The 144,179-nt window shown below is 46.1% G+C and overlaps 1 protein-coding gene across 1 annotated transcript; it reads right to left on the reverse strand.

Annotated features, from left to right (window-relative positions):
* Positions 1–5,415: 5,415 nt before the first annotated feature.
* On the reverse strand, positions 5,416–115,785 carry LOC119462321 (multidrug resistance-associated protein 1-like). Its single transcript, XM_049672930.1, has 27 exons — positions 115,627–115,785; positions 96,624–96,769; positions 95,560–95,694; positions 89,435–89,575; positions 78,768–78,899; positions 75,199–75,266; positions 74,108–74,227; positions 73,035–73,163; positions 71,830–71,992; positions 70,251–70,508; positions 65,575–65,778; positions 55,896–56,042; positions 52,550–52,643; positions 49,341–49,546; positions 46,254–46,430; positions 44,915–45,082; positions 41,499–41,683; positions 32,235–32,310; positions 31,436–31,643; positions 27,780–28,090; positions 25,082–25,414; positions 21,521–21,625; positions 16,570–16,764; positions 14,176–14,334; positions 11,561–11,727; positions 8,088–8,282; positions 5,416–5,628 (listed from the first exon to the last, which is right to left on the reverse strand). The coding sequence occupies exons 2-27, from the start codon at positions 96,762–96,764 to the stop codon at positions 5,511–5,513; spliced, it is 4,335 nt and encodes a 1,444-aa protein (XP_049528887.1). The 5' UTR covers positions 96,765–96,769; positions 115,627–115,785; the 3' UTR covers positions 5,416–5,510.
* Positions 115,786–144,179: the final 28,394 nt, after the last annotated feature.

Raw genomic sequence — 144,179 nt, forward strand, 5'->3', positions numbered from 1 at the left:
ATCACATCATACCGCGATCGTAGGAACACTATGTTGTTCAAAACTTTGATGTTTAGTGGCGATTTTGTAAACAATTTCAATGAACGTGCTGCCGCAAGAATTTTTTTCGAAGGAGTGTTATAGCCGAAGTGCTGTCACAGCCACATGTACGCGGTTCCGCACTCGTTCTCACGGCTATCTTCTTAAGACATTACTGCTTCCGTGTGTAAACTCCCGCTGCGCAGATGTGAGCCCAACGTATCTATCTTGCTAAACATGTTGTTTCTGGCACATAGTACGGAACATGAAAACTTACCTCTAGCCCTTTTTTTCATGTTCTGTACGTTACTCCAGAAACATGCTTGGAAGCATAGACACTCACTAGCCGAAGAACAAGTTCTTCTGGTGTAGCAATCTTCTTCCAGTTACATTGGCTCCACACTGTTCGTCTGTACAGTGTTGGATCTGTGTCCCATGCTCATGCAGAGTTCGCCTATTGCATTGAAGGAACATGGGACATGGACCCTCCAGAATAAATGTGCGGTCAAACTAAGGCGAATGTCCGCCGATTGTGGTGCAGGAGACAGTGGTTGTTACATTGCGTCCACTTGAAGTATGAAAAAATGGTCTTTCCAGAAGCCGCGCCTGCGGTGCGTAGTCGAAGCAAAGTCCTAAAGAAAAAGTACATTTCATTGTCTCACTACAACGCCACCTCTTTGTTATACTCACAGTAATCTTAGCCAAACGCCAACTTTCACTTCACTTTTGGCTGTGCTTACGCGGCTACACTTATAATTCTGCTGCAGATATTGAAGCCTGCGTCTGGGCTATTCATCGTTTTTACAACTTGTCGGAAGAAGGTACCGCACTGTCGCTATAAGTACTGTTACAGCACGGTGTTAGATACGGACCATTAAACAGCATCGGCCAAGTTCTTCGACCGCAACCACTCGCCGCCTAATTCCGATCTTGATGCGCGTGTACCGTACCCGTCAAAAGGATTGGCAACCCTACCCTCGCGTGAGTGCATGAAGCTTTGGCTCCCCCTGCGTGACGCTTCCCGAAATACCTCTGAAAGTTGGCACGGTTCGAAAACGTTGACCCCGTCCCCACCCGTCCCCTCCAGCTGAGCGCCTACCAAGCGACATTAGAGCCATCGGAGCGTCCCCATTGGCCGGAAATAACGCAACTTGCACAGGCCTATACGATTGGCTGAAAATGACGTGACCCTGATGGACTGAAGCGGTTATAAGCCAGAGAAAGATCGAGAAGAGAGAGACGTTCTTCTTGCCTCGTGCCGCAGCGTCAGATTTGCTGCCTGCCGTAACGATGACTCTTTTGCTGTTATTAAAGACTATAGTCTGTAAAACTATGTCGGTCTAGCTGTATGTCTATCACTCGATTCAACCGCCCAGCCAAAACCGATTCAACCGTCCGGCTAAAACCAATCAAGCTACTAGCACTGGTGGCACGGGGTCATACACGTCAACATTATACTGCGCAAAGGAAACCTCAGGGCTATTTGAGGCAAAATATATGTACATAAACGTGATCCGCAGCGTGAATTTAATTAGGAACACACATGGAACTGGTTTTTACGTTAGTAAATGAAAAATCAACGCGTTAGAAATGGTGTCGAGGAGACGCTAGGCGTTAAAAACAAGCCGTCTGAAGCCGTGGCTCTGTAGCCGGCTTTAAGCAAACGGTCCCAACAGATTGCGCGAGAGCAGGGCGAACGCGGGCAATTTGAATTGAATTCAGCAAAGTCTGCATTGCATCCATCATGGGAGGAGTGAGACGGGAGGCAAAAGCGTAAGGGGGGGGGGAAGGGGTGAGAAGAGAGGGTGTTACGTACCAGGGGCAGCAGAAGACTTTCGTCTTTCAACGTCGTCTCACGTATGCAATTTGTGTATTAGATGGAGTAGTCTTAGATTAAATTCTGCGTGCCTGATTGCTTGTTTAGAGAGCTTGTAATCGCGAGACACTGGCACCGCTGATATTTAAGTAAAGCAAGTGTTACGAAGCTCTACCAAAGAGGGCCCGCTTTGCTTGGGCCCGCTTGGCAATCAAGGCACAGAACAGTGTGCCTTGAATTTTGTATCATGTTTTTTAAATATAATGCGTACAAATGAACCTATGTATAATTAATTACTGTTTACCGAGAGAAGTAGCGCCGAGTGTGGTTGGCAGTGTTCGGTAACGGCTACATACCGATGTTGAGAATCCTCTTTCTTCCTACACACCACATTCAATGAAAAAACCACTTGATGTTAAATTATCATGATATAACTTTAACGCCAAGGCCCGAGTATATTCTCGTTTTATTCATCCTTTGCCCTTGTCTTACTTTTGTTCATGTTGAACTGCGGGTTTAACCACAATTCGTTATCCTTTTATAAGTAGTTGATGAAATTTATATTTCACGCAGCTTTTCTACTAGCGTAAGTATGCTACCTACTCCATGTTATTAGTATAAGTAGACGTGTCTGTTACGATCTTAAGTATACTGTCCAAGAAAACGAAACTATTACAGTATGCAAATTCATAGCGAGCAGACGGCGCAAGAACGCTTACAGTAATGTAATTTGTGAGGTAGATTGGTATCGTCGCGAAAAACGCACCGCACATCTTCGAAGCCTTTAGAGATGACTGCTACGCATCACTGTAGTACTTTCTGCCACGTTTCTACGTGTTCAATGTACCTTTGTTCACTTCTGTATATTAATGTTGTGGCACTTCTTTAAGGACAGGCAGTGTAAAGCGCAGAAATATTTTTAATGGAACGGTGAATTGCTACAGCTGGTGGATGTTCATTGTTATTACTAGAGAATACACTAAAAGAAGGAAGAGAACACCATGAAAGAAAGCTAACCCCCATTCTGCTTATTATTACATAACATAGCGTATTTGACTGGGAAGAAAGCGATACATGCATTGCGGTAGTGTGGACGTATGGTTGGAAAAACAATTAGCAAAGTCTCTAAAATGAAAGGTTGCTGTTAAATTTTCCTCAAAGTTTTAAGCGTTTTCTCGCTTCTCATGCGAATCAAATTTTGGCTTCAGTGAGCAATAGGGAGGCCGAGCTGACGTACTTGTATTTTTCTTCCTCTATATTTAATGCCTCAAGGACTTACCGTGCCAATTTCACGCTTGGTCTAGGGGAAAACACTGTTTTATAAAAAAAGTGGTGTATCTATTTCCACGATATGCAATGAACGGCCAGATTGCTGGACACTTAGATCTGCTGGGACTTGTGTCTGTGTTCCCTAAACCATTTATTAGCGTCTCTTCTGGACTACTTATGGGTTGCTTCGAAAGTTTTATTGCATTAGCAGTGCTAAGATTCTTAACGCACTTTTCGGGAGCTATGTTTGTCTGTATCTATGTGTGTGTGTAACCGTTATCCAGCATACCTGGGTCCGTGGTCAATTGAATAGTGCATCGAGAGGCTAAACTGACGTAATCGGGTTCGAAATCTACCATAGAACTAACTTGGGTCACTGACCATGTGGAAATGTGTACATACGTGCTGCTTACTCAATGAATCTCTTTCTCGCTGACACGGGTCACTGTAGATGAGGGACTGAGTAGGTACTGCTGTTCGAAGGAGCTCTCTGACGCCGACTTAGAGCACTGAGTAGGGGTCACTCAATCTGCGCTGATCTTCAATGAACATCTTTGATGCCAACTTGGGTCACTTGGCATGCGCTTATGGGTGCGTGCCGCTCTTCACTGAAGGCCTTTCACGCTAACTTCGGTAACTAGGTATACGTCGCGGGGAATGCGATGCTTTACAATGACGAAATGGATCCCTTAAACTCATCGTATGTCGAGCGGAATAGAGCCCACGTCACAAGGGTTCCTCATGGACAACAACCCGACGCATCAGCAGGCTGCGCCATGAATGCAGTGGGTATGTGCCGCTTTTAAATGAACCCCTTGCCATCTTGAGTCACTCAGTATGTGCCACTAAGTGTGCGGCAAGCGAACGAAACAATACCCAGCGTTCGCGGGCACCAGCGCGCCACGCCTCTCGCCTTGGAGGCCACGCATGGGCTTCTCGGCAGTGCTAGTAGATTGTGCGGCGTGTTCCGAAAAAAGCGCCAGGGAGGAGGCCTGTTGCCACATGACGCGCTTCCCAGCGTTCGCATGCATCTGCGCGACGTGCATTTCGGAGGCTACGCGCAAGCTTCGCTGCGGCGGCGCTAGATGACGCCGAGTGTTGTTAGGGAATAGGGAGCCTACATGCAAGTCCGGTTTTGCAGGCTCCCTATTAGGGAAACGAGAAAGCAGAATCCCGCTGCAGTACACGCCTCATACATAACTAATTTCGATGGTGCAATACGTTATATTGATTCAATGCTAAATTCTTTACCGTGGACTGTCATCGGGAGATGGGTTCTGCCGCAATATATTCGTGTCCCGGTTTCGTAAACCAAGATTACAGCGTAAGTTAGTAAATCCCATATGCATTTTCTATATTTGATCAAATTTTAAGTGGACACCGATAGACTTGCAAGCAAAAGGACTCCAAGTTAGGCGGTTATTATTGCAATAACTATTCTGTGTCATAAAAGGAGCGTAGGAGGGAACGTCCGAAATAACAATGTTTATGCTGGTCTTAACGAGAATCAGTACGCATTGTTGAGATTACGGCAGGAGACGGGGCATTCTCAGGTGCAAGAACAAATCAAGCACTATGATGCAAAAGTTGAACAGTGTTAAATTTAAGCATTGCGCTGCTGGTGCTATCACTAAGATTGTTTCTAGGTTCATTACATTGTGCCGTTCTGCGCCCAGTGCTCTACGTGTGACCATTTCTGACAACTGAGAACTATTTGTTAGGAATAGTGCCCGCGATAGGATCTCGGGAGTGATTGCTATTTTAGTCATAATGTTCCGGTGCTTGCAAAAATCCACTTCTAATTGTGATTGATACTGACAAGTAGCTAATTAAACCATTTTCGTGTCTGTTTTACAACAATAATTCGAATGTGGTTGATGCATTTCTAAACAGTAACTAGATATATTGAACAGAGGTGATCACGCTGAAATTCTTTTGAATAGGATTACAATTTATTAATAATACGGGTACATTTTCCTGTTTTATTACATTTTGCTGGTTTGTTGTTTGTTTTGTTTGTGCTGTTGATACAGCCTATTTCCTTTTGCTTCAGTGTACATGCGTGTAAATAACTGCTCGAGACATTCTTTTTGCGGGTAGTACTAGCCCTTACGTAGACCTTTTGTTGAAAAAACAGACTTCTTATTAGACACATCACGGCGGAGCACTACAATGAAAAAAGAAGCCGCATAAAATGCCAATGTTACAAGCTTTAGGCCAATTTTGACGACGCATGCCCTTCTTAACAATTAAAGTTGTGTGTGGAAGGGAGGCTTGTAAAGCGAATGGAAATAAAAAAAATTACCACTATGTTGAAGGGTAGATGATGTGATTTTATTATAGTGCTATCATACAATGGTCAGTTACCAGTTGGCAGTGTTTGCTTCCTCAAGCAAAATGCTGATCATTACTCCAGCGGTATTCCAGCACCAACGGCCATGCTGTGAAAGGTGGAGCCTCGGTCAGCCAGGAGATCATGTATCCGTCCACATTCTATCACTCTGCCATCTCCCATGACGACGACTCTGAAAAATAATGGCGGCATCCTGAATTTTCTTGCGTCAACTCGCTAAGCTTGGCCACACCAACATCTCTGTTTTTTTTTTCTACAGCGTTAGCGTGAGACACGATGTTGCTCATTCCAGTGACCACAGTTTATGGTCATGAGTGCATTGAAAGCAGTACGTATTTGAAGGTAGAAACGGTGTAAATGTGTTCTGTTAGGGTATAAATGGTTCTGTTAGAGTTCTGTTAGGGTATACCGAGTAAAGGGTTCGTCGACTGTCGTCTTGTGCATTTGAGGCGATGTTCGAAGTCAGATATAATGAAAGAGTTTCTTTTAGATGTGTTTCGAGAAATTAGCTATACTCTTTTTCATGCACAGCAGGCAACGCTACAAGAGATAGAACGACTTCTCACACTGTTAGCATCCGCGAATAAAAGGTAGTGCGTCACTTTTATGTGCAGTGTAATTCGATGTAAAATTAAGTGTCGTAATTTTACGTCGAGAATTATGACGTATTTGTTAAATAAAAGGCGTCGGAAGTCTGAACGTATTTACCCCGAAACGAGCGGAGTAACACGCTCCTGCGACGGGAGGCAGCAGCACATAACTTTCACTCACGACAGAAAATTCGTACGTCGTCTGTTAGAGGCACAAATGCAGAAGTATTGCATGATTTTACGTAAACTTTGTTTCACCCACTGCGGTTGTAGTATATTAAGTATTTATTTTGTAGGAAACATTCGAGATCAAGAAAAACTGCACTTTCTTGCAGCTACAGTAAAGACGCGCGGAGTGAGACGTCTATGGCCGCACTACTTGCGTAGATTTCGCAGCGTTGACTGATATGTACGAAACAAAGTATAGCATGCCCGCACAGAAAATCTGCGGCGTTGTGTGCCAGGCAGAATACATACGGCGATTTGTTAACAGCATCAGTAGTTACGAGTACCTAATGAGTGCTTCAGGCCGTTTATAGTTGTCTTCTTTCTTTTGTTAATGTCAATCTGTACGCTAGAAAGTACCGCGCAGCACCGCCAGACTGCTAATGGAAGCCTTATAATGTACCATGCATGCAGTGGCATAAAGAAAGCATTTCCGTGCCTCCTCGAACAATTTACCATTAAATAAAATCGCAGCAAATTGTTGACCTTTATTTCTGGCCTTAGAGCGCAGACTTGCACAAAAAATAATGTAATGATATTTGAGGTAGACCTTGTTAGTATAACACATGAATTTTGCTTAATTGCTTTGTTCTACCATGCGCAGCTGAAACTTCACTCCAGCATATCCTAAGAATGCAATTCTTGGTTTATGGCTAGGTTCCCGCCCCTACATTAAAATTCTGTGACATGCAAACCGGCGGCGCATGTTGAGTAAGTGTGACACTACAGAATTCAAATCATATGCATAATATAATAGCCAAATCTATTTCTTCTGTACACTTTTACAGTTTATTTCAAGTATGACCTGTATTGAATAATGTAAATAGGCCAAATAATGCTTAACATTATAATGACCAGACCCAAAGTCTAATCTTCCCTATTGGTTAATTTTATGGTATTTTTTGTGACTGATCGACGTTCGCATAAACAACTCGTGGGTTTAGATGATGACGGCAACAGCTCTGTTCAAATTGCGTTTGTCACTGCTTGAAGTGGCCACGACAGACATTCAAAGCACAAAAACTGATTTCACCGGGGAATGCGTTTACAAAATTCACTCGCCAAATGAAGGATTGTATAGGATGACATACGTGTGTATGACGGCCTCCTTGAAGCGTTATCGTTGTTTTCACTTTGAAAAATGGTTACTTTTATATTGTTTCTCCCTGAGTAATTTGTCTGGACAAGAGCCTCATCAAGATTATAATTTAGTGATGGGCTGAGCAAAATTTGCATCTTTGTGTTGCTGTTTTCTCTTTGTAGAAGTGATTTCAAACACGTGCTCAGCTGTGAACAGTTGGCATCACCCCGCTGAAGCTCATGTCCGTACACGACAGCATGTAACGATGCACTCGCCGTGACGTTCTCCCACTAACAGCAACAACCCTATCGCACTTATTCTTTTGTTTGCTCTAAGGCACTAATGTGCATATCTTCAGGAATCATGATTATCTGCAGCAGTCATTGCCTGGAGCCACGTTTAAACCTCACCTGTGCCTACGTTTAACGTTTATGGGAATCACTGAGGAAGTGTTCCGACAGCTGAACAAGCCGATAGAAGTACAACCTGCATATACCGACTAACAAAATTTCTCTAGGGCGAAAGATGCGTACAATGAGGCTTGTTTTCATTCCGGTTTCCCACTGCGATAACTTAACTTCTTGATCAAAGGCCCTTATGCCGTCGAAGTTTAATGATGCTTCGCAAAAAAAAGTGCATGGGTTTAGTGAATCCATGCGGCTTCGACAAGACTCGCACAGAAAGCCGGGTTGAAGGTTTGGTGGTGTTTCAAAAGAAAGCGGTGCTCTTACTCACCTGTCATAATCGAGGATGGTGTCGATGCGGTGTGCTATGGTGATTAGTGTACAATGCGAGAAGCTTTCCCGAAGAGTCGTCTGCACTCGGCGATCTGTTTCCTGGTCCATCTGTGAAGTGGCTTCATCGAGCACAAGAATCTTCGTGCCTCGAAGCAACGCCCGAGCAAATGACACCAGCTGTCTCTGGCCGGCACTGACATCGATAAAGTTTAAAGAAAAATATAAACGAAAGTTTGAGAAGGTGATACATGAGTCATAAGAAAGGCCCGCAAACTGTCTTTGAACATGTTTTTAGTAAAAGACAGTCACAATGCCCCCATTTAAGACAACGATCCACAGGGAGCTTATGGTGGCTATAGACACATAAAACAAGGAATGTGGGAGAAGCATGGTCCCCTTTATGCGATAGTAGCCTGTTTTCTGTGACACGTTGTAGAAATATTTTTTTATTGCGACAGTAATTAGGAAATTTTAAATAAACGCACTTTAAAAATACGTAAGCAGCGTTTGTAGGTAATGGATACAAACGAGCTTTGCAGACTGACAATTATGCTTGTGACAAGTGCTAAGTTCAAGTGTCTACTTCCCGCCAGGTGTACAGACGCTCTAAAGAACCTCACGAGGAGGACACAAAAAATGACTGAAGTCTTGTGCGTTGAGTGGCTTTACTTCTCTGACTAATAAGAAGCATGAATGCAGGCTCAGGTGAAAAGAATTTTTGCGTTGCAAAAAACCCACCGAGACATCAAAAGCGCCAATCGTATACCCGGTATTACTTGCTGCACGTAATAGCAATACATCGTGCTCGGTCCAGAGTATGAAATGAAAAAAAAAAGAGCACGTTAAATAATCATTTCGCATTGGCACATTCTAAGTCCTATTTTAGAAAGGCGTAAACAGGGGTGGATCCCTGAGTGTGTGTGGGGGTGAAGGGAGGGGAGGGAAGTTAGTGGACAAACGAATCCTGTGTGAGCTTTGCGGAGTGAATGGGAGCAGATTACCTTAAAAACAGTTTTCCTTCAACACCATTACTGTGAAAAAGACCCCGCAAGTATGAAACATATCGTAGTCGCTGGTGGCAAAACCTTAACGGTGGGAGTCACTTTCACTTTGAGTAAAGCAGAGGACATGGGAGTACGTGAAATAGGCTTTTAAAATAATTTCATGTTTACGATGTTCATTTTTTACAGCGAAGCTGTTAAGGGCTAGGTTCCAGGAGATCGCGTCCGTAGACCGACCGGCGTGTACAACAATTTCGGTTCCATATGTGTGGTGGTTGGCTCCACGTGCGTGGTGGTTTCCCGCCAGTTGTGCCTTAGCACATTTGTCAAAACGGATGACTAACATGACTGATTGGTCATGACATCAATAACATTGCATGCTCGTCAGCTACGTCACGTCTAACAATAATAAAATCCCGTGTGCCGCATACCTGCATTGGATATGTGGGTATGAGCCAGGGATAATCGGTTATGAGCCAGGCACAAGAAAGAAAGAAGGAAGGAAGGAAGGAAGGAAGGAAGGAAGGAAGGAAGGAAGGAAGGAAGGAAGAACAGAAATAAAGCAAAAGAGAAAGCAAGAGAGAAGGAAGGTAAGAAAGAAATCACGTGTGGCTCATACCTGCGTTGGATATGTGGGTATGAGCCGCCAAGAGCAGGAGCGGGAGAGAACTCACAGGATCCCGACGCTGCCGCGCAGTGTGCCGCGGCTATGAACACTGTGGCTCATACGCTAGTCTGTGATGATGGGGTGGACATGGCGCTACAAACGCACTGCTTGGCCGTCGCGCCGGGCGAAAACAAGACGCCGGTGTTCTTGCTCTTTAACGAAGATGCCTAAGACGCTCAGTATAATCAATAATGATAATATATAAGTTCACTCTAGCAATATTCACTACCGCAGACGCACCATAGTCACAGCTTCGCTGGCTTCCACCTTCACAGTAGTGGAAGGGCTGTGAATAATTTAAAAGCGGAGCTGTTTAATCTTGGCAAAATTCCAGTGTACAGCGCTAAAACTGGTTGAGTGAGGAGGAGCGCGCGGCTCTCTCGCGAGCATAGTGTGCGGCGCCTGGACATTGACGTCATAGCTGCGCCGAGCACGTGTTCAGCAGAGTCATGCGACCGTGCTAATGAAAACGTGTGCGTGCCGGCGCCCGGGCCTTTCTCCGCTTTGCCGAGATATGGCTCGACCTAAGCGCACCTTGACGCCGGAAGAAGAGGCTGCCCGACGAGAGAAGCGCCTTCAAGCCACGCGGGAAAGGAATCGCAGTCTTCGTGCCGATCCAGCCTACCTCGCCAACAAAGCCGCCGATATGAGACGTCGCCGAGCCGATCCGGAATACGGAGAACGCGAGAATCAAGCCAAGCGTCAACGCCCAGCCTTGCCATGATAGTCTAGCCTTGACCTGATAGCCCAATCTTGCCTAGAAAATGCCAAGTTAACCCACGTTATGCCTACATCAACTAGTTGCTAAGGAATGTCGTCCTGCTCCGCTGTTTCTCAAACTTGGCACAGCTAGTGTCAAGCTAGCCGCATTTTTTTACATGGTATTTATATTTCAACTGTTATCTGTAACTCAATGCACCGCACTCTATCACACTTTGTTGTAAATGTAATTCAAGCAACGCGCATAGCACTGCATAATTTCGGAAGAGTTTGTTCTTAAGTATGCAGTGCTACGGAAATCAAAGTAGTTTTATTTCAAAACTTACATTCTGACTTGCAGCTTGCCTGCAAAAATCGAGACTATCAAATCATTCGACCCCTTTGTACCAAATATAGTCGGCTGTTTTCAAGAGAGCTAAGTTCAGCGGAAAGTATAGTAGAGTGGTATGGATAGAAATAGGCAAACTGTGTTTTAATTAAACAATTGCTTTGTTATGCCTCTTTTGCAACCATAACAGCTGTTATGTACTGGGTTCGCATGCGTTTAACTACATCATGTTTAGTAGCACGATGCACTTGCCCACCAAGACCACCAGCTGTGCTGCCCAAACTTGCAGTTCGAGCGACTGCAGGTGACTGAAGCACTGACAGATACCCCAGGTGCTGTAGACGCAGCTCTTTCAACGCGAACAATAAAAATTTGAAAGACGTACACGTCACTCGCACAAGTAGACGGCTAGATACCCTGTGAGAAAGTGTCGGGGACTCTTGCCCCCCCAAAAAAACAACATGTTTGTGTGTACAGGCTTTTCACAATTAACTAAGCACATAAGCTAACACTTGGATGTGCTCCCATAATTATCCGTATAGTTCGAACACGATCTTCTATTTTAGCCCTGATGTCAGTTGTAGATATCTAAAGAGTTAACATTCTCGCGAACACTCGTCCGAATTGTGATTTTCAGTATATTGGGGTCATTTATGTAATAACGATTATTACTTCCGGGAGTGAGAACCTTATAACCTTCTACACATGCGACTTATTAGGACAATAGATCAGTAGTCGTAATCTTTCACACGCACCTTAGGTTTTCTGCCTTTTCAGCTATTAAAAAGGAGAGGCCGCCCGAGCTGCTTCTCGTGAATTCCTCAAGCCCCACTTTCTGCAAGGCATCCCAAAGCTCTGAATCAGGCTTGCCACCTTGAGGGTCCAAATTCTCGCGCAGAGTACCGCAGAACAGGGATGGATCCTGTGAAAAAGTGAGATATGTAGTTTCAACTATAAGTACTCATTTTTGATTCACCACCGCTATCCTCATCAGTCTATGTAAATCCTCTGCCGGCAATCTCTAAATACCCGTGTTCTGAAAGCGGTTGCGCATACGCTGGTTGGTTCTTGATAATGGATGCGAGGTGGCACTGCATAGATTTAACAACACAGAAACGAAGGAACATAATTAGACACATGATGATGCGCGGACTAACAAATGTTTTGTTTGCAGTTTAGTTCTTGTGAACAAATATGTACTGCTTCTGCTGGGTCTACTGGTTATGCGGCAGCATTGATGCTTTCAGGTAGCATGTGTGGGCTTATTAACCAGTCGCCTTCACCCAAGAAGATCGCGTATACGTGATGCCTGCGGCAGAAAGGATGTTCCACATCCGACGTCAAGACCATAAGTGGCGGCGCCGGCTAACAATCCCAGGTTTAGCTCCCTATCAGATAAACATAAATACTTCAGAAAGTGGATGGGAAACGGCGCCGCGGTAGCTCAATTGATAAGAGCATCGCAGACGTAATGCGAAGATGTGGCTTCGTGCCCCGTGCACCTGCGGCCAGTTGTTTTAGATGCGAAGCATCTTATGCTCGGTGTTATGTCACTCCCTCCCTCCCTACCTCCCTCCATCCAACCGCCGTGCGTCCACACCCCTACTGCGCATGCGCATCCTCCTCCCCCTCCTCTCCTTGACTCATCTCCTCTCCTCTCGGCATCCATGCGCATCCTCCTCCCTCTCCTCTCCTTGTCTCATCTCCTCTCCTCTCGGCATTCCTCCTCTCCTCTCCGACGCTCCTTTCCTCTGCGGATTGCGCAACGAATGGCAACACCTGCGGTTCCGCGCGCAATAATGCGAAGCAGCTTAGGTTAGAGACGCGACGGTAGGCGCCCCAGAGGCACCGGCAACAGTCACCAACGCCGCGCGCGTTCGGTGCGAACGCGGGCAAAACGCCGACGGCATCGACAACAGTTCAGCGCGTTGCTGGTGCTGCTGCATGTCCAAGTTTATACAGCTGATAAAACTACCTTGAGTCGACCCCATGGCTGCTTCGCATACTACTCAGGTTTCCCCTACGGGAAGATGGCGTAATTTTTTTTCATCCACTTTCATTCCCATTAATTTATAATTTCTTCAATTCAGTCAATAAGTGATCCTGTGAAAAAGTGTTTAAATTTCCCCCATGCTTTCCTTGGTGTCCTTGTTTGTTAGGTCCTTATGATATGACTAATAAAAATCGGGGCCTGGGTATCCGTTCTTCTAGTTTATATATATATATATATCGTGAACCTGACAGTGCTGTGCTCCGGACCACCATCAGTTGCACTTTGTTCTTCGAAAATGCACAACGTGTGTCGAGTGAGCTCCTGACGAACAATTCGCAATGTCGCCATCGCAGTATAAATCATGGTTCCGGGACCCCAAATACGTGCGACATAATGCTGACGCATTTATCTCGCATTTAGTGCTAAATCTCCATTCAACTTTTTTATTGCACATTTTGATGACAACGTTCTTGAAGATTCCAAATATATAAGACACGGTGGTAGTAAATTCACAACTTGTGCCTCAATATACACAAACGTAGGCGCGGGCGGAAGGTCCCGTTCATCTAACGTTGCCGCACCTCATGAGAACTGTTGTCTTAGTCGAAGACATGAGAACCACTGGACGTGTCTATAACGTTAGACAACACTGCCATCGCGGCCAATGTTTTCATGCTGAATCAGCAAATGATCTTCGGAGCTTGATGACTTAATCAGAAAAGTTCAGCAGCATGTTACGCTCCTCTTTTGCTGTGGTGAAGGCGAAAGCCTGGTGCACACTTGGTAATGTGCCGTCTCGCATCTTCGCGTGCTGCTTTCGCAGTTCGGCTTCTTCGGCTGGTTTTCGACCCTTAACTGCAGCTTCGCGCGCTCGTATAGCGGGGTCAGACTCCCGCCAACGACGTTTCTCTTCGACTTTAAGTTGCATTCTCTCAGCAGAGGAAGGCACAACGTGTGTCGAGTGAGCTCCTGAAGAACAATTCGCACTGTCGTCATCGCAGTATAAATCATGGTTCCGGGCTGTTTTGTATGTTGTATGGGTGATTTAAATGAAAGTATGCACTGTTCGCTTCACTTGGCTGAGCGCTTGTAGCCTCAGCCTTGCGGGGTATGAGCCATTGCATTTTTTGCTTGCTTTCGGGACTATGCACCAATGTGAAGGTCACGTGGTTTTTTTTTTGTACCACTCGACTCTACGCTGTATGCATTAGAGGCACAAGCTAACTAAATAATGTTTTTCTTTGTAACTAGCTGTTAAGTTTAGCCACGAATAATATTTTAATCGCGTTAATTGAAGCCCATACGGTCCGCGCCACTATTGCGTTACACAAAGACATGAGCTATTAAATAAATTATATGTGACTTCTTCTGGCTCACCTGTGGTATGATTGCTATAGCCGAGCGCAACCTCTTAAGTGACACATCGCAGATATCTGTGCCGTCAATGGTGATGGCACCGGATGTCCGTTGAATCATCCGCAAAAGCGCTAGCACAAGTGAAGACTTTCCAGCGCCTGTCCTTCCCACGACAGCTACCTGGGATGTATGGACATTGGTATATGCTATAAGAATTTTCCCCGAAAAAAACAACAACAAAATAACAAATTTTACCCTGATTACAGGCTTATTTGCCAAATATGAAGATTAGTTGTTGTATATTTTGTAAATTATTGTGAATTGTACGCCAAGTGTCTAGGTTTCATTTATCAGCGTCGATAAATAGATGATCATCATGAGATGAACTCCAAATCAGTCTCTATTTGTGTTTTTTTACAGTATTTTAGCGATAGCCAACTTTTCTTTTTTGATGAAGTCAGCTGAAGTAGTTTAATTCGAAAAGTGGCTGCAGTAGTATTATTCTAGTGATATTCTGTTGCACGAGACTGAAGGCAGGTACCGTCTATACCAGCATGACCTAGTGAATATGGCATCCTGCTTCTAAGTTATATTTTCGGACATTGATTATACAAGTGTCAGTTGGATATTTTGGCTGCCTGTGAAGTCGATTACTCACACGTACCAGTGCAATAAAGTAATCAACATGTAGCGTTATGTTCGTACACTGAATTTCAACGTTCAAGTCAGCTTATTGCACACCATACAAAGCATCTTACAGCAGCAACTTGTGAGCCTTTCACGCTATTTTGAAATATAAATTTTAAAGCTATGGCCTTTTTATGACATATATATTTTAGGGTCAGACATGACAACGGCTAAAACAATTTGTGGGCAGCACCACCGCAAAAAAATTCCCAAGAGGGGCCATTGACTGATCATGAATGATTCACAGCTTACATCACCGTTAGTACAAGAAATCTGAAAAACTCCGAAAGGCTTTATTTTTGGTAGATTTCAGTTACACTTCAGTGACTTCAGTGACTCCTCTCACTTCAGTGACTCAGTGACTTCAGTGACTCCTGAGCAGCAGTCACCCTCAACTAAACATCGAGATGTGTGGCCAAACATTGCTACCGATGGACAGCCGGTGCAGAGTCATAGGGAAGAATGGTGCAGACACATCTTATAGTAAGTGCCAGTTGGGTCATCAGTGCTGATGCGGATAGTCAACTGCAGCACAGCTGTAGGACTTATACTGATTCCTAATAAGAAATTTCAAAACGTAATCTACATCGACAGTTTGATCGTAACGCTCCCAATGAGTATGGGCTCAGCCCTACTTATTCAGTTATCTTGGCAATTTTAACACGATATCCTTGAGGGCCCCGTGTAGCAGATATTCCGGTGTCGGTGTCGGCGGAGCTGTCCGTGAGCGAACATTTTCGTATAGATTTAGGTATATGTATATGCCACGGCTTGCTATTTGACATGCAGCATATACGGGTTATATACTGTCACACCATTCTATGACTAAAGTTGCTCATACGTTGTCTTACATCCTTTACAAAGTTATTCCTCGGAATTTTGAGAATGACCGCCCACAAACATGAAACAAAACACCGACAGCGCATGCCTTTTATGTTAAATCTTCTCAAACTGAAATATTAAGATTGCGAAACAATAACAGAAACCGGAAAATGATGTAACTTTTCGGCGCGACTGTGCACAACCTCTGGGATTGGCCCACGCAAGAGGCCGCGTTTCTACCAGAAAGCTCTCACTCGTGCATAGCGTTCTCCGCCAGCGTTTCCCGGTAAACATTACGGTTACATAAGCTGCTCTTCCCTGGAAGGGTGAGAAGTAGCCAGTGATCTTTGAATGCTATCATGTTCTACTATTAAAGGCGAACCTCAAGCATTCTGCAAGCTTTTATGTAAGTCTACACCAGAAACTGTAACGCTCAGTCACTCCTATCGGACGCTGCAGCTCTGACCAGTAGTGCAGAGGAAAGCCTTGCAGTCTTTCCAATTTTATGATATGGTACAAGGAATTGTGCATGCGAAATTGTGTTCTTAAGAGGGTCAAGTCAGAAATGATAATGTAAAACTCCATCAATTAAACTGTTTATCTTGGCAAACATACTGATTGACTCGGTCAGAACAATACAATATTGCTTCCTTCCTACATGCCACCACTTTGTAACGTTGGTTTGCAGAATTTTGGACCCGCCGGTACCACGGCGTTACATTTAATTAGGAACATACGAAATCGCCCTTCTAGGCCTTTCAATGTGCAGGTTACGGAGAGTAGCTTCTGTATAATGACCGCACTTAAGGATTCGTGTGACGTTGCATTGGATGACACTTTGAAACACGCGTGCATGTAGCTTTGTTGTAACATTATTTTGCACACAGTAGAACCAAAAACCTGCACCTTCTCTCCGGCGTTTGCCACGAAGCAGATGTCCTTTAGAGTATCTTCTACAACGCCAGGCCGGTAGGATGCACTGAAGTGTTCAAATTTCACGACACCCTGACTGGGCCACAAACCGTCGTAGGGCTCCAGGAAAATACGTGGGTTCATCATGTTTACTTGATCAGAAGGGGACTCTATTCCACGTAAAGTATCCTGTGTAAAAAAAATCATATTTAAAGATGTGATAAAGCATGATACCACGTACGCTAAATAATATTATAGTAAAGAATTGTACGTTCACTGCTTATTCTAAATAGGATGCACATATTTAGGCATTGAAAGAAATAAAACTTTTTCAGAGATAGATTCGCCTTTTTATTATCAAGAAGGAATTTAAGAGCTGCAGTTTGGAAGTAGGAACAAATGTAATTCATTCGTGATGTGGCTCTTATGAGGCTGTCAACAAGCCCATGTATTAAAACTTTATTTTACTGGCTAAATTTATTTTTCATACTATTCTCTCCCAGCGTCCGCTGCTAACCCTTTCAACTCGCATCTTCTAACATGAGAAACTACACAAAAATTTCCACATTACTTTTTATTCAGTTAAAACATCGAGTAGGGAAACGAGTTTGAGAAACAGCTTTCGTCGCATTATGTAAACTTCTTGGGCAATATGTCCATGTATGACAGGAAGATAATTGACGACGACAAAATAGACAATTATCCACAATCAATGTAGGTGTTGGAATCTTTGCGAAGCGAAGCTTTCGTGAAGCTAGTAATTAAATGCGGTGAGATGGTTCACCTTCTGCACCGCGTTTCGCGGCACAGCGATTAAGTGTTTGCTCAGTAGGACTTACAGGGCCCCAGCAGGCGACCCACGTGACAAACCGCGGATTTCACTGACTCTGGGACCAGCCCAGCTTTCATCACGCCATCTCCAGGATCGGCACCGTTAACTATTGCTCTCTCCCCAACATTGGCATATTTTACTCGGCGAGAAACGGACCAAGCAAATGCGCAAAATTCTCGGGAACGAAAGCAGAGAAAGATTTCCCTTAAAACAAGAAATGTGCATTTGAAGTCGTATATTTGTTTCACTGAGAAGATTTGAGTACCGTTAGTTGTTCGCTACGTAATTTTTTAGAAATCCGATCCACGCACACGTACTTATGTAGGGGCCGTACCTATGGCTATCTATAAGCCGAATCATTATATCAGTGCTCTCGTGCGTGTGAGCTACTCAGCTTGAACAGTAACAGCCAGCAGCACTCTGTGCTCATGTTCATCAAAGTCCGGGAGAGCTTGCAAAGAAACCTTCGTTTTAATGGGCCAAATAGTGAGATCAAGAACTCAGCAATGAATGGTAGGTTGAGCATGCGGGCTGAACTCCCTCACGGTGAGCAAAGCAAACGGTGGCATGTACGAGTAGGATTCACCGGTTTGTCATTGGCAATATTGGCACGTTAGAAGGCACCTTCCACCAAAGCATGGACGAAGGCTCGCCGTAAATTTTCGAAGATCGCTGTTGACGAGCAAAAGCCGGGGGTGGGAGGCGCGGTGAGAAGGATAGGCCATCAATAATTTTCTCAGTGGCGACACGAGCCCCGGAATGCTAATTTGTGGGGGCAAGAATGCCTGATAATAAATACCGGAATTTTACGTGCCGAAAACAAGATGTGATTGATTTTGCCAAAACAAATGCGCATTATATGGTACGACGTACTGGGGGACTCCGGATTAATTTTGACCACCGGGAGTTCTTCAACGTGCACCGAATGCAAGGTAAAGGGGCGCTATTGGCATTTCGCCCCTCATCGAAAGGTGGACGCCGGGGCCAGGATTTGATGCTGTGCCCTCGGTCTTAACAGCGGAACGCCTTAGCCCATACACCCCCACGACGGGTGCGGTAACGATGCCTGTGCTGGCTGACCAGGGCATGGATAGCAAATGTAAACAAGCTTCAATAGAGGCAACCGGTGGCGTCAAGTAGCGCCTGTGAGAACACGCCAAGCCGCGCATTCCAAGACTCGCGAATTGTGGTCTTCCTAATTAAGCCTCGATGAGGACGCGTTACGGTAACACACCGCCCTCTACCTAGCTTCCGAGACCTACAAGCTGGTGGTAATGATGATGATCTATTGGCATCCCCTTTGAAACGGGCGGTGAGAAATAGTCACCTAGCGTGCTTGATTCAATCAGGTATGCTATAGATGTTCCTTATCTAGCATTTTTGCATACATCTTCCTGATCTTTTTCCTCCCCCTTCAAAATCGACCTTGTACCGCTACCTATGACTATAAGAGATCCGGTAGTATCAAAATCTTCCCAGCTTTTTTTCCACCAATACTCTAAATGTCTCCTTGATATCTTGACCGCTGACTGGTTGATGCTTCTGTCCACTTTGAACCCAAGCGATTCTGGAAGGTGTACGTTACCTATGGGCCTCACCGGGTGAATTCCTTCGCATTCCATTAGGATGTGCTGCGTGGTCTCCGGATTATTGCTGCCGCATAAAAAGACCTCATCTAGTTCCAAATATTTGCTCCTGTATGTTTTGACCATTAGGTAACCAGCTGAAACCTCAAATAGCAAGGCACTGCCCTTTGTATTATCGTACAGATTTTCCCTTCTAATTTCTTTATTATCATTCTTGTAAACCTTCATGACACTTTTGGTTTCCATTCTTTGCATATAACTCACCGTCTCTCTTTCTCTCACTTTCTTTCTGATGCTTTCTGGTTGTCTATTTACAGTTTCGATTACCCTGTACTTCGCTGCCAACTATCTTGACCTCTTCCTCCATTCTGTGTCCATGCTTCTCAGATAAAGATACTTGTGCACTTTAGCCGCCCATTTATTTCATTCATGTTCATGAGTCTTTCTTCAAAACTAACATTGCTCGGTGCGTCTCTGACTTCAAAAGAGTCTCAACCCATGTCACCCTGCACTGCCTCAGTTTGTGGTATTACCGTGGGCTCCCAAAGCCAACCGGTCTAATGATCTTTGGTTAACTTCCAAACCCGACAAGATATCCGATTTTAAGCATAGAATGGCATTTGCGAATGTTAGCGCTGGCACCATTACTCCTTTCCAGATTCCACGCACCACCTCATACTTATTGTGGCCCCACAGTGCTCTGTATTTCATTATTGCTGCATTCCGCTTCCCCTTTATTTTCAGATTATCTTGGTGGTTGCTTGAGTAATTCTTTCCTTCGTTTATGTGTACGCCGAGGTACTTATATTGCTTCACTATGGGTATTACTTGCTGTTGAATTGACACCATGAAGTTACTCGTCTCTTCATTAAAGATCATAATTCCCTATTTCCCCTTGGTAAACTTAAGGCCTAGATTTGTCGCTGATGTTGCCACATATATTCACAATTGTCTGTAAATCTCTTGTATCTCTGGTATTTTTTTAATAAGGCGCCGAGTGGCCGTTCGGTAACGTACCTAGTCTTCAATGTTGCTAGTACCGGTTTCATCCTTCAGGGACCAGTACTTGTGAATTTTTCATCAAGGCGGTAGCATGCGTGGTCGTCATCCTAATTGCAAGAATTTTGCTTGCTTTCGGTTTTATGCCTGTCCTAGCTTCCTGAACACAAAACATGTAGGAACCAAAAAAAACGGACTCCTGATTCTCTTTTCCAAATCTAGAGATTTCTTATGCGCAAAGAGACACTCAATTTCGCTTTCGTGACCGTATGGTGACCTGGCCCAACAGCGCATAGCATTCGGCCTTTTTTTTGTAAGAAGTCGTAAGTATCGTACGTTTTCTGATTGTAGTTGTGTGCAGGCATTCTGTATTGTGATATGCGATGGCTGCAATCAAAGAGACAGGCACTAAATTCATTACTTCAAAAGCGCAGCTTCTCAGAAAAAAAAAACGAAAAAGAAAGAAAACGAGGCACTGAAATTTGTGTTTATACTTGATTGGTAACATGGCTTGCTAGTGTTTGTAGTATTCAGATGTTTTGCTCAATTGTTCCAGTTTGGCTCACTGTTCTCTGGATCAATAGAGTTCATTTTCATATAGAGAGTTGGCGGATTTTTTAAACTTACAGCCATCGATACGCGTTTGGTGCAGACCTAGCAAAAATGGCGAGCATAAATCTGTACATCATCGCGGCTTGTTATTAAATGGTAACATACCAATTTCTTGTTTAATTCTAAAATGTAGGAATTCGTTGTTCCACATTTGTTTACGAAATGTTTAGTAGGCGCAATAAGGCAGCAACAATTTCTTTACAGGTAATTTGTTATTGTATGGCTGCAGAGAGGGATAAAAGCAGCACAGCATGCAAGTATGGATTGGAGGTGTGTGTGTGTGTGTGTGCAATTTACGCGAGAATTGCGATTAAGTGCAGGCACGATTTTCAAGGGAGGGCGAAGCAAGGAGCCTTTAAAAGGCGCGAGCAGGGACACTCACACAGCACTACAGTTTCGATCATGTAAATACTGCAAATAAATGTTCGAATTTTCGACTGCTAACCTCCTTTGTTGGAGGCCGTAGCAGATGTTGCCTTGCCGGACAAGACGTGCGGCTTGCAAAATGTGACCAGGAATTTCCTGAATGAATTCAGTAAATTCATTTCAAGTGGATACGCCTGACATACTCACCGGCTACAATTCGTAAATTGCAATATGTGTCGCATAGTAATTAACTAAGAAGTTAGTTCGTGAATTTTTGTTAATTAGTTGAATATGTCTTGCGATTTCTCGTGCTACTAATGTCGGCCTCGTCGAATAGCCCACCTCAACGATAAGCATTATGCTACCTGCCACAGGCGATTTCTAAAAATTCCGTAAAACTTAAAAATGAACACGTGGTATACTGATAACTAATCCACGGAAGTAACTCCTTTAGGAATTGCAAAATTCACGAATTTATATAGCGGGATTTCTTAGGAGCCTTGAACACAGATTCGGAACATCCCAGACAATTCATGCAGGGTTGTCTTACCTCTTCAATAGGCAAATCCGTGTATTCCAGTGCACGTTCCAGCGCCACAAACCCCAGAACACCCCAAAACAAGACCATGAAAACACCCGCCATGGCAAATGGTACCTTTATGCAAATAGAAGATTTAAAACATCACAAACATGTACAAACTGCAGTTAATTCATTCGTGAAGCATCTTACGAAAATATCTGCACTGCTGAAATAATTCTTGTTTACCTTCGAAAATGTCTCGCAATACAGCAAAAAGGAAAAACCTATCGAAAATCAATTTCGCATTTTTAGGACCTATTATAGCTTCTGCAACTAAAAAAAATTCCAAACTAATGGGAGCATTGAAATAAATACAGCAAAACATGCCCGCGTTACGGTAAGTTAGCAAAACCTCTGGGGTTTTACGCGCTGAAACCATGATTTCATTATAAGGCACGCCGTAGTAGGGAGCTCCGGATTAATGTAGACCACCTGGTTTACTTTAGCGCGCACCCTTGGTTGATCCCCGGAAATCTGTATGTGCCAAAGACTTTAAGGATATCACCATCATCAAAGCCAGGGGCACGGTGTTTCTGCATTTCGCCCCTATCGAAATGGGGCGGCCTGGCCTGGATTTCATCTCATGACATCGTGCTCAGAAGCACAACGCCGTAGCCACTAAGCAACGATGGCGCCTAAGAAAATGCAGAATAAATTTTGTACTAGTAAAAATATTTACAAAGTGGTCGCTTTTATATTTACCATTGTTTTAATTCCTTATGAATTTCCGTTTTAACAGATTGGTATAAATTTGCTGGCTTAGATTAGGCTGCTAACGATGCACTGCTCGCGTTCACTTGTCAATAACTCACGCGTAGTGTAGTCTAACAGCAGCACTGAAATAAATCATCTAGGTAAAAAAAATGCGATGATTGTGAATTCCTAAGCTTTTGGGCATTCTAGAAATGCCATTTGCCGAGAGATTATGAAAAATTTCTGTTATAGGGGCTGCAAGACAAATAGGGACAAATTGCAAGATACAGAACATGTGGTATGGTTCAAAGGAGTACGAATCTTACATCATTGGCACACCTTCATGCCGGAAGATTGCCGAGGGAATTAGCGCAACGCAGAGAGGACCGGACAAAGCACAGCTCTACTCCGAATTGCCGTATGTTTTTTTAGAGCAGCTGTGTCCACGAGATTCCTAATGCCCTTCACGATAACGTTCGGCGCGTATCAGCGTCACCAAACTTTTGATACATTATTTGATACATTATTACAATGTATACAATGTATAAAACATTACAATGTTTGATACATTATTCAAGCAAGGTGAATACGTTGCATTTATGAACGCGATCATGAAGAAAGTACATCTGTGAACCGTCCTTGCTTTCTGATGTCGCATGCAACAGTTTAGCCACCACGTAGCCAGAACAACAAAACCAATTCCGTAATGTCCAAAGTAACCACATCTGTCATAGCATCCATGGAAATGCAAAATGAAAGAATTGGAATAAACGCTTGAAATTCAATTTTAGCAGACAAGGTTTGACCAGTTTTAGTACACGGTAACAAAGAAAGATGCGTGATTAATTGGATGCGTCGACTGTTATTTTGCACTGGCACTCTAGCCTGTGGCACCTTTGAATTATATCAGAAGGGTATCACATCGGAAGCCTTGCTCACTGGGGTGAGCGCCACCACAGGTAAGACCGACGCTGCCATTAACGTGACGGGGCATTAGGGATCACGTGGACACAGCTGCTCTGAAAAAAAGGGGAATTGCGAGCAGTGCTGTGCTTTGTCCGATCCGCCCGGCGTTGCCCGAATTCCCTCGGTAATCTTCCGGCTGTGCTGAATCTGGCAAATACTGGAAAAAGAATGTGCTGAATCTAGCAAATACACTTCGTGTATTTTGCTAGATTCAGCACATTCTTTTAAAGATATCGGAAGTCGTGAAAATGAGCAGCATTGAGGTCACATGTGCTTACCAGAAATCGTGAGACTAGTGCCACTTGTGCCATATTGATCTTTAAAATGTGGCATAAGACGTATTGGCGTTCCTGTTAACCATCTTTTAAAAACATCCGTCTAACGGTGTGGAACATTACGGTAAAGCCAGTAGATATTTTAGCACTATTGTGGGTACGAACATCTCGAAAATGATAGCAAGCAGACGTGACTTCAACAGTTCTCGGTTTTCACTTTGCAGTTTCAACAAATTAATAACGAAAAAAAAGGTTATTAGTGAATGTTTTTTTAGCTAGCCAGAAATACCGATTCATCGTGAAAATGTTGTCTACGTCTTCGTGTAATCCACCGGTATAGGCCTAGCTGCGTTATATTCCACCGGCTATCTTTCAAAAAATGCTAAAGAAAAGCCAGTCGCTAATATACCGTATCTGCACGCCTTGTTTCCCCGCACGAAGGAGATGGGAAACTCGTTTGTTGTGAACGTCATTATTTCGTGAAGAAATAGGTTGGGTAGTGCCATGCGCAGTACTAGACAGAAAGCTTGAAGGCGATAGTAAAAATGGAGTGCTTGTGGGGTTAAGCACCGTCATAGGTTGGTTGTGTGTGTGTATAGGGTGCAGTGCATCACATTCCGCTGTTCTCCGGGAAGTGGCACATGGGCCAAACCGGACGGTGTTTTAATAAACGATTAATAGATCACAGAGCTTCTTTGAAAGGGCAGCCCTAATCTAATTTGTGCCTGCATTGCAAAGAATGCAAGTGTAAATCGTTGTTGAATTAAACTGCGGCATTGTCGAGGCACAAAGATAGAACTGCGCGGGTGATTCCTGAAGCATTCTTCGCTCACAAGTCCGGTTACATAGCCGCTGTGAGGGCGTCTGTGATGCTGCATAAGCTATAAATCGATATTTAGCCGCTAATCTTTAAGCGTTTACACGTGTTTGTGCCAAGGTATGTATTTGTGTTTCTGACAATAATGTAGACTCGCTAGCTGCGCTCGTATCGTGCTTCTTTCTGGTCCCTTGTTCCTTTGCGCTATTTTTCGTCAGGTGGAAAACTTAAAATACAGGTGGAAAACTTAAAAATGGTGAAACGGCAAAAAAATGCCACTTCGTGCTTGCAATGAAATTAGGAAGCCACTCAGGCTGTTAATATAGGCGCTTGCGCCATCGAATTACCCATTAAATCTTGATTATACTCCAGCCATGCAACGTCATTTGTGTAGCCTAATTTCGCCTCATATTTCGAAAATGGAGAACATTGTGCTTTTGTTTGTACCCAGAAACAGATCAGCGGCTACCCAGTGCTCATTACTATTTCGCTGCAATCAGGATGTTGAGACCTGAAGACGAATGACTGAGTGATCTTTCATGAAATATACCCATGTTCACAATAGCCTGGGAGGCTGGACTACCTGTAAGATTTAACGGCAATATTAGGCCTAAAATAAATATTGTTAAAAAGAAATTGGCTATCTTGAGTTACTGTAATCTCCGAACTCTTAAAGCAATAAACAGATCCACAAAGATTGGGGAAGAAAGTTATTAGTGAAATGACAGTTAATGCTAGCAGCCTTCCTTTTTTTGACGAATCGTACTTTGCAGAACATACCGTCAAAGCCGATAGAAGCGATAGACCAACTGTGGCTGCAGATTCTTGGTCCCCTTGATTGGGCACCACAACGAGGACCACAGCGAGGAAAATAACAAGCACGCCGAAACATGTGAAGATGAGGCGGGTGAAGGAGTACGAAAGAACGAATGCGTTGAAGGCTTCTATGTAGTCGTTCATGAGTCGCCTGAATCGGGCACGAAATTTGTCCATGACCCGGTAGCAGCGAATCATCCCCACAGAGTCCAGAGTCTCCGCGAGGTGCTGCAGGAGCCTGGAGAGTCTTGTACTCTCGTATTGCCTGCCGAGAGTAATCGCAGCGACGACGTGGCGCTGGAAATGTGAAAATTCAGTGTTTTATTTTGCGTAACACCTGATAAAAGAGACTGAGAGCTCTATGGCTGACTCAAGTTTTCCTTTTTTTATAAATATTGTGTTTTATTTATCTCAATGTAACATTTACTGTTATTGTACATCACTGAGGATTTCTTTATTGTTTTTGAGAAGTTCGGTTCTGTTTTTTCATTATTTACAACGTATGCCTACATTCACTGTTAGTCTGTGTTTGTAGACTCTCTGTACCCAATTACTGTTTATCTTCTTTGCTTCTTTGTATACTTTGTATTAACAAACAATATATTTACAATTACAGGGTGCGAAATTGCATTGGGCGAGTGCACTTTGTGCATTAGAAAGGTTTAGCGGAGTAAGAACCCTCGTCTGGCTTCGTGCCTCTAGCTCTCGCTCCATTTTCTTTGTGTTGAAAAGAAAGAATAAACTTCTGGAAACAATTTAAAGTTTCTAATAAGTTTAACACAACACTCAGTATTCAATATCCATTGAGTGCACTTGCGAAGTTCGAATTTATTTCATTTAATTATCTGCTAAACGACCCACTATCAAAATTTCTAGCATTAATTGAAAAAGTATGTATTTTGTAAGATTACCTTTCATTGTTCAATTTTTTAGCAATTTCAAAATATTTTATCAATTTTGGCGTCAATTTATATAGCTCACTCCCTTATAGGTGTAACTTTTAGTTCTTTGATGTATGCAGTTTTCGGTGTCATAGAGTCAAATGCTGCGAGTCAAATGCTGGGAATTACGCTCCGTCCGTCCGTCCGTCCATCCGGCTTTTTTTGCATTATTTCCGAGAGCCGTACCAGTGCAGCGCAAGCAGGAAGCCGCGTCCCTTTTTTTATACTAGCATCCACCCACCCCTATCCACCCATCCACCACACCCACCCATCCATCCATCCATCCATCCATCATCCATCCATCCATACCATCCATCCGTCCATCCCATCCATCCGTCCATCCATCCATCCGTCCGTCCATCCATCCGTCCGTCCGTCCGTCCGTCCGTCCATCCGTCCATCCATCCGTCCGTCCGTCCGTCCGTCCGTCCGTCCGTCCGTCCGTCCATCCATCCATCCATCCATCCATCCATCCATCCATCCATCCATCCATCCATCCATCCATCCATCCATCATCCATCCATCCATCCATCCACCCACCGATCCATCCACCACCGATCCATCCACCCACCTATCCGTCGTCCGTCCGTCCGTCGTCCGTCCGTCCGTCCGTCCGTCCGTCCGTCCGTCCGTCCGTCCGTCCCGTCCATCCATCCATCCATCACATCATCCATCCATCCATCCATCCATCCATCCATCCATCCATCCATCCATCCATCCATCCATCCATCCATCCATCCAGCGCAAGCGGGAAGCCGCGTCGCTTTTTTTATACTAGCGGCCTTTCTTTTAAACACGGTAAAATAAAAACGATGCCTTCAAGATATAGCGCACTGCAAATGATTTAGTTTTAATTTGATGTGTTCCAAGACCTATAGCGTTGACATATCTGCCGTAAGTATAGATAAAAAGGTAAAGTTTCATTACAAAGTATTAATTTGCGCGAATAGAAAAAGTGGCTGCTACTTCACACTGCCGTTAACAACATAAAGTTGGTTTCATTCGGGCAGACAGCTTGGCTTTCTTTAAAAACTTGATGCATGATGGCTACGACACCCGATAAGCACAAGATGTACTCCTAGTCATGATTTGGCAAGCTAGTAGTCTTTAAAAAATCGTTTGAGGCTTCTTCAGAAAGATAAAGCACCAATTTTTAAAATTTTTTGATAGCATCATGAGAAGCTTCATTCTTTGAAAGCAGTATAATAAAAACTAACAAAACATGAATAAGCAAGGAATTCTGCAAGTGAGACATCAAGCTGCTATGAAAGAAAGAGGTGGTGGGCACGGCTCCACGTGTCAGATGCCTGGCAACTTCACAAAAAGTACCGCGGGGAGCAGTAACCCTAGCTTGCACTAGTGCTTGAATCAGTTCCACACTCACTTTTGTATTCCAGCCAAAATTAGTGGTACGAAGATTTGCATACTTCAATCTGTGTAAGTCGACTGGCCATTGACCACCAAAGAGGAGTTGAAATTGCGCACAAAATCCTTTCGGGAGGTTCAACTTTGTTCATTTTATTTGATTAATGGCTGATGCTCCTGATGAGTTAAGCTTCAGCCTCCCTTGGTCCACTGGTGACTGGCAATCGGAAGTGAAGCCAATTAATGTTGCATAAAAATATGAGATTATTACTTCTTTTCTTTGTTCTGAAAAAGCAGCCCCCAGCTGATAGTGAATAAAGCGTGGTAAGAGGTGAACGATAACAAATCGAACTCACTAATATGAAGACGAGTACAATCTCTGCACCGCAGGCCAGGGCAAAAACGATAAGCGCCTGCGTTCCCATGACGGCGAGCCGTGCAACAACGCCCAGCATAGTCTGGTACAGCTGCTTCAGCGCGACGAACGCACGGCTGTCGTTCATTTCCAAATCTACGGAAAAGCGGTTCAGTAGTCTTCCGCGTGGCGTGGCGTCGAAAAACGACAGCGGACTGTTGGCTACGTGACCAAGCATGTTGTCATGGAGGCTCAGAGAGCAGTGCCGAGTTCCTCGAGCGAGCAGAATTCCGCCGAACAGTCGGGAGAGTACTGCGTGGCACGGAGAGAGAGAGAGAGAGAGAGAGAGAGAGAGAGATGTCAGATGTTATCGCAGATTCGCAAATGAAATTCAGGGAAAGCTCGATAAAGCTTGAACAACTCCTAATTACGCTATATTTCATTTCACAAATGGTCTTGTATTCTTTTGGTTGGTAACAAGTATGCATATAGTAAAGTAATGTGCTTTCAAATATATAGAACAGAAACTTTCAGCAGTTTGGTATTTGCGAAGTGCTCCCTTTATAATCGAGGAGTGTTATAACAAAAGAGAATATTTGCTGCGAAGCTGTTAACTCTTAATGTGACTATACACGCACTAGAATACGTTAAATGACAGTTGTCATGGTTCTCTGAAAAACTCGGTAACTCACGAACTTTATATGTAGAGAAAGTCTGACGAATGTGATGAGAAACGTGCAGGGAAACTTTAGAGCATGTGTGTTATTTAGGCGTTAAATAAACCCTAGTTTTCGGTACATATACCGGCGTTATAAGGTACACTTACAAAGTTTCCTCACTTCTATAAAAGCACTCAAATTGACAGAGATGTCCTATTTAAAAGAACTGGGGACCATTTTATGAGGGACGTGCATTGAATGCTTCCAATGTGCAGGTTATTTAGGCTGATTTTGTTTACCGCATTGGCACACGCCTATATGGACTTAACTGGTAAAAGATAGTAGGATAAAAGCTGCATTTCAGAAACTTAACTACACCCACTACCCCAGAATACAAAAGAGATCAAAACAAAAACAGCAGAAAGCAGCGATACAGCAACGTTCACATAGCATCAAGCAATTTTGACATAGCGTACTTCACATAACACATACACAATACGCACAAGCAAATAATTCAAAATGCTTAGCAGGAAAACGAGTTCCCCATAGAGGAAAAAAATCGACATTCAATATTCAACACAGCATTTGCAATGCTCTCTTTTGTTACAGTTGACGTTTATTTTCATCTGTTAAAAAGACTGCTTGCAAGAGAAAGCTCGACAGTATAAAACAGTAATTTGGATGACGGTTAAGCTTCGCCTTTAAGAGTAGAACGCGATAGCATTCAAAGATCCCAGACTGATTCTCGCGCTTCCCAGCAACTGCAGCTTATGTAACCGTAATGTTTACCAGGAAACGATAGCGTTGAACGCTATGCACGAAGGCGAGCTTTCCGGTAGATAGGCGACTTCTTGCGTGGGCCGATCCCGGAGATAGTTAACAGCCGCACCAAGAAATTACATAATTTTCAGGTGTCTGTTATTGTATCGCACTTTTAATATTTTAGTCTGAGCAGATTTAACACAGAAGGCATGCGCCTCCGGTGTTTTGTTTCATGACATTTGGTTGTGGGCTGACATTATCAAAATTCCGAGGAATAACTATGTGAAGAATGAAGGACAATGTATGAGCAACTTTAGTGATAGAATGGTATGGCAATATAACCCGCATATAACGCATGTCTTATAGCAAGGCATGCCATACACAGGTACCTAAATATATATATACGGATATTTTCGGTCGCGGACACCTCCATCGGCGCCGACGCCGACACCGGATTTTCTGCGACACGGGGCCCTTGATGCTATAACGTTAATAATTTTTATGCTGGCGTGGAATACGCCTGCTGTTATTGGTGTTTGCTGTTAGACGATAGGCGGCAGCGTGCTGCGAATTGGTTAAACTGCGTAACTTTATGAATTATTTCAAATTTAGGGAATTATTTCAGATTTAAAGGAGGTTAGCAGCTTGTACTGATAAAAATGGGCTATATTTAAAGCTTTAAACCTCGGAAACAATTTAGATGTGTGTGCGTGGACGGCAAGCGTACGAAAATCCTTTTAACACGAAAGTGTTTTATGCCGGGGTCCTCAATCAACTTTCTGTAACGGATGTGACGTCAGCGCGAACGTACAAAATGTGCTCTCTTCGCAGGGATGGCGACGCCATCTAAGTGCGGTGAAGCGAAATACTGCACCAGGACACTAACAAGCACCGACAGTGAAAGCTTGGTTAGTCTCAGCGCAGAGGGGGCTCCAACGCGGTACAGCCTGGTGTAGGCGGTGTATGCTTTCTGCTGAGGTGACGATGCAGTTTGCGCACATGGTTTGTTTTCCACGTCCGATTAGCCTGTGATGCCTCGTAGCCTACATAGTGGAACTTGAACACGTATCAGCAGTGCGTACACGCCGCCTACTGCTTCGCTCGCGATTACGCCAAGAAAACTGCTGCGCTAAGCAGTGCAGAAAGCCAGCAACATGGAAGGGCGAGTCTCGCTTTGGTCCGGCGAGAGACATGCCATCATGAAGCAGAACGCCTTCGCGCATTCACGGCGCGCGTTGTGAACTCTGCCACTCGCGTTCCTGAAGCTGAGCGCGTCGCAACTCAACTGGCTGCCCAAGACACTACGGAGCTGGACCAAAATGCTCTTACCTTAGCCGAAGCGACTCGGCAGCAGGACGCTGCTCGCCAACCAAACCAGCAACACGCTCGCCGAACCGCAAATCGAACGCCCTTCGCTGCAGATGGCCGTTAGTTCACGAAGCGATTTAATAACAACCTGTTCGGCATCGCTTGTGCGGTTTGTGATCGCCTGTGCTTTATGGCGAATTTGCGCAGTTCTGTTGCGCATGCTCCGGGGGATGTTTCCCGGTCACGAGTCATTCGACAACTTTCGCTTGTGTGGCAATTGTCGAGGATCTCTGTGCAGTGATAGGGTGCCGCTGATGGCTACTTGCAGCATAATTCTTCACGTACAATAAACATGCAACATCGGATAGTAGAGCAGATACGTTGGTAGAATTCGCTTCAAGGAATCGATTGCAAGTAGTTAATATCATCTTCCTGAAGTGCAATAACAGGAAGTGGACCTGGGAAAGCCATAACAGTGAAACAAGCAATGACGCAGATTTTACGATGTGTGCCGACGCAAGCATTGTGCAGGATGTCGAAGTGTTAGCATGGGTGACTGGCAGTGAGCCCAGATTAGAGAGGCCAAGGATTGCTCTCAATATGAAGAGAGAGAAAGCAAGTTCAGCAAAGGGGGAACGAGTCAACATTGAAGCAGTCAGGGGAACTGAAGATGAGTTCAGGCCAGTGCTGAGGAAAATACGCGGATCATAATGTACTGCATAAAAAATCGGAAACTCACAACTAGAAGTTAGCTGAAAGTGATATAGGTGGTTGTGCGTAAACATTTCAAAGCATGTACGAGAGAAGACGTCAGCAGAAAGACTTTTGCGTAGATTCGAGACGTAACGCGTCTCATCAGCGTGCTCAATATGTGGCGCTATACGTGACCGCTAGTGAAGCATGAGATATGAATGTTGCACCCGCTTACCATCTCCTATGCAGGTCAATGCAAGCCAGGCAATTATGTCTCGGCTGGAGTGGCTCATATTATTTTCATGGGTCTTGAGTGCCGCCCATGCTCTGATGCAGACAAGCTGCCCGGCCGTAAACGCCGCGCTGGACACAAAACACAGCAATGCCAGCACTGTGCAAGGGCCTGAGTATTTGATGTACGCTATGCAAATTTCCAGTACACCCTATATACGAGAAAAAAAAAAAACGAAAACGCCAACATGTGGTGAAATGCACGAATTCCTGCGTCAAGAACGCTATATGTTTGTGATGGGAAATATTTGAGAGAAACAACGGCTGTCGTCCATCAAATAAACGAAAGAAAAACGAACACCGTATAAATAATAACAGCACGCATTTGCACGCATCAGTAGTAATATAGGATTAGTAATATAGGAAGGCTTGTCAGTACATAAGGCGCTCATATGAATACGGCCGGAGCAAATGCTGCAAAAGAAACCTTGCGATTGTTTTTCACATAATATAGCTAAAGTAACGCGCGAGATGACTATACGGATGTGCCTGTTTTAGACTTGTGGATATTTTATTGCACTACCCCAAATAATTTATAAGTTATGCCATCTGTAGAATAAGCAATCATTGCCCATTAATTTTCTGCACATCTCTTCATGTTGTGAAATACATCCATCGTACTTGCGAACTGCAGTGATATTTGGAAGCATTGTAATGCACTACGAAACAAAACTTCGTAAACAACATTATTTCGCGTTTGATGGAAAATTATTTGTCGATTTTTAAACAAACGAAGACGTTACCTTATTTGAAGACAATCCCTCTTCTTTAACAACCCTTACTGCTTCCTTGTCTGTCACCGTTTGTGCGTCGTCCTTCCTGGGAAAAAATGGTCTTATCAGCACTCAATATATTTCATGGCACAAACTGGACTATCGTTTATTAATCAATGACTACTGGTAAGCGCAGTTTCAAGACGGGACAAGAGAACACACCGACACATAGGACAAGCGCTTCTCCTTGTGTCGCTATCTTCTCCTTGTCCCGTATTGAAACTGCGCTTACCAGTATCCTTTTATTAGTATGAACTGACTAGCCGAAAAACAAATTTTGTTAATCGTTTGTCACGGGAGAAAATATTTTATTTTGATGACAGCCAGTTTGCGGATAGCAGATGGCAGACCTTTTTTGCCACATAAATCCCAGTTTATTGATCTATAAGATAATCGAGTTCTGGACAACGCATTGACCAACGGTAATGTACGTGGCTTGTTAATATTAGTGCTATTGTTATTTTCATTTTGTGCATAAACAACCACTTTTTCGCAAATTAGCAGTGGAAAATACTGTAGCGGCGCAGCCAAGAGTGGCTCCAATCAGAAGACGATTTGACGTGTAGAGGTGGAATCGGTCGCGACAGGCCAAATTGTATTAAGATTAAATACACCCGTATTATTATCATTTGGGGCCTCCACCCTCGGCTATTGTCGCAGAGACGTTTGGTGCGCAGTGTTTGAATTTTTAACTGAAACAAGATGATTACCCTCCTAATTATGGTAACTTTATTCTACCTATCAGATCGGTATTCATTTCACTGAAATTTGTTTCTCCAAATTCGTTAGTAACATTGTATTTATTCTGACCTTTATTGTAAACTCATTTAAAATTCACCCTTCAGTTAGTCTGACAGCTCGTTGGCACACTAGTTATAACAAATCGTCTGTGTTATTGTTTTTGCTTTCTTTTACTTTGGGTTTGTCATTTTCAAAAAAGATTTTTTTAGCTACCTACTGCCGCCCGATTCTTGGCCTATTCCCCTCAGTGGGTGCGAGTCACAATAAAGTATCATCATCATCATCATCGACATGCCATCTTGTTTATGTATCGTTGTCTCTCTTGTAAATATTGTAAATACATCTCAATATGGGACTACCGCATCGTAACCAATTGATGAGAGGTGCTGGGCACAGAAAGGAGACAACAACGGAGCTCCGCAGTGGTCGTCACCTCGGACTGGGGAATATGACGGACGAAACAGCACCCGAAATAGCGCGGCCCACATCAGCGCCTACAACCCCAACGGTTGTCCTGGCTCGATCTAGGAACTTTCTGCGGCAGCGACCACCTCGACGTGGAAGACTGGTTCGCCACGTATGAGCATGTAAGTGCCCACAACAAATGAGATCCGACGATTATGTTAGCTAACTTGGTCTTCGATCTACAAGGGATGGCGAAGCTCTGGCGTGATAACCACGAGTAAAAGCTTAACGACTCGGACACGTGAAAGCAGAAGCTGAGTGACTTCTTCGGCCGTCCCGCAGGGTGGAAGAGCGACGCTAAGAAAGAACTAGCGACCCGCACCTAGACGTCCACAGAATCATACGTATCTTAGATCCAGGGCGTGCAGGCGCTGTGCCGTAAGGCCGACGTGATATGACTGAGTCAGTCAAGGTTGGGCATGTACTGAAAGGGATCGCTGACGATTTTTTCAACCTGCCCGTGCGCAAAATTTGCGAAACAGCACAGGACATCATAAAAGAGTGTCAACGCTTTGAGCAGGCGAAGAGCTGTCACACTGCAACGCCGTTCGCACGTCTGCCGAACACAGCTGCGACATCCTCCTGTGACGACGGGATAGGAATGCAGCGACCATCATTGTCAAACAGCCCGACGCGAATAGTACGGCGAGAGCCCTTTTCCCCCGCCCCAGTGAGCCGAACAACTTGCCCTACAGTGCCATTTGTGCAGGCAATAATCCGCGAAGAATTCGCTAACCTTGGAGTTCATTCTTTATGTGCCGTTGCCGCTCCACAGCTGTCCAATGATCCTTGTCCATCCACTGATCAGCTGTCTCCTGTCCGCTACCGAAATACAGCCGAGTGGGGAACCGTGGATGATCGGCCAATATGTTTTGCGTGCCAGCAATCGGTCACATTTCTCGCCATTGTAATAACCACACTGCCTCCTCCCCTCGACGACCGCCATTCGCCAGTTATTATCGCCCCGAACAGAGACAGCATCGTTACCAGCCACCGTTTCCCCCGTCGTCATTCCGACGTCACCAGTCGCGTTCGCCACCAGCTTGTCATCCACCGTCCCCGATGTATGCAGCCCCGACGCCCGTCTCTGGAAAACTAAGCGATACAGCTACCTGAGGTGACGCTGCATTGAGGACTCGACCGTAAAACTCTCTGACCACTTTGCCGACCAAACCGAACTTGATGGACATTGTAGTCGATGGCGTCAGTATCTCAAGACTCATTGACACTGACGAGCACATATCCTTGATAAGTGCCCAATTGCGCCGGCTCGTTAACAAAGTTCTCACACCCGCTGCATCACGCACCCTCCACGTCACCAACGGAGGAACACCTACCGTTCTTGGTATGTGCACTGCTCGCATTGGCATCGCGGGGCGCCTATAAGCACTGTATTGTTTGCCGTTTTCGAACAATGCCTCTTCGACGTTATACTCGGCTTAGACTTTCTATCGTCCCACTCAGCCCTCTTCGAGCGTATTGTGTCATTCAGCTTGACCTGCCCCACGGCTCTTATAGACGGTTTTATCCAGAGCCACCGCGCTCTGGCAACGCTGTGCGCCGGCATCCGGCTCCCCTAGGAAACTTCCTGTAGCCGTTCCTTTTGCTCTTTTTTGCTGGTATTTGTTTGCTCGCGCGCTCGTCCTGCGCATATTCTGTGTTATTTTTCGGGTATATCGATATAAGTGCGACTTGTGGCATTCAGTGTGGGGCGTGACCGCGAGTAGCTCTTGGAGCATCGACTGTTTTCATGATGTTTACTCCTCAACGGTGTTTTTAAAATCTGGGAGCCTACCAAGAGCTCCCAGATTTGCTCTGCTCACTTCATCCAAGGTACGTTACTACGTGGAGTAGCCGAACTGCTATAACGCTGAATAATAAAAGTGCTACTGCGCGATTGTTCTAGCCGTATGTCGTGTAACTGACGTGAGAGCAGCTCGACTCTCGCCCTGAGTTTGCCCGCTCGTCCAGTTTCTTGCCTCGGAGTGGATCACCATGCTACGAACATGAGTTAAGATTATCGTTTAGTGGGTGCCATGCTGCCACCGTTTTATTTTATTGTTTTTCGCATCTGGGGCACAAGTGCACTTCTGCAGCTTTACTACCTATAGGTACATGTGCGCATTGGTTTATCATGTTTAACGTCCCAAAGCGACTCAGGCTATGACGGACGCCGCAGTGGAGCGCTCCGGATAATTTCGACCACCTGTGGTTCTTTAGCGTGCACTGACATCGCACAGTACGCGGACCTCTAGCATTTCGCCTCGATCGAAATGCGACAGCCGGGGCCCAAACGGCGTCTTTCCGGTCAGCAACCGGGCACCGTAACCGCTGAGTCCCCGCAGCGGCATGTGAGCATTCGTATCGGTATCGCAGAGCACAATAGCAGAAAAGTTAGCGATTTCCGTGCATGCATGTAGGAAGTTTCGGCCACATTCTAAAAGCATTTACGAATTAACGGAGGCCAATTATGGATTGCAATCTCGTGCCCAACACTACAGGTTTCATTTTGTTATAAGTGTGATAAATTAAACTCGTGGAGCCTTTAAGTTAGTCCCATTTCAGAAGACCTAGGCTTCTTGCACTAAACGACGTTTGAGAATGTACAGTTATTTGTAAATGCATATTGAATAGCAGAAACAAGGCATATGATGCAGAAAACATGTGCACGTACGCATGCACAGCTTACCACTTCATCCTCCATCTTGCAGCAATAAAAGTGCCATTGCGAAATGCAAAAACGCCCGTGTGCTTGTGTTGTAGGGCACGTTAAAGAACCGGAGGTGGTCAAAATTAATCCGGAACCCTATACTACGGCGAGCCTCATAATCAGAACTGGTTTTGGCACGTCAAAACCCCAGGAAGAAGAAAAAAGTGCCATTAAAGTTTTTCTAGTTTTCGGCAGTCCCATTACCTGCCTTGAAGACAACAGTCTGCGTTCATTGCATGTCCTCACTAAGATGCTCCGCTTGTTGCTCCGTGGTTGTAACTGAGGGAAGGTGTTTGGGGTCCGGCGAAAACGAAAATCGCACGACATCGTCAGCGGATCGGGCAGCTCTCTGCCACTAAACATCAGCTTTTGGCAATGCCGATCTTTTGCTTCGGTGCTAAGCGCCTTAAAGTAGTCGCTCGTCATCTCGACAATATTCACGATGTAGAATCAGCTCATCACAGATTCCACCAAGCAGTGCAAACATCGACACGCCGGCCTCACGTCGCGCATGCCTTAAAACAACATAGCTGGAAGTGCTTCTAGCTCTCCTGCAGGAAGTTCCGATGGGGCAACTAATCAACGGCAAGCGAGGTTTGTTTGTAAACACTGAAACCGTCTATAGTCCACCAGTAACACTGCCACGGTTATGCTCTCCTGAGGACATCCGCCTTTCGCGTCAAGCCACTACGTACGTCACTGTTATGTCGTTTTCATCTGTTCTTGACGGGGTCTATGTGCTATGTCTGACCGCTGACATACTGCATGAAAAGAATTTGGCCGTTCCCCATACTGTGCTCACTATCACAGGTAATCGGAATTCACTCCCTCGCCTTAATCTGAACTTCTCGCATCAAATTGTACCCAGAGGCATGTCATTGGGCGACATCTTGCCTATCATTGGTAGCGGTTTATTGTCTTTTTCCGCCGAAATTCCGTCACCTTCTTCAGGAATCCCCGATTCACCTGCTCTTGTTAGAGACGATCTTAGTAAGATGATTGCAGCTGACCTTCTTTCATCACAAGCTTCTGACCTCCGCCGTCTCTTGGAAACTAACAGCGACATTTTTTACCTTGACGGCCGCCCTTTAGCCCAGACATTGGTGGTCACCCATCGTATTTACACTGGAGACATCAATCCGATACGCCGGCGGCCGTATTGTGTTTCACATGATGAACGACAAGTGATACAACGAGAAGTCGATAAGATGTTGACTAAAGGCGTTGTCGAGCCATCTTGCAGTCCGTGGGCGTTCCCTGTTGTGCTTTTCAAAAAGAAGTACGGCAGTTGGCGCTTTTCTGTCGATTACAGACAACTCAACAAAACCATGCGCAAGTATGTCTACCCCTTGCCGCGTATTGACGACGCTTTGGACTGCTTACACGGAGTCAAGTATTTTCCTCCATAGACCTTCGATTAGGCTATTGGCAAATCTTGGTAGATGATATGAACCGCGAGAGAACTGCCTTCGTAACACCTGACGGACTCTACCAATTCAAGGTTATGCCATTCTGTCTTTGTATAATGCCCCGGCAGCTTTCTAAAGAATGATGGACTGCTTTCTTCGTGGCTATAAATGGTCTACATGTGCGTGTTACCTAGACGATTTGATAGTCTTTTCACCAACTTTCGCGAGTCATCTAGCACGTCAGTCGGCCATTCTTGGTGTTTTTCGACGCGCCGGCCTGCAATTGAACTAATCCAAGTGCCATTTTGGCCGTTGTGAAATTACTGTTCTTGGCTATCTCGTCAGTGCTGCTGGCGTTGAACCGACCCTTCGTGCTGTCCACAACATTCCTGTTCCATCTTCGTGCTCAGACGTAAGAAGCTTTGTCAGACTCTGCTAGTACTTCCCTAGCTTCATCAAGAATTTCGCCGACACTGCTCGCCCACTCACCTAATTACTTAAGAAGGGCGTTGCTTTCACATGGGGCCTTGCTCAGACCAAAGCCTTCTCCGCCCTCGTACGCTTGCTGAACGGTTCCCCAATTACTGTCTCATTATGATCCATCCGCTCCCACTGAACTTCACACAGATGCCAGTGGCCATTAAATTGGGGCTGTACTTGTTCAATGGCAGCATAACGCAGAGCACGTGATTGCATACGCCGGCCATCTCCTGTCACCCACCGAGAGGAATTTTTCAATTACTGAACGGAAGTGCCTGGCGTTAGTTTGGGCAGTAGTCAAATTCCGCCCCTACTTATACGGCCGCACATTTTCCTTGGTTACCAATCACCATGTCTTTTGCTGGCTCTCGTCACTTAAAGGCCCCTCTGGACGGTTGGGTAAATGGGCGCTGCGGCTCTAAGAATGTTCATTTGCTGTTTAATACAAGTCAGGCCGCTTGCACAAGGATGCCGACTGCCTCTCCCGTCATCCTGTCGACCACCCTGAATATCATGCGCATGACAGCGACGCTTGCCGCCTAGCCATCTCCGATAAGCGTGACATTCGCACTGAACATCGGCATGACGATTGCTTACGTGTTCTCGTCGATCTACATTCTGGACATTCGGAGCTCACGCTGCACATGTTCGTACTCCGCGACAACGTTCTCTACCATCGCAGCTTAAACCTTAAAGGACCAGGGGCCATATTTACAAAGCCTGTCTTTCGCAGGTTTGCTTTGCGATTGCCTGGCCGCCTTAGCTAATAATATGTCGGGCATCCGGACTGGCTAAGATTCTATCTTACGATAAATTCTAGCGTAAGAAAGTTTTGTGAATTCGGGCAAAGAATTTTACTCGTTGTGCCACGCCACCTCCGTACATCAATTCTTGAGCAGTTGCATGACGCACCTACTGCAGGCCAGCTCGGAGTTTCACGCAGTTACGACTTCGTACGGTGCGGCTTCTACTGCCAGCCTGTACCGCTCCGTGCGCCGTTACGTTGCAGCCAGTGCGCTCTGTCAGCGGCGCAAAAAACCTGCTGTGCTGCCGGCTGGACGCCTTCACCCCATCGATTTTCCCTCATAACGTTTCTTTTGCGTCGGTTTCGATCTTCTGGAGCCTTTTATGACGTCAAAATCCGGCAATAAGTGGGTTGTTGTCGCGACTGACTACGCGACCAGGTATGCGATCGCGTGAGCTTTGCCCACACGCTGCGGATATGAGGTGGCGGATTTCCTTTTACATGACGTCATCCTCCATCACCGCGCACCCCGGCAGTTCCTCACTGATCGCTGCCACACCTTGTCCCGAATTGTTGAAGACTTGTTTCATTCCTGTTCTGAAGCTTTCCATCGCCTACCACCCGCAGACAATCGGACTCATGGAGTGACTCAATCGCACATTGACAGAAATGCCATGTGCGTTTCTGACAACCACAGGGATCGGGACAGCACGTTACCCTTCGTGATCTCCGCCTATATTTCGTCCCGTCACGAGACCGCTGGCTTTTTACCCTTTTACCTTCTGTTGGGCCACCACCCTACTTTGCCTTTTGACGCACTGCTTCCTTTCTCTACGAACGCTCTCACTGCATATCCTCCAGACCTCGTCGCCCGGCCTCACATGGCGCCCTACATTGCCAGCTCCCGGCTCACTGAGTCTCAAGCCGCGCAGAAAATTCGGTACGACAGCCGAAATCGGGCCGTTCGATTTCCTCATGGTTCCGTTTTCCTCCTATCGACATCATGTCGCCGCATTGGCTTCTCTGAAAAGGTGATGCCGCGCTACTCAGGGCCTCACACGATATTGCGTCAGCTTGGTGATGTTGACTACGAGATCGCTTCGCTAGACTCGCCTGTCCCCACCGACGTTGTGCATGTGTCCTGGCTGAAGCCTTCCTTTGCCGCGAGTTCAGCTCCTATAGTTTACACCGAAATGGCGTCTTTACAGGCGGGGGTTATGTTACGGCGCAGCCAAGAGTGACTCCATTCACAAGAAGACGATTTTGACATGTAGAGGTGGAATCGGTCTCGACAGTTATCTTGTTTATGTATCGTTGTGTCGCTTGTAAATGTTGTAAATACATCTTCCTATGTGACTTCCGCATTGTAACACTTTCAAAACATATGACGTGCTCTTGAATATGAGAGCAAACCATCGGGCAACACTGGCATAAACTTTTGTGTATATTTTCAGAAAGTTGCATGGACACATTGAACGTCTCATGAGAGGCAAATTCTGCTGGTAGAAATTCACATAATTTAGCAATTTCGTCAAACTGATCATAAAATTGCGCTGCCGCAAATAGCTAGGCCAGTTGAACTGCAAGAAAACAGCGCGTTAGTTTATTCTAGATTTGAAAGATTCTTAATAGTGATGGCTGGTAATCTTAAAAAATATTTTATCGTAGATATGAGTCTCCCGAGAATGAATATTTAGAATAAGGAAACATTTTACAGCTATCAAAATGAAAAATTCACGTAGTATAAGAAACCTGCGAACCGATTGCACCAGGCCCTCTGCTCATATACACAGACTCCACGGAGGCTGTTCGAGAGCTGCGATAAGTGACCGGTTCCCTATATATAGCCTCAAACGTGCACAACCTTATCGATTCGTGCACACATCCTGTCCCGGTAATGTGGACCCGTCGGTCTGCACCTGCCCAACTGGACGCGGATGCCGCCTGTCATCCAACGGAAGTCCCAAACCCGCTGCCGCAACTTCGTCTGCCCCGAAAGGACCGCTTGCTCCCGCACAAGGATCACTCCGGCGTTAAACGTGTGCTCTTGTTCCTCCGCGTGGATCGGACCGTCCCGGCAGCTTTACTCGCTTAGAGGAGGCTGCGCTAAGGAGGATCCGCGTAGGCGCTGCCTTGACTGGACCACTTGCACGTCCGTTGTACAACCTCCCCCACTGGTTTGCCCCTTCTGCACTGCCCCAGCCACAGAGGCAACTCTGGATCACCTCCTAGGGACCTTGTCCGGGCCTTCACGAGACCCACCACCGGCGTGGTCTTGGCTATCGCCCAGGTCGACCACCGGACCTAACGTGTTGGACGCATGGTCCTTGCACCGGCCGCTCCGGGACTTCTTCCAGGAAACAGACCTACATACTTTTATCTAGTTTATGCCGTAGGGCATATTGGTACCAATAAAAAATAAAATGTACCAGTACCCTTAAGAAGAATTATAGCACTAATGCATATTCAGCAACGCAACAGGTATCACAGCATAAGTGAAGAACAGCAACCTCAACTGACGAAATATCAAGTATTCAAAAGCATAAATGGTATCCTTGTAGCTAAACATTCACAGTCTTCTGAAAAAAGATGCAGAAAACGTGCAATACAATCTTGCATGCGACAACTGCATGTGAAATAGAGTATTTTTATTTAGTACCGAGAAGTTTTACGCTTTTCCTCACCTTTCTTTCGGTTCGATTTGGCCGACTCGTTTACCGTTCGGTTCTTTGAACAATTCCGTTGGCGCCCCCGAGTGCTGCTTCAGCTGGTTCAGATCTTCAAACAGCACTGCGGTCCTGTCGTGCATCAGCACCCACTGATCGGGACTGAACGGTAGCCACGTGTTGTTGGTTACAAAGAGGCGTGTCTGGAGCGTGACAATCAAGGCAACAAAGTGAAGAACTACAATGAAGCACTACAGCTCTACAAGCACTGCACGAAGAACAGGCGGTGTGCGAATTGTGGTTACAGTTCCAAGGCATACTACCCACGGCCACATTACTGCCAACAGCGTGGCAACGCTCATAAACCGCAACGGAAGGACGCTACAAGGCATAAAATAGAAAACTAGGTGAGTTGGTGAACATTCATTGCATGGTGGCAGCGCTATAGTGAGACGAAGGTAGAAGGGAGCTGTAAAAGCACATGCGCTATCAACTAATATTTTGTTGGAAAGAAAAGTTTAGTATGTGTACAAAAAAAAAGAGACGCGTGTGTGCGAAATATGAAGGCATCACGATCGCGATTGCGCCAGAAAAAACGCTTAAACTGATGGTATCCTAGATGTGCTGGGTAGATATTCAAATTCTTTGTCGCTGATATTAATGAACATTTGACTAATTAAATTGTTCACTGTCCTTCTAATATCAAAATATTCAATGACTTCGCGGGCTAACTGTCAGTTATGTCTTGTGCTAAAATATTTTTGACCAGTCATAGACCGGCAGCTGCTCCGAGGGAATAGTGCGCAAACTTGCACGTGGCACCCGCACCAGACGTTTCAAAGAGCGACTGTGGCTCGACAGAAGCGTGCATGTGATCGTTGTGACCAAAGTTCAATCTCACCATTCGTCACGAATTGTTGTGCCAATATAATAAGATTTCGCCCACTATAGAAGTATCTGGCAGAAAACTATCCTACAGACGCTATCGCGTGTTGAGCGTACGCGATAGCGTCACGGTGTGGACGAAATCGCACAGGAGTTTCGAGGTGTAGAATCGTAACTTTCATAAATTAGAGTGTGCAAGGACGCTCATGACAAACACGGGCGAAGCTGTAGCGACGTCAAAATAATAACAATCTAAGTATGTTCTCGCCTGCTTAGAGATGTTATGGTACTAAGTTCCGGACTATTTTTTCCATCGTTCTATATCTTGATGCATAACGCAGTTTGACGGAAACGATAATTATAGGTGCGTCACGGGAGTCTGCGCTGCCGCTGGATGTCGTGGGCCACAGGCGGGATTCGTGACGTGAATACGACGGCTATCACGTCTTCTCTGCTAGAGGTAAGTCTGGCCGGTTTCACAAGGGAGGCATGCTGACTTTAAAAATTTTTCTGTATCGTGGCATACATTGACCTAAGACTTTGGAAACACGCTTACTACCGCGTAATCCTTGCGCCGAGGCTGCTTGCTTGCAATGACCAATGCTAGTGCAGATCACGGTTATAGCACAGACGCCTGCTATATTTTTATGGTGCAAGCAGATGCTTTATTTTTAATATTTTGCACCTCACAATAACGCATGTAATAGCACAGAGCGGTACATCAGGGTGCAGACTGAAATTTGTGCATCCATCAAGTTGCAGCATACGGCTTTATCATGCTCGTTGTAAAGGTAAGTGCGCAAATAAAATATTTCCGCAATGCTGGCGCTTTATTTAGAGGTGTTATTCGTCCACAATATTGCGTGGTATAATATCTTAGAAGGGATGGACAAGAAAATTACAATTCGGATGACTCGACTAAGGTATACTCTGGGTTTCACTTGTAATGTAATGTGGATATGCAATACGGTGGTTTTACAGCCTCCCACGGTACCTTTGAAACAACACGTCGAGTTTGAATACCACAAGCACGGAAATTATATGAAGACGCGTGTTCTTTTTTCCAACGGCGGCTATAGTTGAAGTTTAAATGTCTTAAATTTCCTGGCGCGTTATGTTTAACGTGGTATGCATCCACACCAAATAGCTGCACGACAAACTACGATGGAACAACTGCTGTTTACCGGACAACATTGTTACTCGTCTTCATGTCGTTCTTCACAAGATCACCTGAGCTCTAAATGTAATAAGTACTTGTTCATCTTGCGGGGACAGTGCTGCTATATTAGGCTATGCTTAGGAATGGCAACGCATAAATATAAAAAAAAGATACTAGAAAATGACAATGAAGACGCGCAGCCTAAAAAACTGGAAAACGGGTGGACTTCCAGAAAATCTTTATAAAAATATATAACGAAGAAGCTGCAGGAGCAACTTATATAGCTTTATTTCTTCTCTGGACGGGTTTGTTTCAAGAGAAGTTCGCTGTGTGGGACAAGTTTCACCATTGTGTCTTGTGGGAAACCCGATGAGTCGTTCGCCAAATGTACTTATTTATGCGAGAACGCAAAGCTTGTTACAGCACATTATAAAAAAATACAATTCACCAACGGTGGACGGCGTTAGAAGTTCGGATATAGGTGGGGGATGGAGGAAGGGTGAGTAGCTTTTGCGACTGTTTACGCCCATCTGCACAATCAGCCACGCTTCTCACTTTAGTCTGAATTCGCATCTTTGCTCTAGATGAAGCGGAAGTTAGCGCTGCCGCTGACTGCCGTGAAAGATATTATCCTATCTAAGCTTGGTGAGGTAATATTGTCGCCTAGAACGGTAGAGGCTCAAGAAAATGGTGGCCCGGGAAGACAGGCACCGGAAACGCAGAAACGTGCGTGATAAAGTGCGCGTCTGGTTGGTTTCCGCTGGGCGAGTTAAATGTACCGAGCGGGACATGTTCACTCTGACAAATGTTCTCTGAATGAGGTACTGCTGCGTTAGAATCCTTGCCGCTGACCTTTCTTCCGCTCTTGCACAATGTAGAACATGAGGCTTTTTCGAAGTATTAGGAACGCCTGCTTAAAAGGACACTTATCTAACAACATAACAGCGACATATTCTGGTGTATATTTATGTAGCAGACGCTAAGCCCCAAACCTTTTCGTATTTCAGTTTAAGCTATTTTAATTGCAGTGATTTATCGCTTGCTTACCCGACTGAGCATAAGGTGTGACACTAAGGGGCGCGATGCAAAAAAAAAAAAAAAAGGTTCTGGTACCATACTCTGGTGCACGTTGAAAATCTGAGGTGATCAAAATTGACCCGAAGCTCTCCAAGCGGCATAACTCATAAACTACTGTACTTTACAGTTTCAAAACCTCGGAACACCACTAGTGAATTTTTAAATTCAATTCCCTACCCATGCTAGTACTGTACACTTCCCTAATTCATTTTATATATTCGAGACCGTTTAATCCGGAGTAATGAGATATATGCAAATAGTTCATAGTCGCAAATATTCTTATATGATGTGCAGTACCCAAAGATTCTGTCACCTTTGTTCCGAGTAGACCATGTGGCCCAATGACTCGCTCAAGGATACTGCGAGCTACCCGGGCATCTTGAGAGCTGGTAGGATCATCCAGGAGGTAAATGTCGCTCCTTGAGTAGACTGCCCGGGCTAAAGCTACTCGTTGTTTCTGACCTCCACTGAGCATTTCACCCTGCACAGTATGAAAAAAAAACACAATGATTTTCGCGTTATACTGGCGTCCAAAGAAATGAAACATTAATGAGTAAATATTCCCGACATATTCTAGAAAACATAGTTACCAATCGCCGAAAATTTTCTTGATGGCGAAAGCAACAGATGACAATAAGCAGCTGGACTGGAAACAAGTTGTAAGACCACACGTAAACTAGGAGTCAAAAAAGAGTTGGAAGCCGCCTCGAAACATCTGTATGGCAGAGCCGGCCAGTGCTTTTAAATAAGGGGGAATAAAGTGCTTGTTCTATCTTATGAGATAGAGCGCTCATTTAGATTCTTATAACTCAGCCTAGCCGGTGCCAAGCTGAATAATGTAAACCACTCATCGTCTCCAGCGAATATGAGTTACCAGTGTGGTCCAACCTGCGACAACAATATAACAAAGACATCAAAAACCAATGTTTACTAGTCATTGCGAAGTGCCTTATTCGAAATTATATTGCATCTTTGAACAATGGATTAATCTTAACATCTTCAAAAAATAAATTGACGTTGTCCAAGTGAGCGCCGCTCTTATCACGGCCCTTAAAGAAAACGAGTACATCAAGTGAATACTTCTTTTTGTTATACTTCGATGAAAAGAAGCCATTTCTTTCTGTAGTTATTTGCGGAGAAGTGAGAGGCATAATGGGCTTCTATACAGTGCAGGCGACCCAGGAACTTCACAGCTGGACACAGTCACTTCAAAGTAAGAAATAACAAATTGGTCATTGCTTACGCTTTATCCAGAACCACTTATTGAGAGAATTTCCCAATAGCGATGTCTATTGAACGTACGATTCGCGCTCAATAAATTCCAAACCACAGCTTTGAAACGAATCAACGTATATCAAAAGAACTTGCAAATGTATGCGTGTTCTTGCATGCCATGCTGTATATGTTTCTAGCTAGTGCACTATCAGCTTTATATAAGAAAAAGCACGTGGAATCACAACGAGCATGTTCAAGATGCTACAGGTATCTAAAAATAAGTTCCAAAAGATTACGTATTATTCTGCAGTGCTTACACGCTGCTTTAGCTTAAATCTGCCCTAAACATGGTAACACTCCTGACAGCTCTGCACCTGCAACGCGTGATTCACTACCTCCCCCCCCCCCCCGCCCCCTCCAGTATATTGTGATCGTACCTTCTCTCCTGCTTCAGCCAAGTCACCAGCCGGAAGTCTCTCGATGTCAGGAATCATTTGACAGGCTTCCAGCACTTTCCAGTAGTACGACTCATCGACCTTGCTGCCGAAGGTTATGTTGTCCCTAATGGTCATGTTGAACACATGAGGTCTCTGACACACAACACCGAGTGTACCCTGCATACACGTATAGTAATAAATAATAATGGCGCTCATCGGACTCTGAAGTTACATTATTTTTTCTTCTTCCTGGTGATAAAAGCTATCAGAACCGGTTTCTTTGCAATTTAATCGATAGTTTCGGGGCAACCGATTCACTTAATAAAACAAGATAGCTGCGATCTAGGCGCTATGTGTACAGAACACTTTTGCCAATTGACAAACTACACACTGCTTTGCTGTAGTGACGGAGAAGAAGCAAACACCGTCGAAAATGTGAGTTACGAATTTTTATTGGGTAGCTTGTGCCCAGAAAAACAAGAAACAACCAAACCACAACAATCGCTGCAAGCCCAATAATTGGTCGTTGAATCTGAGCTAACAGATCAAGTCCGCCTGATATTTGCACTTGTACGACTTGCTGTTCAACCCGGATTCATCAATTGTGCTCCCGAAATTTCAAAAGGGACAACACTATTCGCTTCGCATGCGTATTTCTCAATAGACGAGGTTCTTTTGCTATAAAATCAGTGACAACATTCAAAAACTGCCGGATAAACGTGGGCGCGTCTAACACAATGCGATAACTGTGTAATAGTTGAAACCCGCAGTTGAAACATAGTCAGTGGCCAAGAGTGACACACAATTCCACAAGTGACAAAGCAATTGTCAGGAGAAAACTCAAATTCTGGGTTTTAACGTCCTGAAAGTCCAGAGTTGAGTTATGAAGGACCGCGTAGTGGGAGACTACGGATTAATTTTGAGTACTTGGTGGTCTGTAACGTGCACCCAAAGAAGGGTATACACAAGGGTTCTTTCATGCTTTCTGAATCTGAATATGGCTGCGGCGGCTGAGATTGATTTCATGGCCTTGTGCTGAGGAGCGCAACGCCACATAAACTGATCCACCAGAGTGGGTGACAATATTATTAGCAGATTACGTGCATGATGTTTGAAAAGAGCACACCGAATTTAACTTCATGGTGTCTTTCATCAACTGCTCTGTTGGTCAACATCTACTGTACAACGACAACGCGCATTAGCAAATAACCCTCTCTCGTGCCGTTGTGTAAAACCTGGGGTCTATTAATTGCCTGATATCCGTTTAGTACGAATTTTCTCGCATGACAGTGCAAGTTTGAATGCACTACATTATCGGAGTCGAAGCTGCTGGAAAGATGGCTGCTCTTTCGTTGTTTACAGAAAAGATAGGCGGGAAACAATTTGTTTGGACAATAGAGTTGGTGTTTGTTGAAGAGTTTGTGCATAGTGTAAAGGAAGCGCTAAATTGGGAACAAGTTAAGCTATACACATTTAAACTGATTAACCAAACAACTCCAGCGATGGAGTGATACAAACGTCCATGACACGGGACAACACTGAGCGTGGACAAGACCTGGTTTACTGTAAGATTGTTCTTGCTGTCGGGTGGACGGTGTGCTTATAATACCGTTGATTAGACGTCGAAGGAGGTATTTGGCATAAATTAAATCTGCAGTTAGAGTACGAAACGTTCTTGAAATACCATGCTAAGGAACGATAAAAGTTAAAAAATGGTCCCGTGTTGATTTCCTGCTCTTCAGTGCAAGTTTGAGTTTACCTATAACATATTGTAAGTATAAATTGCGGTGCAGGAAATGAAAAGCTACGTTAAAATATATTTACCGGCTCCGCCTTCATTAACAAAGTAAGCAGCATAGGCGGAAAAAGACTGACGCATAACAGGAATAACCTCACATGGAAGCAGCACAGTGAACACACAAAAAAGTCACAATTATACAAAGCTAACTGGGCCTTTTAGTATAATGCTTTAAAGTGGCAGTCACCTTCCTGTGCCTTTAATTGATGCGGGAAAATGAAAATAGTTGGAGGTATTTCTCAAGGGCACTAATAAAATATAAAAACGTTATGTTGTTAATACAAGCGGTTCTGTCAGACAGCCAGTTGCTTGTTGTTGACATTCGCAATTTCTCAGGAGAAAAGATAGTGCGGAAGCAATACTTGGAAAGGTAAAACCTACTGGCCTAGAATGATGATTGCGCACTGTGTGCGAATATAGCGGTACTATCATATGCTAAGGCAGTGGCAGATGGAAGCATGTAGCCATGTACCACAGAAATGTAGAGGAAAAGGTATTTCGTAATGGTGAACACGGTGGTGCTGAAGTACCTATTAGCGGTAAAGTCGTCGTGCAATCCTCAAGGTTAAATTATGAGAGAGTAAAAGATCGCTTAAAAACCACTGCGCACCTTCCGATTGTACTTTTAACAGCGGAGCTGTTTCAGCCGACCGTTAGTCCGTGCAGAGCGAACAGAAAATGTGGGCTGATCCTGGCGGTAGTGCAGAAAGGGTCCAAGCGCAATGGCACATATCCTGTGAACTAGAGAAGGTATTTAAGCTCGAGGATGGTATGACATGGTAGTGCTTAGCCTAGCCCAAATAGGTGGCCGGTACCTTGCGATAGCCAATCGATAGCCAATAAATAGCTAATCAATAATCGATCAATAGTCAATAAATTCTGGAAAATGCTGGGGATGACTTGGTAGTGCTCGGTTTAACCCAAATACATGGCAAACACCTTGCCATAGAAAATTGAGAGCCAATGAATAGATAATTGATAATCGAAGAATGATCAATAAATTCCGGAAAACGCTGGGGACGACTTGGTAGTGCTAGGTGCCGATCAGCTCCGCTGTTTCTTTAGCATTGCGCCACTAGTGCAAGCTACGCAATTTTTTTCTTTCCTACTGTTTATAGCTGTTATGTATTAGTACAAAAGAATCAGTTTTTTTCTCATGCAAGAAGTGTGCTGCTTCCGCCTAGCTTGTAATAAGGTCACAAGCAGCGTGCACATTGCAATGCTGCTTTTGCACTAAATTTATCCACAAACAGGTGACCAAGAGACCCAGTAGGTTGTTTATCACTCACTCTAATCGCTGCGGAGCCTCTCAGGCGTCTCATGTCGCCGGAGACAGCAGACAAAAGCGAAGACTTTCCGCTCCCTACAGAACCAACGATGCCCACAATAGAGCCATTGCTCACTTTGACGCTGATATTCTGAAGAACCGGAAGATCCACCTTGGAGCCTTCCTTTGCCCATGCGAAGGAGCAGTCACTCAAAGTGACTTCTCCCGCTGCAAAACATTGGTATGAATACTCATCAGCAACACGCGACTTTCACCGTTGAGCCCTCTCTGCAATAACAGTTGATAAGTTCATAAGCTCAGCATTAACGCTACGAACAGTCCGCCATAATTCGAAAGCGGGTAGAGACAAGTGAGCTGAACTGAATATTCATATCAGTGAATAAGCTTAAAAGCACTTTGCGCAAATTTGCACATTACCTGGCAAAGTTACAGGGATGGTAATTTTCAAGTGATATGAAACAACCTGGTTTATAGGATTTGATCATCAGATGACAGTTGATACTTTTTTATCGGCCACACTACTGAATGAAAACGAGGGGGGGGGGGGCAGGGACAGTTAAATCAGTAGTACTTTGTAGAAAAAAAAAACTTTTTGCAAGTGCAAGTGCTTTAGTTTTCTTCACCCAATCATGATTATACAGATATCTGGACCGATAGCCAAGAAGGCTAGTTTACGGTCCAGTGCCAAAATATAACAGACAGGTCAGGTGCAGATCTAACTGCAAATAATTCCGGAACAAGTCATGATTTCTAACGGACAGGAAACATTAGGAACTATTCCTAATTCATAAATGCAAGTAAGTTAGATAAGCTCGTTATATAAAAAAAGAATTTGCTACACTGCTTGAAATTACGTGCGGTTTTAACCTCTAGGGGTAAAATATTCAGTTAGCTATACAAAACGAGCTCCTCTATTGGTACCAAGTAAGATTACTTAAACTTACCCAAAAACTGCTACATTCAGACTCAATGGTTATCACCAGTTATTACTGATTCTGAGCTTACTGCTTATGGCCACGATAGCCGCTGAAAGTGAATATTTTTTTCCAAGCAGGGCCCGTTAATTCTTTTAATTTCAGGGTGGGAAGTCCATTTGCTTCACACGTCTTAGTCGCCTAAGAGCTTATATTTGTATTTTGGTGGAAAGCTACCTAAATACGCGGGTGCCAAAGAAAGAAAAGTTATTAGATGTTTGTCATCTTCATTAACACACTTCAGTTATTCCGAATAAAACTAATATCCACGGACGCGAAGACACTGTGGTACAGAAACAGCGTAATTCTCTTTGAATGCGTTATTTGTCTGAACCATGTCCTATGCCGGTAGCTGTGGAAAAAGCTCGCCTTCTGAGAGCTTCTCAATGGTGTGCATGCTTCTACTAATGAAAGTGTAACGTGAGTAATGTGAAGCAAAGCTTCGCTCCTTGGAAGATCAACAGATAGATGGTGCTTCCCTCCACCCATCTCGGAGCACATCGCAGACGACAATTGCTCGTGACGGGTGCAGTCGCGTCTGTGGAGGGGCGGTCGTTCGCTGCGCGTCGTGTTCCCGCTCGCAAAAAAAAAGAACCAGAACGAATCAAACAAATAACGTGTCCTGCAGGTCCCTAGCCGTTAAAACAGCGGAGGAATTGAAGCACCCTGAAAGATCACACTATGCGGTGAAGACAGTCGTGGAACGAGAACTTGAGCAACGCAAAAAACGTAGTCACCGCTCACTGACATCGACGGGCCGACAGTGAAGACAAGTTACAGTCGAGACGAGTGACATTTGCATAAGCGCAAGTGGAACGCAAACAGAATAAAATATACAATAGAACATGTGTAAAAAAACATTTCGTAACAACAGACTTGTACACGGTAAAGAAAAAATTAACCGATTACAATTTCAGCTACATTTTGAACAATGTAACTGATTACAATTACCGATTACTGATCTCAGGAAGCAGTAAAATATGGACGTAAGTAAATATGGATCTGATTACTGAGGAAGCAGTAAAATAGGGATGCAACATGAAATCAGTGAGAAGCAAACTAGGCATAAGACAAGGCATATGTATGCACTGAAAGATAAGCATGGTAATATCATCAGCAATTTCGATGACGTAGGAGCACCGTTTAACTTGATTGCCAATACCTGATGGACCTCCTCTCAGAGACCTTCACTCGTTAGCTATTTGGACTTAAAAACTAATGGTAACGGACGGCTGTAAACGCTCACCTTGCTTGAAGTGGCCAAATCTGCAATGTAATTCATTATGATGCTGTATAGTATTCAGCTCTAGAAATTATTTTCTCGTGTTACAATCAGAAAAATGGGTGCATATAAATCACGTAATAGCAAACCAATAGAAACATGATTTCTATTGCCAGAAACTTCGGTCTATATCAAATAATTCATTGACGATACTAAGTGAAAAAAATGGAGGAGCAGCTTTTAACGCCTTTGAAGGCCGCCGTCAAGAGCTTTCAGGAGAGAGGGAGATAAATTCACTATAAGAGCAAAGCTGAGACGCCGGACTTTTAAGAGAAGTGTGCAAATATACAAGCCTGCCAGGTTCAGGTAATTTAGTCTTAGCTGCAATACGCTGATTGTGGGAAGGAGGCAACCTATGCACATGTTTTCATCCCTACGGACTCTGCTATTCCTGCCCAATGGAAGCGCTCAAAGCTGCTTTGCTTGTTAGCTTGTTCCGTCACAAATGTAACGGGTTATATGTAATTTATTAATAAAAAAGCTATTGATTTACAGCGAACGTTACTGAGTAAACAAAGTAAACATTAAATTGCAAAATTACCAAAAAACGTAATTGCTTACAAATTATCAATTACATGTAATTGCTTACGTACACGTCTGCACAGAAGATAACATGTGTAAGCAGTTAATTTAGGTAAGAAACGTTTCAGGACATATGTATGGCGGCGCTGTTTCTTGTAATTATCATGGTTTCTCATAATGATGATTCCTCATAGTTTGAGATCCGCCTAACATATCTTCCACTAAAGGAGTAAGATAACATTTACAATGAGAGAGAAGATGATAGTATTAGTGAAAGACAAATATTGTGCCACTCAATTCCTAGCAGACTTTAACGCTTGTATGATTCCAGGCAACGTAATGCAAAACAAAAATAATATATGCTGCTAATGACATCCAGCCAACTTTCCTAATGGAAATTCTTTTAGGCCAAAAGAAAAAAAAAACACTTACTGGCTGCTTCACAGACTCCAGTGCTTTCCGTTGCTGCAGCATTCCATTCTTCATCAGCAAAAAATGACATGAGTCTTCGACAACTGCGAAAAACCTTAATACCGAAAAGAACAATGGAATTTAGTAATTAGGAACAGCTATATATAACAAAAAATGTCGGAGTTTCTCCCAAAAGGCGAAGCATCAATTGCCATAGCAAATTAGTAGAGAGCTATACGCAGTAGGAATAGTTTTATCGGCTGTTTAAACTTGCACACATTCGCTTACGAACTGAATTACCAAGCATGGTGTCAGCGCGAACAAGCAAAAATGAATAGATCACACTGGATGACAGCAGACAACCACTGTCAAACGCTGGCATGAGCAAGCGCGCCCGCTGCAGCGAGCGAAGGTTCATGCGGTCTATCGCTTCAACGGAAACTGAGCGGCGAAAGCACAGCGCTTAGAAAGGTAAGAGCATGTGGTGCGCGCGACAGCCCACAGCGACGCAAAGTACAAGTACGCAGTTGCTCGCAGAATAGAAGCCTCCCCCCCTCCCACGCTGCCTTCCCGCTTTCCTCCTTTCACGTGGGCGATAACCCCGTATTCAGAAATGCATCTTAGCTTGAAGCCCATGCTTCATTTTCCTAAATTAACCACTACTACAACTTGATATAAATGATTCCTAGCGTGAATGTGCCCAAGACGCGCATTGCGTTTTCTCTGGTGCATTTATGACAGGCGTAATATAAATCAAGTCAAGCGTGGGCTTCACTTGATTTAAATGATGAAGATGCATTTCTGAACACGGGGGTGAGTCAGCAGTTCCCCTTCGCTCCCGGTCGCGAGATACGCATTTGGTGTCGCAGCACAGGGTGCGTCCCTCGCACACTTTCACTCGCACGTACAGCATACGTCGCCCTTGGGCTTTTACGGAACCTCACGGCGAGGAAGACGGTGACGCCGACAACAGAAATCCGCTTGGAGTGTCCATATAATTTCTATCGTAATAAAATGTTCCGTGATGACAGGACATGAAAGGCAAAATTGTCATCCTCCTGAATGTAACATGAAGTTGCAAAGGAAACCTTTACGGGTATCTTGTCATCAACTTGGGACCAACACATCTCCGGAGTGGTTGCCCTACCATCCGAGCTAACCAGGAGGCTAGCAGAGGGCACTGCTAGCCTCCTGATTAGCTCGGATAGTAGGGTCACTGCGCCTGGAAGGCGTTGGTCCCAGGTTGGAATCCTGGACCACGACGAAGTTTTCCACAAGTGCGAAGCTTTCTTTTGAAAAACCGTAAGGTTTCGTCTGTATACCTTCGTATTAAATCTAAAGTGGATGACAATATCGTTTTCATACCATATTACCTATATTCATATTTTCCCATTTGTAAGTTTCTTTGCATCACGGATTTCATAACCTGTTTCATTCTTTCTTGTTATAATCCTGAACTGCCATCAGCTGTCTTCCTGAAGCCAGGCTTTCTTTTTGTGATCTCTCTACTTCATGGAATTCTTCTTCCTAGCTTATAAAGCTGAATTTGTAATGTTTAGTTAGACTCTAGATAATATTTATCAATATAATGATGCCAATTTTTCTAAACAATATTCTTTGAAATCATTGCGACACCCGATGTCATTCGGCATTGTGCATACCAGATCGCAAGCAATTTCAGTGCTTTATATCAGTTGATATCCAGAGTTATTCCGTCCTGCTGTGAGGTCGGTACCTAAACCTATTTGATATTTCTAATAGTGGTTGCTGTGACTGCTTCCAAATTGAGTGCAATATGCTGTTTCGAACCCAACAATATAGCTTGTTTGACGAGGAAGTCTAGCACGGCTGTGGACGACACGAAGGACGCTGACAGGAAGACACAGCAGCGTAGGTTTAGCCAGGCGCACCAGGAACAGCGTCGAGCCCGAGCTCCACTTCAGTAGCGCTGGCAATCCGGCTTCGGAGCTCTACACGACACACTTCTTCTTCCTTACACTTGCAATATTTCCTGGTTTTGTCAGAATTTCACTATTCTTCCCTGTAATGTTTCCTTACTTTTTGTGGTGTTACAATTTGAAATGTCACATATTTTCATCATGTACAAGTTTACGCGTTCCAGGCGATTGAACCTTATCATTAAGCCTAGATTTTTTTTACCCTGGTACGATTAATTACTACGCAGGTAGGTTGCTCCGGTAAAGTGTTCGTTTCTTGTTTAAGTATCTGACCTCAGGCTTACGTGAATTGCGGCCACGGCGAATATGTTGTTTAGCTAATTGATAATTACATATCCTTGTGCTTTTTTTGTAAAGCAGAATATTTTGCCACAACTAGCATCCTGTATTCACACACACACACACACACACACACACACACACACACACACACACACACACACACACACACCACCACGCACGCACGCACGCACGCACGCACGCACGCACGCACGCACGCACGCACGCACGCACGCACGCACGCACGCACGCACGCACGCACGCACGCACGCACGCACGCACGCACGCACACACCACACACACACACACACACACACACACACACACACACACACACACACACACACACACACACACACACACACACACACACACACACACACACACACACACACACACACACACACACACACACACACACACAACGTCCATTACCATGCATGTTTCCCGCTTTCTAGTTGTGAATCAAAACTAGGATCACTCGATTAGGAAATCAAGTTTCCCTGGACAGACAACAAAGGTGTTAAGTATACGAATGGCTAGACATTCTCTCTGGAACCATTGCAAACGCGAAATTCCACAGTTCTGAGGCAGTTCTCCGAGCGAACCAGTACCGCAGCAGTGCCGTCGGTGCACACGTTGAGCCACAACTAGCGAGTTCAGGGGCAATGTTTACCCGCATAATTTGGTACCAACTTTGAATTTCCAGAAAACTACATAGCCAGTTAACCATTGCCAGTTAAGTACCAGTTAACTAGGCGTCCGTCTTGTGCCGACGGCGCACACGATAGCAGGATGACGTGCTGCAGAAGCTATACGATAGGAGTGCGACGGGAGAGCGCAGTTGTGTAAATGCATAACTGCGCTCATGTGCGCTGAAATGTGGGCGCCACTCAGGCATAGCAGGAACACTGAACCTCGGCGGATGCACCGTTTACGAAAATATCATGGGCCCTCTGTGATATATTCCTGATGCAACATAGCTGTAACGGCTATTGTGAATTTACAATCGAAATTCGATAATGGCACTATTATTGTTGTCTAGTTTTCTAACATTCATTTCATAATGTGCATTGAGATAGAGTCGATTAATTTCGGTCGCTTTAAGAGTGCACTTTTTTTTTACTCACCGGGCTCTTCAGCCTGACAGCGTGGGCCATTGTAGTTGTGAAAGCATCCATTAGTGTCAAGATGTACATACATGAGTATATCGTGGCTGGGCTAAATATTTTCTCCGGGTTCATGAACGTAACGATTGCAAAAGCAAGAATGATCATCTGAAAGAAACATTTTAAATATAAGGTTCCCTCACATTGGAACTACAGGAGACCAGAAAGAAAGAGAGAGAGAGAATGATTTAATGAAAGGCAGGGAGGTTAACCAGGACTGAGCCCGGTTGGTTACCCTACACTGGGGGAATAGAAAAGGGGAGAGAGAGATTAAAGGAAGAATAGAAAGTCCGCGGTTGATATCGCCGATGTTGCAACAGATCTCTGTTCTATCACTGCTGATCAATCAGTCCGGATCATAGACGGTCACTCAGTCCAGTAGTTTTCAAAAATAGGAGCAGCACTTTTGTGGCCTTTTGCAGCTGTGATATTATCACAGCAGCAATACGCTCATCGCTAACTTTTCAGCACGAAAAACTTGCTCAGTTCACCTTACTTCTAGGAAATACGCTGACACACTAAATCTACGTACGTTCAAATCTACTAAAGCAAATCTTCAAATCTACTATAGCAACACAAAAAAATCATCGCCCTTCTACTCCGGGAAGATGGTTAACCAGCGAAGCTCAAACGTGCGGCCTCAGCGTGCGCCCGCCATTACCGCTTGCAATTTTTCGAAATTAAAACGCTTCAAAATTAAAGCTATCCGTTACGCAAAACAAAGAATGGCTCATACCCCCGTAAACGCGGCCTACCCATTACGACTACAGGAGAGAAGTGAAATTCTACGCTGGAATGATGAGCGCCAACGGAGCCATCTGTGGACGTAGACGATGACGACGAACGTGGGAGCAGGGGCACGAGGGCGTGCCGATGACGAGCACGAGTGCAGCCCGAGGGGCGCCAACGAGCCAGCTGCGCAAGAAGACGACGACGCTCGAGCAAATGCCGTTGATGATAGTTTTCTGTGGACAGGCGATTTCGCCGAGCCATTTAAAGCTTCGGTTTAAAATAAAACAATCGGTTTCATGCCACCTACTCGGCGTTCGTAGCGGTGGGCATCGATCACGATGGGAAAATCACGAACTGTGCGACTGTTCGAACGAAGTCGGCCGAGGTGGCGGAGCAGGTGGCCATAGCCCTGACCCTGCTGGACGACAAAAGGACCACGATCTACAGCGACTCGCGGACGGCTGTACGAGCTTTCGCCAAGGGCACCGTTTCGGAGCAGGTTGTGCGCATTCTACGGGACAAGGACATCAAGTCGCACACGATCATCTGGTTCCCTGCACACATGGGGCAGATCAAGGGCGCCCCGCCCAACCTCAACGAGTCGGCCCACAGAGCTGCGCGAGGAGTCGTTGACCGCGTAGCTACCGGGTGGCGCGACGCTGAGGTTATGGACAATCGGGACCCTCCCTCCTCATATAACGAACTTACGAAACATTTTTACATGGGACGGAGACGATATCCTCCGCCAAATAGGAAACTAAACAGAGCACAGGCGTTGACACTCAGATTACTCCAGGTCGGGGCATACCCTAACTCCGCACTGTTATACAGAATATACCCAGATATACAATCGACCAATGCTTGCGAGCTATGCTCAGACCTAGCTGACTTGGAACATATACTCTGGCGGTGCCCCGCGTTACACGACGGCGACGATGTCACGTCGACCAAATGGGAGGCTGTCCTAAGCAGCCCCGATCTTGAAGCACAGCTATGGGCTGTCCATCGGGCCCGCGACGCAGCAGAGAGGCTCGGCCTTTCTGTGCCGACGTGGGAGCGGCCCGCTACGTGCTGACGCGCGTTCCGACGGACAATAATAAAGTTTTACCATACCATACCATACCATACTCGGGGAATCCCGCAAAGATTGTAATATCTGTACACCCCGCTGCTACTTCTCGGCTTGGGCGTCCGATAATGCGGTGCTACAACAAAAGGCCACCATGTCCACGGACAGAGAAGCCCTGCCTCATTCAATCCCTATGTCTGCTTAGCAGGTCGTTATCACAGTGTCGTCGTTTTCTGTGTCATTGTTGTCGACGTGTGGTGTTATAAATTAACAGTATTTCTCATCTTCCGAGGCTAGATTGCGGAAGCCCGTGAAAGGGAACAAAATAAATGAAGGAAAAATAATGACTTACGCCTAATCTCACATAAAACATGAAGGCAGTCTTAGTCTAGCGTGGAAGCGTGAGAGCCAAGTTGAAAGCGAGCATATTTTAACAAGGAAGAGACGGAAAACGGGTGTGTCACTTCACTTTCCCGTTAATTTGAGCTCGCTTTCAACTTCCCAACACAGCACAACTTATTCAGGAAGTCGGTCAGCTAGCGGTATCATGATCAGCGTGCGTCTACTGCAGCACACGAGCTATTTGAATGTTTCCTATGTAATCGTGCACTTAATATACATAAAACAGTCCATATCCACGCACGTCGCACACTGACTACTTCATCTAAGATGCGTGTGCCATGCGCGTTTCCTTTAAAACATTTTCTGCTAAGGTATCGTAGCACAGGTTTTTAGGTGTGGCAATTGTTCGCGTAGGTACCGTGCAGCGAAGTTATGATGGTGTCAGCAGGATACCTGTGTCCGTATTGAATGTATACTCATTTTCAGTAAGTCGTGAAGACACGCTACATTGTGCCTACTATGTATGCCTGTATGTATAAATATGTGTGCGTATGCATCTTTGTGTGTATAAATACACGTGGATATCCACTGAGGCATTTATAGTCAGCATTCTACTCTCTGGAATTGGAATCCACTCCAATAAAGCTTACCAGTGATACCTAATGAGTTACCTGTTGTAACTAGTTGAGCCAGTTGCGTAATGTAGGAGCTATGCTCTGCAGCCTTTGCTTCGTACATTGCTAGAAGATTAGGACTTCGGAAATGCGTGCGTCTTAAAAGCCCTTAAGCCCGTGAAAGTAATATTATGCTTGGGACACACCATAGCACAGGCCCTACGGCCTTACCGTCTATTGTCACAATTTCTTTCCAGTTTTGCCTTTATATCGCACCATGCACTTTTATCGCTTTGCTTCAAACTAGCTATTGCGCTATGTTGCACAAAGACGCTAGCCGGAATGTGTGAAAGGGATCTCGGTACGCATGCTTAAACACGATTCTAGATAAAATACTGTTCCCGGGCGAGTTAGCGAAAACAAATTTGGGATATCTGTCTACGCAACTTCCTGCTATATATATATTCAGAAGAGGTTTATTGGTGGTGTCCTTCAAGGACGCTACGAGTTCCAAGAACGGCGAGGTAGCGTGGAGCACCGTCTCGAAAAACACCAGTGACCAACAGCGCGAGCAGAGCGGGCCGAGCGTTGGCGATGCCGCTGAACGGAGGCGCGTCTTCTTCACAATCGCCCCCGCAGAAAAACAGCCATCCTGGCGACCTAAGAGGTTGTTGGCAGAGGGTCATGGTAGGGCTTGAGACGCGCCACGTGGACGAGGTCACGTCCACGCCGGCGCATGTCGTCAGATGGAGAAAGTGGCTCGATGAGAAAATTCACCGGGGACGTTCGCTCCAAGAAGCTGTAAGGCCCTTCGTACTTTGGAACGAGTTTTGAGGAAAGGCCTGGAGTTTGTGAAGGAACAGCCAGCCATACAAGATACCCTGGGGCATACGTGGGATTGGGCAGTGAGTCGGCGCGTCCTTACTTCTGGCGCTGTTGTTCTTGTGACGTAATAGTGCGCGCGAGCTGCCGGCACTCTTCGTCTTGTCGGGCAGCCGCGTACACAGGTGGGCACTCGGAAGCGTCAGGACGGTATGGAAGCAGAGTGTCGATGGTGTGCAATGGCTCCCGTCCATATAGGAGAAAGAAAGGCGAAAATCACGTTGTAGCTTGTATCGCGGTGTTGTATGCGAACGTTACAAACGGAAGTACGCGGTCCCAGTTGCCATGATCAGATGCCACGTACATAGCGAGCATATCACCGAGAGGGTGGTTAAACCGTTCCGTGAGCCCGTCAGTTTGCGGATGGTAAGCCGTGCTCGTTCGATGAATAATGTGGCATTCCGAAAGCAGAGCTTCGACGACCTCGGAGAGGAAGGCGCGACCTCTATCACTGAGAAGTTCTCGAGGTGCGCCATGTAGAAAGACGAAGCGATGCAGGACGAAAGAGGCTATATCCCGTGCTGTAGCATTCGGTAGAGCAGCAGTTTCGGCGTAGCGTGTCAAATGGTCCACAGCAACTATGATCCACCAATTGCCATCCGGTGTCATGGGAAGCGGGCCGTAGAGGTCAATGCCTACGCGATCAAAGGGTTTGGCAGGGCACGGAAGCGGCAGCAAGGCGCCAGACGCACGTAAAGGGTAATTTGCGACGTTGGCAGTCAGGGCAGCACTGAACAAGCTTTCGTACAAAAGTGTACATTTCCCGCTTGTAGTAGCGATGGCTTATACGTTCGTAAGTCTTAAATACTCCGGCGTGGCCACATTGCGGATCGCCGTGAAAAGAGGCACAGATTTGGGATCTTAAGCTGCGGGGAATGACTAGTAGCCATCTACGGCCTTCGGGAGCGTAGTTGCGTCAGTGAAGCAGCTGATCACGAATGGCGAAATGAACAGCTTGGCGTCGGAGGGATCGGGATACAGGAGTGGTTGATGATCCAGAAAGATAGGCGAAAAGAGAAGCGATCTACTGGTCACGGCGTTGTTCGGTGCCAATCGAGTCAAGGTCAAGAGATGACAGGGGGTGAGCGCAAGTAGTTCCGCAGGCCGAGTCGGGAGGTAGAGGTGAACTGGACAGGGCATCTGCGTCAGTGTGCATGCGTCCACAGCTGTAGACGACGCGAATATCGTACTCCTGGATTCGGAGTGCCCAGCGTGCTAAGCGGCCAGATGGATCTTTCAACGTGGCGAGCCAACAAAGCGCGTGGTGATCCGTTACCAGATCAAATGGGCGGCCGTATAAGTATGGGCACAACTTGCCAAGCGCCCATACCAGAGCCAAGCACTCTTTTTCAGTTACCCTGTAATTGGCCTCTGCTTTTGTCAGCGTACCACTCGCATAGGCGACCACGTATTCGGAGTAGCCAGGCTTGCGTTGCGCGAGGAGGGTGCCAAGACCAACCCCGCTGGCGTCTGCATGCACTTCAATTGCAACTGTCGGGTCGAAATAGCGAAGAATAGGTGGATAGGTAAGAAGACGACGCAGTGTAGCAAACGCGGCGTCGCATGCAGTAGACCAGGAGGAGAGGTCCGCGATACCGCGTAAGAGCTGGGTCAGGGGCGACATGATCGATGTGAAATTGCGGACAAAGCGCCAGAAATATGAGCACAGGCACACAAAACTGCGTAGTTTTTTGACGTTAGTAGGCTTCGGGAACTGAGCGACTGCATGAAGTTTCGAGGGGTCCGGTAGAACGCCTTACTTGGACACAGTGTGGCCTAAGATGGTCAGCTCCCGCGCGGCGAAGCGGCACTTCTTGAGGTTCAGTTGCAGGCCAGCGTTGGTGAGACACCTAAAAACATGTCGAAGGCGAAGTAGGTGGGTCGGAAAGTCAGGCGGGAAAACCACGACATCGTCGACTTAACAAAGACACATAGACCACTTGAGGCCACGCAGCGTATTGTCCATGAGTCGTTCAAACGTGGCAGGCGCGTTGCAAAGTCCAAAGGACATCACGTTGAACTCGTATAGGCCGTCAGGTGTAATAAACGCCGTTTTCTGGCGATCGGCTTCAGCCATTGGAACCTGCCAGTAGCCAGAAGGCAAGTCTAGGGACGAAAAGAATTCTGCGCCCTGAAGGCTGTCAAGGGCGTCGTCGATGCGCGGCAAAGGATAGACGTCCTTGCGCGTGACCTTATTCAAGCGACGGTAGTCAACGCAAAAGCGGATAGACCCGTCCTTCTTGCAAACGAGAACGACAGGAGATGCTCAGGGACTGTGAGATGGTTGGATAACGCCACGGTGTAGCATATCGTCGACTTGGTCATTGATGGCGTGACGCTCGTCGGCGGAGACGCGGTACGGTCGTTGACGCATTGGCTGGTGCAAGCCGGTGTCAATGTAGTGCTGCACTTCCGACGTTCGGCCCAATTGCGGCTGAGAAACATCGAAGGAATTTCTGAAGTGGTGTAGAAGCTGAAGAAGCTCGGAGCGTTCTGCAGGGCTTAGTGTAGTGGCGATAGAACTGGAAAACATGTCACTCGACGACTCATCATGCGTTTAAAGGGCGAGAAGTTCGTGCGAGTCAAGATTCAAAGATTCGTATGGCACGGTAACAAAGAAGGAAGAGTCAAGCTGTTCCACGCGGCCGGGACATTCGCCGACAAGCAACGTAAGCGACGCAGAAAGCGGATTGTACACAAAAATATTGCTGATGCCAGCGGCGATGTCAAGCGTTGCAAAAGGCAGTGGAACGGCTTTGCGACTCATAAAGATGTCAGATGGCGTAAAGAAGACCGTCGCATCGGTGACGGCATCGCAGACGACTGGGACAAGGGCAAAAGAGCCAGGTGGAATGTCGGTGTCCTCACGCAGGACCAGTTTAGGCGGCTTGATCAAGAGCGTCGTGGGATGGTGCGTCACACAGCGGCGAAATTTCAACTTCAGCTCGTGCACAGTCGATGACAGCATTATGACGGGACAAGAAGTCCCACCCCAGGATGACGTAATGTGAGCAGGCAGGAAGAACAATAAACTCGACAATATACAAAACGCCTTGTAAAAGCAAACGGGCTGCACAGGCTGCGAAAGGTGTCACGTGCTGCGCGCTTGCCGTGTGAAGCGACAGTCCAGACAGCGGCGTGGTGACCTTGCGCAGCGAACGGCAGAGTTTGGCGGCTATAACAGAAACGGCGGCGCCGGTGTCCACAAGCGCAAAAGTAGAAATACCTTCGACAGATATTGCGACCATGTTAGCAGGAGAAGAGCGAGGACTTGGGCAGTTCAAAGATGGCGCAGTTCTTGCCTCGCGAACTGCGGCGCTTAGTTTTCCTGGTCGGTAGGTGTGGGTCGGCGACGCATTGGGGAGAGCGATCGTCGACGAGGAGATGGAGATCGGCGCGACGGAAATTCAGGGAGGTCAGAAGAAATGTAGCGCTGGGACCCGCTGATTGGCGCATGGGCTGACCGCCATACTGGAACGGCCGGGCAGCGGCGTCGGGAGTTGGAAGGCGACGGCGGCCATAGCGAGCGACGTGTCCAGGCGTGCAGCAGGCGTAACAGATGGGACGATTGTCAGGCGTCCGCCATGGATTGCTGTCTCTCGGCCCGGCACAAGAAGCAGTAGGAGCGGCGGGTGGTGCAGACTGTTGCAGGATTGAGAAAGGCGGCTGGGGAGGCCTACGCACTACCTGCGCGTAGGTAGGAGGCACGGCAACAGGCTGCACTGCCTGCGTATAGGGAAGAGGCGCGGCTACAGGTGGCTGGTGGTGAGCGACGGGAACAGCTTGTGCGACCTCTTCGGCACTGACAGTACGGAGCGTCGAAGGCAGACGACAGGACGGCTCCTGAGTGAAGGGGACCAAGGAAAGTTGGCGGGCAACCTCCTCGCGCACGAAGTCCTGAATCTGCTGAAGCAGTGGAGAGTGGTCGGAAACGGCAACCAGACTGGCTAGTGAATCGGCGGTCGACAGAGGCTGCCGAGTCAGGGTGTGTTGCTTCTTCAGCTCTTCGTAGCTCTGGCATAACGTGACTACTTCAGAAACGATGCGCGGATTCCTGGCCAAAAGCATCTGGAATGCGCTGTCATCAGTGCCTTTGAGGTTGTGCTGAACTTTATCAGCTTCGGGCATGGCGGCGTCGACACGTTTACAAAGGTCGACGACGTCTTCAATGTAGCTAGTGAAGTTTTCACCAGTCTGCTGTGCACGGGCTCGCAAGCGCTGTTCAGCGCGTAGTTTGCGCACAGCAGGTCGACCAAACACTTGAGTGAAAGACGTCTTGAAGGTTAACCATGTCGGGATGTCGACTTCGTGGTTATGAAACCAGAGTTGGGCAACGCCAGTAAGATAAAATAGGACGTTGGTCAACTTCGCGACGTCGTCCCACTTGTTATGCGCGCTCACCCGCTCATACGACGTAAACCAGTCCTCCACGTCCGTTTCATCTGTACCACTGAAGACCTTCGGATCACGTTGCCGAGGAACCCCGGTGCAGATGACGGGCTGGGGCGCAGGCGCCGACGGGTCGGTGTTGTCGGTCATGATGGGCGGAAGCGTCCGGGTTCGAAGCTCCAGGGTGCAAGCGGCGGGGGAAATCCAGCAACCTCCCCCAATTAAGAAGTGGTTTATTGGCGGCGTCCTTCAAGGACGCTGCGAGTTCCAAGAACGGCGAGGTAGCGTGGAGCACCGTCTCCAAAAACACCAGCGACCAACAGCGCGAGTAGGGCGGGCCGAGCGTTGGCGATGCAGCTGGACGGAGGCGCGCCGTCTTCTTCACAATATATATATATATATATATATATATATATATATATTCGCACAGGCAAAAAAGGCTTCACTTCTAAACACAATTCACGCACAACTCCACTGCCGTTGTCTAAGTATGTGTGAACATTGTGCCATATGTTCATCTCCAGGCAGCGTGGTGTCATCAATCTTATCAAACTTGATCCTACCAGCATAAACACTTATCAAGCTTTCTCGGTCGTTATCAACCTTATCAGACTACAACTGACCCTTATCATCCCTTATCGGTTGTTATGACCCTTAACAGAATCGATCCGATCCTTATCGACCTTTATCGGTCGTTATCAACCTGCGGCAGAAAACTAGGTGGAGTGATGAAGTTAGGAAATTCGCAGGTGCAAGTTGGAATCAGCTAGCGCAAGACAGGGGTAATTGGAGGTCACAGGGAGAGGCCTTCGTCCTGTAGTGGACATAAATATAGGTTGATGATGATGATGATAAACTGCGAAAGGGGACATCCAGCGAAGCTGTTGCAGAACCACCACTACAACTGTTGAGGGGTGTATGCAATCATTTATTGATGTTTCGAATGCTTGTTTAGAGCTTGTGCTTTATTGAAACGTATGTTGTTCCGCGTGTTGTATGGGTGATTTCAAAGAATGTATGCACTGTTCGCTTCACTTTGCTGAGCGGTTGTAGCCTCAGCCTTGCGGGGTATGATCCATTGCATTTTTTGCATGCATACGGAGGTGTGAGCCATCGCTCACGGGGGTATGAGCCATTGCATTCGTCTTAGGTGACGGACGCACAGGTTTCTCGTTGGGTAGGCATAGAAAGGCTTACGCAAATTAAAACATCAAAATAATGATAAGTTTGTATGTCAACCACAATACGCCTTAGAAATTTAACACATGACAACTCAATTCCTGTGGTCAGAGGCTGCGAGCAGACATTACTGAACCACTCAGCACAGAAGTGCTTCCGCATGTCGTGCTTTGTGCAATGGTGATTCTTAAAGTCATATATCGAAGATGGCTAAGGCCCTACTGTGCTCCTTAATCTCCGATTTGCGCGAATCAGCAACGAAGCCATATTTTCCCCATTAGATGTGTCTCTGCCTAACTATACCATGCGGATAAACATTTTCTGTTAATATGTCAACACGTTAGGTCACCGAAACATATATGTGCAGGTCACAAGCAGTGTGTTAATAAATTGCGTATACACAAAATATCAGTGTCAAGCCTCGTATTCTTACCACTGATGTAGATGCACTAATGAGTGTCTCCAGAAGGCTGTCCAGTACGTTGACGCGGTACGCTTGGCCTACCTCCTTCAGTCGGAGTTCAAGGAGCTTAGTTCGAAAAACGTCTTCCAGCGCAGACATCTTCACCAGGCGAAAGACGGACAGAAAATCATTGAACTTCTTCAGTCGCTCATCTCGGTACTTGTAAAGGATATTCTGTAGAAAAGACCAAACGTGTGCAGAAATTTTAAAACGATTGACGCGGAAACTATCAAATATAGTTATAGAAGCAGGTGAATAGCCGGGCATGCTGTCCAAGACGTTCAGCACACTCATTTATTTATTTATTTATTTATTTATTTATTTATTTATTTATTTATTGCAGACCACGTTCTTTCTATTGACCACTTCATGCAGATTAGTATGACATGCTTTCTCGGCATGAGAACTATGGCTTTGTTGCAGTGTTTGAGTGGCGACGCAGAGTGTTGGCATTTTTACGGACATTTTACTTACTATATTAGAAACTAATGCTACACTTATTTCTACCGCGCAACCTGCACTGCCAATGCGGCGCACCAGAAGCAAGAACCTATATAATCGGTCCCTCTCACTCGGCGCTAAATCAATCCCGTCGCCGTAAAGACTTCTACTCTCTGTCTTTCTTCACACACACACACACACACACACACACACACACACACACACACACACACACACACACACCACACACACACACACCACACACACACACACACACACACACACACACACACACACACACACACACACACACACACACACACACACACACACGCACACACGCACGCACACACGCACGCACGCACGCACGCACGCACGCACGCACGCACGCACGCACGCACGCACGCACGCACGCACGCACGCACGCACGCACGCACGCACGCACACACACACACACACACACACACACACACACACACACACACACACACACACACACACACACACACACACACACACACACACACACACGCACGCACGCACGCACGCACGCACGCACGCACGCACGCACGCACGCACGCACGCACGCACGCACGCACACACACACACGCACACGCACACGCACACAGGAACTTCAGTAGCGACAGCAGGGATCAAAAAACGAGGTGCAGGCTACTCAACCCTTACTATTGGCCGATGTGCTTCAAAGAGTCCGAGCACAGGGTGTGCTCGTGCAACGTTTGCCAAAGGGCGAGGCAACCAAACGAAAATGTGAAGTGCCATTGGTTTTGGAGCCCTTAATTAGTGAGGGCTTCGTAGGGTAAATTACCTGTTTAAAGACATGGTGAATAAATGAAAATGAAAGTGGATGCAAAACCAACTGGCCGCAGGTGGGACACGAACCCACAACTTGGCATTACGTCTGCGATGCTCTTAGCAATTCAACTACCACGGTGCCGTTTTCCCATCCACTTTCTAGGGCATTTATGTTAATCTACTAGAACTAACCCCGGAATGCTGGCCGGCCTTGGTGGCGGAAGTGAAACATGCTTTCTGTCGAAGGCGTCACATCTACGTAAACTTTCTGGGGTGAAGTCAATTCGTCACTAAACCCACATATATTACCTGAAGGCATCAAAGCTGCCGGATTGTAACACTCCCAGGGTTTGTTATTGTAGACAAACATAAATTCATGTCGTAGAACTTTTGCTCAACTGTTACCAGGGCATAACGTGCTACTTCTACCTTATTTGAGTTTTAAACCCTCAAAATTAGCACCTTCTCTCCTCCTTTGAACGTTGGAGTGCGTGCTGTCTGGTCGTAGGAGGCTTTCACGTGCTTCTGCACGTTTTTCATGTGAATCACAGCTAGTTGATGTGATTATGGTTGGTGCTTCAACAAGGACAGAACGTAATCAACAATGGTTTTCTCTGCGAGTTTGTCCTCACAATTCTCTTTTAGTAAGATTGATGGAAAGCACCATTCCTTGTCTGTAAACTAGTTCCGCCGGACTACTGCTGCCATTAGTTGGGAGTCGACCTACTATGTCTGTCACAAATTTTCCAAAAGGATCACTAATTAAGGGCTCCAAAACCAATGGCGCCTTCACCTTTTCGTTTGGTCGCCTCGCCCTTTGGCAAACGTTGCACAAGCACACCCGGTTCTCGGATTCTTTGAAGCACATCGGCCAATAGTAGGCGTTGATAGCCTGCACCTCGTTTTTCTGATCCCTGCTGTCGCTGTGAACCAGCCACAAAAGTGCTCTGCGATCTTATATCAGCAATACGAGTTGTTGAAAATACAGACATTCTGTTTCTTAATATTCTGTACAAGAGGCCGTCTTTAGGGACGAATGATGCTGTTCCTTTCTGGTCGCGCCTCGACTATTTCCCAGCATATCTTGAGTGCCTGGTCATTAACTTGCTCTGCCTTGAGCGTGGGCTTGTTGGCTTTGCCTGTCTTGCTTCCGGAAGCAGTATTCACCAGCTAAATTAGCTGGTGTGTCCAACGTTTCTGCATTTGGTTTGTCCTGAATCAACGGAGCGCATTTTATCCGGAATGATCTCATAGATCATTCGAATCATCTACGAGATCAGGATGAGTAGACGACGCTTTCATTTCCATTATACGCGTTATCATTCTTTGGCCATTCGAAAAAAAAATCTTGTATTTGTACGGAAGCCATACCTGCGCCTAAGCTGAAGCTGAACCTCCTCGTGATCACACGCATCCTCAACAGTCCTTCGCGCGACCATGCTGGCCACCTCGCTTGTCAGCAATGTCGACATCCGTTGTGACCACGAATTCTGCGTTGTTGCGCGTGCTCTCAAAGTTGTTAATGTACGAACTGATATCACTGCCGGTTTTAAAGGTTGCATGAATCTACGCATGTGAGAGCTTTCGCTACGCGTGGCCGCTTCTGACGAGGTTTTTTTAGCTTTATTGCTGCGCAGTCGCAATTCTTTAAATCACAGTGGTATCTTTTGTTCTTTGTTTTGAACGGAGACCGTCTTCCAGCAGTCCTTGTCTACGTCGTTTTTCGTCCCCCCCCCCCCCCCCATTTGTTTATAGCCTCAGTAATTTCGACTTTCTGCAGGGACTTTGCATAGTTAAACCTAGCTCTTGAGCCAGCATAACTAGATTGGGTTGGTTAGCGGCGCCAGTATCATGATTGCCTTGCTGCCGTTACAGCTGAGCGGAATATCGTTACAGCGGTTCGTTGTATCAAGATGCCGTCAAAGCTAGAAGGTACCGCTAGTGCTCCCAATACAATTAAACAAGCCGTGCTCTTTCAAAACTGGACGCCGAAGACACCACCAACATGCAGTCCATGCCGCTGTCACCGCTGTCTATGCCACCGCTGCAGTGGCATGGAATGAACGAGAAGAGATAAAACCGAGGCGCCCAATTTTTATTGCTCTATTCGTTAGTGCCAAGAAACAATGAAATTGTGAAGAGCTTAGGTGAAATGCAGATAATTTCCCCTATGCTGTCCTCGGTGCCATTGTTTGTTGGCTTCTTAGATGACTATTGCTGGAGGCCACAGGAACATTCGAAATTTTGAGCAAACCCGGGAGGCAGCTTTTATTTCTCTCCGGGGACTCGCGTCGTATGTAGATGAATTTTAGCGATCCTAACAACTTAAAGCATTGATTCGGTTACGAGACGAGACTCGTATTTTAATATTACTTCTAGCACCTTCTTGACATTGCTGAAAGAAAATGACCACACTGTCAACTTTTCAATAGGTACCTTCACATGGTGGCTGGTCGCGAATAAGCAGGTAGAGGCTGAGGCGAAAGCAGCCTCGAATGATGTCATTAAAGTATACAGATCACGTTCTCGCAAACAGAGAATAACAGGATGCTTTGTTGCGTCATACGCAATTCTGCGCTTGAGTACTCGCCCAAACAAGATTGACACCACAGGCGATTGCAGAAATGAGGCACACAAATAAAGTGTGATGTCGCTTCCACCAAGCGCTATACACATCTCGTCGATGGCAGTGACAATGGCCCAAATATTGAACACGATCAAGTGACAGAAACACGTGAACACGTGTTTTGTGTTTACAGAGCCTTCATGCAAGAACGACTGAAGATTGTATTGTGTGCACCCGTCGATAGCCGCCTGCGATTTGATGACCTTGTTTTAGGTCCTTGGCATAACAAGCGCAGCGCAGCCTTGAAAATAAGTACAACTCTACATTTTTACAAGAAGCTTATCTAAACACACGAATTAAGAGATGACGCAACGTAGATTACTTTATAAATGCAGCTCCTTTAGTGTCATCCTTATTCATAATTTTATTTCTCCCCGTCCCTCTTCCCCTGTGCAGAGCAGCAGGGTAGAGCAAGCTATAATACTAGCCGACCTCTCTGCCTTTGTGTAAATTTTTTTCTTTCCTATTCTTTCATTGAAATGCCAGAAAGACGTGTCTGTGTCGCACAAGGGTGTGTGTCACACATTAGTGTATTAAATAGTGCCAGAAGGGACCATTTTCCTCTTCCACTGTCTCTTTAGTATTGCTACCCTATTCCCAACAGTGGTTTCCATATGCATCATGAGTAGTCATATTCTCAGCAGTGGTACACCCTGTAGCAGTTCTTGTGCAGTTCCCAATGAGACACCAGATTGGTTTCAATTTTGCCCCAGAAGTTCACACTGATGATGAAATGCAAACGAAAGGCGCACGAAGTACTCACGCAGTACTTGTCAAGCAATGGTTCCATAGACAACGATGCGCTTGCGATGACGACCAGCCACAGGAAACAGGCACATGCCGGCGTGAACCCCATGCGCACACCAAGCACACCCAGCGCAATGAGTACACACAAAACGCCCATCAGAGTGTTGGGCAGATAATAAATAGACACTGCAACTTGCCAGCTGTCGGCGGCTAATAGCGAAGTAACGTGACCTGCAGGATTCTCGGAAATGGCAGTGGCTGACAGGCACGTAACCTGCACAAGAAGTAAATTCACTACGAACGAACGGGAAGTATTGCGCACAGAACAATAAACGGCCACCTGTGATATTACAGTATATAAAAGCGTCTATCGCTGTCTTACACTTGCTTTTGCTTTAGCTATTCCATAAAGGTCGGGACAAAAGGAGATTAGCTTTCCAAAATTGAGAAACCATCTACCGCACAAATATGGTGCATATTTAGTATATGTTCGTTGCACAGGTATGTTATGAAAACCACAACCACCGATTTGCTCGAAAGCACTCTGTATTTAACTCCATATCATAAAAAAGACATTTGCTACACTCAGATCGTTACTATTGAAATATCTTTATTCTTGCATATACGGGAATTCATAGACGGTTCTGCCTTATGTATTTACACTTTTTTTTTTAAAAAGCAAGCTCTTGTACGCGACAAGAGCTAACTGGGGTGTGATAAAGCAATCCTCTTTTAACTTCCATCATACCTTTTCTCTAACGTCCACCGTTCTCATTCGCAACTGCCTCTAATAATTATCGAATGCCTGTACGCAACCCAAGAAGGAAGGACGAATTTAGGAAGGGTAAATTATCTTTACATTCTTTCAACTACACGTTCCTATCACCGTCGGGTAATGAGCTCATTAAGCTTCTACGTGCATTTCCACCAGTTTTACATGAAAGTCTCTCTCTACTGAAGAAAAAAAAAAGCTGGATAGAAAGTCTTACTGCGTGGTTGAGATACAAAAGAAACGCTGTTGGCTGTCAAATGGGACCATAGGTGATTCCTGGACCAAATCGAACCGGAGCCACTTAAGCGAACTTAAGGTGCGTTCGTTGCCAAATCTCTGAGCGTGCCTGCCAACCTTATAGGCGCTGTTGCAACATAAGCCCGGAAAAGCATTCGATAGTCGACCGTGAGAGCTCTACTTTTTCAAGTAGCATTAAGGCTCTAACTTGCAGTGACAAAATAGTGTCATCATCCCTGCTAGTCTGTCATATTGAGAGACCTTTCTTGTTCAGAGAAGTTGAATGCGACCAATACACGCGGATGATTCGCTGCTGAGTTCTACGCTAGTGGTACTAAATAACCAAATGAATTGCCCACATATATCTTCTGAAACTGCATAAAACAGAACAATGAAAGACTATGAAAACTTGTACTTTTTCCACAATGCGTTCATTGGGGATGAGAGATGCGTCTGTAGAATTTATCGCGTATGGAACGAGCTGTTCTTTGCAACCTCAAAAATAGGAGTTGAGTGTTATAGAAAGTTTGCGCGGTATTTTACTGAACTTGAAAGCTAGTACTTTCTAACAAAGTACAATGCTTACCTTCTTAAACACGGCAGTCTGAAGCAAAAGCTGAGCCTTCAGTTGGTTTTGTACAATAGAGTAAGCCTGCATGCTTGACACGAGGCATTCAGCGATGCATGACACAGACAGGAGGGTAATAGATTGATAGAAGGAGAAGTCGCTTGCACCTGCCAGTAGGCCGCTGCGCAGGTAAAAACAAAGTAAAGGGGTTAGTACTGTGTCGACATTTGCGTTGTAATTTTGCTTCTCAGTTATGCACAAACTAACTAAAGCACTAGGTTCTCTACGCATGGTGGCATGTATTCTGTGATTGGCTTAGGAGGTGCACGTCACTGAAGCTAGAGGCTATTATCTGGTAAGACAGTTTCCATGTTGGACATTACCAAAACGATATCTTAATGGCGCTCTTCTTACTGAACAAAGAAGTTTGAAATGATGGGTCTTCAATTGCTTCGGCCAAGCATTTTGAGCACATGAGAGGTTTTACTTTCGTTGACAAATCTTGGAGTGCTTAGGAGTCGCTTAGCTAAAATTCGTCTTTGTGTCGCGACAATGCTCGCAGTCCACTGACAAAAGTGCTTCATGATGAAGAAAAGAGCCGTTTAAAGAACATTTATGCCAGAGCGTACTACACGGCACAGACAACGCCCGCCAGACTCTTGGTGTACAAACGAAATTACACGCCAAGCTAGCGTTTTAGTTTCTAGTACATTAAATAAAATTATTGCCGAAAGTTTGCGTATGTGTAATGCAGAAATATAGCGTCGGTAACATAAGCTTAGTAACGGCAACTTATTCCGCTTTTGTAGTGAGCAACTCATCGAGTAGTTTAGATCAAGGATTATAACTGTGCTATCTGCCGCAGGCAATTTTTAAAAATCTGGTGCAGCTAAAATAAGACACCCTGTATTGTCCGACGTCTTTCCTCCCCGTAACAATATTATACTGTTCAAATCGGTCTGGTTCCTGACAACCCTGGAAAAATTGGCAGTGTGAATGCAAAAACAGAAAGCCAGCAAAATAGCCCGCAATGACTCGAGTTGGCCAGGGCGATAACACTAAAAGTTAGCGGCAGTACTTTGTGAGAATGCTCAATACCCATGAGGCTTTCCTCTGCGCTCATTTTGAAATCAAATGAGGTTATAACGAACTATCATCCTCAAAGGGAAAGATTGTTTTTACAAGCGAAGCTAAGGAAATGCCAACAATAATCCATAACTCACGCAAACAGCGGAATCCGCAGCAGAAGCGATGAATAGTAGAGAAGCGTCAAAGCACTAGACCAGAAAAGTTCCGTCCAGGTGTGCCTTAGCACCAAGCAGTAGAAACGGTACGGGGTGCTGATGCTTTGGCTGCAACATGAAAGATCATGATTATGTTGACAACAGGCAGGTATTCAAGAAGTAAGCACACTGTGTATTGCTTCAAATTTGTGCAGCACGCAAAGTTTATCCGAGAGAATAAGATTCAGAGCTGCGTGATGAATGAATCGGACGGCTATGTCACGCGATGTATTGCACTGGTTCTTTGTGTTAAAATGCGACCTGAGTATTTGACGCGGATAGTCTGAGCTGCTAGTGGTGACTTCTCACCATTCTGAGCATAATATTTTGGTTATTCTTGTACGTAGTGTTGAGTTGTTTTGCATCGTGCATTCAGAAGAACTCGTTATCTCATAATTTTACCGTAATGTCATCTCAAAGTTTGACTATATCTTCGGGGTATTGTCCGAAGACAAAGCTTTGAAAAATTCAAAAATTGGTTTTACGTGATCGTTGTTGGCAGGATATTCGGACATGTTGACTGCCTGTGCGTCACGCCGCTTTGTCCATAATATGTCCCACTATAAATGTTCGGGTCATGCTGCGAACAAAGCGGGACACACTCGGAACATAAATGTAGTTTCTCATGCGTTCTACTATTGACTAAAATTTTGTGACTATACCACCTCAATTATGTTTCGTTAAGCACGTTCTTATTCCACTGCTGCGGTGGATCAGTTGCCTCGCCATTCTATAAGATCAGAATGAGGGCTAAGCCTCCATTCCCGGTTGCGGGGGCCGAATTCATGATCGATACAGAAAGAGATAACACAAGAATTAAGCACTGTGAACATTCGAAGCCGGCTACTACAGCATCTTCCATAGTCCCTGCTTGTCTTAAAAGTTAAAACGGAATTAGCAGATGCTAATATACTTTTTGTTTGTGTAGGGTATGATACCATTGCAAATAACTCGTGGTGCATACGTGTGCTTAAAGAAATTAAAGGCGTAATTCTTCTAATTATAATACTTGCGTTTTTTTGATAAATTTCTGGCAGTCGTTTTCGCGGCGTGGGCTGCAGCGAAAGCGCCGAGCGAGCCTGGGGATGTCCTCTATGACAACTCTTGATCGAAAAAGAGTGTTTCTGATGTGCCTGCGTTAAGAAGACGCAAACCAAATACAAAAAAAAATAATAAAAAAACGCGTGTAAGCTCTTTGCGCGGAGGAAACATTAGCAAGAACCAAAATCATCACATAAAGCAGCTTTTGGGGACATTCGAAAAGTGACATAAAACACGGGGTTCTACCTCTTAGTCCTAAAGTAATTGTTTTTTGAAAGTGCAAATGGTGCAGTTGTATTGTTAAAATTCATTATGAATCATCTACCTAGCCACTTGTTTTAAGAGGGTAGAGATAATAGGCTTTGCTATTTTGCATTTGCAGCAAGTTGCTTGCTCTACTAGTACGATTGCTTCGCCTAGGGGTTGCTCATTAGAATATGAAATATTTCTTGCTGTATTTCGAAAAAAAATCGTCGGCCCTTCCCCTACCGCGAACAAAGGGCACGCGAAGCTTGTCGTACCCTCAAAATTGGGTGTCGCGTTTCCTGGCCTCGGGGTTCGCTGCCGTTCGTTGAAGCTGGGCTTCGGTAAGATGGGCTTTTAACGTGGTATCCGCTGCCTGCCGCTGTAAACGAGCATGGGCTTGGGCTGCCTTGAACGCAGGATCCGCACGGCGAGCGCGAGTCTGCTCCCGGCGGCGTTGGCGGCGTTTCTCGTCGAAAGTGCCCTGTTCCGCCACCGACCGAACAACGCGAGGCCTTCCCATCCGTTTGCTGAGCGTGCACTGCAAAGGAGACCCGACGCAACGCCCGAGAGGCCCTTTTCTTTCCTTGCCCTTCCCCGCGCGCGCACCGCTCCTGATTGGGTGCTCCGGTCACGTGTTACGGGCGCGCGCCTCACGTGTTTAACCAGCGGTCTATTCTTATCCTTTCCCGCCGTTTTCTTTCACTTGCGCGAAACTTGCGCGAGACGGTTTTTTTTTTTTTTTTTGCGGTCACACATTCAACGGCATTGACACTTGTGAGGCAATACAAGCTTCGCTTGAAAAAAGACAGGCACTCACTTGTAAACGATACTGACAACCACTTTAGAAAACGGCGAGCAACTGTCCAAGTCCTGACGTTTTTTACGCTGTAAAAACAAAAGTGAAATATTAAAAAAAACAATGAAAAGCTTTGTTTTACAGAGCATAAAGAAGGCTATGTTCCTTCATGGAGGTAACAATTAACTGGAAGACATATTTTTTAGTACAAACAGCATTGGTGGGGTAGAAAGCAGGCCGATCAACTTCGTTTATTTCTTCGCGAGTTCTTCGCCTTTTTTAAGATGTAGGGCAGGACGTACTATTTAAAGAACCCTAATGATCATGCAGTTTTGTAAATACGAATGAAATATTTCAGCGTGCGCAGTTGTTTTTGGAAGGCGAACAAAGCAAACCTCCGCGGGGTGGTGAGAAACGCCATTGCTTTTTGGTTGGGCTCAATTTGTGCACCATATTTTTGCTCGAGACTGTCTGCAGCGTTAGTGCTCAATAATAACGGTGCTCTCTCTTCCTTCAGCTGCACATAACTCAATATTCAGAGCTCAGTTAAACCAGAGACTTCTGCACTATACAAAAAATGTGACCTATTACACATGCAATTAATTAATTCAAACGAGTAATTCTTCAGAGTTACTAATTACTGCCCCTCGAGAGTAACTGAGGAATTACAAAATGTAATCGATTACTTCTACGTTACTATCATCCGGACATTTAATAACTTGCCGACATACCGTAAACAGAACGAGCTGGCCAGGCACATTCAGTGCGTCCTCTGCAGCCCTTCATACATTGCTTATATGTGCAGACACTAGGGGATATGCGAAATTCCGTATGCAGCCTTTGCCCCACTGCTAACTTGCCCTAACCAAGCTGGCCGCGTTCCACGTAGTTCACTGCCAAACCTATCGTACCTTTGAAAGATAGGAAGTGCGAGTGAGGGAAGGCAGCAGGCATGGTGTCAGCAGGCAGCATGTTGACACCTTATAACAATGCTAACCCGACGCCCGCCATCGTGGTTAGGTCAAACTAGATGTCGAACAGAAAAGGGCACTTGCAGAATTCCCATGTCCTTTACTGCTATTAAAACATTTCATAGGTAATCTTCCGTCGTTTTTGTGTTGAAAACATTAGCAGCGACACTTAAAGCTCACTTGAAGTGAGGGCTAGGAGGGAGGGTGGTGTAACGTACGAACATCTTGCTCATAAAGTTGTTACTCAGTATCTGGGTCCTCTGTAGCGCGAAGCGTTCATCATAGCAGGGACTTGAAGAAGACCTTCCTGTTTGGGACAATGAAAACCCTAAAAATCTTCTGTAGCTGATACCTTGGCATTAACGTCCTAAGGGGCCTTCGCTTCGAGGCATGTCAGCACCGGTTCAATTATTGGTCCAACATCTGGCAGAGCCCTTAAAACGAGGAAACAAATATTGTGGTCCCGCGTTTGTTTGTCTGGACATGCATGCGCATCTGCGAGGCTGCTGCGTGGCACGATCTCGGGTGTTCTACTGTGGATCCCGCCAAATTCAAGTTCCCAAAATTTCGTCTCGTGTTGCAGCTTGTCCTAACCAATAAAGTAACTAAGTACTTGTAATTCAATACCAACAGAGTAATTAAAATACAGTGAGTGTTACCGAGTAAAAATATAATAGTTCAATTACAAAATTTCCAGAAAAATATCATGGATTACAGGTAAGTATTTACATGTAATTCGTTGCGTACAAGTCTGGTAAAAGCGTGTCTCACACACGCTGCTGAGATGGAGCAGCACTTATTTTCACTGCTTGCAAGACAAACAAGAGAACAAAAACGTTTTGGCTATATGCCTGCGTTCTGTCAGGGAAGCAGCGCTCTCTAGGCGTATGTAGTACTTATAGCTGTCTGGAAAGCGAAACAGGCTAAGAAAATTACCGCATAATGTTCATATTAACGGACATGGTATAGTTCTTTGTTGCAAAGCATTATAGTGCTCAATCCCATGGTTTCATTTGTACGTCTGACCAAGTAGCCTAATAACCGGTCTCCAAAATATGTTTAATCTTGCGTGGGCCTTATAATGTAAAAAAAATTCCAATCTGTTTTATTGCAATCTCCTGACGTCCAATTTAAGTAACCACCGATGAAACGATGGGGCAGTAACCAGCAACGTTGTTTGAAAAGCTCTATTAAACGCGCTCCTCGTTTATTGGATGTCTGATGTCTGACGAGAGGCGAGGAGCACACTAGAATGGAGAGTGTTTCGATGGGGTTGAGCCAGCACAGTAAAAGTAGATAAACAGATGAGGAGGGTGGTGCCAGCATCTGCAGTAGCTCCGCTTCCCAATTTTAGCTTGCGGTGGTTGGTCGAAAATAGCGCCGGTGTGCTACGGAAGGGAAAAAAATGCCGCCAGAACGGATCCTCAGCAAAGAACAGTTGGCAGAGCGATGTCGTATACGTGCCAAAACTGCTTGATAACGTTATACTGCCATGCAAAAATTCTTATTATACGCAAATAAAACCAGGCTCCCCGGCAGTTCCGAGTAGCCAGTGCCAGAGCGATCGGCGCGTAGCCATGTTCTATTCCTTTCGGAACGGGGCAGTCTCCGGCTATTCCGAAAAAAAAAATGCAAATACAGTTTTCTTCGGTATCTCAATACGTATTTAACGCATGCACGCCACTTTGAAGTGGTGAGTTTTCACGGTTTCGTGACGTTGCGTAACAGACAGGCGGAGTGGGCGCAACACGAACACTTTTGACCAATAGCAGAGTGCTAATAGCGAAAAAGGTGTCCAATCCGAACTTTCGTTCGTTCTAATCAGGTATAATCAGTGTACACCTATATGAGATGGGGGCGTTTTCGTGGTTCTCCTGATGTCGTGTCACGGAGAGGCGAAGAGAAGAGCGGCCCGAAAATGTTTGACCAAACCTAGAGGGCTTATGGCGTAATTTAGAACTAGAAAAGTTTGCACTAGCTTCACGATATAGCGCCCCATGTGTGAATGCGAATGCAAGCACAGGAACTGGATGCCTTACCCTTTAGCCATAATTGGATAATGAATACATAACCATAAGAAATGCATAACACGACAGAATAACAGCCTCACCAGTCCTTATCTCGTGTGAGCTAGCACTCAGAAACGCTTGGTAGGTGTGTCCCCTCACATAGCAAAACATTTTGAATGTTGGAGCGTGCCAGCATTTTAACCCGTTTTTAATGCAGCTAACGCTTTCTGCTGCAGGTGGACCATCGGCCAGTCGCAACTCCGGAGCTTTTATACACTCACACGACCAAGAAGAGAGCGTAAGCATGGCGGTCAAGGCTCCCTAGTTCCTATTGCGGAAGGGAAGTGCATGTAAACCAACACGTTAAAACAGGAAATGCGTTGTGCAGCATATGCTGGGGATTAACATTGATTGCAAGAATGCGTGGGGTCTGCGTAATTTATTTGCGGCAAAGTCGGCACGACGTAACATATTCCGCAAGATCTTAATGTGGCCATTATGTGCCGTCAAAACCAATTTTGCCACCCCAAAAAGTTTGTATGTGCGGCATAGTAATGAAAATGCATGTTTTGTCAACAAAAGTACCAACAAGAATGAAAAGTCTTGATACCTTGGGACTCCATTTATCCTGTGGCAAGTAGGCGAAGCCAGACAACAAAAAGTTTCCAAAAGCCATGAACGTGCTGCATATCAACACAGTTCCGTTCTTCGCAGAATGAATGCGGAAAATACTTTCAGATAGCTGAGATCGAAAAGAAAAGACAAAAGCAGGTTGACTATAGAGCTCACTTTCCCAAAGTGAGGAAGCACCACAACAAAGCACTACACAAAAGAAATATCGATAACAACACTACAGCTGCATCAGCAATTGCGCGGAACACGCCGCACGCATTGGCGTACGCAGCACAGTACGGTGGCTACGAGCAAGTGTCATGGCACCAACGTCACTAAAACGAAACAAAGAATTGGAGGACGCTTAAGTTTCACTTAAGAGTGGAACGCGATAGATCCCTAGCTGACTCAAAGATCCCTGACTGCTTTTCACGCTTTCCGACAACTGCAGCTGAAGCAACCGTAATGGTTACCGGGAAACACTGGCGGTGAACACTATGCACGAAGGCGAGCTTTCTGGTCGAAACGCGGTCTCTTAATTGCTTGGGCGATCCCGGAGATATTGCACAGCCGCGCCAAAAAGATTGCATAATTTTCAAGTTTCCGTGTTTGTTTCGCACTTTTTATATTTCAGTCTTGGAAGATTTAACATAAAAGGCACGTGCTTTGGGTGTTTTGTTTCATGACATTTGTTTGTGGATTGCCATTCTGAAAATTCCGAGGAATAGCTTTGCCAAGAATGCAAGACGAGGTAGGAGCAACATTAATGATAGAATGGTGTGGCAATATAACCCGCATATACCGCATGTCATACAACAAGGTGTGGCATATCATCATCATCATCATCATCATCATCATCATCATCAGCCTATATTCATGTCCACTGCAAGACGAAGGCCTCTCCCTGCGATCTCCAATCACGCCTGTCTTGCGCTAGCGTATTCCAACTTGCACCTGCAAATTTCCTAACTTCATCATCCCACCTGGTTTTCTGCCGTCCTCGACTGCGGTTCCCTTCTCTTGGTATCCATTCTGTAACTCTGATGGTCCACCGGTTATCCATCCCACGCATTACATGGCCTGCCCAACTCCATTTCTTCCGCTTAATGTCAACTAGAATATCGTCTATCCCCGTTTGTTCTCTGATCCACACCACTCTCTACCTGTCTCTTAACGTTGGTCCTAAGATTTTTCGTTCCATCGCTCTTTGTGCGGTCCTTAACTTGTTCTCATGCTTCTTTGTTAACCTCCAAGTTTCTGCCCCATATGTTAGCACCGGTAGAATGCAATGAAAGAAAATGAAAGAAATGAAAGCAAATGAAAGAAAAGTGTATACTTTTCTTTTCAACGACAGTGGTAAGCTCCCAGTCAGGATTTGGAAATGCCTGCCGTATGCATTCCATCCCAATTTTACTCTTCTGTAAATTTCTTTCTCGTGATCAGGGTCCCCTGTGAGTAATTGACCTAGATAAACGTACTGCTTTACAGACTCCAGAAGCTGACTGGCGATCCTGAATTCTTGTTCCCTTGCTAGGCTATTGAAAATTATCTTTGTCTTCTGCATATTCATCTTCAACTCCAGTCTTACACTTTCTCAGTTAAGGTCCTCAATCGTTTGTTGTAATTCGTGTCCCTTGTCGCTGAATAGGACAATGTCATCTGCAAACCGAAGGTTGTTGAGATATTCACCGTTGATCCTCACTCCTAAGCCTTCCTAGTCTAAGAGTTTAAATACTTCTTCGAAGCATGCAGTGAATAGCATTGGAGAGATTGTGTCTCTTTGCCTGACCCCTTTCTTGATAGGTATCTTTCTGCTTTTCTTGTGGAGAACCAAGGTTGCTGTGCAATCCTTGTAGATGTTTGCTAAGATATGCACGTATGCCTCCTGTACTCCGTGATTACGCAATTCCTCTATTACTGCTGATATCTCTAGTGATTCAAATGCCTTTCATAATCTATGAAAGCCATATAGAGAGATTGATTGTAATCCGCAGATTTCTCGATTACCTGATTGATGACATGGATATGATCCATCGCAAAATATCCCTTCCTGAAGCCAGCCTCTTGGTTGGCTGAAGTGAAGTGTTGCCCTGATTTTATTGGAAATTATCTTGGTGAATATTTTATACAATACTGAAAGCAATCTAATGGGTCTGTAATTCTTCAGTTCTTTAACGTCTTCCTTCTTATGGATAAATATAATGTTGGCGTTCTTCCAGCTCTCTGGTACACTTGAAGTTGTGAGACATTGCGTATAATAGGCTGCAAGCCTTTTAAGCATGATATCTCCTCCATCTTTAATTAAATCTGCTGTTATTCCATCTTATCCAGCAGCTTTTCCCCTAGTCATGTCTTTCAAGGCCCTTCTAACTTCATTGCTAGTTATAGAAGGAGCCTCTGTATCCGGTTCATCACGGTTTCGAATGAAAGTAGCTTGGCTGTTTTGGGCACTCTACAGGTCAGTATAGAATTATTCCGCTGCTGTTACTATGTCATCGAAATTGCTGATGATATTACCCTGCTTATTTTTCAGTGCATACATCTTGGCGTGTCCAATGCCAAGGTTTCTTCTTACTGATTTAATGCTGCGTACATATTTTACGGCTTCCTCAATCTCAGCTTTCCCAGGTTATAATTTCGAATATCCCTTACTTTCGTCTTGTTGATCAGTTTTGACACTTCAGCGAATTCTATCTGATCTATTGAGTTGGACACTTTCATTTTTTAGCTTACCTACTGGTTGCCTTGGTGCCTTACCTCCCACTTCAATTGCTGCTTCTGAGATCAGCCTAGTAACGGTTTCATTCAATACCTCTATGTTATCTTCGTCTTCCTGTTCTAAAGCTGCATATTTGTTTGCGAGCACCAGCCTGAATTGGTCTGCTTTTACCCTTACTGTGTCTACGTTGTCCTGTTTCCTCTTCACTAATTTCACTCTTTCTCTCTTAAAATTGAGAGAAATCCTAGACCTCACTAACCTATGGTCACTTTATCTTACCTAACACTTCTATATTCTGCACTATGCTTGGATCGGCAGAGAGTTTGAAATCTATTTCATTCCTTGTTTCTCCATTAGGGCTTTTGCAGGTCCACTACCTGTTGCTGTGCTTCCTGAAGAATGTATTCATTATTCGGAGCCTATTCCTTTCCGCTAATTCTACTAACAGCTGTCCTCTTGCATTTCTAGAATCGATGCCGTAGTTACCAATTGCTTGCTCACCAACCTGCTTTTTCCCAACTTTTGCATTGGCATATACATGTACCTAAATATATTCGGAGGGCCTGCGTGGTTGGGGATAATTTTCTCCGCCACCCGCCGACATCTCACGCCGACGCCGGTTGCCGACGCCGGATTTTCTGCGACACGGGGCCCTTAACGCCATCGCTTTAAAAAAAGAAAAACACCGCCCAAGCGCTCCGTACAGATGGTTAACGAGCGAAGCTGAAACGTGCGGCCCTGGTGTTTAGCAGTGGGTTAATCCCGACGCTGTATTCAAGCGTTTCTCAAATATTGGTTACATGATTGTGTTTTTAGTGGAACGCAAGCGCTAATGGCGAGCGGATGCTGCTAACCACGACGCCGAGCTAACTGGAGATACCGAACGCATGCGACAACGGCGAGGCGATGAGACTGCATTGCGGGCAGAGCAGCGTCAACGTGGCAATAGGGCGGGAACGCGTTCACCGGGGCCAACGGCCGATTTCGGCGGGAGTTTCTCGAGCGGCACTTTGGCTTCGGCTGCGACGAACCGTCCACGGTGAAATCGTGAAGTGGAACGCAAGCGCCAATGTCGGGCGGATGCTGCTAACCACGACGCCGAGCTAACTCGAGATATCGAACGCATGCGACAACGGCGAGCCGAGGAGCCGGCGTTGCGGGCAGATCAGGTACGACGCAGAGAACGACGTCACTAACGGCGCTGCCAATGTCTCGCGCGCGGTGCGTGCGACGTAGAGAACGACGTAACTGACGGCGCAGCCAGTGGAGACGTTTAGCGAAACATAGGACGAACCGTTTTATTGCGATAGCAATTATATGGACACTCAAAAGCAGATTTCTGCCGTCGCCGTCGCCGTGAGGTTCCGTATGACGTCAATGGAGATGAAATCGTCGCCACGCGCCGAACGCTGTATGTGCGAGTGAAAGGGCGCGAGGGGCACGCGCTTTCACGGGGAGTGAACGCACGGCGGAGAACAAACGCGCGTTCTGCGCCGTGCTCGCTTAAGGGCTGCAGAAGTAGGCATCTCTTTCCTCCTTTACAATCACCATATATGTAGAGCCAACGTGCCTTCTTCCGACGCACGAGAGGCCGTGGGGGAGGGGAGGGAAGGGAGGCGACGTTTAGCTGCGGCACCAAGTGCCTATTTATATCAGAGGCTCCGGCAACAGTCACCAACGCCGCACGCATTTTGAGCGAACGCGGGCAAAACGCCGACGGCGTCGACAACAGTTCTGCGTGTTGCCGGTGCTGCTGCATGTCCAAGTTTATACAGCTGATAAAGCTAATATCATTACTCCGTATAGCTCTCTACAAATTTGCTATCGCAATTGATGCTTCGCTTTCAGGTGAAACTGCGACAACTTTTTCGTTTCGCCTATACTCGCGGACAACTTTCTGTGGCAATGAAGGGAAAGCTATGGGCGCGTGGATGCTGCACATGTGTTACCGCGCCAGCTACTCCGGCAGCGTTTGACAGTGCTTTTGGTTGCTCGGAACGGACGCTGAATCGACACTGCTTTCACGTGCGACGGTTTCGCGTTTGCCCAGACGTGGAAGGGAAAAGCCAGAAAATAAGTAAACTTTTACGCTCAGTAGTGTGTTCTGTCTTATTTACCTGTTGCTAATAAGCTGTTTATGTTTTCTCTTCTCCTGCCTAAAACAACGTGGTTTAAAACGAGGTACTATTTTCAGAAGCGCTCTCGCTTGAGCGCGCTTTGCCTCCGTAGCTTTCCCTTCATTGCCACAAAAAGTTGTCCGCGAGTATAGCCATATACAGCTTTCATTGTAAAAAGAAAATCAAGAAAACGAAAGGTCGGCCGCGCGCAGACGTTCATGCGCTTGTTTTTGTCGAGACGGTGCGAGCGCCATCATGTGACCCTGCTCCACCAATAGGGAGGGCCCCGCAGACCTCATCGCCTGCCCTCGTTGGAGGGGTCCGGCGGAAAGATAAAAGAAAGCCGCTGTCTTCAGATTTATTCAGGTGGCTTAGTTGCAGGAGTGTCAGCTTGAGAAGGGGAGTTCCGCCAACGTTTATAGTTTCGCACGGTGATGTTGCGATAGTGGTATCTTGTATGCATTGTTTGATGTATCGGAAATACAGATACTCATACTCGTCTTCTCAGACGTATCATGATACAGATACAAGATACGCAAAGAGTATCTTTGATACTGCCCAGCTCTGCTGAGCGGTCCTGGGAGTTTTGCGCCGCGGCCGGGTGACGTACCTTAGTGGTACGTGCTGCCCTAGCCAGCAAGCAGGGGCAGCCTGCGGTACCAACGCTGCATGCCACCGACATCCTGTGTGACGAGATATCGAGAAAGCAGCAGTGGCCACCAAGGCCGGTAGGCGCTCGCCGCAGCTAAGCCCACTGGGAGTGAGGGAGAGAGATACGAACTGCGCGCCGGCTTCCGAGAGCGACACGGCGCCACCCGCATTCCAGCGTCACGCGACTGCCTCGCCGACGACAGCACGTCTCACTCCGCGGCGTAGCCTCGACGTATCTGCTCCGTCGTGGCGCACTGGTGACGTGGCGTCGCGACGATGCCCTCTCACACAAAACCTTGCGTAGCAGCAGGAGGTGTCCCATTTCGCTCGCTCATCTCCGTCGAGGCGCGCTCGTGACGTGGAGTTGCAGCCAATCGGTTGCAGCCTAAAGAGTAGCAAGATAGTATCTAAGATACATGTATCTTCAATACTGCCCAGCACTGCTTCGGAGCATGCCGTGAGTGGTTACAAGTGATACGAGGTAATTATTCGATAATTAAACAAACGGTTATTAATTACCTGCTAAACTTTCCATTTCAGCGGGATCTTCCAATGAGAAAATTGGAGCGACCTCTCCATACAAGCCATATCGAGTTTTCGACAAGGAAAAATGTAATTACCCGCGAAACTGTGGCACAACGAAACTCAGTATCAGAGCTTCGTTATGCCTGAATAAATCAAGCCGGCTAGAGGACTCTTTGTCCCCACCCCGTTTGAAACGGGATGCCAGTAAACATCATCACGATGATCATCGAAGCGCGAAAGAGGAGACCGGTTGCTACATCACGCGTTTCCCAGCGTTTGGACGTACTTGTATTTCGGAGGGCGTCATGCATTTCGGAGGCCACGCGCAGGATTCGCGGCGGTGCCGCTTGATGGTGCCGAGTATCTTCAGGAAAGCGTGAAAGAGGAGTCCCGCGGAAGTACACGCTTCATACACAACTCGTTTCGACGGTGGCCGTACGTTGTTGCGTCGCTATGTTTAGTCATTGCTAAAAGCATTACTACCGAATGTCATCCGGAGATGTGTGCTGCCAAACTTATTACAGCGAAGCAGATAATGGCTCACTATTCGATGGTCGCGTCCGGCATTAGAAAAAAAGAAACTCTCATTGGCCGTATGCTGCATGTGCGATTGAAAGCGAGCGAGGGCGAGGGACGCGCGCTTTCACGGGGAGCGAACGCACGGCGGAGAGCAAAGGCGACTTCCCAGTGGAAGCGGAGTGGTGGGCGAGGAGGGCATCGAGGCACCCTACACTGTGCGTGTACGTGCCCATTATTTGGCCTGCACTTCCTGCGGTGAGCCGGAGACCATTGAACATCTCCTGCTGGCCTGCCCGGCGTACCTCCAGCAGCAGGGCCCACTCCTGCAGGAGTTCCGCCGCCTGGGCCTCCCCTCTGGCAAAAAGGAAGATCTCCTCTTCCCCGGCCGACACCACCTTTCTGCACTTCGAGGCGTCGTGGAGTACCTTGACTCGTCAGGGCTCTCCGCACGCCTCTAAGACATTTCTGCAAGCGGGAAGGCCGTGAATCCATCCCGGGCCTGACAGGCTCGAAACAACACCCCTGCAGACTCTGCAGCACTCTACGGCCTACCACCTCGGCCGACACGTGCCGCCTCAGCCTGCCGGTTTGCCCCGTCCAGCCATGGTGACGACTCCACACTACCCCTCTTTCTCTCCCACTTACCCCTCCCTGTTGGCGCTGAGCCGTGCTCCCTCGAGGGCTGCAGAAGATAGCGTCAACCTTTCCCTTTCCTCACGAACCACTTACTACTACTACTGCGTGCCCATTCTTCCACTGCGGTTCATGGGCGCAGCCCTGTCGGCCTCTGCCGCCTGTACCGCCGAATCTTTCTGGGCTCTCGCCTGCCGCTCCCCTAACAGTGTCGACAACGGCGTGTAGCCGTTCCGTCACGTAGCCAGCGTTTTGACAGCGGTTGTTTGTGGGCACACAAACAACGCGCACAATTGTCGACGGCGGCGGTTTGCCCGCGTTGGCACGGAACGCCCGCGGCATTGGTGACTTGTTTATGAAGCGCGTTCCAACCTTGCCGTACACCCTATGGCAGTGTACCGTAGCGACCATTAGGTCACGGTTCCTGTGGTCAATATATATATATATATATATATATATATATATAGTTCATTATTTATTAGTTCAAGTAGCCAATTACGCCATCACATCTTACTAGTCATAATTGGAAATACCAAATTCTCACCATAGTACAGCTTCACTGGTCTTCCATCTCTACCCCAGTGGAAGAGCTGACAGTTTTTTTGTGCTGTGTTTTCTGTACACACAATAAAACATGTCCTGAACGTTATTCTGATTGCCGTCTGCATTCAGCGGGATTATAGCTGCTTGTCTGACGAGTTTTACCATTTGTTGTGGCCTCCAATACCAGGTTTCTTTACTTGCTTGCTGGCTACATTTAGCACCAGCAAAGCTCACATCGTCCCTGAGTCTATATCGCGCATGAAGCTACACGTAGACTAGCTGTTTAAAAGTATGGCTTTTTGGGCTAGTTGGTTAGATACACCGGAGGGAGTCGTAGCACTAAAGGACACGTACAAGAACGAGAGAACAAGACGAGCGCTCGTCTTGTTCTCTCCTTCTTGTCCGTGTCTTATATCGCTATGGCCTCCTCTGATATAGCTATTGGAGCGCACGCTAATCAATCTCACGGCAATGGGAACAGCCTTAGGCACTTTCAGGCCCGCAGAAACGGCTTGTGCTTCGAGGATTGCATCAGATTTGCCAAGATGTGGACCAGATTCACCAGCACGCCATGGAAAAGTGGAATGGTGCTTTCTGAATATGTTTCATACTTGTGCTATGTTATGGTTTTTTCTTGCTCTCATCCCCTCTCTTTTTCTGTATCAGAATCCTCATATAGTATATGGTCACGGAAAAAGTGTGGAGCCCAGGAAACAGAACAGAGCAAGAAGTGGGAAGATGGGAATATGGCGATGTGAAAACACATGTGGTCGAACGCCACCTAAATGCCAACATTTTTTTGCTTCTGCGACGAGGTTTCTCGTCGTTGACAACTTTGCTGGAACGCTAGGTATAGGAAGGCACTGCAAGAGCTGTCCGTAGCACGGGGCTCACTCGCGATCATGGCACGGTCCTTTGTCTTCCTCTTCAGTCGGCAGATACATAGGGGCGCGTCTGCTTCATTACACTTCTTACGGTGGCAGCGCCGAGATTTGCGTTCGCCGTGTGGACATCGCGTGACGCGGTACGTAGCACCTACTGCTTTCTTTTTTGTATTGTTACATCATATCTGCACACAGCCTGATGGATTGTTTGCTTTGCATCGACGATACTGCAGCTTCGAAGCGCCGCGTCAGTGGCCTACAACCAATAGAAAGTTGAAGCTGCAACGTCCGCTTCTGCCAGGCGACATTTCAGCCAAGAGTCCTAAATAGTACTGCCGCTGACACAACAGCCGTTTTCGAAGTTGCCTAACAAAAGCGGTCTCATGTGGGCGCGTCATGTTGGCCAGCCTTCGAGCTTCGATGACATGTCACCATGTAGCACGTTCCTGCATTCGAGGTTACGGCTGCGTTGAACTTGTGGGACTCAGGAACATGCCTGCATAGGCTTTCAAGTGCCTAGAAACCCTGCCCAGTGAAAGTTCTGGCGTTCACGACAAGAATTTCGAGCATTTTGCTTTCCGCTTTGACAACCAACACCACCTGTAAACTCAAAACGGTGTTGAAAGGGGCTAGTTGGTGGCTGTTCATGCTTTCTCATATCTCTATGTGCGAAATAACAACGTGTTTCCCTGTTTTCTCGTCCCCATCTTTGCGTACATAGCCCACGAAGAAAGTTTGGTGCACCACCTGAAAAAAGTGTATGGTGTCATGCTAAAGTGCCGCCGGCAGCAAGGAGAGAACTTATGACACCTAGGTATCGACGTGCAATGACCCCTCAAGTCCAAGGCTTTCCATAAAGCTTTCGAGTGTTTATTTCGACGTCAGTGTTTGTGCATACGATTGCCCATGAAGACGTGCAAAGGCATTTTAGAATTCCCATTGCGTAAGCTTTGTCCCTGTTGATACGAGCGCTTGGAAAAAAGGGCCGCAAACAATACAACACTTGCATGTGGTCCCAACGTTTCAGAACGGGTTCTTTACGTATACCATGGATACCCGAAGTTTCTGGTCATCGCCAAGTCACTCCTACAGCCTTTCACAGTCGATGAAAACAAGACTTCGTGTAAAATGACAATCGACCGTTTCACGACGGGCAACTGTAAATTTCAAATTAAACCAGAAGAACGTTCTCACCACTTTTGTTTACGGTTTCAAATGAAAGCTGTTGTCATCGTATATCTGTGCGGTCTTGCTGCCATTCTGAACTTATAAAAACTGTTCTGGTTAGCACAACCAATGTGAGCGCAACCAATTCATTGATTGCTTCAAAGCGTGATGCCACACACCACTTGTGACTTGCACGTGGGCCTCTTACAACTAACTTTGCCTGCCTGACAAAGCAGAGACATTTTCGCTGGTAGTAGAGGTTTTAAATAGATGTATTGGCCGGGCTGTTTCACCGACGTTGGCCCATTTTCAAGAAGAGGCTCTAGCCAACAAGAAGAACACAGATTTCAGTGCCAATTATTTAGGAGCCGTTCTTCTGCAGCGTGATTCATCTGGCATGGAGCGCCCTGTCTGTGGCCTACGTCAGCCGCCGACTTTGCGTGCCTGAGATTAGACATTGTTCATTAGAAAGGCAGTGCCTCGCGATTGTGCGGGAAATTGAAAAGTGCCACGGTGAATTTTATGGACGACATGGCGGAGCACATAGCAAGAGGTACTGTCTCATGTGCCTTCCATATCGATATCACTGGGCCTACGCTATATCAAATTAGGAGATGGCCTATCGACAAGGCCTTATCGTCCCACTGTTCATCGTTGTGCCTGACATCGCTCTAAAATGGCTGCACTCAAAAGGACATTAGGCTCCTAAGCTTTCACGTTGAAGCTTGGTGCTTTAAGAGCGTGATATCTCTTTCTACATCGCAGAAGTAACAAGCACATAACCAGGCTGCATGCATCATCGTAAATTTTAGAGCAGAACGCCGATGCACATATTCGTGCATTAGTGATGAGCCAACTACGTATACCATATAGCAAACATCTGTCCGTGAATTGAAGGAATACTCACCCTGTAGGAGTGTTCATATTCGATTGCCTCCAAAATATCACTTATCATTGTTGAAAGAATCATGCCGTGAACAATGCATATAATACCTGGAGCGCATGCGCCGCTGAGTCGTTGCTGAATAAATATGACACACAACAGCACCTGTTGGAAAAGAAGATACCTCAATACAATAAAAAAATTCCTTCCTTTCTGCAACAACTTCAAGGAAGTAAAGATGGTATAAAATCTTAAAAGTTCGCTACACTTCAAGTTCAAATAACAGTGGGTACTACGAATTTCGATTATAAGCTAGACAAGCTTCATTTTGTGATGATATATTGGTCATTATGTGAAATTGATGTAGCGTGTCAGTGTATTGTTGCCCTACATTGTGAACATGATAGACTGACGCGTTGCGTGATAAGCACACCCACGTCACACTAAAAAAATTGTGCGGATGTGTCGCATAACGTCGCGTAGAAAGAACAAAATGTAGAAGTTTGCTTTTCTTGTGATTCCTTCGGGATGAAATATTTCACCACCTTTACGCACAAGCCTGTTAATTCGTTTCAAGTCGTGGCTCGCTTTCATAAATAGTAATCCTTGCGCTCAGGCAGAAATGTGACCAAATTGAAAAGGCTCAATAGTAATATTTGTTACGTATATCCTAATAAATGATTCTGTTGTATAACCGGAAGATTTCGAAATATGGCTGAAAATGTTAACACGAGACGCCTATAGGCACTAAATGAAAGTTTGAAGCATCGGACACTGGAGCATTCGAAAAAAATTGCGCAAATGAAATTATTATTTTACTGTGACTTAGGTACATGTATTATAGCGTATAGTTCTTGGTTGTCTCGGCTACGCATCTGCGCGACCTGACGACTAAAATACCGAATACATATAATTTTGCCACAGGAAAGTCCTCTGTCATGAAATTGTATCCGTCTGACCCACAAGAAAATATCGTTTACTCAAGAAGTTCTGTCAAGGCTCCCACTAATTTAAAGCAATAAGCATACCTTATATAGCGTCCATACTTTAAAATGGGTATTATAAAGCTCTTTGGTTCGGTTTCGCTTTCTGCCCTTGCTCAGGAACTACCGGTACTTTGGTCCTTGATTTGCCAGTGCAGCGAACGTAGCTTTCGTCTCATTTAGATTTCACTTCGTTCAAGGTCAGTTTAACGCGAGTTCACGGTTCTCTAGCAATCGATACATTGAATGCTCTCGGTAGCAGACGACATGGCTCAGCGCTGGTTGATTTATGGTACGTGGACACGAACAGCTCCCATTTTCTTTACAACAGTTACTCTAGCTCGCACTAGAGCGTCAGGTAACATGTATATTTTTAATGGTTGTCAGGGCGCAATAATAAACACTTCTAAAGCTCTAAATTGCATTTGATCTTATTATATGTTCTTCTGCTACGCATTGTGTTTAAAAAGTGACATCCACGGCTATTATTTTATTCCCACGACGTTGTGCTACCCCGATAGCAATTATTGCGATAACGAAACCAAAATTCAAGCAGAGTACATCATCTGATGTCTGTTCATGTGAGTCAATATTTCTTAGTTTTGGATAACGCTTTATTGAAAGACATATACGTGCATATCAAAGCCGAAGCACGTGCAAGCATATGTGCAATTCGCAGGCCTGTTTATTTGCAGGTTACGATGTGTCCATGTTTTCGAACACTTGCGTGACTGCGCATAATAACGGGTCAGTGGACGGTAAAGTAAGACGCGTACTTAACCTAGTCCGTGTTGACAATTCCTGTGGTGAACACGTAACCCACCGAATCCCGACGTTGGTATCTCATCGTCCAATACCGGGGAACAGCTGTGAAATTCCACTGCCGACAGACCTCGTACTGATGATGTTCGCTCATTTATATCATTTGCAATAATGCGCATGCCACCAAAATCAACCTGACTAATCTAAAATCACACGTAGCACACAGAATTTAGTTACACGGCCCAGTCGACCGGAGTTGATTAGCTATTTGTGAGAGTTAAGGCTGCGGAAAGCCTACAGGGTGTGTGGTACGAGTTAGGCACTACATATGCAAAAACAGGACAATATATCTTTTTACTTCGGGAGCCGAACTTGCAGAAAGCGACAAACACTGAAGAGAAACAAAGCATAAGGGAAGGTAACGGTAATGTTTTGTTGAAGTGCAGAAATAATAGGGACATGAAAGTGGGCTGGAAGGATAACTTGCCGCTGGTAGTGACCGAACCCATATCTCCGCATTGCGCGTGTTGTGCCCTACTTGATGGTGATGATCTTATTGACATCCCCTTAGAAATCTCACGTAGCCTGCTTGTTCTAACGAGGTTTTATTACGTCTATCGCAATGAAGCATTTCATCTATCTCACGTTGATTTTTCTTTTTCGTCATTAAAACATTTCTCCTCAGTGTAACGACTCCGGTTCTATCAATATCTTCCCTGCTTTTATTCACCGTCTCAGTACTCTAAAGTTTTGATTTGAGTTGCTTATCTCGACTGCTGACCAGTTAATACTCCCCTGCGCATAAAAAACTGGCGCTTCTTGAAGGTGTAAATTTATTATGGGTCGAATATCTTGGCATTCGATTAGGATGTGCGCAGTCGTTTCGGGACTTTTGCTACAGCAGGAACATGTGTCATCCTGTTGGGAGTATTTGCTTTGGGAGTTTCTTCTTTATAGATCAGAATTCCTGATTTATCACTGGTAAATTAGGGCCTAGATATGTCGCTTCATTGTCACATGAATTCGCAAATCTGTAAATCCCTTGCATTGTCTACTCGCAGGTGCCATTCGCATACATCAGGACTCAGGGAGCCTCTGTTGCATCCTTTAAATCAAAACTCATTTCAATATTTTCCAGTCTTATTTTTATGACCTAACATGAAACGCGAAAAACAATGCAGACAGAGGTACTCCTTGCCTAGGTTTTCGGTGAATTCCCGTTATTTGTTTGCATTTACGGCCATCCTAGGCGAATTGCATGTGCTTGGTTGTCTCAATATATCCTCCTCAGCCGTTCCACGAAATCATCTATGCCCTAGTGCTTCAGAATACCTTATAGCAATTCTTTATCTTCATTGTAGTAATATTAAGCTTCCTTAATATCTAGAAATGCTATCTATAAATGCATGTTTTGAGCTATTTATATCTTTATGCAGTGAGTTAGCACAAATATATTATCCTCTAATCGCCTGCCTCTGGGCGTCTTGCGCTGAAGCTTGAGGTATAGTAGCGGCGCCTGGTGGCGGCAAGAGAAATTATATCTGGGTAGTACCAGCTTAGGTAGTGTTGAGCACTGGCTGTGGCGAAGCACGTTTATAGCCCGAGTTTTACGTCGATTCGCACTTTTTTCGGCCCTGTTGCGAGTGCGAAAAGGCTCGTCACTTCTCAGAGACCGCTCCGACCACGCTGAGAGCTGGCCGCAGCCTAGTTTAACGAAAACGGACTCTCCGTGTGCCGTGGGACGTAATGCTGGAGGCAGAAGGAATCGGCGACGCCGATCCGGAGAGACCTAGCTCAGCCGCGAAAAAGCGTCAGCGTCATTACTGCCGCGTCGTGAGCTGCCACGAGCAAGAAGGCCTGAATCCCAACATCAGATTCTACCATTTTCTTTCAAGGCTTCACGAAGCGGAGCGTAGGGCGCGCTGAATAACTACTATGAGCAGCACAGATTTGAGAGTTAAATGTGCTCATCCTTGACCTCAAGCCAGCACGTTGAGGCAGCGCAGCAAGGCAGTATTGATTACAGCACATCGATGTTCGAGCGCTGTTATCAAAAGCTACATCAAGCGAGCAGCGCACGAGCTCACGCTGCAGCGCGATTCAAACGTAGTACGTTAGTGCGAGCTCATATGCATTGCATCAGTTATTTATCAGTTGCTAAAGGGACAGATGGCCGTTACTACAGCGCAGGCATGACTACTTGTTTAGCAGCATGCTGTCAACAAATATTGCAGGAGGCCCACCATTTCGCGGCATGCTGAAGGAGGGGTGCCGTCGCGGCGCGTACCATCGTGCGCTCGACCAGTTCGTACACCGCGGCAAGCTGAAAGACCGCTGCCGTCGCGGCGCGTACCGTCGTGCGCTCGAGCAGTTCCGTACACATGATCTCTGCTTATCGCTGCTGTGAATTCCTTTAGAGCAAGCATTTGCTCGCGTTTGTGCGCCTGAATCTAGCAGCGTGCAAACATCACCTGAAGTTCAACTTCGTACGTGACTCGCTTCACTTGCGATTGACACCGCGCTAAAACTTCGCCGCTTATTTCTTGAACGGCGTGTGCGTATTCGGCGTTGCATAATTTCTTGCCTTTACGCAGCGTGCCACCCCTGAAAAAATCTTCGGCGCCCGATATTCGCTACAGGCCATGGTACAACACAACCGAAAGTGGCGGGTCCGTATTGTAAACGTTCTTTCCGAAGCTTGGTACTACCCAGTTTCCTATTGAGGGCGCTTTTTAGCACCATTATTGCAGCACCCCCTGGGCAACGCAGAAGCCCCATAGTCTGAAAACATTCTGTAGTACCCCCAATATATCATTTTTCTCCACCCACTTCAATAGCTTAAATTGATGGTTTGCATTGCCATATATTATATCACTGACGTTACGGTAACTTTTCGTACCAGCTCGTCTTATCCTTGTCACCTTTGCATTTATAGATAAGGTTCATCCTCTTTTCAAGCCAATCCACTCACATTTTCATTCTTTTAATCACTTGCTTTTGGGCCTAAGTCAGCTGTGCTGTGCTCTTTTACCCAGCTGTTTGATTACCTGCACTGCAATTTCATCTGATCCCATCGCCAGTTTACTGGGGACATTTCGTCCTGTGTTTTTTTCAATATATGTTTTCTACGTTAGCTTTTGAGATGTCAGGCTTCTCTGTTGCATCTGATGACATAAGAACTACACTTTCTTTCTTTGCCTAAGTTATCACTATCAACGTCTCTCATTAGTCTCAGCAAGCCCCCTCCTTCGTAGATGTTACCTTCTTTCTCCCTGATGAACGTTTGCGAATATTTAGTTGGCAGGCTATTAGGATGGTAGCGCGTTAGCATGGTCCCGCGTACCGTATTAATTACCGGGACCCGTTTTCCCGCTACCATTTGGGGGGGAGGGTTAGCTAGTACCGTTTGGTAGCTAGTAGCTAGTAGCGTACGGTAGCTAGTACCGTTCAGGGCCACGAATGTGGAATGACGCCAATATACATGGCTGGAGAGGAAGGGAATAGAGGAGATGGCTGGGTTAAGCCCAGGAAAGAGGTGTGACACCGAAGGAGCGTAATAGGCAGATTGCCGCATGCTAAATGCGGAGAGGCAGGTCCGGCCCTCACCGGCGATAAATTGTCTTTTCGTATACTTTCATTTCCCATTATCCTATGGTCTCTACCTTCTCCTATGCTTTCTCTAGCTTCATTGTGACTCACTTCGTATCAATATGGCCAACAAACATCGAGCGCATTGTTCTCCCTTGTTGTTCTTGCGCATCTATACCTTGCGACGCAATTTACTTCAGCGTGCGAGCGCGGAGTTTCGATGTCAGATTGCGCCTGCGTAGTCGATAGCGATTAGAAAAGAATACAAAATTTCGGTGAAGTAGCCTCTTCACCGAAATTTGGGGATGTTTTCGAGACATTTGGGGCTCTTTTCTAGTCTAGAAAGCTTCACTTCCTTCCTTTTGCTACGGGCTCATTTGTCATAAATACGTGATCGTCCGCAGCAGTCGACAGCGTTCGTTCATCACTGCACTTATCGATTTGCAAGGGCCACGAGGCACGTAGGTGCCGCGCTATACACTTGCACGACGTGAACTCGTACGGTACCACACACATCGCACTCTCAAGAACTGGTTCAGAAAGCGTCGCCAAATCGATGAGGCCTCATGTCACTTAGATGTGTAAACAGGGCAGCTAATAGAACTAACTAAACAGTGAAGTAGACTGAGGTTTGGCTGTCACAAATATCGCCTGCAGTACAAATTCTGGATTATTTTGCATGATAGGAGATAGCTTTGCTAGCTTCTGCGAAGCACGATACAAAATTCGGGCGCTTCTGCAGGCTGGCCTTAACAAACACAAGGTCTTACATGCCGGTGCTCTCGCGCGATCCAAAATAATCCCAAGGCTACTTACGATTGTGACGCAGAACAGTAAGATGAAGACGACGTCAAAGATTTGTTTTTCAGTCCAGCTAATGCCTGCGGTCTCGTTGCACAAAGCGTAATATATTTCGAGTATAAATGCAGAACACGTCCCAGCACATGATACCTGTAGCGAGATAAAGATTTGAACCAGAAAAGTAACACTTTTTATGGCCATCAAACAGGGATATATTTATAGTTATTTATTTATACAAAATACCCCTAAAGGCCCTCGAAACCGAGGGTATTACATATAGAGGGGGGGGGGGGCACAAATACAACAACAAAAGGAACACATGTGGCACTATACTAGCAAGTTAGAATTTCGTTATACAGTCACAACACTATGGAACACTATACAGATTAATAACAGCTATACAACCTACAAACAAATTTATTTTAAAAAATACGAGAATCATCATAGAATTGTAAGGAATAAAAAAAAAAAAAACCGATGCACATCTAGATAACAGTTTACACAATTATTACGCTGTAGTACTAGCAGACAGTAGCTTTAAAAATTTATCATGATCTGTGGTTGTAGCAACACGTGGAGGCAAAGCGTTCCAGTCAGTTATAGTGCGTGGAATGAATAAATGTGCATAGTTAAATGAGCGACATGACACGCGCTTGACTTTGAAAGGATGGTCGCGTCTATCAAAAATAGCAGATGGCAAACAAAAAAAAAAAGTCGTTATGAAGAGTCGAGTGATGATACAATTTATGAAAAAGTGATAAACGTGCAATTTTACGGCGGAGAGATAGTTCTTGAAAGCCAGCACGTTTCTTCAATGCTGTGATATAGGATCTATATTAGTATATCGGTGATTAGCGAATGTGTTTTATGCAGCGAGCTTCACCCACGGCAATTCGGTTCTTTAGTTTCGGTAGTACATTTGGTTCAATCTATAGCACAATGTGGCCCAACATAGCTGCTACGACAGACATCTACTTTGTACTTGTCGCATGTCAGAACAGAACAACAGGTTAAAATAATTCGTGACAAAAGCAAGTAATGAACCTTTGGGAAGCGCATAACCAAAATACGCTTCTTACCAAGTATGCAATGTCCATGAGAGTAAACAATAGAACCTTTCGTGACTGTGTTGAGCCTGGCTTGATGAGTTCCACACCAGCCAAAAAACTGCATCCTAACGCTGCCAATTTCAGAGCTTGGGCTATGTTCAGAAATGCCATTGTGTCTGTAGGAAAGAAAAAAAGGTGACACGAATGTATTGCATTCAAATGCAAATTCTTTTAATGTTGCACACTCAGAATTATGGTAACACGTACAATGTGAAAATTCCAAATGAACTCCTATTCATAGCCTTTATGGATCAGTAATAAACTTAATTATTTTCAGGCATTTTAATAGTACGTTAAAAACCAATAGGTCCTACTAAAATAACGTATTTGCTTTTGCTTGTTGGAAAACAAAAAAAGCACACATTTCTAATCCTGGAATATTTATGAGCCCTTTGGGTCCTCAGTTATAAGTGCATGTTACAAGAAGGTAATTCATTTGGTATGGTGCTGCATTAGGCCAAGTATATGAGAACTAGAGCCAGTGCACACATTTTTAAGTTTAAAGTTATTACATGATATTATTTGAAATCGTTCAGAATTGGTTTTAACGAAGTGAACATTTTATTGCACCTAAATGAATTATAAGAAATGGTCGGCTCTTTAATCTTGTTTGCACCTCCTACTCGTTATAAGGGTCATGTTAGTGCTACCATTCACATGAAATCGTTAACCCCTCTTTAGTGAAACCCATTTCTGCTATCACGTGAGCAATCGTCCTAGACACTCAACTATATGAAGTGCGCTTAGTATGACTTGACATTCACGACACCATATAATTTTGGATTATTGAATTTTTTTTAAATTTTGCAGTCGTGTTCATAGGAGTGCAAGATTTCTTCACAGAGCACATGCTTGTCTCTCAAGCACTGTTCAAAGAATAAATATCTTCAAGAAAAGTTTCCGAATATAGATCAAATGGTACAACTTCCCGTGGCCCTAGTTTGGGCTTTTGTACGCAATTCAGATCAACGTGAGCCCTATTACTTCCTTTGCAACATGACACTCTCTTTCAACGCTTTTCTGAGTATTAACATCAGCCGAAGTGTTGCTAGAGTTTTCAATGGGCATCGCCATCATCATAATCACTGATTTCAATACCGAAGCACATTATGTTTTAGGTGTGATGACCAGCATTTGTTTCAATAAATAATCCAATTTCCGCACCTTGCAAGAGGCTATTTACAGGCTATTTACACTGAAGCCAGACAGCCAGGCCCACAATCGCTCGCACCAGGAGCACAGACACACTTCATCGTCTTTCGCGCGGCGGCTCGTCTCTTCAACATCTTTCGATGTTATCGTAATAATATGACAGAGAGACATTTATTGTTATAGAAAAGCTAAAAACTTGGCCGGAATGAAAGTTCTGACCTGCCCTATTATTAAAAACAGACCTTTCAGGTTTTAATCATCTTTTTGCAAAAGGTTCATGTGTTGGCAAGTACGAATTGTAGAAGATCAGCTATTTTTTGTGTCCAATAGAAAACGCGATGCAAAAGAAGAGAGAAAAGTTTGCAAACAGCTAAAATGCGGCAACGCTTCTCATAGATTTCCTGCAGAAAGAACTGAATAGGTATCCATTATTACGATAGGAACCACGTTATTTTAGAACATTTTTCAGACACACAGGAAAATTAGTTGATGATGTGTTTTAGTTGCGATCGCTTTTTTGCAGGCTAAATGAACATACATATAAACAAAACACATGTCATGTTGCTTTTTTTTCGTACAGAGTGAGATGATTCTTGCACGAGCGTAAGGCTGTCAAAGTGAAGTGTTTATGATATTGCATAGATGGGAGCATTTCAGTAATGGGCCTCCCCAACATTCTCATGCGATAAAAATAAACAAAAATGTATAAAGCTGCGTTGGACGTACGCGTGAACAATCCAGTTTGTCTTCTCAAGGTTAGGGCAAATCTTAATGGGGAGCTCTTCCGCAACCATTTTTACGCGAAGCTTCGCAACATCTTCAGAGTACGGCGGTTAGAATACGTACACAGCTGCTTATCATGCACGCATACTGTCCGGTCATCGAATTCGCTTGGTGGATCCTGCGCAATCAGGAGGCAGAATCTACGTGCCGTAACGTACTTCTATGGCAGTCAGTGCTAGCGCGGCTGAGGGCTCGCTATTCTAACAAAAGTGGCGTTGGGAAGTGACTGTAGGCGCTAAGTATGTTATTACATAAAACGTTAAATCAAAATGTGTGTAAAGTACGCAAGAATTGGGCTTAAGAACGGCGAATTCACGAAAAATAATGAGGCAGAGGCCCTAACACATTTTAAGCAGTGGGTGCTTAACATCTGGAGAAACAGCCAGGCAAGCTCTAAGGGTGAAGTTGCGGTAGCCCCATTGATTGCCACGACGCAAACTCAGGTTCAATTGCACGTCTGCTCTTTTTACTTTTTTTATTTCGGCAATTGCTTTGGACGCGGCAGATTCCTTTTCGTCATTCAGATCTGACACGTGCCAATGATAGCCAGCAGCTGATCCTCACGGCCGCTCCACAACCACATCTATTGTACCGTCAGGCAATCCGTATAGTGCGTTTATTGCTCAGTTTTTAAACCAAGTTTACTGCCTCATTTTCACATCTGCTCTGTAGTGCATTTAAAACAGCGCAATGAACATACGCTAACGCGTGGCCTGACTGTCCAATGAATGTAGTTGTCTGGCAGCAGTGGGGACACACTGCTTGCTGTCATCTTGTCTTTTCAGATGAAAGGCCACAGAAGGTATTTGCCACGTCAGGCAAACTGTCACAGGCAGAAAAAGAAACGAAAAAAAGCGATTTAGTGAAGTGATAACGAAGTTGGGTACCAAGCGTAGCCATCTGAGGCTTTACAAAACGCTAATAAAACGGCGGTCTTGCAGTTGCTTTTCTACTTGTTTTTGTACTTGCGTGTGCTGCGCCGGCGTGCGACTTTTTGCACTTGTAAAATGAATTGAATCGCAAACTGCTGAGCTTTCTTCCACATGATTTTGGTTGATTTCAGCGCTTCTGAAGGCCAATATTGGATACTTTACTTGCGTTATACTGTAACCTTGTATCTATAACGCATTGAACAAAAGCAGCCACATATGAACGTATGCTTTGTTAGAAAAGCGAGCCCTCAGCACGCTGGTAGGGTGAATGGGAACGGCCAAGTGAGCTATTGCATGCATATTCTCGATCACGTTTGCGTAGAAACCAGCCTACATAGCACTCACTGCTTTAAGTAGACGAAACAGCATCAAAGCGTAAGTGTTTACGGACACGGCCGAACATGCCTTTATATGTACGCAGAAGTTCGGCGTCTCATACAACACCGTAACTCACATTACGAAATTCCAAGTGCTTATTAGTTGGTCTGCACAGCGGTATGATTAAAGAAGTCTCCCAAAGAACACTCACGAAAGAACTGCTTGTCGGCGACAAAGCAAGCGGTTACCCACGCCTCTTTGAGAAAAACTGATGGCGACTTGAGCGGCCAACTGTTCGGGGAAGAGTTGCACAGCTCTGCTTTGGTTAGTTAACATTTCTGCTAGTTTGGGCATCGCAGTTTTGATTTCAAGACATTCGTACTTACAAATTGTTGCAGCAAGAACGAATTTCTGCCAATTACTTCAGTGAATCACTAGTGGCGCGTATTTGCTTCTTTGGTCATGAGCTCGCCGATCCGTGCCCCCTATAGGGTTAGCTGCAGCGCCGCACACACGCAGAAGGAGCAGTGACCCGCGGGGTAGCTTGTGTTTAGTGCCGTTCAGCATGCTTATGCACGACTTCTCTTAACGTGAATTATGCCATAACCAACGAGATACATTGGGCGTACTTCAAAAAAAAAAAAAAAAAAAGCTGCCGGATTATTTTAGCGTACAAGCAAGAAAAGTTGAACTGATACGTCGGACACAAATCTTTTGCCACATCCAATATTAAAAGCCTCATCTTTCTAACTTCAGATGTGCTGTTTTGGTAAATTGATACTGTACAATTTTTCAGGCACCTAGATCATGTGAATACAAATGGCATCCCTCAAATTTAAAACGTTAAGCAGCATAATTTTTATCATCACTGCACTATTGTTAACTGTGCTGTCCTAAATAGCTGATTTCCCATTTTATATTATACATTGGATTCATAACAAGCCTTCGGATCAGGATCTTACTTTGTTTAATTAACCTTCTTAACCCCCTGCCTTTCCTTCTGGTCTCCGAGTGCCTTTTTTGCATTATAAAATGCATGTGCAAAGAACAATATATTAATTTTTTTATTTATAGCTGACAATATGTGCATGAACTAAGCTGGCCTTGGCCCACCTGCCTTTGAACCTGCTATATCTTTTACACCGCCACCACTAAGCACCAGCGTTAAGAGTGCGTCGGCCGAGTGAGTGAGTGAGTGAGTGAGTGAGTGAGTAAAAACTTTATTGAAAATAAATAAAAAAGGCACGCTGGTTGGGGCCCCTATTCCAGGGCTCCACTGGCACGAGCGGCTCGCTGGATATGGTCCAGAAGAGCGAATTGACTCTCCCAGCCCTCGTCCGCAAGCCATGCCTCCCACTGCCTATTGCTCATGAGTGGATGTTTGAGTACTATTGGGCTGTCTATGTGCGGAGGGCACTTGGGACACTCCCATGTGATGTGTTTTACTCTGGTTATGTCTGTGCACCACGGGCACTCGTCACTGAACCTCGTGGGGTGTATTCTGTGTAGGCTGGGGTATGTATTCGTCTGAATACGACGCCAATCCCTCTCCTGTTGGCTGTTTAAATTCGAGTGAGGATGTACAAAACGTCTCCGCTCCTGCTTTTGCTGTAAAAGGATGTCACTAGAATTCGGTGGAAGGTCGTCGCTGGGCCCCGCCGTTTCTCGGACGTTTAATCCTCGAGCAATACGGTCTGCCCTCGCGTTCCCTGCCTGTCCCTCGTGTGCGTCGGCCGAAGGGAAGGCAAACACAGCGAAATGGGTTTACCTTCGCGTTTGATGATTTAGAAGTGGTAATTGAGAAAGTAATAATGCTGTGGTAGTCGCTTTGCACAATTGTTTTGAGCTTTTGTCACTATTCCCATTACCTGGGCAGATAGATATAAAGGTGCCAAGGATCATTCGCTTGTAACAAGTTATTAAGTCTACTTACTCCTAGACAAAATACAATGCGAAAGGGCACGATGAGATGGATGGAAATATTTATGTCGTAACTCATAATAAATACTAACCTTAATGTCTTGCACATTACTGATTGCAATGTTAACACATCCACAAGCCTCGCAGCATTTCGACATTAGTGTACTGTTTTCAGGAAAGAATTCACAAATATATAGATGTAAAGCTACCAGAATAGATTGCCCTTGCGCAAAAGGCTTTGTGCGTAGCTGTTCAACCATTAATATCTATTGCTATTGATGTGAGAAAGAGCTCAGAATTATCAGGAACTTTAGGCTACCTATAAGCCTAAAGCGACATCATGCGACATCATAAGCGACATCATGTTGAAAAAAATCACCGCATATCCACGACGTGAATGATGATCAGTGGGCGAAGCACCGGGAGATGATGCGGGTAAACCAGAGCTACGGAGGAGAGAGAAAGAGAGCACAGGTCGGGAATGAACGCCCGTACTAACGTGGCTACAGCGGCTCGACGGGGGACAAGGCTCGACCCTAAGGAGCTTCGCCCCTAAAACGCGCAAAGCTTTTGAGGAATTATTATCGCGAAATGCGATTCATACTACAATGTAAAAACAGCTTCCGGGACGTGTCAGCGACATTAATTTCCCGCCTGAATGAAAATAAGAATATAATAGCAGGAAATCGGCAAGTTCACGAACACCTGTGGCACAGATACAGCGAGTGGTTCATTCGCCTGTACCCGAGGTTACAAGACATGCCCTGGATATACAAGGGTACAAGTGCTCTGAATCATCGTACGCTTGTGGCTGTTGAATTATCGTTACAGCGAAGGTATTTTTTCCTCGTTATTAACCTTTAACCACAGTAACGCAGTATTATTTGCGCATAGCTTTGAATTGCGCCATAGACACATTAAACATTTTTAGGCCATCAGAGTAAATGTTTTAATACTCATGACCTAAATACAGTCCATATAACTGAAGAGCGGGGAAGAAAGTAGGTGTGGAGTTAGAGGGAAGTAAACACACGCTCCCTACCAACTGTAATGTAGTGGCAATGTGAGAGAGAAAAAAAAAAAACTAAAGAGTGTGTACCCCTTTGAAATGCCAAGAAAGAAACAGGAACTTCAGACCACCAAGTGAGTCGGCGAGCGCGAGATCGGGTGCGAATACGCCTATAGACCCCAGCATAGGTAACGCTTAAATATTCGCGTTACGCACTCTTAACCATCCTGTGAGTTTTTTTTTGACGTCCTGTGTTCTTTTCTTTTTGTTCTGTACACTTGATTTCAAATGTTGCTGATGTTTTGTAGGATCTCATGGCTGTTGCTATGGGTCTGCTGTATCGTGTTTCATTGCCATTTCAGCCTTTTCTGTACGGGCGTTCTTTGACCGAAGGTTCATACGTTCTTTGCATCTCGCTGGGGACCCTGAACCACTCGAATCTTGGCCGAGCTTTTACATCGCATTGGCTTAGACCTCCTCGGCCCTTTTCCGGTATCTACATTGGGCACCAAGTGGGTTAATAGATACGGGACCCACCAATCCATTTAATGCGCTCTTCCAAACTACGGCCCTAGAGATGGAGAACTTGTTCCTAGACGCTGATGACATCAAGTGCGTCTGCTCTCTATTCAGATGAAACTTACCACTTCCTACCATCCATAAACTAACGTTGGTCACCGAGCGTTTGAACTGAATTCTTAAGACATTCTTAAGGGGAGATGTGGGTCTTTGAAAAAATTTTTTAAACGATTGTTCGTTGAGCTATGGTGCTGTTAACTTCTATATATATGGAATTTAATGTGCTTATTTGAAATACGACGTCCATTTTTCTTTCTCTACCATGGTTCTAATTTTATGCAAGTGTCTTTTAAATATCTCCTGCAAAGATTTCAAAATATATTATGCTTAGATTTCGCTAAATAGAGGACCAATGGCTTCTGCATGGTTCAAGGAACGCCGTAAGACCAACCTTATTGCTCTGCCCTACCAAGAACGTGAGTTGCGAGGTTTCTAAGTTTAAACACGAAACAGTGTTTTTCTGGTGCTTAAATTCGAAGTCTCGCAACTTGTGTTCTAGGTAAGGCAGAACAATAAGGTTGGTCTTACCGCATTGCTTGAACCATGCAGAAGCCATTGATACCCTGTTTAGCAAAATCAGAACAACACATATTTTGCAAAGCTTAGCAAAATTATTTAAATGAAGCTCACAGAAAATTAGAACCAAAGGAGATAAACAAAAATGAACTGCATATTCAATATAAGCACACATCGTTACATATAATTACAACCATTCAGCACCATATCTCAAAGAATAATTTTTTTCTACAACCCACTTCCCCCCTTAAGAGTGCACTCGGCGGCACGGCCGTGACAATGTTGGCTCACGTACATTTGTGCATGCAGATTGTGCTCGGGTGCTGCTTCATCGGTGGCGGATCTGTGGAACGGGTGGATGGAGTGCACCGTTCCGCGAAAGCGCCGCTGATCTCCCCTACGTACATCGTCGACCAAGGCTGTCTTCACAACGCAAGCGCCGTTTCTGGCAAGCCATGGTTGAAACTGCGCGTTGACAGGGTCTACCGCGCACCTACCTCGGGCACTCTGCCGCCACTAAGAAGATATCGGCATGACGGATTCTTTGGCTTAAGAGAAGCTGCGACAGCGACGCACTTCAGTGGACTCGGCGGTGCAGCCGCGACAATGTTGGCTCACGTACCTTTGTACATGCAGATTAGTGATAAGAAATATGTTTTTCGTAGCGATTACCTTTGTGTGGTCGTGCTGCCGTGTCCACATACTATTGTGAGGTGTATAGGCTAAAGTTTCTCTTTGGCTGGGTTGTTGTCGTCGTTATCAGGGGATGTATAAAAATATCCTGGCCCTACTAACGTGGAAATGATCAAGGAACTCCATGAAACGCAGAAAGTGATCTTGGGTAAATTTACTGAAATTCAGGAACAACAGGCCTCTGCTGAAGCAAGGTTGGTTCAAATGAATACGAGGCTTTCTTCCATAGAAGAAAGTTTGAAGGAATTCGATACTGTTAATAGCCGACTACCTAAAGTTGAGGTCTGTCTGCATGAACATGACCGGAATTGAGATGGTCTCAACCGAAAGGTTGATGAACTTGAAAACAGGTCCAGGCGAAATAACTTGATCATACAAGGAATTAGAGAAGACGGACTGCAAACTGATGACATTTTGTTAAAAAATGTAAACGGTGATGTGTTTAGCGGCATTTTGATGTTAAAAATAAATGCAATTGAGAGAATCCATCGACAACGTAAAAAGATTGAATGTAGAGACCGACCCACCTTCCTGAGGGTGACTGATTTCAGAGACAAATCTAGGCGTCATTGCTCTATGCTCAAGGGATCGAATATAATCACCAGTGAGGATTATTTGAAAAGGATTGTTCACATACGGAAAAGTCTATGGGCTTCTACATAGGAGGAAATGTCAAATGGAGCAAAGGTTAAACTTGTATATGACAAAATGAAAGTCAATAATGTCCTTTATGCGTGGAATGATATCATGGAAGAGCGCTATGAGTGTCAAGCACGCCATCAGGATGACCCCGCTTAAATTTTGTAAAGCAATTGCTTCAAGATGTTGAATGTGAATGCAGAAGTATACTAAATAAGTTCGAGGATATCGAACCTATGGTCTTAGAGCATGATCCGGATATTATTATGATTACTGAGACATGGCTTCATAAGATGTATTAGATAGCGAGGTAATTCACAACTCTTACGTAGCGGTTAGGAATGACCGGGATGGTAGAGGTGGGGGGGGGGGTGCGTTAATGATTCGCAATAATATTGCTACACGCGCGTGGCATATCATTGTTTGAGCGAGGCGCGGGGGCGCCATCACTCAAGAAAAGAGGAAGAAGAACGAGCTGGGCTTGTGCGGTGAATCTAACCGGTCAGCGCTGCAACCGCTGTTGGAAATATAACCTGTAAATAGTTGCTCGTCTTACTGACTCGTCCTTCACGTAACATTGTGGTGGAGGCGGAACGTTCACCGTCCTCGCCACGGAGCTCCGAAGTGGCCGCACCGTTGTCTTCTCAGCCATGGCTTCTGATGGAACCACCCCGTCGCCACCTACACCTGCGGCGCCAACCACAACGCACGTTACGGTTCGTAGTCTCTGTGATGCTGGGACATTCTCCGCCCAAAATGGCGTTGAAGTCGACGACTGGCTCAGCATGTCTGAGCGGGTTAGCCGAAGCCACCACTGGGGCCCTACCATCATGCTTGATAATGTGATCTTTTATCTAGACACCGCGTGTCTGGGACACCGCATGTCTGCTTTCGCACCCATGAGGTCGAGCTCTCCAGCTGGGACATTTTCAAAGAGAGGCTTCGCGACCTATTTGGCAACCCGTCAGGTCACCAACACGCGGCGCGAAAAGAGCTTGCTACCCGTGTACAGTTGTCGACCGAATCGTCTGTCTCCTACATACAGGAAGTGCTCGCAGCTTTGCCGGAAAGTCGACGAACACATGACCGAGGTTGACAAGGTGGGCCATATCGTAAAAGGCATCGTGGATGACACCTACAATTTGATCGTCTATAATGACGTTTCTACTGTCGACGCTATCGCCAAAAAATGCCGCCGCTTCGAGGTAGCCAAAAGCCGCCACGTCGTCCCACAGTTTTCCCTGCTCCGGAACACCCCTGCGACGTCCTCTTGCTCCGCTCTTACCGTCACAGGTCCATTTCAAGAGACCGTCACGCGTATCGTTTGCCGTGAGATTCAAGCGGTGAGTCCGGCCCCCCTCCATCGGCGGCCCCTAGACGGTACCTTTGACCAAGCGGCACCCACTATTTCCGTTATTCAAGCAGTTGTGCGGCAAGAAATTGCAAACCTTGGCATCCCTACCGCCTGCTCTGTCTCCCGACCTGATTCGGCACCCATTCCCATGTCCACAACCTGCAATGACCAGTATCTCGCTCCCAGGACACGCAATCCTGCTGAATGGCGCACCCCAGACGACAAAGCGATCTGCTTCCGTTGCCACGGAGTTGGTCATGTATCCCGCCACTGCCGCACCACCTGGATGCCGCCATACTGGAGCTCATTCCCTGCTACTCGCCCATACACTGACGCTCGCCGTTACTGACCTCGCCGTCTGTACCCTACTGCTGATGCTCCTGACAGCAGCTCCTCCGGGCGATCGCCGTCGCCTCAACGCCGTCGCTCCCCGTCACCCCAACCTCGCCGCTTTTCCTCGCCAAACCACCGGACGGAAAGCTCTTGGAGGTAGTGCTGCATCACGTTCGTCCTGTCCAAATCCTCCGTTGACGCTCCTCACGAACTCGAATCTAATTGAAGTAGACGTAGATGTTGTCCCGTTGACGGCATTCATTGATACTGGAGCCCAAGTGTCCATAATGAGCGCTAACCTATATGTCGTCGCCTCAAAAAAGTTCTTATGCCTGCCGGCACTCGAGCCGTATGCGTCGCCAATGGCGCCACTGTTGCCGTCAGGGGTATGTGCACTGCTCGCATTAAAATTCTAGGCCGCCAAGTTCCAGTCCTGTTCACCGTGCTGACCAGTTGCCCTCATGACCTAATCTTCGGGCTCGACTTTCTGACGACGCATTCTGCCCTCATCGACTGTTCAACCGGTACGCTGTGCTTCGAGCTTCCTGTTCTTTCAGATGTTCGCCGCGAACAACCGAACAGCCTGTGCACTAGAGCTTTTGTTCGTTTACCTCCAAAAGCCTTAACCTTCGTCGAATTGGCCTCAGCGGCAACCGTGCCTGATGACGACTATGTCGTCGCACCTATTCGTGGTGTCCTCCTGGCGCGCGACATCTCTGTGCCACACTCCGTCGTTACCCTTGCCGCTAATCGGATGTGTCCCTCCCCGTTGTCAATTTTGGCTTGACGAAGCAATGTTACCTGAAGGGATAGCGGTGGCCACGCTCCGGTCAGTGACAGACGACAACGTCATTGCTTTTGCAGCCGACGCGTCTCCAGATCCTCCTGATTACACGCAGGATGCCTTGAACCTCGACAGATCGGCCATTACGTCCCATGGTCACTCCGGACCTCGCTCCGTGACCAAGCAGCCACCCTACATCGCCTTTTGATTTCCTACCACGATATATTTTACACTGACAATCGACCACTTGGTCAGACGTGCCTTGTTAAACAGCGGATAAACACTGGTGGTGCTGTTCCCATTCACCGCCGACCGTATCGCGTGTCCATGGCAGAGCGGCAAGTTATTCAGCCGGAAGTAAACAAGATGCTCGACAAAGGCATTGTTGAGCCCTGGTCGAGTCCTTGGGCGTCGCCGGTCGTGCTCGTCAAAAAGAAAGATGGCACGTGGCGTTTCTGCGTTGATTACCGCCACCTAAATCGAATAATTACAGAAGGACGTTTACCCTTTACTACGAATCGACGACGCTCTTCATTGTCTTCACGGTGCCAAATACCTTTCGTTCATCGACCTTCGATCTGGTTATTGGCAGATTTCCGTCGATGAGCAAGACCAAGAAAAGACAGCTTTCATCACTCCAGATGGCCTCTACCAATTTAAGGTTATGCCGTTTGGTTTATGCAATGCCCCCGCCACGTTCGAACGGATGATGGACTCTCTGCTTCAAGGTTTCAAATGGTGCACTTGCCTTTGTTACCTCGACGGTATCTAGGTAACAAAGTGACGCTTGAGCCGCTCATTTGAGACGCACATTTGAGACGCTCCTTGAGCGCGTCGCAGCTATCCTCGACGTCTTCCGCAAGGCTGGGCTCCAATTAAACTCATCCAAGTGCCACTTCGGGCGCCGACAGAACAGTGCTAGGCCATCTCGTCGATGCTGCCGGAGTACAACCCGACCCGAAGAGGGTTCGAGCACTAACGGATTTTCCTGTACCTCAGTCTGTCAAAGACGTCCGGGGTTTTGTGGGGCTCTGTTCATATTTCAAGACAGTTCGTGAAATATTTCGCAGCAATCGCTCGACCGACTGAACTTCTGAAGAAAGACGTGCCTTTTACGTCGGGTTCCCCTCAGGCTGCCGCATTTTCACGCGTTATCGCGATTCTCAGCAATCCACCGACCTTGGCCCACTTTGACCCGTACGCACCCACAGTGGTGCGCACTGATGTCAGTGGTAATGGGATCGGCGCCGTCTTAGCGCAACGCCAACACGGACACGACCGTGTTATAGCCTTCGCTAGCCGGCTCCTGACAACTGCAGAGCGCAACTATTCGATTACCGAGCGCGAATGTCTTGTTCTGGTCTGGTCTGTTTCAAAGTTTCGCCCATAATTATATGGCAAGCCCTTCTCAGTAATCACTGACCATCATGCGCTCTGTTGGCTTTCGTCGCTCAAGTATCCTATTGGCCGGCGCGGTCGTTGGGCCCTCCGACTACAAGAATATCTCTACACAGGGCCGTAGAAGTCGGGACGCCAACACCAGTATGCAGATTGCCTCTCTCGCTACCCAGTCGAAGGCCCGACCTCTACGTCTGATACTGACACCGACGCCTGCGTCCTCTCTGTTTTTCGATTGCTCATGTCACCGACAAGCAGCGCCGTGACCCGTGCTTGCGTATCATCATTGACCGCCTGGAATCTCCACTTGCCGACAGTTCCCTTCGCTTATTCACACTTCAAGATGGCGTAATCTACCGCCACAACGTTCACCCCGAATGCCCAGCATTACTCCTTGTGATCCTTAAACACCTTCGCTCGGCTGTTCTCCACGAACTTCACGATCTCCCCACTGCCTGTCACCTCGGTGTGTCACGTACCTACGACCGGATCCGCCGACGCTTCTTTGGCCAGGGCTTGCTCGCTCCGTTCGAAGATACGTAGCTGCGTGTGAGAAATGCCAGCGACGTAGGACACCATCGATGCTCCCTGCTGGGTTCCTTCAACCACTCGACATTCCAGCGGAGTCATTCATTCAGGTTGGTTTAGACTTGGTCTTTTAGATGCGAAGCAGCTTATGGTCGGGGCTAAGTCACTCCCTCCCTCCCTCCGCCGTGCGGTGTCCACACCCGCACTGCGCATGCGCATCCTCCTCCCCTCCTCTCGCGTCCACACCCGCACTGCGCATCCTCGTCCCCCTCCTCTCCTTGCCTCATCTCTCCTCTCGGCATTCCTCCTCTCCTCTCCGACGCTCCTCTCCTCTCTGGATTGCGCAACGAATGGCAACGCCTGCGGCTCCGCGCGCGATATGCGAAGCAGCTTAGGTTAGAGGCGCGACCGTAGGCGCTGCATACTCCGCTCGGGGGCGCCACAACGCGCAGAACTGTTCTCGACACCGTCGGCGTTTTATCCGCGTTCGCACCGAACGTGCGTGGCGTTGGTGACTTTTGCCGGTGCCTCTGGGGGCGGCTCAGAGATTTTCGACGAGATCAGCCATTACTCGTCGAGCAGCGTCGGAAATCTTACCTACGCAGCGCCGCAATGAGTGCCACGGACAGCTCCAGCGTCAAACGCCAGTGTCAGCGCCGTGGTCGACCCCATGGCTGCTTTGCATACTACTCAGGGTTCCCCTACGGGAAGATGGTGTAATTTTTTTCCTCTTTCTACCTCTGGGAATAGGTGGATCGCTGTGGCCACAGATTACGCCACGGGCTACGCCATCACCCGAGCGCTCCTTACAAGCTGCGCCACAGACTCGCCGATTTTCTTCTACACGACTTGATTTTATTACATGGAGCTCCGCGACAACTTCTCAAAGACCGTGGCCGAACATTCCTGTCAAAAGTTATTGCGGACATCCTGCAGTCCTGTGCCACGAGGCACAAGCTATCCACGTCATACCATGCGCAAACAAATGGCCTCAGGAAGCGTCTCAATCGCATTCTCACAGAAATGCTCGCGAAGTATGTCTCTTCAGACCACACAGACTGGTACCTCGCTCTACCGTTTGTCACATTTGCGTATAATTCCTCGCGCCACGACACAGGCAGCTATTCCCCATTTTTTATTCTGTTCGGCCGAGAACCAGCACTGCCCCTCGACACAACCCTCCCTGTTCACGCGGCACCCACCAGTGAATTTGCACTTGACGCCATCGCCCGCGCTGCCCACGCAAGGGAAATTGCCCGTGACCGCCTTCCGAACTCCCAAGAGAGTGAAAGGCGTTTGTACGACCGGCGACACTGAGACGTGCACTTCCAGCCTGGTTCTTTGGTGGTTCTATGGTCTCCGTCGCGTCAGGTCGGCCTGTCAGAAAAACTGCTTTCTCGTTACACAGGCCCACACCGAGTGCTTTGTGCCGTGACACCCGTCACTTACGAGATAGCCCCTGACTCTCCATCTGCTTCCCAGTCCAGTGATATCGTGCACGTTACACGACTGAAGCAGTATCACCCTCCTAGTGATGACATTTAGACGCTCCGGGACGTCGCTTTTGCCGCTGGGGGATTTTGCTACACGCGTGTGGTATTTGATTGTTTGAACGAGGCGCACGGGCGCCATTATTCGAGAAAAGAGGAAGAAGAACGAGCTGAGCTCGTGCGGTGAATCTAACCGGTGTTGCGACGCCGGTTACCTCAAAAAAAATTTAATTATAGGGTTTTACGTGCCAAAACCAGTTCTGAATATGAGGCACGCCGTAATGGGGGACTCCGGAAATTTGGACCACCTGGGGTTCTTTAACGTGCACCTAAATCTAAGTACACGGGTGTTTTCGCATTTCGCCCCCATCGAAATGCAGCCGCCGTGGCCGGGATTCAATCCCGCGACCTCGTGCTCAGCAGCCCAACACCATAGCCACTGAGCAACCACGGCGGTTACTTCAAGCTCGACCGGCGTTACTACTGGGTAGCGTGGCGTTTTCGGCAGGCTGCAGGCGTCCGGTAGACCATGGCGACCAGGCAGGGGCAAGACGATTGCTAGTGCGAAACTTGCACGGTTTATTTCATGGTTGATGAAGGATAGAAAAGAAGAGAATAACGAGGAAATATTTGGCGGGGCCGCTTAAATAGGCACGCTAAAATCGTAGGCGGGATTTCGCTCACGTCACAGGTACTGAGTCCAGTCGGGGGTTTGGCGGCTGCTCCCTCTTTCCTAGGCGACGTTTCACGGGCTTGCCTCCGCTAGCGGCGACTCGAGGCTCCTGTGGTGCACAGTTCGTGGAAGGTGGACTTCCTCGCCTCCTGGGCGCACGCACAAAAAGGGGCCAGTAATCACTGCGACTCGAGGCTCCTATTGTGCACAGTTCGGGGAAGGCGGAGTTCCTAGCCTCCTGGGCGCACGCACACAAAGGGACCAGTAATCACTGCGAGGCGCCCGCCAGATTGGGGACCACTCGAGACAACCATAGCAAATCAGGGATTCATCCTCCGTTGGTTTAGGCATGATCCTCGGATAATCCTCTCCGCACGGGGTGTCACACGTCGATCGTAACACCAGTCAGTGCTGCAACCGCGGTTGGAAATACCAGTATATTCTGCAAATAGTTGCTCGTCTTACTGGCTCATCCTTCGCGTAACAACATTAACGCGATAGCGTTTAGGTCTCCATGTCGCAGAAAATTCTGCGTCGGCGTCGACGTCGGCATTGGCGCCCGCGGCCGAGAAAATCACCCCCAACCACGTTTAGGTATGCCCACTATTCTATCATTAATGTTGCTCATACCTTGTCTTGCATTCTTGGCAAAGCTATTCCTCAGCATTTCGAGAATGACAATCCACAAACAAATGTAATGAAACAAAACACCCACAGCGCGTGCCTTTTATGTTATATTTTGTCAGACTGAAATATTAAAAGTGCGAAACAAATACGGAAACCTGAAGAGGATGCAATTCCTTTGGTGCGGTAGTGCACTATCTCCGGGATCGGCCCATGCAAGACACCGCGTTTCAACCAGAAAGCTCGCCCACGTGCATAGCGTTCGCCGCCAGTGTTTGCCAGTAACCATTACGGTTGTATAAGCTGCAGTCGTCGGGAACCATGAGTGGCAGTCAGGGATCTTTGAATGCTATCCCGTTCCACTCTTAAAAGCGAAGCTTAAGCGTCCTCTAAATTTTGACTTTACTATACTTCCTGTCCCTGTTGATATGGAGGCGGTTTGGATTAAGACAATTTTTAAGAATCGTGCCGTCCACACAGGTGGTATATATAGGCCACCAAATCCACCAGTCCATGTTCTTTCTCGTCTCCGGCATTTTATGAAGTGCAATATGCAACAAGGTGATAATGTTATACTCTTGGGGGATTTCAACCTACCTGGAATAAACTGTAATGTATACTCTCCTGGAGGAACAGAAATTTCGAATTGCAATGAGCTTCTAGACCTTTTTTTGTTCCGGTTTAATCCAGGTGGTGACCGACTATACTATAATCAGTGCGCGTTCTTCGTTTATCCTTGACCTTGTTTTCGTGTCTAATCACCTGTTGCCTTTCCTAATCGACTATGAGACCAACGATGGTATCTCGGATCCAATGGCAGCCCTAACGAGTTTCTTTATTGATACGCCGAATGGAATTCTAAATATCTTGTATTGATCTTTTGGTGTTCACTTCATAGCGGTTTTTTACCAGAGGTGTGGAAGCAAGCTAAAGTGATTTCTATCCTCAAAAGCGGCAGTGCTGACAATTTAGCAAATTATCGCCTTGTATAAATGACTATTGCCTGTTCAAAGGCGCTTGAACATTATATCTCGAAACAACTAACAACTTAAATTATAATAATGAATATAACTTATTATCTATCCGCCAACATGACTTTCGTCAAGGCCTATCCGTAACACCTCGATCAGCTCATCTAATTAGTCCACGATCTTTCAGAAACTATTAACTCTCGGTAACAGATAGATATGATATCCACGGACTTCGTGAAGGCATTTGATAAAGTTGTTTCCCCGTAAACTAAGAAAAATTGATGTTATGTTCAAAAAGCTGTTATTACACAAAGGTTCTCAGCCTGTTTTCTTTCTCGCGAGCAATATGTCGACATTAGTGGTACAAGGTCTCAGATTTCATCTGTTAAGTCGGCCAGGAGTACCCAAAGGCAATTTTTTGGGCCCCCTTTTATTCCTCTTATTTATAAATGACCTCCCGATTGAAAGAGACGTTTCCATCAGGCTCTTTGCAGATGACTGCATTATATACAATAAAATTGAAATAGGAGGTGACCAGGATAGATTACACGCAAATTTACAGAAGATAAAAAAATTGTGTGATGAATTGCAAATGGCGCTATACCCGCTAAAACTCTAGTTATAATAGACTCTAGAAAGTTAAATGAGTTAAACTACAATTAATTTATCAATAATCATGAACTTAAAAGAGTTGAGCAGCATAAGTACCTTGGCATGATTTTCACAAGTGATCTTCGCTGGAACCACCATATAGATTGTGTGTGCCAAGACCAACACGTCGCTTTGGTGTCTAAGGCCTAATTTACCATTCATAACTGAGGAAACGACACATCTAGCATATAAAATACTAATTAGACCTATAATTGAATATGCAACGGTTGTCTGGGACCCTTTCACTGCTATAAATTTATCAAAAATAAAAAAAATGTACAGCGTCTGGCAGTCATATTCATATTCAATAAATGTCGGTGGACGGACTCCACTTCTCAACTTAGCGTGTAGGCAGAACTACCCACATTACATGCTAGAACTAAATATGAAAGAGTTAAATATCTTTACCTAATAATTCATCTTTATGTTCAAATTAGGTATACAGACTTTTTTGGAATTCTTTCCGGTGACACAACTCGACACACGGTCATTCAATGTTCATTCGTTCTCCTGTTATTCATACCGATTGTTTGGAACTCCCTGTCCTAAGAAGCTGTTTTATCCTCAGCAATTGATTTCTTCACAAGACACATGGGAGATATCCTTGTTTATAAGTAATGTACCTTACTTTGTGTCTATGTGATCTTCTGCGGTTAATGCTGTTATCTGCTTATATATCTCTTGGTGTTATATTATTGTATTTTATTGTACCTTTTTGCGTTAATTTTCTATTTACAAATTATTTGTTTTCTTAATGTTTGTATTCCAATCCTGCTAAAGCCCTATGTAAGGGCTGGCACTATCTGTAAATAAATAAATAAATAAATAAATAAATAAATAAATAAATAAATAAATAAATAAATAAATAAATAAATAAATAAATAAATAAATACGTTTCGGTGAACCTCCGCAATTGGAACCTCGCGCTACCTTACCTGAGTTACGCTTACAACTGTTCCCGTTTTGGTACTGCTGGCTGTTTCACATTATATATTATTTCATGGCCAAGAACCCACGCTACCGAGAGGCGTCTCGCTTCCGTCTAGTACGACTTCAATCAGCGGATGTGCCAGTAACGATATTGCCGCTGTTCTCACATTCGGTAATGCGCACGTGCTTGTCTATACAGCATCTCAAGGTAACCAGATTCACCGCTAGGACCCCCGTAACCGTGATGTGTACTTTTCGCCCTGCTCCCTCACGTTGCTCTGTCACCATCTCGTAAAGCTACCCTTTGTGAGAAACTATTCCCGTGATGCAATGGCCCATACCACGTGCTTCGTCAAGTGACGGATGTGACCTGCTCCATCATTCTAGCCAGAACAGTTACATCCTCTGCAGTAATAACTAGTCAAATAGTCCACTGCGCCAGACTATATATATATATATATATATATATATATATATATATATATATATATATATATATATATATATATATATAGGAGACAAGCTGTGGTGCCCTCTTTTCAATTCTGCTTTTAGCCTCTCAATATGTCAAGTTTCCCATTGTTAACCTAGTTGAGAAATTACAATTCTCACCCGAAGATAACAAACCACACAGAAAACCCTATGCGTTCACCACAGGTCGGGTTCACTCTAGTTCGGAGGATATGGACCACTTACTTTTGCACGTCCTGAACGCACTGTAGCCAGCTGTTCAATAATAGCATCGACAATATTCTGTGTCACGGGTGAACGGATTAGAAGGCCTCTTGAAAAATGCACTGGCACAAAACAGGACAATTTCTACGTATTTAAAGAGCACATCTAGTCCGTGGAGTTGCCGTGCGACCGTAAAATGCCATTGTGTGTTACAGACACAACAAAGAATGTGGCAGTGAATGTTTGTGCAACTCTAGCAATAACTTAGGAGGCCCTACTGTCAAAATGTGTCAAGGTATCTGATATCGTGGGTGGAATTCTTAGCTGTCACTCAGAAAAAGAGCCCACCTGACACGATATGCCACGTACGACGTACAACACCTGTTGTGTATAATGGCTGCAGGTGCAGTGGTGTCAGAAGTATTGCCGAGTGCTGAGGTCAATGTTGAAGGAAGCCGCTTTGGTGAAAAAGTTACGAAAATATAACGTCTTTTTTCATATAACGCGGAGAAATGAATCTATAGAAGTGCCGGCGGCAGCATAGATCACCAAAAACTCAAGAGATCAAAACAGTGTTTTTAGACGTGAAAGCTTATGCAAAATGCCTCGTGCCTTGAATATGAGACCATGCTATCGCCATCACTTCACTCTCACGGTGTCATCCTTAAAAGGGGCTGTTTTATACGAGCAGCCACTATGAAGTATGAAATGCAACACCGTGGAAATGCAACAACGCCCTGTTCTTCGGTCATATATGAAATAGCCTGGTCGTTTTTTTTTGGTCTCACTTTGCTTCGCCACGGTAGGATATGAAATAAAAATTATATCGGCGGAGCTTTACCTGGGCACGAAGCAAAGAGAAATTAGTTTCATTTGAGCGTTATAACTGTGGATTAAAATAGAGGCGAAGGCCTACTCACCGGATAAAACATTTCAACTTGTGTCGTGACTAGCAAGCTGCTTTGTGGCTAAAATTATGAATGACAGGGAAGCTTGTTACTAGCTAAATTACCAGCACCTATAACTGCGTCGCTTGCAGCTGCCTATGCGCGGCATGGCATGTGCAGCGCGTGCTTTCTGTTTGTTGACTTGTAGAACAATATGCGCATTTCCGCGGTTTCCCACGCAGCGCTGTGTATGTGCCTATGCTAACGTATATATATCCCTTGCCACCTGCTGTTTTTCACGGGAGATTTCGCTGCAAATGTATGAAAATGTGCTACTCTAAGTACCTGTGCCATAGCAGCAGCTATTAAACAATTGGATCGTGCACGTGGGTACGCCTTTACTGAAGTTGCATTTGTTAACCATAAACTAAAATCCAATGCTGTAAACGACATACTGCGGCCTGTGTCGTAGAGTGCTTCAGCCGGCCCGCCATGCATCACATGTGTTGTGCAACTAGGCTAATATCTCCAGCTACAATCAGAACTTTCAGTTGTGTGTACCGCGCACTGTACTGTTTATTTCAGCAACTGACGCTTGCAGTGCACTAAAATTAGTAATGGCGCACTGCAGGCCCTCAGGAACGTCAGCACACATTTGTTGCGTGCTGGAACTCTGCCTAAAATAACTGCAATTTTATTGAAGTGATGGTCGCGAATGGAGTAGCAGACTGGGCTCGACGCTTAATGCCCACAAGCATTCATGTACCTTTTCACGAGGCGACGAGAGCCTGAGCGCGGGATTAGGCAACTTGCTATTACAGCGAAGCTGTTAGCCTCAAGTTGGTCTGGATGCGGTGCGAAGGGGTTCTTGTCAAATTCTTGTAAAGGTAGCGCTCAAACAAAAATGGGCCGATCCCGGAGACTGTGGAGCACCGGAGACTGGATGCTTCTGCACGAAGCATCCCGTGACGTCATCAGGTGACATCATACCTTGACGATGACATCATCGAGTTGCGTCGCGTTTGAGGTGATGACGGCATCACATTGTTTCATCAGGCGAAATCGTCACGTGACGATGCCATTATTCTCGTATATTCGAATTACAATCCGTAGCTATCATGTCTGCAGCTTGTGTGTAAGTCGTAGTTTACGAATTCCGTGACGCAATTTCATTCGAAAAATTGAATTCGTTCAATAAGGCACCTGAGCTTGGCAGAGGGCCTAGAAGAATGAGCACGTATGCTGCACTTCCGCACACGTGCGTGCGTGCGCGACGTACGTTGCTTGTGGTGGTGGTGATTGTCTAACTTCGTCTAACGTCGGTCCTGCTTGTCTAATGTCGGCAACAGCTTCGCTGTCTAACGTCGGCAACAGCTTCGCTGCCCTATTTTTTTAATAACGACTATCGACCGTTGCCCCCGACGCTGCAACAGCGAGCGATCTCGAAGGACACGTCTAGAGAGGTTTGTTTCTCGAGTTGACTGCCACGTGGCCCGCACCTTGGGCGACAAGAGCTAGGGAAGGAAGAAAGGGGGGCGAGTACTTTGGGAAGCTACAAAAAAGAAAGGAGGTAAGTGGATAGAGAGCACGGTTGAACACTAGGCGCCTTTTAGCCCGGGGGAATTAGTTGGCCAAGCCAAATTCTTTGCAAGATTGACGTGTTGCCCTTCCTGTTTATCTTACTTTGTGGTTGTGAAACGGACCCCGGAATGATTCGGACGATTGTGTACAAACGTAGTGAGTTGGTTGGGTAGGTCCTTGTGATCGTTAAGAGAAAGATTTAGGGTTTAATACAGATAATACGATAAGAGAGGATGTAGGACAAGCTTAAAAAACTGCACATCATACCGATAACAGTTTTGCCGATCTCTTGAGTTTCCAGCCGCTCATTGCCATAATACGTAGCGTGGGTGCGTGATGTCACTCGGGTGAGCTATCCGACTGGATACCCACTCAACGTCAACGGTAATGCTTGAAACATGTCGCTTCATGACGCCTATTTCTATGAGCTAATGTATGCGCAGAAATTTGCATACCATAAAATATATATATACACACGCTTCTTCGAATGAATGGATCATTTCCGCTTGAGAATGCGGATTTTGTGCTGTAGCTGGGGCGATGGTAGCCAGTGGGGCGCGGAGGGGTTCTCAATGAAAAGAGACGTGTAAGGGGCTTTATTTACAAGCAGGGCTGCGTAACAGCAGCCTTGGCCCAAGAGCGTTGGTCGCTGTCTCGCGCTCTCCGGGCGGCCGGACGTCGTCGTCCTCTCTCAATAGTTAGTGACTTTCTTCCCTACTACATTGGCCCCGGCGGCGAAGAGGAGCCATCCTGGCGACTCAAGGCGCTGCAAGCACAAGAGAGTTGTAGTAGGGCTTTAAGCGGCTCACGTGAACTGTTCCACGACCGCGGCTGCGCCTGTCGGTGGGAGGTGTCAAAGGATCGACGACGTAGTTCACCGTCGACGTGCACTGAACGATCCGGTAGGTACCGTGATAATTCGCTGAAAAGTTGCCGGAGAGGCCGGGGATCTGGCACGAAATTGAAAGCCACACGAACGAGCCAGCAGGGAAGCTAGGGACAGGTTTAACCAGGTCAAGGCGTTCTTTTTGAAGGCCTTGTGTCACGGATGTAAGTGTGCGTGCTAGTTGGCGGCACTCTTCGGCACATTGAGCGAGTTCTGAGGCTGGGAGGTATTCAGACGCATCCGGGGGGTACGGAAGTATAGTATCCAGTGTGGAAGATGGCTCGACGTCCGTATAGTAAAAAGAAAGGGAAAAATTCAGAAGTGGCCTGTGTAGCTATGTTGCATACATATGTCACGAAAGGAAGCCCCAAGTTCCAATTAGAATGGTCGGAAGTTATGTACATGGACAGAATATCACCGAGTGTTTGGTTAAAGCGCTCCGTCAAGCGAATAGTCTGCGGATGATAGCTTGTAGTGGTGCGATGAATAGTATTGCACGCACTCAGAAGCTCTTGGACGACTTGCACAAGAAACACACGCCCTCGGTGGCTAAGCAGCTCGCGTGGCGCACCATGGTGAAGAACGAAGCTGCGCAAGATGAATAAGGTAACATCACGAGCTGAAGGTGTTGGAAGAGCAGCGGTTTCGGCATAACGAGTGAGGTGGTCGACGTCCATAATAATCCACCGATTCCCCGCTGGGGTGGAAGGAAGGGGCCCGTACAGGTCTATGCCGATTCCATCAAACGGCCGAGCTGGATACGGCAAAGGTTGCAACGGGCCAGGCGTTTGAAAAGTTTTTTTCCGGCGTTGACACTCAATGCAGGAACGAATGTGCTTGCGGATGTATGTGTACATCCCACGCCGGTAGAATGGCTGGCGAAGTCTATCATAGGTTTTCAATACACCAGCGTGCGCGTTTTGTGGGTGCGCATGGAAGTGCGTGTACAGATCGGATCGCAAATGGCGAGGTATAACAAAAAGCCATTTTCTATCATATGGCTGATAGTTGCGGCGGTACAACATGGCGTCCCGGAGCGCATAATGAGGTACGTGGCGACGAAGTGCGCGAGAGAGCCTTGGGCAGGTGTCGTGGAAGGCGCAGAGAGAACGTCGATCAGCGAAGCGATCCAGGGATCCTTGCGGTGTTCGGAAGGCATGTCAGTGATATTGATGTTAGCGAAGGAAGTTGCGGAAAGGGAAATAGGCGCAGCGTCAGAAGCACGGGCGAGCGGGAAAGTGCGTCGGCGTCGGCGTGCTTGCGTCCGGAGCCGTAAAGCACGCGTATATCAAATTCTTGTAAAGGCAGCGCCCAGCGTCCAAGTGGACCCGATGGATGCTTCGATGAAGCCAGACAACAGAGCGAATGGTGATTGGTGACCGCATCGAATGAATGGCCGTACAAGTAAGGGCGAAATTTCAGCAACGCCCAAACAATGGCCAAAGATTCCTTTTCGGTATACCAAGTACTAGCACTCTGCCTTGGTGAGGGCAGGACTGGCATAGGCAACTACATACTCAGAGAATCCCGGCTTTCGTTTGGCAAGGACAGCGCCAAGTTCGATCCCACTAGCATCCCTGTGTACCTCGGTGGGAGCGGTAGGGTCGAACTGATGTAAAATGGGCGGTGAAGTCAAGAGATGACGTAATGCTGCGAAAGCCTCATCACACCGCTGTCGACCAACCAGACAGATAGCTATCGCCGGTGAGCAGCTTCGTCAGTGGTGCTATTACAGAAGTGAAGTTCTTAACAAAGCGGCGAAAGTATGAACGCAGACCAAGAAAGCTGCGAAGCGCTTTCACGTTGGTGGGCTTCAGGGATTCAGCAAGAGCACGAAGTTTCTGCGGATTGGGAAGGACGCCGTCCTTCGAGACTACGTGGCCCAGGATGGTGAGTTTGCGAGCTCCGAGTCGGCACTTCTTGTTGTTAAGCTGAAGTCGTGCGCGCGTCAAACAGCTCAATACTTCGTAAAGACGACGGGGGTGACTATCGAAATCAGGTGAGAAAACAACGGCGTCATCCAGGTAGCACAGGTATGTATTCCACTTTAACCCACGCAAGACACTGTCCATCATCCTTTCGAATGCGGCTGGATGTGGCGAATAAGAGGAAACGATGTCTTATTTGAGGGCAGTAAAATGAATAGTAGCTGTGCTGTATTACGTTCTTTTTGCACTGAAGATGTGCGCTGGGGGCAAACAGCAGCGATTGCATGGGATAGAAGACACGGCGGCAGCGCGTCCATGTCAACATCGACCTTCTTGTTCAGCACAACATTCACCCGCAGTTTTTAAAAGACTGACACTTCCAGCGGCAACCGCTGGTGCTGCATTTTTCAGAGAGCAAGGTATTGGTATACTTGCTCGCTGGTGCTGCATTTTTCAGAGAGCAAGGTATTGTGTATAACTTGGCTAGAATGGTAGCAGAACAATATCCTAACAAGTTGAGGTCCGCAAAAAAGAGTTGCGAAGGCAATTGAACATGCCGTAGAACGAGTCAAAACATCCACCGGGAAACTACCATATTGAGCGCGAGTCTGCAGCCCATGTAAGAAGTTTGTATGATGCTCAGGAGAAGCTGCAAGACTTTATGGAGACGCTTAATGCATGCGTATGTTTGCCTGATTTTTAGGTAAGTTGTACACGATGTACTCATTATACCCGCCACGGTGGCTTAGCGGCAATGTGTTGCCCTGTTAAGCAGCAGGCTCGCGGGATCAAATCCCGGTCGTGCCGTCCGCATTTTGATGGGGGCGAAATGCAAGAACGCCCGTGTCCCCTGCATTGGGGGCACGCTTGTGATCCCCTTGTAGTGGTTAAAATTAATCCGGAGTCCCCCTCTACGGCGTACCTCATAATCAAAACGGGGTTTTGGCACGTAATTCACCAGATTTCGACTGATTTTAAATTGATGTTTGCGATGCTTTCCACATGTGCACAGTTTTCTACGTAACAAAGAAAAAAAAAACTTAGGCTTTAACTCAGTGGTACCGTCTCTGCATCACACTCTAAAAGTGTGGGTTTGATTCGCATGTTGGTTATTTTTTATCCTAATATTTTGAAATTGTAGAGTGGAGGAAACTTTACAAAAAAGCCAATTTCACCGCATTCACAATCAGGCTCTAGCCTGACTGTGAATGGGGTGAAAGTGGCTTTTTGTTTGGCACTTATTTGGCAAATTGGCACTTGTTTTATCCGCCGACGAGCAGATAGAAATCTTACGAGCCGCATATAAAGGACAATCGTAAAGTTACGCGTGCATCTCCTTGATATGACGCAATTATCAAGCCGAAATAGTACCATAAACGGCTAGTTTGTAGTTTTTACATAAAGACATACACTCGCAGCAGTCGGGCGAACGCCTGGCGTGGTCCGCCTCCTTTTTGATTCATGTAGCGCCAGTAAATCTTGGCTTCTTGTTGCCCAGGCTTAGCGAGAAAAACTGCGTAGGAAAGAGACGCGCGAACACTCTCGGTTGAAATTACCAGAAAGTATACAACATTTCAGTCACCGAATGAAGGAGGCGGGGCATAGAAATGGCAACGCGGTGCAAAAGTTGAGGGGGAACGCGGCGGCTTGAGAAAACGGTAATGTTTAACAACTCGTAGCTTCTTTATTATAGCGCGCTGACCCAAAACTATTGTGCGAAAGCCGTCCTTGAGACATACCCGCTATGTCTAGGCGCACAACAATAACCGTTTCAGGGACTGTTTACAAAAAGGAATGTTTTTACGGTTTTACAATACAACTCACAATGTAAAAATTTAGGGATACTTAATTTATTGCGAAAACATAGGACATGTTTTCGCAAAAGATATGTTGTTCTGCATACATTGAAAATCCCGCTGACGGCGTATCACGGTTTCGCTAAGCAACTTTCGGCGTCCTGCTACTCCTCTACACGCTTCAGCCATAGGGCCCCAACCTCAAGTTTGCCGCCAGATGCCAGCGCCGCTCCTTAAAGCGGAAAGAGAGAGAGAGAGAAATAACATTTATTAGCACCGAACTACTATTAGCAGGAACTAAAGCCCAAGTTCAGGCCTCCTGGTAGGCTCATGCCTCCTGGCTCAGCACGTTCTTGACGTGCTGCACCAGAAGGGGCCACCATAGTTTTTCAAACCTTCGCGGAAAGCTTCGTCATCGTCTAATATTGCGTGGGAACTGCCAGGTGCTGGCGATGAAGCTTGCGGAAACGTGCTCCTGGTCTTGCAGTTTAGCAATGGGTGGACGGCCGGGCTGGCAAGGGGCGCGGTACTGTTGCGTAGTGAACTGCCACAACAGTTACAAAAACATCTAGAGTCTGCAGCCGCTTGTCAGGTTCTACACTGTCCTGGGTAAGCGGTTCGAGAAGGAACGCAGACAATCATGTATAACTGTCGTCCGAAGGACTAAGCAGGTCTGATTGTCAAGCTTGCCGTTTTTCTGGCTGCTTGCCGTTATTCAAGGTAGCGCTGTTGCTTTGACTTGTTGCCCAGTCATGGCAGTTCGCTCGTGAGGACAAGAATATCGCTGTAGCTCGACTTCGACGTGCTTTGAGTGACGCGTTGAGAGCCGGCTGATCTTTGCGGGCGTCACACATTGTGGTTTCTCGTGTTGGCTTGACAGCGCACGCGGGCTGTTTGGGCATCCGTCTTGATCGGTAACCTTTAGGTAGTAGGAAGATGCAAGCAGTTGAGTGCTTCAGCATGGTCGAATTATTACATAGCTTATGTGTCAAAATAAATTGGGCTGTACTCTGACATCTTGACTCCACGAGTGGTGTTGTGAGAGGAGGGCAGCAGCGTTTTCAATTCCTTTGACTTTCGGTCATTGTTAAATACGCGTGCAACACGGGCACTTTCGATTGCGATCAAGCCCCATCCGAATGAAAATTTTCTATCGCGATCAATAATGGCCGCTACTACACAGTCCCGCATTCCGGACCGAGTAGACCGAGAATGACGGTACATTTTACAGCCCCTGCGATCGCGATCGACGGGATCCGGATAGTGTCCAGGTAGATGCACCCGATCACGATCAGACTCAATCGTGATCCAAAGTGCCTCTGTGTCAGGCGTCATATTCGTCATAGATTTAAGGCCCAATGAGCAAAGCGCGACTGTCCACTACGTCACCAGAGCCATGCCGCGGACGAGAAAGCCTCGCTACCGCCACGTCGGCGATAATGTTTGTTGGACATCTTCGCGGGGGAATCACGCTGTCGTGATTCAGCCGCGCAGTTTATCGTTCATAGCCCGTCGCTAACACCGGTCTCAATCTCTCACAATAAACGAGGCCGGCACTAGGTGAGGCAGAATGTACAAAAGCCACGTGCTCTGCCATTCGCATTTCGAGTGAGGGACGCGTCACGCCACTCGCTGCACCTGCACGAAGCTACCGCTGGTGCCGGCGCTCGGCGGTGGCGCCCAGATAAGGCTACGAGCCCTAGTGTGCGTCCTTTAATAATGCACCCTAGTTACAAGCGAGGGCCTCGCCATCTTTATCTCAAAGTGGTTAAGTATGCTTACTATATTTACCCTCTTAAAGATATGAGACATAAACCATCCACGATGGGACGCATGAATGGCGCACCACCTCATTTTGTTCCAGCCATTGTGAGTCCATAAATTTATTAGAATTGTCGATGGCATTTTAAACATGTTGCACTAATATATACATTTGAAGAGTTTGCCTGCAATATTTAAGATGATGATTTATTGGTATCCCCCTTAAAACGGGGCGGTGACATATAGTAACCTAGCCTGCTTGACCTAATCAGGTATGCTAAACATGTTTTTCATACTAGCATTTTTGTATACATCTTAACATTTTCTGTCTTCCTCAAAACTTCTCTATTCACCTTGTATCGCTACTTATGCCTGTAATGGATCCGGTCATATAATTCCCTTCCCTGATTGTTTTCCACCAATACTCTAAACGTCTCTCGCTTATCTCCACTGCTGACCGGTTGATGCTTCTGTCCACTTTATATCCAAGCACTTCTGGAAGGTGTACCTTTCCTACGGGTCTCACCGGGTCAATCCATTCGCATTCCATTAGGATGAGATACGTGACCTCCTGATTTTTGCCGAAGCATACACATGCCTTATCTTGCTGCGAATGTTGTTGTTGCACCGGTATGTTGTTGTCCTTAGGCAGCCAGCTTGAGCTTCAAATTGCAAGACTAGGTGACTATCTGTCACCGCCTTTGTGTTATCGTATGGGATTTTCTCTTCTAATTTCCTTCTTCCCATTCCTGTAAATCTCCATGGTCTTTTTAGAGCGCAGCTTTTAGGCGCCTGTTAGCGCGGCGAGCGTCACCGTTGTCCCTCGGCGTAACCGATCAAACAAGCACAGCAAAGGATGAAAGAGCGTCCGCGGAGCGCAGTGGGGGATGAAAGACGGTGAGAGCGAACAAAGCGCGAGGAGGAAGGCGGAGGAGGAGGGTGAAGCTGTAGGCAAGAAGAGGAAAGCGGAAGAGGAGAGTATGGCGAAAGGGTGAGGAGGGAAACGGAGTGCCGGCGGCGACCAGAATACCGCGTGCACGGAAACAAAGCGCTGGCGGGGGCTTCGGACCCACATCGCATGCACTACTTCGCTTGGGCCGCCGCCGCTGGAAAAGTCGCTCCGCTCGAGCCAAGCGTTCCCGTGTTCACGCTTTCTTTCTGAACAGTGAGTGACGCAACTATTGGGAACGCTTCATCTGCCGCTGCTGCTAAAGGAGCTGCCTCAGCAGAGGCTCAGCGCTACAGCCAACAGGACCCTGTCGTTCAGAATCAAATTCTTTGCCACAATATATCGCGAATTGAAAACACCTAAACAGCGGCGCTCGAAATTCGCGATTAGTGAGTATCGTGATGGTCGATGATTTTTTTGTTTCATTCTTTCCCTCCAATTCACTGTCTCCGTTTCTCTCACTTTATTTCTGATGACTCCTGGTTGTCCATATACACTTTCAATTACCCTTTACGTGGTTGCCAATTATCTTGAGCTCTTCCTCATTCGGTGTCGGCGCTTTTCAGGGTACAGATACTTGTGAACTTTCGCCGCCCATTTATTTTGATCAATGTTCCTGAGTCTTTCTCTAAAACTAATTTTGCTCTGCGCTTCTCTGACTTCAAAATAGTGCCAACCGATGTCACCCTGCACTGCCTCATTTCTGGTTTTACCGTGGGCTCCCAATGCCAACCGTCCTACCGATCTTTAATTAAATTCCAACCACGATAATATATAATATTTTCCGCACCGAATCACATTTGTGAACGCTAGCGCTAACACCATTACTCCTCTCCAGATTCCACGAATCCCCTCATATTTATTGTGGCCCCGAAGTGCTCCGTGTTTCATTATTGCTGCATTCCACTTCCCCTTTATTTTGAGATTATCTTGGTGGGTGATTGAATAACCCCTTGCTTTACTTATGTATACGCTTTTGTATTTATATTGCTTGGCTATGGGTATGACTTCATGTTAAATTGAAAGCACGTAAATGCATTGGCGTTCCAGTTACGTTTGTGCTTCAATGCATAAGACGGCAGTTTTGTTAATAAAGTTACTGGAACGCCAGTGGATTACCCCGCAAATTTCGTGAATTAATATATTGAAACTGGTGTGATCCTGACAATCCGCCAAGTAATGTCCTCCTCTTCGAGTAGACCAGCTCATGAACTAGAATTGTGCTATGTGCCACAGGCTACCTTTAACATTTTGTGAAAGTGTTTGCTGAAACACCCTGTATATCACCGACGTTACTATAGCTGGCTGGTGAGAGTTGGTCTTATTCTTATTAAAAAAAGTATGGGGTTTTACGTACAAAAACCAGTATGTGATTATGAGGCACGCCGTAGTGGGGGACTCCGGATTGATTTAGACCACCTGAGATTCTTTAAAGCTCACCTTATTCTAAGTACACGGATGTTTTCTGCATTTCGCCCCCATCAAAATGCGGCCGTCGTGCCGGGATGTGGACCCGCGACCTCGAGCTTAGCAGCGCTGCTCATCCTTATCACCTTTGCATTTGTAGATTTGGTTCATCTTGCTTTCACGCCATCCCATCCGAATTTTCTTTGTTCTAATCACTTGCTCTATGGCATTAACCAGCAGTGCCTTGCTCCATGAACCGAGGTTTTTGATAAGCAGTATTGGGATTTCATCGGGTCCTGCGGCTGTGTTGTTTAGGGACATTTCTGCAGATTTTTTTTCTCGTAAACGCGTTCGATGATAAATTTTGATCTCCGAGGCTGCATCTGCTGTCTGAACTAGGCTTTCTTTCGCGGGGAAGCTATACCTAATAACGTCTGTAATGTGCCACAGCGCATCATGCCTTTCGAAGATGTAACCGACGTCCCCTCTTATAGCCGTTAGCGAATTATTAGTTGGAGCTCCGATTGGTTTCACATAGTTCCAGAATCGTTTTAGTGCATCTTTGCTTCTTTTGCGAGTGTGATGCACCCAACTGCGCAGTAAATTTCCTCTGGCACGAGCTCACTCACTAACCACCCTTCTCGTTTCTGGGTATTTGTTCCGTCCAAGAAGCACCTATTCTTCGTGTAATCCCAACTTTTTGGCCATGTATACAATACAATGAAAAAAAAATATGCATCCGCTACCAGCCAGCAAGAAACGAAATAAACCGAGTGTCATGCCCACGCTCTTAATAGCTTTCTACTGAGGTTGCAGTGATAAGTGGAATAATTTTGCCTATTATTCACACTAAGCTAAAGAGAGGGGTGTCTCACATAAAATCCTGAAATACATGAACCAGCACTCAATAAATCCGAATCTTTCACTTTTTAAATACACATAACAATAAATATGTAGACGTGTGCTTCAGTGAAGTAGCCAATGATATCCGGAACAGTGTTCCAGATAGCTTTAGTTTTTATGCGAACGACTTTTTCAGGCACTTCTTCTTGAAAGCATGTTTATGTATGTGCAACGGTGTAAGTCCTACATTCGCCATTTCATTTAATTAAGTTGAAAATTATTGCATAATATTGCCGCTCATTGGTAACCTAAGTGGAAAGAGATTAGCAGTGTAGGAAGATTGCTCTCAATTACAGAGAAAATTCTTTGGTTTAAGCACATCATTTTGCAAACAGAGGCATTTTTATACCATTGCATCTTCTGATGTCGTTGACAACAGTATGTTCCACGTCTGTTATACGGAAGAACGTTTCGTGACTGTTCCGCGTTTCACAATATGAAGCCTTTAAAATATTTCTGACAGATGACTTTGGTGCATGGGGTGGATATATTAAATGCCGTCAGAAAAAAATTGCGCAGCGTAATTAATTTTAAATTAGGTCCACAGCTGACACATTTCTTCAGTTGTACGTACCGGCAAAATAGGTGCCTGTTTTCCGCGCACGGTTTGAGCGTGAACGTCTCTTAGAGTTTAGGAAAATCGCTTGTCTTTACAGAGTGTGTCTAGAGTCGAGAAAAAGCTGGAGCCTTCGAGGCCTTGACAGTTTCTTCATAAACTATAAAACATGCAAATTTTACAGTTATTTAATCTATCGCGTGACGCGTTTATGAAACAATTGTTTTTCTTAATCTTGAATAAGGAGAAAGCAATCGGGCACAGTTGGGGAAGTTATAAAGTTTGTAGTAGTGTTACGATCATATTTGAAGAGTTCACCAAAATAAAAGCATACTCTCTGATCGACGTCGTCCAGTGATAGGTATTTTATAAATGGACGCTTGCTGGCATCAAATATATAGAGTAGAAAAATTCAGAGCCCTTCCCCTGTCGAGAAAATGGGGGTAAGTGAAGCTTGTGGCTGTCGCAGGCGTTCCGCTTCGTTTGCCCTAAACTCAGGGTCAGCGTCTCTTCGCTGACGTTTGGCCTCAACATCGCGCTCCCGCAACTCGGGGTCCGCAGCTCTGGGTTGAGGTTCCTCCTGGGCTTCGGAAGCGCTCACATTAGAATCAGAACGTCGTCGACGGGCCCTTTCCCGAGCGAGTTCACGGCGCCGTTGCTGAAACGCAGCCTGCTCCTCAGCTTAACGCACCACGCCTTGCCATCTAGCGGAACGCACCGGCCTTGCCATCCGGGTGCCGAAACAGATCTGAGGCGAAGGAAGCCAGGTGGAGTGCGCGCCAACCCCCTTTCCTTCCCTTTCCTTTCCCGCGACACACCAAACGACCCTGATTCGTCGTGCGCGTCACGTGATCCTGCGCCAGCGCAGCTTTCCCCGCAGCTGCTGTACTCTGGGAGCAGCCTGGTTGTCTTTCTTTCCTTCTCTCTTCTTCCTTCCTTCCTTCCTTCCTTCAATAATTAATAAATAATTATTATTATTAGTAAATATTTCATTCATTTCTTTCCTTCTTTCTTGTCCCTGGCTCATACCCGCATATCCAATGCGGGTATGCGCCACACATGATTTCTATCTTTCCATCTTTCTCTCTTTCTTTATTTCTGTCTTTCTTTCTTTCCTTCCTTCTTTTTTTCTTTCTTGTCCCTGACTCATACTCGCGTATCCAATGCAGGTATGAACGAGACGCGAGTTTTCGACAGGTTTTCGATAGGGTTTTAGCGTGAGGCCACCATGCACCACACCAACCAACGCAAGCACCGCCGACACTTGTGAGACAATACATGTTTCGCTTGAAAAATTAAAATCGATGTTACATTAGCGCTACCGTCATCTTTAGAGTAGAACGTACCTGTTTACAACATACGTCAGCCAGAACCTCGGAGTGTCAGGAGGAGCCAAACTTGCTACGGTCACCCAACCTTAAAGTCCTGTTTACCTATACTGCTAAACCAAATGCTTAAAGAAAATGTTCTCAATGGGTCAGTTCTGCCTTTAAAAAAACTACGCGAAATATCTGTATGATTGATTCTGTTGCTGTGACAAGTGCATATTGCCTTTTGTATCATCACTATCATAGCTATTTCAAAAAGCTGTGTGAAGTTTTCCAGGATCTTTACTTTTTATTTCATACAAGTGTCCATACTATGAGCCCTTTACGGGCTGTTACAGAGTGTGGAAACAAACTAAAAAATGGCATGAACACAAAAATATTTTCGTATTTACAAACAGTTTAAGAAAGTACAATATGAATTTAGATTCAAAATTCAGTGAAACGATACTGGTAAATTTGTTTCAAATGAATAAACAAAATCAGCAGTTGCAAACACTTCTAAGTTAAGTGTATTCCAATGAGTAATTATTTTTACTAAGAAAGGATGTTCAAAGACTTGAACTCTGGATGAATTAGACATTAAGGCGTAATTATGATTTATCCGGGTTGATGCTCTGCCAGGAGGTCACAAATACGGTCTGGTATCCACGTTTACATTTCTCGTATACAATCGGAACAGAAATTTGAAAGCGATAGTTCTAAGGGCCCTTTTACGCAGAAAATCTGGCGTTGAGCGTGCTTTGACCATCAGCACGAATTTACGTATATGTTTCTATTCTCCATATATATGTATATACTCCTATTGCATATATATTCCTATTTCCATACCTATTCCTTAGAATTTTGGGAATGACAGCCCACAGACAAATGTCATGAGAGAAAACACCCACAGCGCGTGTATTTTATCCTAAATCTTCTCAGCTAGTCTAAAATATTAAAAGTGAGAAACATTACCAGAAACCTGAAAATGATGCAATTTGATTGGCGCGACTCCGGGATCGGTCGGGGATCGGCAGACGAAAGAGGCCACGTTTCTACCAATCACAGAGCGGCGCGCGCCGATCAGTTCCTTCCAGCCCCACCACACGGCCATTGCATGCGCGGCAGCGGCGGCGACGCCCGTGTGGGAAAAATTTACGGTGACGTTTCACTTCGTGAATGCGGGTTACGTGCAACAGTATGGTTGTCGTTCCTATATAATTGCGATAGCAATGACCTGGACACTCCAGGCACATTTATGCCGTCGAGGTCCAAGGGCGATAACATCGTCCCAGCGCGCCGTATGCTGTATGTGCGAGTTGAAGCGTGCGACGGTGAGCCGAATCGAGCACAAGGGAGGAAAGCGCGAAGGAAGCACAGGAGGTGGGGGGGGGGTGCGGTTTGTACTCTGGTAGCAACTGCGTTGTTGACGCAGTGGCACGCGCCGCATCTTGAAAGTGACCTGCAGATGCGACGAATTCGGGGTTGGTTGTCTTGCGGTCGGCCTGCCTCCGCTTGCGTTGCTGCTCCGTGCTTCTCGCACGGCGCTCCGCAACTCATTCGCGAGACGAACCCGGTACCTCCATAACGCGCACACAACTCGTAGTCACTGCCAGAGGAGGTCAAACCAGTGCCATATAGATAGAGAAAGAAATTCAAGAAGAGGGGACACTCGGCGAAAGCTGGCAACAGGAAATACGTCACGCTAGTATTAATGCAGTCTGTAAGCTGCCGCGAGCATCGAATTAAAAAGAATGTGAAATAAAGTTTACAGACATTGTTTTATTCTTTCCCGCCAAACCCCCAAAGTTTTGCGTATAAAGGAACTCATACTTTGGGACTTATTTTTCTTGCGTTACCTAGCGACGCCCGACACGCCACGGAAGGGAGTGTGGCCGGCTACCCGTTGGTCTTTTTTGGATGTACCCTGGTTTGTAGTGATCCCGGCGTGTTCTTGCGTTCCTTCTGCATTTCGACACAACACCACTGCACAATTGGACTACGGCAAGGTGAGCAGTTTTGTTTGACAGTCGTCGATGCGTTTAGGCTTACGACACGGAACTGAGACATGTGACGCAGTTAGCGAAACACAGCTCGGCCGTCCTGGCGCAGTTAGAGTGAGGTAATGAATCGTACTGGGACATATTTGCGATGATTCCTACGGACCCCAACATTATTGTACCGTGTCGTACTGTAGTTAATAATTATTGTAGGTTTTGGGCACGCTAGCCGCACCCGGCTTTGTGACGCAGTTAGAAAAAAGCAGCTCGGCCGTGTGACGCAGTTAGTTTCGCGTGTACTGAATCTTACTAGGACAAATTCGTGATGATGATGATATATGTTGTTTTCTGGCGCAAGGGCCAGCTATGGCCAAAGAGCGCCAAGACGTGGTGTACTGGGTGAGCAATGTATGATCAATGACAGTGGGTAGGTGTAGGGTGGCTGTAAAGGGGCCTAAAATCTGCGCACTAAATGTGCGTAAAACACAAAATTAATAAGATCATGACAATGGTGTGATAGGGCGCAATGAGTATGGTATAAAAAAGCTGTGAGCGATACAAGGCACTACTGCCTCACAGAGACCCTTAGAAGCAAGAGCCTGGAGGAGAGTGCATTTCAAAATGCTGTCGCAGCAGCGTCCTCTGAAAGAGGACCCTGCTACGAATCTCTCGGGCGAAGAACTTGCAAAATGTCGATGTCGGTTAAAAAGGCTATAACTGATTCGTGCTGAAATACCGGGTCAGTATGTAAAAACATCGCTGGGTGGAGGGGTATATTCTCTCTATAGGCTTGAACGAAGTGTTTCTTTCTTTCAGGTTCTATTAGTGGACACTGTACTAGGATGTGAAGTACAGTAAGTACCTCCCCACATCTAGTACAGGTCGGGGGTTCGCCTCCAGACAACAAGTAATTGTGCGTGCCATAAGTGTGTCCTATTCTGAGCCTACAGAATAGGACATCATTTCTTCTAGATTTCGTGGTCGATGGCCAGTTCCCTAAGCGAGGCTTAATTAAATGAAGTTTGTTTAGACTCTGGGCGTCCCACAAACGTTGCCAGTGGGCTCGAAGTCTCTTGCGTAGATATGGCTTCATATCGGGAACAGGGACGCGCATGGATGTGTTTCCAGCTTTTGCGTCGATGGATGTGGCAATCTGGTCTGCCAGTACATTTCCCTCAATGTCTCGGTGTCCTGGCACCCAGCACACCACAACATCTTGCCCAGACGCATAAATATTACATATTAATGAATAAAGCGATACTATTACGGGATTTTTGTGCCTTTTAAGAGATTTTAAAGCTTTTACTACGCTCAGCGAGTCTGTGTAGATAATTGTTTTTGGTATTTTCGATTCTTTGATATGTTTAAGAGCCGACAGTATTGCATAAGCCTCTGCTGTGAAAATGCTCGTTTGGGGGTGCAGGGTGTCGGCATCTGAAAATGATGGGCCAATCGCTGCATAAGAGACGCCGGCATGAGACTTTGATGCATCGGTGTAAAATTCCGGACAGGAGTATTTATGCTGCAGTTCGAGGAAATGCATTCGAATGTGTGCAACCGGGGCGTGCTTCGTAACATGTAAAAAGGACAAATCACAGTCTACAATCTGCCACTGCCACGGTGAGACCTGTATAGTGGGTGTCATTAGACGATGTTCAAAGAGTGGGACATCCATTTCCTCAGCCAGACTTCTCACACGCAACGAGAAGGGCTCTCTTACTGCAGGTCGGTTATGAAAGAGGTGGGAGCTGGACAAATCATTTACGGCGGAATATGAGGGATGTTCACTGTTTGCATTCACTCTAAGGAAATACATGAAAGCTGTGTAGGTCCTCTGCAAGTGGAGGGACCACTCATTGGATTCCACGTAAAGGCTTTCTACAGGGCTTGTCCTAAAGGCACCTGTAGACAAGCGAATACCTAGATGATGGATGGGGTCCAGCATCTTCAACGCGGTTGGGGTGGCTGACTGATAAATTATGGCCCCGTAGTCTAGGCGTGTTCGTATGAGGCTTTTATACAAATTTAACAGACACTTTCTGTCACTACCCCATGTAGCGCGTGACAACACTTTTAAAATATTCATTGTTTTCATGCACTTGTTTTTTAGATGTTTTAGGTGTGGTATGAATGTTAGCTTTGAGTCAAGAATAATGCCTAAGAATTTATGTTCCGTTTTTACAGGTAGACGCTGTCCTTGCAGGTCAATGTCGGGGTCGGGGTACAGTCCTCTCTTTCTAGAAAAAAGGGCGCAGGTGCTCTTTTGTGGATTTAAGCAGAATCCATTCTCGTCTGCCCATTTAGCCACCTTGTTCAGACCAAGTTGAACCTGCCGCTCACAGATTGCAAGGTTGCATGATTTAAATCCAATCTGTATATCATCGACGTACGTTGAATAAAACATATTACGTGGGATGCCTAGACGCCAGGAATTAATTTTTATAATGAAGAGAGTGCAACTCAGCACCCCACCCTGTGGCACTCCAGTTTCCTGCACAAAAGGTCGTGATAATGCATTGCCAACTCGAACACGGAATGTGCGATTCACCAGATAACTTTCAATGACATTTAACATATTACCACGTACACCAAAGTGGGAGAGATCTCTCAGTATTCCAAACCGCCATGTGGTGTCGTAGGCCTTTTCCATGTCTAGGAATACAGATAAAAAGAATTGTTTGTGAACAAAAGCTTCACGTATCTGTGCCTCAATACGTATCAAATGGTCAATGGTGGATCGACCCTCGCGAAAACCGCACTGGTATGGGTCAAGCAGCTTGTTTGATTCTAGGAAATGTATCAGACGACGGTTTATCATTTTCTCGAAAGCTTTGCAGAGGCAGCTTGTTAGAGCTATGGGCCGGTAACTGGATACGGACGATGGATCCTTGCCCTGCTTCAGGATAGGGATCACTATGGCCTCTTTCCAGGCAGAGGGGATCTCGCCGGAGGTCCATATAGAGTTATAGAGACAGAGAAGGGTTTTCTTAGTTTCAGAGGGTAGGTTTTTCAACATGTCATATAGTATACGGTCAGGGCCTGGGGCAGATTGGTTGCAACAGGTGAGTGATGCATGCAGCTCTGCTAGGGAGAAAGGTAGGTTATATGGCTCGTTTCCGGTGCTCTTTCGGTCCAGTTTTTTTTTTCTATTGCTGATTTGTATCTTTTAAACGCTGGAGAATAGTGTGATGAACTGGAAACATGTTCAAAATGTGCACCCAGATGGTTCGCTTGGTGCTCCAGGCTGTCTCCCTGTCTGTCTACCAGGGGAGGCGGATGTGTTTGTCGTCCTCTTACTCTATTCACCCTGTTCCAAACCTTGGCCTCATCCGTGTACGAGTTGATACTTGATAAAAATGTTTGCCAGCTGTCTCTCCTGGCTTGTCTACGTGTTCTCCTACCTTGGGACTTGATTTTCTTGAAACTGACAAGGTTTTCAGCAGTAGGATAATCGCGAAGCTGCCTCCATGCTTTGTTCTGCTGCCTACGTGCGTTCCGGCATTGTTCATTCCACCACGGAACACGGCGTTTGGTAGAAAGTCCACTTGTTTGGGGAATACACTTAGAAGCTGCATAAATTATGAAATTAGTCAAATACTCGATGGCACCGTCAATTCCGAGCGATGAAATGTCTGCCCACGAGAGCTTACTGGTAAGTGTTTGGAATTTATCCCAGTCCGCTGCATTGACCTTCCACCGGGTAGCATGTGGTGGAGATTCGTATTGTCTTGGTGCTCTCAGTAGTATTGGGAAATGGTCGCTCCCGTAAGGGTTTTTTATAACTTCCCATTCAAGTTCAGGGAATATGGATGGAGAAGCTATGCTGAGATCTATAGAGGAAAATGTTTTGTTTGCAAGACAATAATATGTAGGTTCTTTTTTGTTAAGCAGACAAGCACCGGATGAGAAAAGAAAATCTTGAATTAGACGGCCTCGCGCATCGATGCGAGCGTCGCCCCACAGACTGTTGTGTGCATTGAGATCGCCAAGAACAAGATAGGGCTCTGGCAATTCGTCTATCAAGGACTGAAATTCGTGTTTGTGTAAGCGGTAATGTGGGGGTATGTATACCGAGCAAATGGTGATGAGTTTGTTAAGGAGAACCAGTCGAACTGCCACTGCTTCAAGGGGCGTTTGCAGCTGCAAACGTTGACATGCTATGCTATCGTGAATCACAATTGCAACACCGCCTGATGATGCGAGACCATCATCGCGATCTTTACGAAACGTAACATACTGTCGAAGAAAGTTTGTATGTGCCGATTTTAAATGAGTTTCCTGTACACACAGCACTTTTGGATTGTGTTTGTGGAGAAGTTCTTGCACATCATCGAGGTTCCTAAGAAGGCCTCTGATGTTCTATTGTATAATTTGTGTGGCCATACTGAAAGTAAATGGGTGCTATGTGTACTAAAAACAAAAAGGAAGTGTTGCATTAGATTACAGAGCCCTTTCCAGGCCCGGTAACGCGGGATTTGTCTTTTCTGAAGCGGTCGAGGGAACCTCGCCGCTCCTTAGGCGCTTGGTGCGCCGTCGGGGTGGGTGTGGTGTCCATTTCCTCTTGTGAGGCGCCGGACACGCGCTCTTGCGAGCGAGAAGTTTCACGCGAAAGTCTCGCCGCGACGGACGAGACATTTGCGCCCACCAGCCCGGATGTCGATGGGGCTGCCTTTGGGCCTGAGCTGCGCCGGCTGTTGCCAGCACCAGCAGGGGCCGGTGAGGGTGAGGCAGCCTTGACTGCACCCACCGTGGTAGCTGCTGGCGGGCCTGCGGGTTCGCTACGCGAAGCGCAGGCTGCCACCGAGGACTGTTGTGGTGCCGGCAACCCTAGGGTAACCGGGCCTGTTCGCTGGTTGGGTGGAGTAGACTTAGCTCCTTCCACCCTGGGGGCAGGAGCCACAAGCGACAGCTCGCTGCGTGCGGGCTGGGCAGGTGGCAGTAGCCGCTGCGACGCTGCCCCTTGACGCGCCGCATCAGCATATGTGGTAGTGTGGAATGGTGAGCACCTTTTGCGTGCTTCCCTGAACGATATGTTTTCACGGACTTTCAGTGTTAGGATTTCTTTTTCTTTTTTCCAGCTTGGACAGGAGCGGGAGTATGCTGGATGGTCACCATCGCAATTAACGCAGTGAGGTGTGGCCTCACAATTGTCTGAGGCATGACCTTGTGTTCCACACTTAGCACAGATGAGTCGACCACGGCAGCTCTGCGAGCCATGGCCAAATCTTTGGCATTGGTAGCATCACCTAGGATTTGGGATGTATGGTCTTACGGATGTCTTTGTGTACCCTGTTTCAATGCTTTGTGGTAAAATGCTCAATTCAAAGGTAAGTATCAGGTGTTTTGTGCGAATTTCTTTATTGTCCCGTCTCATAACAATGCGCTGCACATTCGTTGACATTTTGCTCCTTCCATTCTTCCAACAGTTCGGTTTCAGATAGGTCGATGAGGTCTGCTTCAGATACTACCCCCCGTACTGTGTTCATTGATCGATGCGGTGAAACGGAAACTGGGACATCACCAAATGTAACAAGCTTGCCGAGTCTGTTGTATTGCTCCTTATCCCGTAGCTCAAGCAGAAGATCCCCGCTTGGCATTTTGGTGACTTTGTAGCCAGGACCTAGCGTGTTGGTCAAGCTTTTTGCAACTACAAATGGGGATATGGTTCTTGGTAGTTTTTCGGTTCTTTCACTATGTACTACTTGGAATCGGGGGAAAATGTCTTTTGGTCTGGTGAACAAGTTCAGAATCTCATCGGTGCGTCCCCTCTTCTGAGGGAGACGATCAAGAAGTCGGGGAAAAGCGGGTGTTCCCATAGCAGTTTGGTGTATTTCGGCAGCAATGGCAGCCACCCACCACGGAGTCCAACAAGGGGACGCTGCAGCACTTAACGTGTAAGGCTGCAGGCGCCAGCCGTACATTGCCGCTATAACCTTATATATAAACCCAAGGGAGGGCACCTACACAAGGTTAACCCAAGCCGCCTATGGAAATTGAGGAAGTAACAGAAGAGAAGAGATGACAGGACAGTGAAGACAGAAAAATGGAGCAGAGAAAGATCGGAGAGGGGGACAGGAAAAGGCGACCACCGATTTCCCCCGGGTGGGTCAGTCCGGGGGTGCCATCTACGTGAAGCGGAGGCCAAAGAGGCGTGTTGCCTCCGCCGAGGGGCCATAAAGGTCCGAACACCCGGCATCGGCTCAACCCCCAGTTAGAGCACTGCACGAGCTCGGGCTTACCCGAAAGCCCGGCCCGGCCCGGCCCGTGGGCCGGGCCGGGCCGGGTAGAGGAGTTTTTTCACGGGCTCGGGCCGGGCTCGGGCATGGCGTGTGCTTTTTGACCCGGGCCCGGGCCGGGCTCGGGTTTTTTGACGCGGGCCCGGGCCGGGCTCGGGCTTTCTGCGAGTTCTTCTCGGGCTTCTCAACTCTGAAAAACATGTATTTTTCGGTCTCGGGCCGGGTTCGGGCCGGTTTCGAGTCGGACTCGGGCCGGGCTCGGGCTTAAGGTAAAGGGGTGGCGGGCCGGGCCGGGCGGGTAACGTAGATTATTTCCGGGCCCGGGCCGGGCTCGGGTCTCGCCATAAAAGTTTTGATCGGGCTCGGGCGGGCCGCCCAATGTAAAAACGGGCCCGGGCCGGGCCCGGGCCGCAAAAATCGGCCCGTGCAGTGCTCTACCCCCAGGATCCCCTTTTCCCCGGACACGGCTAAGCCGCGCACGGCTACACGCGGGAGGGGCCAACCCCCATGTGCTCGGGTCCGTGGTGTCGCAATCCACCAAACGCCTGCTTACGCAGGCGCCCCTGCGGGGGACAAATTCGTGACGCTTTCTCTGACCCCGAAGAATATTGTAATTATTTCGTTACTTTTTAGGATACTTTTGAGGCACGCTTGCTGCGCCTGGCGTTGTGATGCAGTTAGCGAAAAGCAGCTCGGCTTTGCTGACCTCGCTCGCTTCGATGGCGTGTCGGGCGTGTCATTGGCCTGTCGCTAGTTAACCCAAGAAAACTAAGTCGCAAATCATAAGTTCCTATCGACGCAAAATTTTTTAGTCTTGTCTTGAAAGAATAAAACAATGTCTGTAAATTCATTTGGGACCAGTTTGTGACGCTTTCAGTACTCACGCGCTTGTCGAAATCGTGACGACAGATTGCCAAGAGTGATAACACGGGATTGCGTTGCTTGTGCCGGCAGAACGCGCAAAAGATAAGGCCGAGGAGCTCAACAAGTAGGAAATTCCTTCTTCTGAACGACATACAACAGGCTTGGCACCAACGCATTTGTCTTGAGTGCGAATAGAAGGAATTCTGCAAGTATCTAGCATGTCTGGCTGGGAACCTCTGTTGCGGCCATCTCTGTGTACGTAGCGTACAATGGCGTCGGCTGAGGCCAAGTTTTGGAAACATGCAGTCGCCTGTGTATTTGTGATGTTAAAGTGCAGGAAATAATGTCCGGGAATGGGGGAATGCTTGGAAATCATATGTTTCATTGATATTTTGTGGTAATTTTTGGGTCGAGTCGGGTATTCTTTACGCCTAGTTTGTAAAAGCTAATTGTTATTGTCTTTAATGCCGCATATTCACCACTTGTGCACGTTTCGCTTCTACACGCACCTTATCCCTGTTTATATGCTTATAAACAGGGATAAGGTGCCTCAGAAAGGCTGGCCAACGTTTCGATAGGTCGTCCTAACGAAGATAGGTCCTCCTATCGAAACGTTGGCCAGCCTTTCTGAGGCACCTTATCCCTGTTTATAATCCTTATTCCTCGTGTGCTACTTTATTAGTCAGCCATCTTTTTTTGAAAATGACATATGCTTGTAATTTACTTGTTTCAGCTGATGCCGTACGGTGTAGCTTCATACGAGAACTACTGCGGCTTACCTGGTGCCACAATGTTGGACGAAAGCACGAAAAGCCCGGAACGAGCATTTCTATAGAGCAAAATAAACGTTTCCTAATTTCACAAGGCGTCTCGCGCCTGCTTTACGAAATTGCACGTCGCACATATTCGATGGAGGCTTGTGAAGACCGCTCGAAATCATTTTTACTAAATAATAAAACGATTCCGCAACAAGACCGCGCGCGGTTCAGCAGTAGAAGCAAGTAAATGCCGCACCTATCGGCGCAGCCGGCGTAACCCGTGCCAGCTAGCGTTCAAAACGCGCGCGCCCAAAACCGAAACCGGAAGTGTGGTTAAAGTATTAATGCCAACGGCTTGGTGAAATGACCTTGGCGAAACATCGCCGTGAGAAAAAGTGGCTGGCGCAGCAAAGAAAATGCTCGAATTGACGTCACATTTCTCAAGGTGCTTCCTGTAAACGAAGTAAATTAGTAGCTTCGAAAAGAAAATTTCCTACATTTCGACCTGGGTGGGAATCGAACCCAGGCCTGGGTTCGAACCATGGAGAGCCACGGCTGCTCCATCGTTCTGGGTTACTAAAGGTGTGCCTAGTATGTGCATGATTGCGCACGTCACATCGCAGCCATCTCGCTGACTAAAGGTGTGGCCTAGTGCATGCACTAACGTGCTGCACTTAAGGTACTACGTTAAGTGTTCATATGTGGCGTTCAGGAGGTCGCCTTAGTGCCACACGTGCACTTCGCATTGCGGCTCATTATGTCTTGCCTCGATTAGTCATTAGTCTAGCCCCGATTGTGTTACAATTGTGTTACAATTTGTGTTACACAGAAGTATAACCCCGATTGTTTAGCTTCGTGTATTACGAAATGTGCCGCAGGCTTTCGTCTTCTTGTGTTAGAAGGGTGTAACACCTGCCGAACTTTTCTTTTTAACAAGTCAAGCTTCGTCTGCGCCGATCAACAAATATTCGTTACATGGCGGCTCCAATTTAAATCACCTGTTATTGTTAAACCAAGGTGCTTCATTTCTTTTGTACGTCTTAATATGTCATGGCCAATAGCATATGGAAAAATTGAGGACAATTTATTATTTGAATATTCATGCAAGCAGACTTTGTAAAATTGAGTGGCATGTCCCTTGATACGCAGCAATCAATAGTGATCTACAAGAGCTCATTCAATACAAGTTGATCGCGGACGTTTCTTGCTCAACAGAATATTAGGTGGTCATCTGCAAACAGACATAGTTAAACCAAAGGGTTGAGATTCACAGCTACATCGTCGACACATACCAAAAAAGTGCCGGCCCTAAGACTGACCGCTGCGGAACGCCGGACGTAACCCGCAATGTTGACGATTACTCATTCGAAATTTCCACGTCTATTCTTTAAATAGGCCTGTACCCATCGCACAACTTTCGAACTAAGACCGGTGTAACGAAACTTTCGTAGAAGTTGAGCATGACAGACCCTGTCAAAAGCATTCTAAAAGTCTAATGCAGTGACAACCATATCTTGTTTGCTGTTTACGGTTGCAGCGAAATGTTGAATTGCACAAAAAAGCTGAGTCACAGTGAACAGGTGCCTACGAAAACCATATGGTTTAGCATAGAATAGAATTGAACCGATTATATATTCAATCATCCCACAGGCAGTGCATGTAATTGAAGTAGCTAGGCCGGTAATTATTCACATTTATTTTGTCTCCTGTGAAATTGGAACTACCCTGGCCACTAACCAGTCATCAGGTAAAGTACACGTGTCTAGCGATGATGTGAAAATATGAACTAACAATTCTACAACCCATCAGCTGCAGCGCTTAAGGAATTAATTTGGTATGTTATTGGGCCCTGATAATTTCAAACAGTTTATGTTTAAAACAACAGTTTTAGCACGCGTTGAGAAATTTGAAGTTCATCCTCACCTGTATAACCTGGTTCCTGAACCGGGGAGCCAATTAGGTCAATTGAGAACGCTGATCAGAAGAAATGAATACTTTCCTAGCCATGAATGCTGGTTTACTGAAACTGCTGTCATCCACAAGGACTGCGGCTGTCTCTCGTTTTCAACCGGTTATATCTGGTCAGAACCTGTTCGTGCTATTTTGCATGTAGTCGGTCAAAGCAGACGAAAAAAATGTGGCGGTCTTTAGTTCGTTACGAACCTGAGTACTACGAGCGGAAATAGTGGCGTTGTTTCATGGGGCCGCTTGTCATGTGCGCCGTAGTAGGGTTTCAAATGAACAATGATTCAACTGATCCACGCGTTTTTTCCGCTCATTTCCGTCTCACAGGTACGAATTGTGACATACAATCAGCCACAGTTGACGTGCACTACGTCCGAAGGCACTGCACATCATTTCCCTGTGGAATCATGTCAAGAGCAATTTATAGGAGTTCGAGGATTGATGTCCCATCTGCTCTGTGAAAGTTAGGACATGCGTACTGCGATGTTTTATTAGGTCCAAATCGGCAGTCTTTAAAACTGCTGGTATCGCTTTGTGGTCCAATATTCCCTCTTCTCATAAACTTGACACTGAAAGGCATTGTTTAATAAAAATAACAGAACAAGTATACATTGACATTCACCATGTATTTGTGTTGGCTGATTTACCATTTGCAATAGACTATGTTTCGCCATCATATATAGCATAGTCTCAACGTGCACCCTATCGGCAGTGCTCGATATGCGCGCATCCAAGTCAACACCGAGCAAGTTGAAGTCTCCTATAAATGGTAAGCGACTACGTCCGTTATTTATCATTAGTATATATTTATCAAGCATTAAGCGAAACTCCGTATTAGTTCCCGGGGCTTTATAAACGACACCAATTACCAAGATGACTACTTCCAGCAACAATTTGAACCCTACGTTCTCGAGGTCCTCTACGCTGGGAAGTGTTCGTGCTTAATTTAGATTTTAATTAATAAAGCCACACCACCACTTTTTGTTTTCAAGTCAGAGTAAATGACATTAAAGGAGCTAGAAAAGAGTTGATAATTACCTATATTGCGTTATAACGAAGTCTCCGTGATGCGTATCTGGTGCGGGTCTTGCAATAAAGATGAGTATGCGAACGGTTCGTGTTTATTAGAAATAGTATTAGACACTATTTCAGAAATACTTATTAGATACCGCAGCAGTTCTTGAAATTGTGGGTTAGTACCAAACTATGGGAAACAATGTCTTACATACATAATACTAACACTGTTAAATTACTATAATTCGGTCCTATTTGACTTCCTTACGCCATCATCCAAGGAACTGAAACTGGTGTATATGGTTTCGATGTAATATTTGGTAGCGGTATGTATCTGTGTTTTTGCATTTGTTTCTTGACACAAATCAAGGTGTCAGTGAGAAGCACGTTAGTGAAGCTATGTGTACAGCTATATATGTATGTATATGTGTGTATATGTATGTGCGCATATGTTATGCTGCTACCCTGTAGAAACAGGGATTGTAGACATGTCGAGCTGTTGTAGGACAGCTTTTTCACCGTAAGCTGTTATGGGCTCATTCCAATAGCCGTCCGGGGTCGCGATGATGCCGCCGCCGCCGCCCGTAGCCGCTCTCGCATGCGAAAAAAATTACCAGCTCTCCGCCGGGATCGAACCGAGGCCCGCTGCGTGGGAGGCGGATATTCTACCACTGAGTCACGCGAGCTTTCTTTTTCTTTATTGCATTGGTATAACAGTCAACCAAGTAGTGACAAATTAATAATTTTAGAACGATTTCACGTGTAACAAGCATGTGTGTACAGATATGCGTCGCGATTTCACGTGTAACAAAAAGTGTGTACCCGATTGAGTGCCCCGTATGGATACGGGGCACCCAATCGGGTACACACTTTTTCACTTTTTCCATTTCGAGAAATGAAATGAGACTCGCGAAAGTACTCTATTGCAGGGAGAGCATCAACGTCTGCATGGCGAACAGCCATGCATGACGTCCAAATACTATGCAGAGCCATTAACATAGTAATGTCATATGGAAACCCATTCTCGTTTTCAACCATTAGGTACCTTATTCCCTGTGCATCCAAAGGGAAATCCTTCGTTAAGGTCCTTTGCAGGACATCTCAGAAAACACGCCATCCCAGAAAACACGCCATCCCAGCATTCCAGGAACACGTGTTCAATCGTTTCAGCTTTGCGGCACAAGAAACAGTGGTCACCCCACGGAACGAAAAATCCCTTATCATAAAGCCATGTCTTAACTGGAAAAACGCCTGCATCTAATTTAAAGAAGAAAGTTTTCACCCCAGGACGCACAGGCGTGCTTTTTACACGTTTCAGCATTTTCCGCCATCTTCCTACAGAGAAATGAGTCCGGTACAATGGAATTGGGAGAACAATATCACATAAATCATTATGCAATGTTTTATGAGACACTGCGCTTAAATACTCAATCGAGAAGCGGGCCTCCAGGAAGCGGCATGACTCAACAACCTCTTTAAGGTAACTCTGTAGTCGACCTTCCATTTTATTGGAAGAGATGACATAGTTGGGCAAAGCACTGACCAGTCGTACTTGGCAAACTGTGTGCAGGAAAGGATCCTGAACATCTCGAAGGCGCAAAAAAAACGATTTACAAGCTGTGTCAGAAATAAATGCGATAAGCTTAAGCCCCCATCACGAACACGCCGAGAAAGGTTCGTCCGACTTGTTCGTTCGCATGTCGAGCCCCATATAAACACGGGTAAAACTTAATGAAGTCTTTCCACATTCACTCGAGAACAGTAGAGCACTTGCAA

The sequence above is a fragment of the Dermacentor silvarum genome, chromosome 8 (assembly GCF_013339745.2).
Source record: "Dermacentor silvarum isolate Dsil-2018 chromosome 8, BIME_Dsil_1.4, whole genome shotgun sequence".
NCBI classification, from domain to species: domain Eukaryota; kingdom Metazoa; phylum Arthropoda; class Arachnida; order Ixodida; family Ixodidae; genus Dermacentor; species Dermacentor silvarum.

Excerpts from the sequence above, each read along its gene's own strand:
- LOC119462321 (XM_049672930.1), bottom strand. The coding sequence starts at position 96,764 with ATGGCATTTCTGAACATAGCCCAAGCTCTGAAATTGGCAGCGTTAGGA. Across the intron at positions 95,695-96,623 it reads TCATGGACATTGCATACTTG|GTATCATGTGCTGGGACGTG; the intron begins GTAAGAAGCGTA and ends ATCTCGCTACAG. Across the intron at positions 21,626-25,081 it reads CGCTTCTATCGGCTTTGACG|GTACCATTTGCCATGGCGGG; the intron begins GTATGTTCTGCA and ends ATTTGCATAAAG.